This window comes from Rana temporaria, chromosome 5, assembly GCF_905171775.1.
Source record: "Rana temporaria chromosome 5, aRanTem1.1, whole genome shotgun sequence".
NCBI lineage: Eukaryota > Metazoa > Chordata > Amphibia > Anura > Ranidae > Rana > Rana temporaria.
In genome coordinates this window covers 8,710,213-8,854,391 of record NC_053493.1, presented here as the reverse complement: position 1 = coordinate 8,854,391, position 144,179 = coordinate 8,710,213, and the positions used below count along the sequence as shown (strand labels likewise).

The 144,179-nt window shown below is 45.0% G+C and overlaps 5 protein-coding genes across 5 annotated transcripts; all 5 read right to left on the bottom strand.

Annotated features, from left to right (window-relative positions):
• Positions 1-13,446: 13,446 nt before the first annotated feature.
• LOC120939785 (lymphocyte antigen 6E-like) lies at positions 13,447-36,920 on the bottom strand. Its single transcript, XM_040352141.1, has 3 exons — positions 36,841-36,920; positions 21,776-21,895; positions 13,447-13,734 (listed from the first exon to the last, which is right to left on the bottom strand). Exons 1-3 carry the CDS (start codon positions 36,890-36,892, stop codon positions 13,526-13,528), a joined length of 381 nt encoding a protein of 126 aa, XP_040208075.1. The 5' UTR covers positions 36,893-36,920; the 3' UTR covers positions 13,447-13,525.
• Positions 36,921-41,963: 5,043 nt separating this feature from the next.
• Positions 41,964-60,091, bottom strand: LOC120939782 (lymphocyte antigen 6E-like). The gene is made up of 3 exons (XM_040352137.1): positions 59,984-60,091; positions 50,347-50,466; positions 41,964-42,233 (listed from the first exon to the last, which is right to left on the bottom strand). The coding sequence occupies exons 1-3, from the start codon at positions 60,033-60,035 to the stop codon at positions 42,025-42,027; spliced, it is 381 nt and encodes a 126-aa protein (XP_040208071.1). The 5' UTR covers positions 60,036-60,091; the 3' UTR covers positions 41,964-42,024.
• Positions 60,092-80,001: 19,910 nt separating this feature from the next.
• LOC120939784 (lymphocyte antigen 6E-like) lies at positions 80,002-89,268 on the bottom strand. The gene is made up of 3 exons (XM_040352140.1): positions 89,160-89,268; positions 84,217-84,336; positions 80,002-80,278 (listed from the first exon to the last, which is right to left on the bottom strand). Exons 1-3 carry the CDS (start codon positions 89,209-89,211, stop codon positions 80,070-80,072), a joined length of 381 nt encoding a protein of 126 aa, XP_040208074.1. The 5' UTR covers positions 89,212-89,268; the 3' UTR covers positions 80,002-80,069.
• Positions 89,269-100,438: 11,170 nt separating this feature from the next.
• On the bottom strand, positions 100,439-110,878 carry LOC120939722 (lymphocyte antigen 6E-like). The gene is made up of 3 exons (XM_040352051.1): positions 110,865-110,878; positions 105,948-106,183; positions 100,439-100,709 (listed from the first exon to the last, which is right to left on the bottom strand). Exons 1-3 carry the CDS (start codon positions 110,876-110,878, stop codon positions 100,501-100,503), a joined length of 459 nt encoding a protein of 152 aa, XP_040207985.1. The 3' UTR covers positions 100,439-100,500.
• A 13,286-nt stretch (positions 110,879-124,164) lies between these two features.
• LOC120939779 (lymphocyte antigen 6E-like) lies at positions 124,165-137,202 on the bottom strand. Its single transcript, XM_040352133.1, has 3 exons — positions 137,122-137,202; positions 126,620-126,739; positions 124,165-124,435 (listed from the first exon to the last, which is right to left on the bottom strand). The coding sequence occupies exons 1-3, from the start codon at positions 137,171-137,173 to the stop codon at positions 124,224-124,226; spliced, it is 384 nt and encodes a 127-aa protein (XP_040208067.1). The 5' UTR covers positions 137,174-137,202; the 3' UTR covers positions 124,165-124,223.
• Between the last annotated feature and the right edge of the window lie 6,977 nt (positions 137,203-144,179).

Here is a 144,179-nt window from a genome sequence, read left to right as displayed (position 1 = left end):
TGGAATCCATCCCAACGGATGGATCCGCTGGTCTGTATAGACTCACCGGATCCATCCGTCCGAAGGGATCCCCCGCATGCGTCGTAATGATTCGACGCATGCGTGGAATTCCTTATATGACAGCGTCGCGCACGTCGCGACACGTCATCGCCAGAGGATTTCGGCGTGGATTTCAATGCGATGGTGAGTACACACCATCGCATGGAAATCCGCTCTAATCCTCAAGAGGATTTATCCGCGAAAACGGTCCGCTGGACCGTATTCGCGGATAAATCCTCTCGTGTGTATGGGGCCAAAGTGTCACATAATTGTGAAGTGGAAGGAAAATGATAAATGGTTTTAATTTTTTTTTTTTTTACAAATAAATATGTGAAAAGTGTTTGGGGGACATTTGTATTCAGCCCCCATTACTCTGATAACTAAAATCTAGTGGAACCAATTGCCTTCAGAAGTCACCTAATTAGGAAATAGTCCACCAGTGTGTACTTTTATGTCAGTATAAATACCGCTGTTCTGTGAAACCCTCAGAGGTTTGTTAGAAAACCATAGTGAACAAACAGCATCATGAAGGCCGAGGAACACACCAGACGGGTCAGGGATAAAGTTGTGGAGAAGTATAAAGCAGGGTTAGGTTATAAAAAAAATCTCCCAAGCTTTGAACATCACACGGATCTCTGTTCAATCCATCATCCGAAAATGGAAAGAGTATGGCACAACTGCAAACCTACCAAGACATGACCATCCACCTAAACTGATCGGGCCGGGCAAGGAGAGCATTCATCAGAGAAGCAGCCAAGAGGCCCATGGTAACTCTGGAGGAGCTGCAGAGATCCACAGCTCAGGGGGGAGAATCCGTCCACAGGACAACTATTAGTGGTCTCTCCACAAATCTGCCCTTTATGGAAGAGTGACAAGAAGAAAGACATTGAAGAAAGAAAGACATACGAAGTCCTGTTTGCAGTTTGTGAGAAGCCATGTGGGGGAGGGGACACAGCAAACATGTGGAAAAAGGTGCTCTGGTCACATGACACCAAAATTGTATTTTTTGGCCTAAAAGCAAAACGCTATGTGTGGGGAAAACTAACACTGCACATCACCCTGAACACACCATCCCCACTGTGAAACATGGAGGTGGCAGCATCATGTGGTGGAGATGCTTTTCTTCAGCAAGGACAGGGAAGCTGGTCAGAGTTGATGGGAAGATGGATGGAGCCAAATACAGGACAATCTTAGAAGAAAACCTGTTAGAGTCTGCAAAAGACTTGAGATATGGGTCCTTTGTGGCCAAACCAGCAATGACTGCTTTAGACTTCGAGACTCAGAGCAGACCGCCGGGCACCCGCGATCGTTCGTTACAGAGTGGGAGCTGTGTAAACACACAGCTCCCGGTCCTGTCAGGGGGAGAAATGCCTGATTACAATACAATGTATGAACAGCGATCTGTCATTTCCCCATGTCAGTCCCACCCCCCCTTCAGTTAAAACACACCCAGGGAACATAATTAACCCCTTCCTCGCCCCCTAGTGTTAACCCCTTTCCTGCCAGTGGCATTTTTATAGTAATCAATGCATTTTTATAGCTCTGATCGCTATAAAAATGCCAATGGTCCCAAAAATGTGTCAGAAGTGTCCGCCATAATGTCGCAGTACCGATAAAAATCGCTGATCGCCGCCATTACTAGTAAAAAAAAATATATTATTAAAAATGCCATAAAACTATCCCCTATTTTGTAGACACTATAACTTTTGCGCAAACCAATCGATAAACGCTTATTGCGATTTTTTTACGAAAAATGTAGAAGAATACGTATCGGCCTAAACTGAAAAAAATTGTTTTTTTTATATATTTTTGGGGGATATTTATTATAGCAAAAAGTTAAAAATATTCATTTTTTTCAAAATTGTGGCTCTATTTTTGTTTATAGCGCAAAAACTGAGAACCGCAGAGGTAATCAAATACCCCCAAAATAAAGCTCAATTTGTGGGAAAAAAAGGATGCCAATTTTGTTTGGAAGCCACGTCGCACGACCGCGCAATTGTCAGTTAAAGCGACGCAGTGCCGAATCACAAAAAGTGGCCCGCTCATTGACCAGCAATATGGTCCGGGGCTTAAGTGGTTAATTAAGTCACCTATTGTTTCTGTCTGACTGCTCATCTCTTGGAGATCTGATTACTATTGTGACCACTTTATCTTGTTATCAAACCATTGTGGGACGGTTATGTGTTTATGTTTATGATAATATTCAATGTACTTTGTATATCCAGGGTTGTGTGCTAAACGGTCTGAGCAAGTAGATTTGGTTAAGTGACTACTTGTAAATTTAGTTCATGTTATTTAGATCGCCATCAGCTTTTAGTTGCTAGTCGTGTATTAGCATACTGTTTATGTTGGCTGTGCCTTAGCTACCATTTGCATTGCTTAGGATAATGTGATCAAATTCTTATCTGATCTTGCATGGTATATATTCTGTGTGAATTTACAATAAAGTCTGTTTGAGTTCCAGTATGCACCTAATCTAGTGTCATCTAGTATCTTGGGTGCAATATTCAGCTATAATACCTTTTTCCTGGGTATAGCCTGGAGCTATCTATATCTTGGCGGAGACAAACTGGGTGCTGGGCGGTTCAGTCGTGTGCCTTCTTAACCGGTTCCTGACCGGCTCCTGTACAGTTACATCAGCAGAATGGCACGGCTGGGCAAAGTAACGTATATTTACTAGGGATGAGCTTCGAGTTCAAGTCGAACTCATGTTCAACTCGAACATTGCCTGTTTGCCTGTTCGGTGAACAACGAACAATTTGGGCAAATTCGAAAAGCCGCGGAACACCCTGTTAAAATCTATGGGAGAAATCTAAAGTGCTTATTTTAAAGGCTAATATGCAAGTTATTGTCCTAAAAAGTGTTTGGGGACCCGGGTCCTGCCCCAGGGGACATGTATCAATGCAAAAAAAAGTTTTAAAAACGTCCGTTTTTTCAGGAGCAGTGAATTTAATAATGCTAAAAGTGAAACAATAAAAGTGAAATATTCCTTTACATTTCGTACCTAGGGGGGGGGTGTAAAGTCAGCATGTGAAAAAGCGCATGTTTCCCGTACAAAGAACTGTCCCTGCACAAAGTGTCATTTCTGAAAGGAAAAAAAGGCATTTAAAACCGGACTCGCGGCTATAATGAATTGTCGGCTCCGGCAATTCAGAGAGAATTCATTCATAAAAAAAAAAAGCGCGGGGGTCCCCCCAAATTCAATTACCAGGCTCTTCAGGTCTGGTATGGATATTAAGGGGAACCCCGCCGTCATTAAACAAAAAAAATGACGTGGGGTTCCCCTCAACATGGGGAGGATGTCCAGCTTAAATTTCACTAAAATGGCGGTCATTGCAATATTTTATGTCACACTGAATTTGCGCATAGGTCTTTCAAAAGCAATTTTCTGGGGAAAAATAGACTTCAATTAATAAAAAAAAAAAAAAACTAAACAAAAGTAAAGTTAGCCCAATTTTTTTGTATAATGTGAAAGATGATGTTACGCTCCAAGAATCGTGATCTTTTTTTCTTAGCAAAACAAAAAATGTGATTCTCAGTTTATCCAGAATCATGCAGCTCTAGCGCTAAGTATCATTTACTTTTATTTTCTGCTGTCAATGTCAGTCAGTGATGCGGAAGCGGAAGAGGGGGGAGGTGGGGCAGAGGCGTGGTCTCTGTGTCTTATGGACGCAGAAAGCTGCCTTGGCTCGCAAACCATTTGTTGTGGTATTCGGCAAGGGGGAGGGGCCCAGAGTGCCGGGGAGGGACCCGAGAAGAGGAGGATCGGGGCTGCTCTGTGCAAAACCATTACATAGAGCAGGTAAGTATAAAATGTTTGTTATTTTTATTTATTTTTATATATAAAAGTTTTTCCTTTACAATCACTAAATGATAGAGGTAAATATATCCTTATTCTGGAAGTTATGAAATACACGGAGGTTTCTGATTTTTTGCTAAAAAAAAACAGTCAGACAGGAATGCTACTTAGGCCCTTCCCCAACTAAGATATTTAGGACTGAAAACAAGTTTGAGACCAGACAGATATCCATTATCTAAAGTAAGGCATTATATTGCATGTCACGTACTCCTAATTACCCCGAGGCTACAAGAGTGACAAAATTAAAATGTTTTACAGTTTCCGCTAGCTGTCAGGCTTCATGTACACGGGACGTTGTGTAAAACCTCTCCTGAATGATTTAAAGTGATAGTAAAGGTTCATTTTTTAAAAAAAAACAAACATGTCATACTTACCTCCACTGTGCAATTAGTTTTGCACAAAGTGGCCCCTGATCCTCCTCTTCTGGGGTCCCACGGCGACTCTCGCGGCTCCTTCCCGCAAGACCTAGCCCCCCTCTGGGAATCTCTCTCCCGAGGGGGTTACCTTGCAGGCACGCTCCCGTGTGATATAGTCGGTTTCCATAGCCACCGAGTGTATGACTCGGCCCAGCCCCCCGACACGCCGCATCATTGGATTTGATTGACAGCAGCAGGAGCCAAAGGCTGCGCTGCCATTAATCTATCCAATGAAGAGCCGACAAGAAGTTTGGAAAGCGACGTGGGATCACGCCCACTGAAGTTCGGGGCTCAGGTAAAACGGGGGCTGGGGGGGGGCGGAGAGTGCAAGGTGTTTTTTCACCTTAATGCATAGGATGCATTAAGGTGAAAAAACAAAAAGGTTTACAACACCCTTTAACTTGCCAGCTAGGAACCGGCGTCTAAAAACATCCGTTTAGCCACGTTTACATGCCGCGTTTGCGTCCAGAAGCATTTGAAAAAATATATATATATTTTTGGGTTAAAATGAAAAACGTCTGTAAATGAAACGCGATTGGACGTCTATCAGGCCTCCAATCATAGCAGAGATGACATGAGGAGAACAGGAGAAGACATCAAGGACTCGGAGGGAGCGTGGAGGACGGCGCTTGTAACGGTCAGGGGTTAACACGGTTTACGATATTCCATTCCACCAACCCACGACAGCTTCCGACACTCCACAATCCAGCAGACAGGACCCATTCCATTCCCCAGAATAACGAGACACAAGCTCTGTTTCTGGTTCCAAACTAATGAATACTTTAATGGTAAACTCTCAGGTTTTTATACAGTTAGAAGCCAAATCTGGACAATGACTCAACTCAATTCACAACATCACACAAAGGGGTGCTAATGACAGACTTTCTGACTCCGCGATAAGTTATTCTTACCTGCTACATAATGCACATTCCTTTAGTAAACATAATTGACATGCTAATCCACTACACCTGAAAGGTCAGACATCTGACCTTTCAGACTGCCAACACATATCTATCATCAATTCACACAATACAGTGTCATCAGCATACACAATGAAAGGTTCTTGAGAGGCAGACTTAATTAGAACAATAGACAATAAAATGCAAACACAGCAAGCTTTTATCACTACAGCCAGGTAGACTTAATTAGCACCTCAACAGTCTGTGTCCACACATGAATGAGTCACTCTGCTATTGACCTGTTGGGGTCATACTTAACCACCTGTAATATTTCAAGATATCCTGCAATACATGAATTATCGTTACTGTCCCATCTCATGTAATCTGAGATATAATTTCTGAGTCATCCTATGCCCCTATTGGACATAAGAGCCATTGGTGAAGCTGGCCCAGGAGTACCCCGCATCTTTCAAAAGTCTCTGGGTATCATGGGCCATTCGGTTACAGCGCTGACATGAGAAAGGTAAGTGCCGGGCACGGGGGGGGGGGGGGGGGGGGGACGGGCAGCATTTGATGGGGCAAAGTGGCGCCGTTTGATGGGGAAAACTGGCAGCATTTGATGGGGCAAACTGGCAGCATTTGATGGGGCAAACTGGCAGCGTTTGTCGTTTGATGGGGCAAACTGGCAGCATTTGAAGGGGCAAACTGGCGGCTATTGATGGGACAAACTGGCGGCAATTAATGGGCACAGTGGCTGCATTTGATGGGCACAGTGACGGCAATTGATGGGCACAGTGAGGCTGCAATTGATGTTTTTTTTTTCAGTTTGTATGCACCCGCCAAAAAAAAATTGAGCACCAGCCGCCACTGGTAGAGGTGCTGTAAGAGTATCATTGAGGTGGAAGTTCCCATTGGCAATAATGTGAGCTATTGGTGGACTACATAATTTAATCAGTATCCATTATCCTGCCTAATTCCGTTTAGGAGGAAGTGATATTCTTGGAGCTCAGGACTACAAAGATTGCCATGAGATGTTACCTACTGCTTAATTTTCTTTACCTTAGGGTAAGAGTAAAGGTCCGTACACACGATCGGTTTTTCCAACGGGAATTGTGTGATGACAGGCTGTTGACGGAAAAACCGACCGTTTGCACGCTCCATTGGACAATTGTTGACGGATTTTCCGTGGACAAATGTTGGATGGTCATGCTTTAAAATTGTCCGCCAACAAATGTGTGTTGTCGGATTTTCGGATCGTGTGTACACAAAGTACAAACACGCATGCTTAGAAGCAATGCTCACCATAACGCAACATTAGCAGAAGTTGCCCAAAGGGTGGAACTAAAGAGCTGTAAAACCATGTGTTGTTGGTCGACAATTCTTTAAGGTTTGTATGAAATACAAGTTCATGGCCAACGCCCTTCGGACAAAAGTCCTACGCTTTGTTCAATGAAAATCTGATTGTGTGTATGAGGCTTAAGTGTGATTGGGTGTTGGTGACGGCTTCCATCTATTATCAAAACAGTTTAGAAACATCACTTTGAACATCTATGAACTTATCATTCATATTGGACATTATTTAGTACAGCGCTGCACCTCTACCACATTCTAAGACTAATGCCTTAAATATACATATTTCCTGATCTGCCCCATGCTGACATATAGGTTTCTCTGGTCCTGTGACTCATTGGTATGCTGATTTATAGAAAGCGCAAAAAGGAAAATTTCCCTTTATGCCTTTTTATGTCTTTATGTGTTTGCTTGGGGCCACAATGCTAAAGGTAGCATCCACCCACTTACCAACCTTTACACACCGACCTCGTTGTGAATGACTGAAATCGAAAGCATGCTTATATGATATAATTAGAGTCGAGATGAGCAACATTGAGAGTGTCACGTACCTTTTAGCAGAACCTGACGCGTAGAGGGAGGCCTCTCTTACAGCCCCAGCTCAAGGACCGCTGCCGATGAGACATCCCAGTCTTAGTCCGTAGGGGTCATTATTGAGTTGGCCCCGCCCTTTGCAGCTATACCTGGAACCTACTACTTCTCGAACATCATTGAGTTAACCCGTTCTGGGTCCCACTGTGGCTGTTGGACTGTGTCTGAGGGGGGAGTATTGTCATGGACCTTGGAATGCTGAAGTGTTTGAATCTGTTACACAGTGGGGGGTCTTCTGCCCTGTCTTAAGGCTACCCCCCCCCTCCAGACGGCTCCATGGTCTGGAGGAAAAGCATTGTTCTGTGTTTGGCTGTTTGTGTACTTTGATTGCCCCCTGGGGATTCTGTCTAATTACACATAGCAGTCCTCCTATTCACGCTATCGGACCAATCCCTGCTGACCCTGTTTCAAGTCCTCATTTGCATGGCTAAGAGAACCTAATTGAGAACTACAATGTACTTTACAATTGACCAATAGGAAAGTGGTTGTTGGGGGCGGGGTGTTCAAACTGCTGTATAAAAGTGTGTTGTGTGCATCCAATAAGGAGTTTCCTGTTTGAACTTACATACAGCCTGCCTGGTGTTTGTTCTGATGGATTAATTCGAACGGCACATGGCTGTAGTTCGAATCCCGGAGCCTTGGATGACCGAACCATCAGACGTTGCGATCTGCAATCTGATTCAATAGCAGCAGAGGAGTATCAGGAGAGTGGAACCGAGAGAGCAAGGGTCTTGTTACATTGGTGGCAGCAGTGGGATTTTCTCTCCAGTTACTAGGACACTCCAAACCACCACAGTCAATGACCAGCTATGCAGCCTGCAGGAGAACCACGCTGAAAGACTTACTTGAGAGCTGTGGAGGGACCGGTGGGACAAAGAACAAGGCCACCCTGATCAGTGAGCTAGTCGAGATGGATCAGAGGGATGGTGATGCAGGACCCCAGTCAGTTGAAGACTTGTTTCAGCAACCAGTTCGCTAGACAGCGGTTGGCATTATATGGTGCTAACCCATCAGAGACCGCCATACAGAATGCCATTAGAGACATCCAGCGGCAGGATGAGCGACAAGAGAAAGAACGAGAGCGACAAGAGAGAGAACAAGAGCGGCAACATGAGCAGAGAATGGCAGAAATACGACAATCGGTGACAACGCCTAAAGGAGCAGCACCAAATGAAAGGAGAGGTACAGATACCAGTCACCATGAAGGAGGAATTCAGAAGGAGGTTGCGAGAGAAGCAGATACAGCACAGAGGACCAGTATCAGAGGAGGTCCTGCTGGGATGGTCGGATTCGATCCACTGCGAACTCTGGAAGAAAGCGCTAGCTCTCGAGCAGCAACACCAGGGAAAAGTTCTCCCCTCCATCCATGTAAGGTACTGGTCACAGTATGAAGTACGAATGCTGTTATTGGGGGAACAACCGAAGCAGGAGTGGACAGCTGAGTTAAGCAGGCTGATCCAGGCAGAGATGCGGTTGGACGAGAGCTACAGAGCCCTCTGGTGGTATGTAGCCCAAGAGTGCCCGTGGTCAGCGGATGACAGCCCCATGGAAGGCTATGACTATGATGGCCTGGGATTGTTGTATTGGAGGCTGTCCGAGGACCCTGACTTTGGGAGTGATCGGGAGTGGCGTTTGGAGGAAATAATGGAGCACAGAGAGCGAAGACTGAATGTCTCGGAAGTGCACTGGGCACAGGAAGATTTGGAGTTTCTGGCTGTTCAGGAATGGGAGCTGGAGATCGCCTACCAACGGCTGCTAGACTCTGCTCAGCAGCCGGGTGGGGTGCCCTTTGCCTGGGACTATCAGGAAATATCAGCTGACAACTCTGAAATCCTGGCTGATGAATCGGCAGTGGAAAATCTGAAGATTGCCATCCCTAAAGCCAAAGCGGATGATGTGGAGTTCCAGGGGGCAAGGGCAGTTGGCTCATCTCCCCAGCCACAGATTACAGAATGTATGGACTTAATGGACTGTTCAGAGGATGTTATGGATTATGCATCACCAGCTTAAGTACTGGCAACAGGGCAGAGTGCTACCAATCTCTGCCCAGCACCGGAAACAACTGTGGGGTTCCAGGGAGCAGGGGCAGTTGACCCCTCTCTCCAGCAACAAGCTGAGGTGGTAAAGCTTTTACTCCCAGCTGAATCACTGCCAACAGAGCAGAGTGCCACGGGCCTCTGCTCTCAACTAACAGAAGAGGGAGTTCCTGTGGTAGTGGATGGGACTTCGGTCTTCACTGACACAACCCCAGAAAATAGTGCGGCACTGAGACAGGAGGATGTCAGCCTTGCTTTGCAAGCACCGGGGGATTTTCACCTACCACAAGTGAATGGGACTTAAGTCTCCACTTGTATACCCCAGGGATGCTGGTCAGTTGTCCCAGATCCCCAACAACATGATGGACTGAGCCCAGTCACCCTGTCTTCTCTCCAGCGGCTGAAAGGACTCCAGGGAGAAGGGCCAGTCCAGGCCTCTCCCCAGCAGCGGGTATGTTCTCTGAGAGAGGCAGGGTTGGCTGGGTGAGTAATGCTCTGTTTAGGACAATTTATTTGGGGTACTGTGTGGATACCGGCATTGGGGGACTTGAACTATTGACTAACTTCAGAGTCAACCTGTCTGGGGTCTCCTCCTGTGTTAGTCTCCTGCCGAAAGGGGAGATATGTGACAGACCTAGCTGTGACAGAGGCTTTTGGAGAGGACTGAATGCGAGCCTCTTGCCTTCCGATTATGGGCCAGGGCCTTAAGACAGGAAGGCGGATGGGTTATCCCGGCAGACAGACCTGGAACCCTAAGGCCCCATACTCACGACCAAACATGTCTGCTGAAACTGGTCCGCGGGCCAGTTTCAGCAGACATGTTCGGTCGTGTGTGGGCGCGAGCGGGCCGAATTCCAGCAAACATTTGCCCGCCGGGCCTTTTCCCAGCAGACAAATATTCCTGGACTTGTTTTAAAACAGTCCGCTGGAATCCTGCCCGCTCGGACATGTACGGTCGTCAGTACAGACCTACCGTACATGTCCAGGCGCCCGCCGTCCCTCGCATGCGTCGAATGACTTCGACGCATGCGTGGAAGCATTTTAAAGGCGGGCCGCCCACGTCGCTGCGTCATTGTCGCGGCGACACCGCGTCATCGACGCGGCGACACCGCGGACACACCCCGCGTATTGTTTACGCGCGGACTTCTGTACGATGGTGTGTACAACCATCGTACAGAAGCCCTCTGGCAGACATGTATGGTGAAAACGGTCCGACGGACCGCTTTCACCATACATGTTTGTTCGTGTGTACCCGGCCTAAGACTACTTTTCCAACATCCTCGAGTTGACCTGTTCGGGGTCCCACTGTGGCTGTTGGACTGTTTCTCAGGGGGGAGTATTGTCATGGACCTTGGAATGCTGAAGTGTTTGAATCTGTTACACAGTGGGGGGTCTTCTTCCTTGTCTTAAGGCTAACCCCCCCCCTCCAGATGGCTCCATGGTCTGGAGGAAAAGCATTGTTCTGTGTTTGGCTGTTTGTGTACTTTGATTGCCCCCTGGGGCTTCTGTCTCATTACACATAGCAGTCCTCCTATTTAAGCTATCGGACCAATCACTGCTGACCCTGTTTCAAGTCCTCATTTGCATGGCTAAGAGGACCTAATTGAGAACTACAATGTACTTGACAATTGACCAATAGGAAAGCGGTTGTTGGGGGCGGGGTGTTTAAACTGCTGTATAAAAGTGTGTTGTGTGCATCCAATAAGGAAGTTTCCTGTTTGAACTTACATACAGCGTGCCTGGTGTTTGTTCTGGTGGTTCTAGCTGTAGTTCGAATCCCGGAGCCTTGGATGACCGAACCATCAGACGTTGCGATCTGCAATCTGATTCAATAGCAGCAGAGTGTCGGGTGAGTGGAACCGAGCGAGCAAGGGTCTCGTTACATAAGGGAACCCCTTCGTCAGGGCTTAAATTATTATTATTATTATTATCCCACCGGGCTATACTTATCTATCTCTATTGGGTGGACTGACTGTGACAGACCTAGCCGGGACAGAGGCTTTTGGAGAGGACTGAATGCCAGCCTCTTGCCTTCTGATTATGGGCCCTGGATTTTAAGGGAACAATACTCTTTGCAAGGTGTATGCCTGGGGACCTTGAAGTAATGTTACTTTGGATTCAAGTCCCCCCAAAACACACAGGCCCGGATTCACAGACATCGGCGCATATTTATGCGGGCGTAGCGTATCTAATATACGCTACGCCGACGCAGCGCACAGATGCAAGCACTGGATTCACAAAGCACTCGCCCCCAAATCTACGCTGGGTTTCCTCAGCGTAAGCCAGCGTAGGTGGAAGTGGGCGTGAGCCATGCTAATGAGGCGTGACCCCATGCTAATGATGGGCCGAGTGACAGACAAGTACTTAAAATGAACGGCGCATGCGCCGTCCGTGGACGCAACCCAGTGCGCATGCTCAGAATCACGTCAAAACTACTCCCTAAGATATGTCGAATCACTGCCTACGACGTGAACGTAACCTACGCCCAGCCCTATTCACGTACTACTACGTAAAATACGACAGCTGTTCCCTGGTCCATACCTTTGCATGAGTTGCGCCTCATAGATGGCGGAATAACTATACGCCGGACGTAAGCCTTACGCAAACCGTGTATATTATGCGCCGGGCGCAACTACGTTCGTGAATTGACCTATCTCCCTCATTTGCATATTTGCAATGAGGCGGCCAGCGTAAATATGCGCCCACGATACGCCGGTGTAGGAAAGTTATGTCGGTCAGATGAAGCCTATTTTCAGGCGTATCTAGTTCTGTGGGCACGGCGCACAGATACGACGGCGCATAGTTACACTTACGCGGCGTATATCGAGATACGTCGGCGTAAGTGCTTTGTGAATCCGGGCCACAGACTCTGGGAACCCTGTATATGCTATATTATAAAGAGTGACTGCTTCATAATGTTGGGGCTCATAGAAGAAGCTGATGTCATCTACTCCAGCCACCTGTCTGTTGTTTGCTATAATGGGCCAGATTCAGAAAGCCTGGCGTTACTTTGTGCGGGCGTATCGTATCTCAGATACGCTACGCCGCCGTAACCTAGTAAGGCAGGTTCTGTATTCAGAAAGAACCTGCGCCCTAAGTTACAGGGGCGCAGCGTATGTGGTCTGGCGTAAGCCTGCGTAATACAAATTATCCAGGCAGTGGGCGTGTTGTATGTAAATCAAGGCTGACCCCACGTAAATGATGTTTTTGACTTACGGCGCATGCGCCATCCGCGAACGTATCCCAGTGCGCATGCTCCAAATTACGCCGCAAATAGTCAATGCTTTCGACGTGAACGTAACTTACGTACAGCCCTATTCGCAAACGACTTACGCAAACGACGTAATCGACGAAAAATTCGACGCTGGCCCGACGTCCATACTTAACATTGCGTATGCCTCATATAGCAGCGGTAACTTTACACCGGAAAAAGCGCCGGGCGAACATACGTTTCTGAATCGGCTTATCTACCTAATTTGCATATTCAACGTGGAAGTCTTGGGAAGTGCCCCTAGCGGTCAGCGTAAATATTGCACCCTAAGATACGACGGCGTAGGAGACCTACGCCGCTCATATCTAGGCAACATTGAGGCGTATCTGATTCTATGAATCAGGCGCCGAGATGCGACGGCCCGCATTCGGAGTTACGACGGCGTATCTGGAGATACGCCGACGTAACTCCTTTCTGAATCCGGGCCAATGTGTTTATTGTAAATAAGGCTAGTGTGGGCTCTAGTGTGTAGTTTGTGTTAATGAACTCTGTTATTGTGTGAAGGTTTTCTGTGTTTCTATTTATGATAATGTTGATTGTGTCTTCTGAGCTAAAAGACGGCAAGTCTGTCCTAAAGGTCATGCCTCTGAGTCACCTATTCTGGCTAAACGATTAGTAATTAGCTTGTGTTAATTAGGTTTCTGGTTACAGTTTGTATTGTCATCCTTGTGTATATATTTGTGTGAGAGCTCAAATAAAAGGCTATTCCTGATGTACTCCAAGACTGGTATTGTTTGGTGACTGGGTGGGTTAAAGAGTCTTGGATAGTGCTGGTTCTGGACAAAGGAAGAATTGACGGTGGACAGGGTTCGTCACACTGACCATTTATGAATAGTGTTTCTGGATGTCAGATAATAGTCAGTATAAAAAGTCCTTGAGAGGAAGAAATGGCACCCTAGGTATTTTTGCATAAGGCGTCATGTAATATTATATGGGTTCCTTATGCTGGAATCTGATATCCAACAATGCAGACACGGCAAGAAACAGACACACCACACCGCGGCTTTTATTACAACGGGTAATTATTGATGCGGGTTGGACAATCTGTTATCTCACATCATATATTAGAGAAGTGAGTCACTGAAGAACATCAGGATGGTTCCCATCACCAGGAAAATGGCGGAATAGCTGGACTTGATGCTGATGGCTCCGCTAAGGTTGCACAGGTCACTGGTGCAGCAGGCTGTAGAGATGGAGGCCGTGGCAATGCTGCTACTGCTTGGCGTGCAGGTTTCTGTACAGTTCTTGGTGATCGCAGTTACAGATATTCCAGCTACAGAGAGAGAACAAATAGAACAATCTTTAAACTCTAGTATGATATTTTTTTCTTAAAGTGTGCATGTCACAAATCCGGCCAATTCAAGTTGAACATGTGATACAAGAATACATAAGCAGAGGTACTGTTTGGTGTAAACCATGTGTCATGACAATCAGTAGATCCAAAGCTCTAGGCAGCTGGATTTATATACAGTACTGACTTTAACTGTGTAAATGCAGCTCGCCCCTCTCTTCCCACTTTCTAAGGCTCCCTCTAAGTTCCTTTCTGTGTTGAAGGACTTCAACAGAAAAAATGTAGGGAACTTTTGACAACAGTTTGAGATGCTTCAGAATTCTTTGATAGATGCATTGGACCTGCATTTGACCTTCTCCTGATCTGTGTTTGCATTCCCATAGGCTTGTACAGGGCTGGACTGGGACAAAAATGTGGCCCTGGACTTCACCCAGACCGGCCCAGGGCACACCACATCAGGGTACAGGGCACAGCACATCAGGGCACTGGGCACATCAGGGAACAACACGTACAGGGCACATCACATCAGGGCCCATCACAGCACATCAGGGCACACCACATTGAGGCACAGCACATGGGGGCATGGGGCACATCAGGTACCGGGGCACATCAGGGCAGGGGACACATAGCACATCAGGGAACATAGCACATCAGGGCACATCAGGACATGGGCACATCAGGACACGGGGCACATCAGGACACGGGGCACAGGGCACATCAGGACACGGGGCACAGGGCACATCAGGACACGGGGCACATAGCACATCAGGGCCCATAGCACATTAGGGCACATTATGGTGCACATCGTTTACCAGGAAGCGTGTGTAATATGTTCTGTTTTACGTCACCGTGTTGGACTTGATCGTTACTGGTTACTGGTTACTGATGGTGTGTAGGCACATCAGACCATCAGTCTGCTTCATCGGTTAACCGATGAAAATGGTCCTTCGGAACGTTCTCATCGGATGGACCGACGTGTGTACGCGGCTTTATTGTTACACAAAGCCACAGGTATATAACTCGGCAGGATAACAGCCTTGATCATCATGTGGGTGCCTTGTTGACCCTTCCCTTGCCCCTCTCTGTCAGCACTGTATATACATATCTCCCAGTTGGAGCCAGCTCTCCACATGGCTGGTCTCTTCCTGGGGTTCTTGCACTTAAACTGGTTTTCCGCTGGTGTTGCATAGATGCAGCCAGGGCCACCATCAGGGGGGTACAGGCATTACACATGTAAGGGGCTCAATGGTCCCCAGGGGCCTGGCTGCCCCCCGTTTTTTTTAAATGTATTTATTTTCGTCTGACCCCCCCAACCTTTAGCAACTTGCGACAGGGGATCACCCCCCCCCCCGTTTTTTTTCCGTCTGACTTTAGCAATTTGCGACAGGAGAGAGAAGAGAAGACTTGACTTGACGTGGTTTTGTTCGTCAGCACCAAACCCCTCCCGCTTATCATCTCGCGGCAAGAGAGAGAAGAGATGACACTTTCGTTACCACAACCCCCCGCTTATCATCTATCGGCAGGAGAGAGGAGGACCCCCACGGTTCTCTGCTCCAGGGGGGGCCCTGCCTAAAGCTGTGTAAGGGGCCCGAAAAATTTGTGATAGCTGCCCTGGCTGGAATACTAGTCAGTAACAGTGTGCAATGGTGCATTTGCTTTGTAAAAATGAATCACCTCCAATGTTAGGTGTCCTACATGTGTAGATTCTGCAGCATAAACTTACATTTGTGAGGTGCATTATTTTAACTGCTTCTGGACCGCCCTGCGTACATTTACTGTGTCAGGACCTGGGACTTCATCTGTGTCTGGCATTGACTCTTTCCACTGAGCTAGCTGGAATGCTGGACAGCTCCCTGCCTGATCTATTGGACAATCCTGCCTGATCTATTGGACAATCCTGCCTGATCTATTGGACAATCCTGCCTGATCTATTGGACAATCCTGCCTGATCTATTGGACAACCCTGCCTTGTCTTGATTGCTGTTGAACCTTGAACTCCCTGCTCCTCCCATGAACTTCCTATATAAGCCTTGTCTCAGCACTTCCTCTTTGCCAGGTTGTTGTGCCTTCTCAGCCAGTGCCTTGCTCTTGACTTTCCTGCTGCCATCTGTATTTTGCTACCACTCCTGATTGACCCTTGGCCATACCTTCCAACTTTTTGAGATGGGAAAGAGGGACACCTATCAGCAAAAGCATGCAGGCATAGGACACACCTCTTTCCACGCCCCCTTAAAGGAGAATTGTACAAAAAATAAGATTGGTTAAACCCACAAATGCTTTTTTTTACCACCACTATTCCTTCATATTGGCTTCTGTAAGTTACAAATGCAGAAATTTAGAATTCGGATGGAAGGTTTAGCACTGGAAAACATTTTTTGATAGATAAAAAGTGCATTTTATATACAACTATAAAGATCAGACCAAAATGAGGGACAAATGAGGAGGAATGAGGGACAGAGGGACATTGCTCCAAATCAGGGACAGTCCCTCATAATCAAGGACAGTTGGGAGCTATGCTTGGCTTGTTCCTTGACTACTCTACTGCCTGATCACAACCTGCAACTACTCATTACCAACCTTTTGGCTTGTTTACTGACCACGCTGCTTTTTAATCCTTATCTGCTCATTCGCTACTGGACCACGGCTTGCTCACACCTTGGTGCGGCAAACCTGAGGACCGTGACCTTGTACTAGCACGCAGCTAAATCCATCTCCACCATCAGGAGCTCTGGGGAACACCGGCTAGTACTGAGGCCCCATACACACGACCGAGTTTCTCGGCAGAATTCAGCCAGAAACTCGATGGGAGACGTATTCTGCCGAGAAAAACGGTCGTGTGTACACTTTTCGCCGAGGAAACCAACGAGGATCTTGTCGGGCCAAAAAGAGAACATGTTCTCTATTTCCTCGTTAGTCAATGGGAAAAGTTGGCTCGCCGAGATCCTCGGCGGCTTCACAAGGAACTCGACGAGCAAAACTATGTGTTTTGCCTGTCAAGTTTCCTGGACGTGTGTACGGGGCCTTAGACTTCGCACCTCAGGTGAGCTGGTGGTAGTCCTGTAACTGCTATAGCAACTGGTCTTCAAGCCCGACGCCTGATCGTGATAGCCCGGGTGCGCAAAATCACGTATCTGTATGTGATTTTGTGCACACGGTTTAGGGGGGCCACTCCCGCATTGATTGGACACAGCGGGAGCCAATCAGCGGATCGAGCGGCCGCAATGGCAGCCTATTATTCACAGGAGAGACGGATCAGCGGTGTGCCGATGTAAACAAAGCACTCTGCTGATCTGTCAGTGAGGAAAAGTGAGAGATCATGTTTCAGCTAAGCTGAATCACGATCTCTCCTTGTAACACTTCCCCCTACAGTTAGAACACACCTCACAGGGAACATATTTAACCCTTTGATTGCCCCCTAATGTCAACCCCTTCCCTGCCATTTACCAAGAGGGCACCCAGATCCCACTCCCCATGCGAATGAGTAGGAGTATATTATATCCCTACCCCTTCCTCAAAAAATAAATAAAACACACAAAGGCCTCGATTCAGGTACATTTGCGCCCTCTTACGGAGGCGCAGCGTACCGTTTTTACGCTACGCCTCCGTAAATTACGTGCGCTACGCTTCATTCACGAAGCAGTAGCTCCGGAATTTGCGGGGGCGCTCCGTAAAACTGGCTGGCGTAAGCGCGCGTAATTTAAATGATCCCGTAGGGGGCGTGGATTATTTAAATTAGGCGCGTTCCCGCGCCGAACATAGTTGCGCATGCTCCGTCGGTAAACTTTCCCGACGTGCATTGCGGTAAATGACGTCGCAAGGACGTCATTTGCTTCAAAGTGAACGTAAATGGCGTCCAGCGCCATTCACGATTCACTTACGCAAACGACGTAATATTCAAAAATCACGACGCGTGAACGACGGGTATACTTAGCATTGGCTGCCCCTGCTAATAGCATGAGCAGCCTTACGCAGAAACCGACGAATGCAAACGACGTAAAATGCGAACGCCGGGCGCGCGTACGGTTGTGAATCGGCGTGAGTATGCAATTTGCATACTCTACGCTGACCACTACGGGAACGCCACCTAGCGGCCAGCGTAAGAATGCAGCCTACGATACGACGGCATAAGAGCCTTATGCCAGTCATATCTTAGGCTGCAGTCGGCGTATCGAGCTTCCTGAATCAGGAGAAGTCGATACGCCGGTGCAACTAAGCAATTACGCTGCGTATCTATGGATACGCAGACGCAATTGCTTTCTGAATCTACCCCACAGTTTTTAAAGCAGAGGTCCGCCATTTTTTTCTTTTTTCTTTTTTTTTAAGTCAGCAGCTACAAATACTGCAGCTGCTAACTTTGAAAATAAGCACTCTTACCTGTCCAGCTCTACCACTCGGCTCTCAGATGCTGCCACCGTCATCTTTGGTAAGGGAATCAGGAAGTGAAGCCTTGGAGCTTCACTTCCTGATTCCCTACTGCACACGTATGAGCCGTGCTGCACGTTCTGAATGGTCCCTGCTGTCTTCTGGGACCCTGCGTTTCCCAGAAGACAGTGGGGGGCGCCAAACGTGGCGTAGATACTCACAGATAATGTGGCTATCTATGCCCGGAAGTGGGTGCAAATACCGTTTTTTTTTTTTTTGTTTTAAATGTCCCTGTAATACATCCAACATCAATCAGAGCACTCGCCGCAAAGCTGGACCCAAGAAAGAAAGAAAAAAAAATCCTCCGGACCCGACTGCGTGCTCCGCCCTCTGATAGTTCTTAAATAGCTAAGGGGGGGAGTCCTGCTCTTTGTGACGTCACCACACAGCATGCTGCTGGCCGATGACATCACAAGGGAGCAGGGCCCCAAAAAGTGTATCATGCTGCTGGCCGATGCTATCACAAGGGAGCAGGGCCCCAAAAAGTGTATCATGCTGCTGGCCGATGCTATCACAAGGGAGCAGGGCCCCAAAAAGTGTATCATGCTGCTGGCCGATGCTATCACAAGGGAGCAGGGCCCCAAAAAGTGTATCATGCTGCTGGCCGATGCTATCACAAGGGAGCAGGGCCCCAAAAAGTGTCACTTAGTGTCCGATTTGCCTGACGCAATATCGCAGTCCCGCTATAAGTCAATATACACTTATTGGGATGTTTTTTTACCAAAAATATGTAGAAGAATACCTAAGAATACCTATTGGCCTAAATTTATGAATACGTTATTTTTTTTTACATTTCTTTTTGGAATATGTATTATAGCAGAAAGTAAAAGTTTATTTTTTTGTTTATAGCGCCAAAAATAAAAGGTGATCAAATACCACCAATACAAAGATGCCTGATGGTCACATTATTCCAGCTAAACTGGGGGGGGGGGTCCTTTTTTTTGGGGTGTGATATTATGAAAACCAACATCCATTATGGTGTGATGCTTTTACCATCCAACCTTTGGAGATTCACAAGGTAGTTGGTTAACCACTTCAGCCCCGGACCATTTGGCTGCTCAATGACCATGGCCACTTTTTGCACTGCGTCGCTTTAACTGACAATTGCGCGGTTGTGCGACGTGGCTCCTAAACAAAATTGGGGTCCTTTTTTTCCCCACACATAGAGCTTTCTTTTGGTGGTATTTGATCACCTCTGCAGTTTTTTTTTTGCGCTATAAACAAAAATAGAGCGACAATTTAAAAAAAAAAAAACAATGGGCTAGATTCACATAGAACCGCGTATCTTTGCGGCGGCGTAACGTATCCAATTTACGTTACGCCTCCGCAACTTAGACGGGCAAGTGCTGTATTCTCAAAGCACTTGCTCCGTAAGTTGCGGCGGCGCAGCGTAAATCGGCCGGCGTAAGCCCGCCTAATTCAAATTTGGATCAGGGGGGGCGTGTTTTATGTAAATGTTCTGTGACCCGACGTGATTAACGTTTTTCCCGAACGGCGCATGCACCGTCCGTGGAATTTCCCAGTGTGCATTGCTCCAAAGTACGCCGCAAGGACGTCATTGGTTTCGACGTGAACGTAAATGACGTCCAGCCCCATTCACGGACGACTTACGCAAACGACATAACTTTTTAAAATTTCAACGCGGGAACGACGGCCATACTTAACATTGGTACGCCGCACTTACGCCACCATATAGCAGGGGTAACTATACGCCGGGAAAAGCCTAACATAAAAGGCGTAAATGTACTGCGTCGGCTGGGCGTACGTTTGTGAATTCGCGTATCTAGCTAATTTGCATACTCGAGGCGGAATTTGACGGAAGCGCCACCTAGCGGCCAGCGTAAATATGCAGTTACGATACGACGGTGTAATACAGTTACGCCAGTCGGATCTACGGGACATCTATGCGTAACTGATTCTAAGAATCAGGCGCATAGATACGACCGCACAACTTAGAGATACGCCGTCGTAACTCGTTTGAGAATCTGGCCCAATATTTTTTACTTTTTGCTATAATAAATATCCCCCCAAAAATATATATATAAAAAAAAATCTTTTTTTTCCTCAGCTTAGGCCGATACGTATTCTTCTACATATTTTTGGTAAAAAAAATCGCAATAAGCAATTTATTGATTAGTTTGCGCAAAAGTTATAGCGTCTACAAAATAGGAGATAGTTTTTATGGCATTTTTATTAATATATATATACTTTTTTACTAGTAATGGCGGCAATCTGCGATTTTTTTTTTGTGACTGCGACATTATGGCGGACACATCGGACACTTTTGACAAATTTTTGGGGCCGTTGTCATTTATAGAGCGATCAGAGCTGTAAAAAATGCACTGATTACTGTAAAAAGGACACTGGCAGTGAAGGGGTTAACCAGTAGGGGGTGCTGAAGGGGTTAAGTGTGTCCTAGGGAGTGATTCTTACTGTTAGGGGGGCGTGGCTACGAGTGACACGTCACTGATTGCTGTTCCCGATGACAGGAAACAGATGATCAGTGACATGTCACTGGGAAGAACGGAGAGATGTGCGGCGGTCTTTAAGCGGTTAACCGGTTCCCGACCGCCGCATGTATATGTAAGTCCACAGAATGGCACGGACAGGCATATGGGCGTACAGGTACGTCCCCGCCTTTCCGCGGGTCGGGGGTCCGATCGGGACCTCCCTGTAACATGCGGCGGTCGGAAACTCGCGGGGAGCGATCCGGGACGAGGGCGCGGCTATTCGTTTCTAGCCGCTCCCTCGCGATTGCTCTATGGAGCTGAAGAACGGGGAGAGCCGTATGTAAACATGGCTTCCCCGTGCTTCACTGTGGCGGCGCATCGATCGTGTGATCCCTTTTATAGGAGAGACACAATCGATGACGTCAGACCTACAGCCACACCCCCCTACAGTTGTAAATACACACTAGGTGAACCCTAACTCCTACAGCGCCCCCTGTGGTTAACTCCCAAACTGCAACTGTCATTTACACAATAAACAATGCAATTTAAATGCCTTTTTTGCTGTGAAAATGACAATGGTCCCAAAAATGTGTCAAAATTGTCCGAAGTGTCCGCCATAATGTCGCAGTCACGAAAAAAATCGCTGATCGCCGCCATTAGTAGTAAAAAAAAAATAATTAATAAAAATGCAATAAAACTATCCCCTATTTTGTAAACGCTATAAATGTTGCGCAAACCAACCGATAAACGCTTATTGCGATTTTTTTTACCAAAAATAGGTAGAAGAATACGTATTGGCCTAAACTGAGGAAAAAAAAAATTTTATATATGTTTTTGGGGATATTTATTATAGCAAAAAGTAAAAAATATTGATTTTTTTTCAAAATTGTCGCTTTAATTTTGTTTATAGCGCAACAAATAAAAACCGCAGAAGTGATCAAATACCACCAAAGGAAAGCTCTATTTGTGGGGAAAAAAGGACGCCAATTTTGTTTGGGAGCCACGTCGCACGACCGCGCAATTGTCTGTTAAAGTGACGCAGTTCCGAATCGCAAAACCTGGCTTGGGCATTTAGCTGCCTAAAGGTCCGGGGCTTAAGTGGTTAAATGACTCTTTAATGGTCAGATGAGTAATGTTTTGGTAAGTCTTACCTGCTGAAGCGGTTACTAATGCCGTCTCACAGTAGCCGGATCCGGAGGAGCAGTTAGTCGCTGTCTTGCAGTTGCTGTTGCTGAGTTCATAGCTGCATGTGTAACATTGCAGGGAATGGGCTGAAAGAGAACAATTTAAAGTGTGACTCCATCATATAAAAGCAGAAAGAACTTCTACATTTTATACTAAAAAAAGCAGTAGACGACAACTACACCACCGTTTTCACCAATACAGTGGAACCCAGCGGCGGCCCGTCCATAGAGGGCGCTGGAGCGCCGCCCCCTCTGGCTCCGCACCGCCACTGAAAATAACATACATTCATGCATTGCACCACCACCTGAATAACGGCAGCTGGTTGGCTGTGTGGAAGTGCCTATCAGAGCCAGCGGCTTTCCGTGTACAGCCCTCGTCCTCCCGGATGTCTTATCCAGGGAACGTACGGGGGGTGCGTTCCTTGGATAAGACTGACGGCCTTCTCAGCCAATCAGGTTCGCCGATTCTGGTTATCGGTAACCTGATTGGCTGAAGCGTCACCAAGGCGGGAGAAGAAGAGATCGAGGGACGTCGAAGGATTAAGGTAAGTGCATTTTACATTTTGCATGAATCTATCTATGGTCGCCGCTGCCACATCCTATTACGGGGGCCTGGCCCCTTTTCGAGCGCCAGGAGCCTGAATTACAGCGGTGGGTTCTTTTTTTGAAGCACCTGATTAGAGCCTTAGGCTCTAATAGGCTTCAAAAAAGGTGAACAGGGGGCATCATGCTGGGCGCTCGCAGTTCACTCAGCGGTGTGTTAGGAAAGCGAATGAATATTCGCTTTTCTAACACTGAACCGCCTCTCTGCCAATCAGGTGCTCGGGTCTTTTACCTGTCACCTGATTGGCTGAAAAGACAGGCACTGTGATTGGACGCTGTGATCAGGCGTCCAGTCATAGCAGAGGACGGGAAGAGAGGATGGGGAGAAGACATCGAGGAGCGTGGAGGACACCGCCGCTCGTGACCCGTTGCCTCACTGAGACAGGTAAGTGTCGGGCGGGCGGGGGATTCACACTGGCAGCATTTAATGGGCACAGTAGCGGCAATTGATGGGCACAGTGGCGGCAATTGATGGGTACACTGGCAGCAATTGATGGGCACAGTGGCAGCGTTCGATGGGCACAGTGGCGGCAATTAATGGGCACAGTCGCGGCGTTTGATGGCACAGTGGAGACAATTTATGGGTACAGTGGCTGCGTTTGATGGGCACAGTGGCTGTATTTGATGGCACAGTGGCAGAAATTGATGGCACAGTAGCTGCGTTTGATGGGCACAGTGGCTACTTTTGATAGGTACAGTGGCTGCGTTTGATGGCACAGTGGCGGCAATGGATGGGCACAGTAGCTGCGTTTGATGGGCACAGTGGCTGCGTTTGGTGGGCACAGTGGCGGCAATGGATGGGCACAGCTGCATTTGATGGGCACAGTGACTGCGTTTATATGCACAGTGGTGGCAATGGATGGGCACAGTAGCTGCGTTTGATGGGCACAGTGACTGCATTTATATGCACAGTGGTGGCAATGGATGGGCACAGTAGCTGCATTTGATGGGCACAGTGGCTGCGTTTGATGGGCACAGTGGTGGCAATAGATGGGCACAGTAGCTGCTTTTGATGGGCACAGTGAGGCTGCAATTGATGTATTTTTTTCGATTTCTTTGCGCCCCCCCCAAAAAATTGAGCACCAGCCACCACTGCTGTGGTCCCTGGTAAAGGCGATTGCTCCCTTTGTGCCCACAGCTTCCCTTCTACCTCCGACCACTTCTTGCCATCACAATATATTCACATACAGATGTCCTCCATTTTCTATATACATGATTCCAGTCATTATTCACAGTCCTATCCGCATGCCAAGGCATAAGCCAAAAAGGGAGAGGACACTCCACGTGTGATCCAGAGCGGGGGGACTTTTCTGCTGTATGGAGTGAACCTTATGAAGGAAACTGGTGGAAGTAGGGTGACCACATTTCCAAACTACCATTCAGGGACACCCCCCCTTCCCAAAAATCAGCTTGTGCTGTAACGAATCACAGCACGGTGATTGGACACAAGAGGCTGGATTTATGATTTCTCCAATCACAAGCAGGGGGCGGGGATTGTGCTCCTCCAGGCATTCTCGGCCAGGACAAGTACTGTCAGTGAGTAAAGCGGTGATGTGGTGGCATTTTTTGGGGGCATCAGATTGGCCCGGGGGGGGGGGGTCTCAGGCTGTGTCAGTTTCATTCCAGGACACTGTATTATCCTGTAATGAATGTGCCCGGGACAGACCTGCAAAATGCGTGACTGTCCCGGGCAATCCGGGACACGTGGTCACCCTAGCCGGAAGTGATTTGTTCAACATGCCGCTTGCGGTTTTCCTGCCCTGCCACTGAGTGCCCGCTCTCTTTTTGGCTTATGCCTTGGCACGTGGCTCTACCTGTTCCTGAAGGTGTCTTCTATGTGTTTTGTTTTTAATGCATGCACTTCTTGTTGACATTTCAAACAATTGTGAGAAAAGCAAATGGTTGTTGCTGAAGAAGCAGGCTTTGACCCGTGAAACACATTAAATGTAAAACTCTCATCCCTCACTTTTGTGACTGTATTAAAGCGGAGGTTCACCCTAATAACATGTATATCTGACCAACTTCCTTATATTCTTAACAAGTACACTACGCAACTTATTTTTATTTTTTATGCTTTACGTACCTTGTAATCCATCTTTTCAATCTACTTCTCCCCGCGGGAGTAGGCGTTTCTATGCCTAGGGGGATTGTCATCTGGGAGGTCGCCCACGTCTGTTCCCCCGGCGGATAAGGCCCCGCCCCCGTATTGCGTAAGCGCGCACGAGTTGCGGGTTTTCCAAAAGAAGCCGAATATGCAGGCCCCGCCCCCGTATTTCCGGCTTCTTTCGGAAATACGGGGGGCGGGGCCTTATCCGCCCGGGGGAACAGACGTGGGCGACCTCCCAGATGACAATCCCCCTAGGCATAGAAACGCCTACTCCCGCGGGGAGAAGTAGATTGAAAAGATCAATTACAAGGTACGTAAAGCATAAAAAAATTAAAAATAAATTGCATACTTGTTACGGATATAAGGAAGTTGGTCAGATATACATGTTATAAGGGTGAACCTCCGCTTTAAGTGACTGGAATCACGTATATCGAAAATGATGTCACCCTCGCATTTGTTTCATTTTAATTTGAAAATTAGGCATTTCTTCCACTCCCTGGCCCCGCTCTTGACCCTTGATAAACCCACCCCTTTTGAATACCTATGCGCGCAGGCAGGGCTCGACAAATCCCGGTCGCCATGGCGACTAGAAATAGCGTCCTAGCGACTTGGCTTGGAAGGTGGGCAAAAAAAAAAAACTTTTTTTTTTGGTGAGCTGGCGCTATCTGGTGGTGAGCCGTTGGTATTACAAGTTATTACCACCAGATGTGTGAGCTGGCGCCATCTGGTGGTGGCCGTTGGTATTACAAGTTAAGCATTACAAGTTAAACAGCAATTCCAATGTCATTTTTCACTATTTTTCAATATTTTCACTGCCATCTTCTTCCCTCTAATTAGAACCCCCAAACATTATATATATTTTTTATCCTAACACCCTAGAGAATAAAATGGCGATCGTTGCAATACTTTCTGTCACGCCGTATTTGCGCAGCTGTCTTACAAGCGCACTTTTTTTGGAAAAAATTACACTTCTTTTAATTAAAAAATAAGACAACAGTAAAGTTATCCCCATTTTTTTAAATATTATGAATGATATTGTTACGCCGAGTAAATTCATACCCAACATGTCATGCTTCAAAATTGCATCCGCTCGTGGAATGCCGACAAACTTTTACCCTTTAAAATCTTCATAGGCAGCGTTTAAAAAAATCTACAGGTTACATGTTTTGAGTTACAGAGAAGGTCTGGGGCTAGAATTATTGCTCTCGCTCTACCAATCGCGGCGATACCTCACATGTGTGGTTTGAACACCGTTTACATATGCGGGCGCTGCTCACGGATGTGTTCGCTTCTGCGCGCAAGCTCGTCGGGACGGGGTGCGTTTTCTGGCTCCTAACTTTTTTAGCTGGCTCCTAGATTCCAAGCAAATTTGTCAAACCCTGCACGCAGGGACCCCACCAACTACATTTGGTTTCCTCTATTTAGCATATCCTCCAGAAGTCCACCCTCCTCACCGAGGTAACACATCTATTCATGAGAAGATGGGCTCAACTGATAGGTAGGCCCATCAGCTCTCAGATGTGGGACAGGATCTGGTCCTCCACTTTTAAATCTTCCAAATGTGTCCTGCAGAGGGAGACGTCCATCAAGGTTCCCATGCTTTGGTATATTCCGGCTGTGTGTATGCTCCATCGCAGTTTTTCCCATAGGAAAACTTCCAAAAACCGCCGTAAAAACTGCGAGGAGCATACACACAGCCGGGATTCCTAGCGGGAAAACTGATTGTGTGTACGAGGCTTCAGGCTATATTTATTGGAACTTCCAACAAAATTAAACATTAATACAACGTTTGGACAATATAACAGGAGCTTGAAAAGCAAGAGATGGAAAAACAAGAAATTACAGATTGAAATGGGACAGTGGCTGCGTTTGACGGGCACAGCGGCTGTGTTTGAATGGCACAGTGGCTGTGTTTGAATGGCACAGTGGCTGCGTTTGATTGGCACAGTGGCTGTGTTTGAATGGTGCAGTGGCTGCGTTTGATTGGCACAGTGGCTGTGTTTGAATGGCACAGTGGCTGTGTTTGATTGGCACAGTGGCTGTGTTTGAATGCCACAGTGGTTGTGTTTGAATGGCACAGCGGCTGCGTTTGATTGGCATAGTGGCTGTGTTTGAATGGCACAGTGGTTGTGTTTGAATGGCACAGTGGCTGCGTTTGATTGACATAGTGGTTGTGTTTGAATGGCACAGCGGCTGTGTTTGATTGGCATAGTGGTTGTGTTTGAATGGCACAGCGGCTGGGTTTGATTGGCATAGTGGTTGTGTTTGAATGGCACAGCGGCTGGGTTTGATTGGCATAGTGGTTGTGTTTGAATGGCACAGCGGCTGTGTTTGATTGGCATAGTGGCTGTGTTTGAATGGCACAGCGGCTGCGTTTGATTGGCATAGTGGCTGTGTTTGAATGGCACAGCGGCTGCGTTTGATTGGCATAGTGGCTGTGTTTGAATGGCACAGCGGCTGCGTTTGAATGGCATAGTGGCTGTGTTTGAATGGCACAGTGGTTGTGTTTGAATGGCACAGCATCTGCGTTTGATTGGCATAGTGGCTGTGTTTGAATGGCACAGCGGCTGCGTTTAAATGGCATAGTGGCTGTGTTTGAATGGCACAGCGGCTGCGTTTGAATGGCATAGTGGCTGTGTTTGAATGGCATAGTGGCTGTGTTTGAATGGCATAGTGACTGTGTTTGAATGGCATAGTGACTGTGTTTGAATGGCACAGCAAATTACTTACAGGGTGAGGCCGAGGGTCAGGTGCAGTGCAGCCACACACACTCACAGCAAGGCAGGCTCAGGACAGGCTCAGCTGAGTCAGGCAGCTCTTCTCAGAAGTGCTCCGCTTTCCGCTCGCTCCCCTCCCTCTGAGCCACGCTGAGTCTGAAGATGGCAGAGGTAGGTGGAGCTAGTTTTCCAGGTTCGGAGGCAGCGCGCTCTGAATCCTGGGGTGGCTGCGGCGCCCTCTGAATGCTGGGACGGCCGGGGGGGCGGCGCTCTGAATGCTGGGGCGACCGCGGCACGCTCTGAATGCTGGGGCGGCCTCTGACATCACTGGTTGCTAGGCGCCGGGTGGCCAGCGATTCTAGAAACCAGTGCAGTCGAGTGAGCGGCGTGCCACAGCTTCGGTGCCCCTCCTCTTAGCCCCCCAGGCAAGTGGGGCCCCTGGGCAACTGCCCAGCATGTCCATGGCGTGGGTTCGCTGTTTCATTTTTTCTGGCAATGTGCTCTGATACAGCCCAATTCTGGCATGAAGTAATGACACTAATACAGAAAGTGCTGGAGGTATCTTTTTCACTTGATCCATTACATTACCTGCTGATCCTCCCTTTCTCAGGTATTAGTAAAAATGGTAACCGGCTGGTTTCTTATATTCTCCTAGCTGCTAAGAGACTTATCCCTTTGTGCTGGTTATCCAACGCTCCCCCCCCCCCCCCCCTGAAATCCTGAAGTGTCCATATTCCCCTTCCTGAATTCACTTACAGGGTCCCCCCCTCCCAGGTACACACTAAATGGTACCCCCTAGAGTTCCCTGAACATACTTTATACCCTAAGATAGCTCCTTTTTACATGTATGACCTCTGTTTGTTCCTCTTGTTTTGCCTATGAGTTGTTTTTTAGTCTTTCTTAACCACTTAAGCCCTGGACCATTTTTTTGCTAAAGGACCTGGCCCCTTTTTGCGATTCGGCACTGCGTCGCTTTAACTGACAAATGCGCGGTCGTGCGACGTGGCTCCCAAACAAAATTGACGTCCTTTTTTTTCCCACAAACAGAGATTACTTTTGGTGATATTTGATCACCTCTGCGGTTTTTTTTTTTTTGCGCTATAAACAAAATAGAGCGACAATTTTGAAAAAAAAATCAATATTTTTTACTTTTTGCTATAATAAATTTCCCCAAAAAAGATATAAAGAAAAACAAAACATTTTTTTCCTCAGTTTAGGCCGATACGCATTCTTCTACATATTTTTGGTAAAAAAATCGCAATAAGCGTTTATTGATTGGTTTGCGCAAAAGTTATAGCGTCTACAAAATAGGGGATAGTTTTATGGCATTTTTATTATATATTTTTTTTTTACTTGTAACATCGGCGATCAGTGATTTTTATCATGACTGCGACATTATGGCGGACACATCGGACACTTTTGACACATTTTTGGGACCATTGTCATTTTTACAGTAATCAGTGCTATAAAAATGCACTGATTACTGTAAAAATGACACTGGCAGTGAAGGGGTTAAGTGTTTCCTAGTGAGTGATTCTAGGTGCACAATGTGCAGAGGACACGGACAGTACACACACCACGTAGCTTTAGGTGCACACTGCAGGGGACACAGGTAGCTAGATTCAGGTAGCCGGGCGCATCTTTGAGGCGGCGTAGCGTATCGTATTTACGATACGCCGCCGTAAGTCAGAGAGGCAAGTGCTGTATTTACAAAGCACTTGCCTCCTAAGTTACGGCGGCGTAGCGTAAATGGGGCCGGCGTAAGCGCGCCTAATTCAAATGAGGATGAGGAGGCGTGTTTTATGTAAATGATTGGTGACCCGACATGATTGATGTTTTTTATGAACGTCGCATGCGCCGTCCGTGTACATATCTCAGTGTGCATTGCTCCAAAGTACGCCGCAAGGACGTATTGGTTTCGACGTGAACGTAAATTTCGTCCAGCCCAATTCACGGACGACTTACGCAAAACAACGTAAAAATTTCAAATTTCGAGCGGGAACAACGGCCATACTTAACATTGACTAGGCCAGCTATTTGTTCGACTAACTTTACGCCGGAAAAATCCGTACGTAAACGACGTAAAAAAAATGCGCCGGGCGCACGTACGTTTCTGAATCGGCGTATCTAGCCATATGCATATTCTACGCGGAACTCAACGGAAGCGCCACCTAGCGGCCAGCCTAAATATTGCACCCTAAGATACGACGGCGTAGGAGACTTACGTCGCTCGTATCTTAGCCTAATTTAAGCAAATCTGGTTTCCAGAATACGCTTATATTTAGGACGGCGTAGATTCAGAGTTACGTTGGCGTATCTACTGATACGCCAGCGTAAAGCTATCTGAATCCAGCTAAGACAGTACACACACCACGTAGCTTTAGGTGCACACTGCAGAGGACACATACAGTACACCACGTGAGAATACTGCAGCTGGCACAATCACCTGCCTGCCTGTCAGTAAATTAGGAAGAGCGGATCTAGCTAAACTATACAGTGTATAAATATATGTACAACACCTGGGATGCATATATATCCTCTACACACTGGGGCCCAGATTCAGGTAGAATCGCGCAATATTTGCGTGGGCAAAGAGCAAAAATTTTTCTCTGCGCCCACGCAAATATTGCGCTTTGCCCGCGATTCACGGAGCAATTGCTCCGTAAATTGCGCGGGCGATATGTTAATCAGCCGTGCGTAAGGCTGCCTAATGTAAATGATCCCGCCGGGGGCGGGAATCATTTAAATTAGGCGCGCTCCCGCGCCGAGCGAACAGCGCATGCTCCGTCGGGAAACTTTCCCGACGTGCATTGCGGCAAATGACGTCGCAAGGACGTCATTTGCTTCTAAGTGAACGTGAATGGCGTCCAGCGCCATTCACGGTTTACTTACGTAAACGACGTAAAATTTGAACGTCGCGAGCGGGAAGCGCAGCTATACTCTAGCATTGGTTGCGCCTGCTATTAGCAGGAGCAGCCTTATGCTAAAGTCGCCGTACGGAAACTCCGTACCTTGCGTGCGCAGGGCCCGCGCAACTTTTGTGAATCGGTGGTAGTATGCAATTTGCATACTATACACAGATCACAAAGGCCGCGCCCCCTAGCGGCCAACGCAAGAATGCAGCCTGGGATGTGAAGGCATAAGGAGGCTTATGTCTGTCATATCTTAGGCTGCAGTCGGTGTAACGAGGTTCCTGAATCAGGAGCACTCGTTATACCGGAGCAAGTAAGCCCTTGCGCCGCGCAACCTATGGTTGCGCGGGCGCAAGTGCTTCTTGAATCTGGGCCTGTAACTTTAACTGACTAGCCTGCCTGCTCTATCTAACTCAATTGAAATGACACTCTCTCTCTCTCTCTCTCTCTGTCTGTCTTTAACCACCGCCGCAACACACTACACAAGGCCGACTTGCAGGCGGCCTTTTATAGTGTGGGGCGTGTACTAAACCCCCTGAGCCATAATTGGCCAAAGCCACCCTGGCTTTGGCCAATTATGGCTCTCCGTTTTTCGAAAGCTGTGATTGGCCAAGCATGCGGGTCATAGTGCATGCTTGGCCAATCATCAGCCAGCAATGCACTGCGATGCCGCAGTGAATTATGGGCCGTGACTGGGCGTGTGATGTCACTGATCGTTATTTCCTATGACAGGGAACAGACGATCAGTGACAGTCTCACTAGGAAAAATGGAAAAAGGTTGGTTTACACACACCTCTCCCCGTTCTTCCTCTCTGTGACCCAATCGCGGGACACCGGCGGGGATCGGGTCTACATGATCACTGTGGTCATCTGGGACCTGAGAAAACATTTGGCCTAACGGTTCAAGACCACTTCTATTGGCCCAAATGATAGATACCGTGACCGTTCGCCTCCTATGGAGATTTTCTCTGCATTGACTTAAAGGATATATTACTGGACAGCTGACAACCTTTGGGATGAATTAGAGCGGAGACTGTGAGCTAGGCCCTCTCATCCAACATCAATGCCTGACCTCACAAATGCGTTTCTGCAACATTCCCATAGATACTCTTCTAAACCTTGTGGACGGCCTTCCCAGAAGAGTTGAAACTGTAATGCCGCGTACACACGATCATTGTTCGGCATGCAAAAAACTAAGTTTTTAAAAAATGTCATTTAAAATGATCGTGTGTGGGCTTCACACCATTTTTCGGCTTCTGAAAAACGACCAAAAAAAAAAAATGTTAACGGCGTTTTAAACTATGTCGTTTTTTGGGTTGTAAAAAATGATCGTGTGTGGGCTAAAACGACGTTTAAAAACCTGCGCATGCTCAGAAGCAAGTTATGAGACGGGAGCGCTCGTTCTGGTAAAAACAGCGTTCGTAATGGAGTAGGCACATTCATCACGCTGTAACAGACTGAAAAGCGCGAATCGTCTTTTAGTAACACGAAATCAGCAAAAGCAGCCCCCAGGGTGGCGCCATCCGCATGGAACTTCCCCTTTATAGTGCCGTCGTACGTGTTGTACGTCACCGCGCTTTGCTAGAGAATTTTTTTTTAACGATCGTGTGTAGGCAAGGCCGTTTTAATGATGAAGTTGAAAAAAACATTGTTTTATCTAGAGGCTGAAAAACGTTGCTTTTTACAAGCCGAAAATCGATCGTGTGTACGCGGCATTATAGCTGTAAAGGGCGGGGCCAACTGAATTCGGAACCCTATGGACTAATGCCGCGTACACACGATCATTTTTCGGCATGAAAAAAACAATATTTTTCGGCATGTAGAAAAAATGAAGTTTTTCCAACTTTAAAGCGGATGTGCCACGGGAACAAAATATTAAAAGCCAGCAGCTACAAATACTGCAGCTGCTGACTTTTAATATTAGGACACTTACCTGTCCTGGAGTCCAGCGCTGATCGCAGCAGAGGACGAGCGATCGCTCGTCACTCTGCTGCTCCCCCCGCCATCCACACTGAGGGAACCAGGAAGTGAAGCGCTGCGGCTTCACTGCCTGGTTCCCTACAGCGCATGCGCGAGTCGTGCTGCGCCCGCTGATTGGCTCACACGCTGTGTGCTGGGAGCCGAGTGTTCCCAGCACACAACGGGCGAAAGACGGGATGTGACAGAATGCCCGTCTTTTGCCCGTAGCGTGTGGCCGGAAGTGGGTGCAAATACCTGTCTTTAGACAGGTATCTGCACCCCCCTCCCCCCTGAAAGGTGTCAAATGTGACACCGGAGGGGGGGAGGGTTCCGATCAGCGGGACTCCACTTTAGGGTGGAGAACCGCTTTAAAACGACGTTGCCCACACACCATCGTTTTTAAAAAATGCTCTAGCAAAGCGCGGTGACGTACAACGCGTACGACGGCACTATAAAGGGGAAGTTCCATGCGGATGGCGCCACCCTGGGGGCTGCTTTAGCTGATTCCATGTTAGTAAAAGACGATTCGCGCTTTTCTGTCTGTTACAGCGTGATGAATGTGCTTACTCCATTACGAACGCTAGTTTTACCAGAACGAGTGCTCCCGTCTCATAACCTTTTTTCTGAGCATGCGCGGGTTTTTAACGTAGTTTTAGCCCTCACGGTCATTTTTTACAACCCGAAAAATGACATAATTTAACCACTTTAGGACCGCCTCCTGCACATATACGTCGGCAGAATGGCATGGCTGGGCACAAGCACGTACCTGTACGTCCTCTTTAAGTGCCCAGCCGTGGGTCGCGGGCGCGCGCCCGTGACCCGGTCCGAAACTCCGTGACCACGGCCGCGGGACCCGCAAACCCGATCGCCGCTGGAGTACCGCGATCGGTCCCCGGAGCTGAAGAACGGGGAGAGCCGTGTGTAAACACAGCTTCCCCGTTCTTCACTGTGGCGCCGTCATCGATCGTGTGTTCCCTAATATAGAGAAACACGATCAATGACGTCACACATCCAGCCCCGCCCCCTACAGTTAGAAACACATATGAGGTCACACTTAACCCCTTCAGCGCCCCCTAGTGGTTAACTCCCAAACTGCAATTATCATTTTTTACAGTAAACAATGCATTTTCAATGCATTTTTTGCTGTGAAAATGACAATGGTCCCAAAAATGTGTCAAAATTGTCCGAAGTGTCCGCCATAATGTCGCAATCACGAGAAAATGTCTGATCGCCGCCATTAGTAGTAAAAAAAAAAAAAATAATAAAAATGCAATAAAACTATCCCCTATTTTGTAAACACTATAAATGTTGCGCAAACCAATCGATAAACGCTTATTGCGATTTTTTTTTACCAATAATATGTAGAAGAATACGTATCGCCCTAAACTGAGGAAAAAAAATGTTTTTTATATATTTTTGGGGGATATTTATTATAGCAAAAAGGAAAAAAATGTTTTTCAAAATTGTCGCTCTATTTTTGTTTATAGCGCAAAAAATAAAAACCGCAGAGGTGATCAAATACCACCAAAAGAAAGCCCTATTTGTGGGAAAAAAAGGACGCCAATTTTGTTTGGGAGTCACGTCGCACGACCACGCAATTGTCAGTTAAAGCGACGCAGTGCCGAATCGCAAAAACTGGCCTGGTCCCTTACCTGCCTAAAGGTCCGGGTCTTAAGTGGTTAAAACGTTGTTAAAAAGTGCAGCATGTTCGAAAAAAAAATTGTCTTTCAGAACCCAAAAAATCACGTGAAGCCCATACACGATCATTTTAAATGACATTTTTTAAAAACTTAATTTTTTTCATGCCGAAAAATGATCGTGTGTACGTGGCATCAGACTGGGATGCAATTAGAGTTCATGTGTGTGGTAACATAGGGCCAGATTCACAAATGAGATACGACGGCGTTTCTCCTGATACTCCGTCGTATCTCTGTTTCTATCTATGCGACTCATTCATAGAATCAGTTACGCATAGATATCCATAAGATCCGACAGGTGTAATTGTTTTACACTGTCGGATCTTAGGATGCAGTACCGCGGCTGCCGCTGGGGGGAGTTTGCGCCGTAAACCAGCGTCAGGTATGCAAATTAGGAGTTACTGCGGATCCACAACGGTTTTTTGCGTTCGCTACGTCGCCGCTAGTCAAGTTTCCTGTCGCAAAGTTACACTTTTTTTTGGTGCCTTAACTTTAGTCAGCAAGTGTATTGCTGTCTAAAGTATGGCCGTCGTTCCCGCGTCGAAATTTAAAAATCAACGTCATTTGCGTAAGCCGTCCGGGAATACGGAAGTACGCTACGCGCGTTGCCGTTCAAAAAAATGACGTCACGGCGCGCAAAGCACGGCGGGAGTTTAGAAACGGAGCATGCGCAGTAGGTCCGGCGTGGGAGCGCGCCTAATTTAAATGGCACACGCCCATTTGAATTGGCCCGCCTTGCGCCGGACGTATTTGCGATACACCGCCGCAAGTTTCCAGGTAAGTGCTTTGTGGATTGGGCACTAAAACTGGAAACTTGCGGCGGTGTATCGTAAACGGGTTACGTTATACCGGCGCTCTTGTATGTGAACCTGGCCCATAGTGTATATATAGAGATTTTTTATTTGTACGTGTGGGTTTTTTTTTCTATGTTGGTTGAACTGGATGGACTAGTTTCTGTTTTCAAGCAGATTAACTATGTAAATATGATTCCCATGTAGAAGATAAAGGGACCAGAAAACAGGATCAAAGTCTGGAGTAGAAATCATTTGCTGCCTATTGATGAAGTCATCAAGTGATTGATAAATATGGCTCAGATAACACTTCGGAGTGTGACTCTCCCAGCCTCAGGCGGACCTTTCATCTCATATTCCTAATGCTGATGCACAATACCAGATAGCTAGGTCTGTGCTACCGTATGTGTGTAAAAGTCATCTTCCACCTATCGCGCAGTAGCGTGTAGCGTGTCAATGCAACTCCCGTTAGCCTAGTTAACCTTTTCTCTTCTGGTCTGGGATTCTATAGCTAGTTTGAACTTAGAACTCAATAGCCAGCAAAGGCTAGAGCCAGGTTAGGCATCTGATGGCCACTTGTGATAGTTACAGGTCCGGTTGCATTGGAGATTAAAAAAAATACTAAGGGACTAAGATGCAGAGTAGATCGTGACTTCCAGTATCACGCCATCTTTTTTTTGCTGGAGAGAATCTCTGCTTCGGGCTGGTTAGAAGATCTCCCCATCATTACTGCTCTTGTCTTCAACACTAAAACAGAAGCTGCATCATGATGACCATTCTTGGTGGCCCCTGCAACTGGACTTTGCTGCAACATTCATTGGGAGGTATCTCTAATAATTATATATGCCCGGGTATATGTGCAGAATTCCACCAGGACTCCTATCGGCCCTTTGTTGATATTACCTGTTTGTACATTGGATGGATGGACATTTTTTTTTTCACAATTTTTTCCTTTTTTTTTTACTCTTGTTTATACAATTTTTTTACTCCTTTTTTTTTTTCTTTTTTTTTTTTACTGTTTTTACATATTATTTTTTTTAGAGCATGTTCTAAATTTTTAACGCCCATTTTTCTCGTCGAGAAAAATGCTCTGGAGCCCCCACACGACCAATTAAAAAAATTGCATTTTTCTCGTCATGAAAAACAGTCGTGTCTATGTGGCATAAGACTAAAGCTAAATCTAAATTTGTTGCCAAAATTAACACTGGTGGCATGTAGAAGAAAATCATATTCCAGTGCAAGAGAGCTACTCAGGACGGAGAGGGGCAAGGTGGTGTAGGTAGGGATATAGGGGGTCCAGAGTAGATGGGAAGGAGAAGGTGGGAGAGGCAGTAGGCTTTGGGAGGGTCTCGAGAGGCAATGGGATGCAACTGCGGGATCAAAAAACGAAAAGTAAAAAAAGGCATAAAAAATAAAGTGGGGGCACCTAGGGTCTGCAACCCCAGACAACAGCACGCCTGCATTCAGGGCCACTGATAGGGGGGGACCACCAGTCCTCCTGTAGGGGGCCCGGGCTCACAGGTGGGCCCAAACACCAGAGGGAAGGAGGGGCAATTACAGGATGCCCCGTGCGGCTCTCTGCAGCAGCTGGAATCCCTCCCTTCGACTTTTAGCTGTTGCAGGGAGAGACACAGACACAACTGCCGGCTTTCTTGTCCTGTTAAAAAATAAAATAAAAATTGTAACCCTGTATTGTTTTCATCCCAAATTGAAAATTGTAAAAAAATTATTTGTAAAAAATTGTAAAATAAAATAATTTTAAAACATTTCAACTTTTTTTATTTAAAAAATTATGTTTTTGTTAAAAAATGTTAAAAACTATTTAAAAAAGGGCTAATTCACACAGCTTCTCTGTTATCTGTGTGTCTGCTAAGAATGATTTTAGTATATTTATTGTGAAAATGTTGTTTTGATATATTTGAGGGGGGCCCTGCCAGGTAGCCCCCGTGATTTCTAACAGCAGCCTTGCCTGCATTCATTGAGCAGGTTATAATTTGAAGGAAGTTGTAATGGTGCCACAATCATCTTAAAGAGTATTGCGAATATTTTGTTTTATATACATTACTTGTTGATAGAATTTTGCTCTTCTTTTTGTTTTTTTAATTGCGTCATAAACTTGTAAAAAATCAAAAGACAAAAATCATAGTACTAATAGTATCAGATCAGTGACCGTTTTAATTGCGTCATAAACTTGTAAAGATTCAAAGATAAAAATAATAGTATTAATAGTATCAGTGACCCCTTACCTGCTCCTACGCAGAGAGCTGCCAGCAGTAGGATGCTTGTGTGCGCCGCCATTGTAAGCTGGAGGCTTGTGAGCAAAATAATGCATATATATATCCCCCTCCCCTCCCCCCCCTCATATCAACATAACAATGGGTTGTACTGCCCCACACTGGAATGCTAATCTGAAGGAAGAAAAGATTTTCCATCATATCTTTCTTTCTTTGTTTGGTGCTTCTCTTTGAAAAACATCATGCGACCTATTACTGACTTTGATAAAGGTGAAATAGTTATATGGTTAGTCGTGTTGGGAAAATACAACAACTTCAACCAATAGAAGCAAAGGACAAAACAAAGAGAAAACCTCCATCTACAGTACACAATCCTCTACCCACACGTACCCACAGTTCAGTAATACATGTTAGGTTCCAGTTATGTTTTCTGCTTTTAGGAATTCATCCATCTCTCTAGATAGAGCTGGCCAGAACCACCTCTGGAGGGAGTCTCTTCCACATTCTCACAGCTCTTACTGTGCAGAGACCTTTCCGTATTTGGAGGTTGAATCACTTTTCCTCTAGATGTAAAGAGTGTCCCCTTGTCCTCAGTGATGACCTGAAAGTGAATAACTCAACACCAAGTTTACTTTTTGAACCACATATGCATACATGGTGATCATATCCCCCCCCCCCTTATGTATTTATACATGGTGATCATATCCCCCCCTTATGTATTTATACATGGAGATCATATCCCCCCCCTATGTATTTATACATGGAGATCATATCCCCCCCTATGTATTTATACATGGTGATCATATCCCCCCCTTATGTATTTATACATGGAGATCATATCCCCCCCTATGTATTTATACATGGTGATCATATCCCCCCCTTATGTATTTATACATGGAGATCATATCCCCCCTTATGTATTTATACATGGAGATCATATCCCCCCTTATGTATTTATACATGGAGATCATATCCCCCCCTATGTATTTATACATGGAGATCATATCCCCCCCTATGTATTTATATATGGAGATCATATCCCCCCCTTATGTATTTATATATGGTGATCATATCCCCCCCTTATGTATTTATACATGGAGATCATATCCAGGGCCGGCCTTTGGGGTGTGCGAGCTGTTCGGCCGCACAGGGCGCCATGTGCAACAGGGGCACCGTGCAGCCACCCAGAGGCGTACTAAGGGGGGGTGAGCCGTCCCCGGGTACCACACAATGGGGGGGTGTCAGACCGACACCCCCTGCGCGATTGTATTACACCCGCGGTGGCATTTTTTTCCTCTTTGTGTATGTTTAGGTGACCAGGTGGCGAGGGGTGAAGATTTGGGGGGGGGGGGCGCCACAGGATTAGCTCGCACAGGGCGTCTGAACACCCAAGGCCGGCCCTGATCATATCCCCCCTATGTATTTATACATGGAGATCATATCCCCCCCTTATGTATTTATACATGGAGATCATATCCCCCTTATGTATTTATACATGGTGATCATATCCCCCCCCCCTTATGTATTTATACATGGAGATCATATCCCCCCCCTTATGTATTTATACATGTGATCATATCCCCCTTATGTATTTATACATGTGATCATATCCCCCCTTATGTATTTATACATGGAGATCATATCCCCCCTATGTATTTATACATGGAGATCATATCCCCCCTTATATATTTATACATGGAGATCATATCCCCCCTTATGTATTTATACATGGTGATCATATCCCCCCCCCCCTTATGTATTTATACATGGAGATCATATCCCCCCCCTATGTATTTATACATGGAGATCATATCCCCCCTTATGTATTTATACATGGAGATCATATCCCCCCTTATGTATTTATACATGGTGATCATATCCCCCCCTATGTATTTATACATGGAGATCATATCCCCCCCTATGTATTTATATATGGAGATCATATCCCCCCCTTATGTATTTATACATGGAGATCATATACCCCCTTATGTATTTATACATGGAGATCATATCCAGGGCCGGCCTTTGGGGTGTGCGAGCTGTGCGGCCGCACAGGGCGCCATGTGCAACAGGGGCACCGTGCAGCCACCCAGAGGCGTACTAAGGGGGGGTGAGCCGTCCCCGGGTACCACACAATGGGGGGGTGTCAGACCGACACCCCCTGCGCGATTGTATTACACCCGCGGTGGCATTTTTTTCCTCTTTGTGTATGTTTAGGTGACCAGGTGGCGAGGGGTGAAGATTTGGGGGGGGGGGGGGGCGCCACAGGATTAGCTCGCACAGGGCGTCTGAACACCCAAGGCCGGCCCTGATCATATCCCCCCTATGTATTTATACATGGAGATCATATCCCCCCCTTATGTATTTATACATGGAGATCATATCCCCCTTATGTATTTATACATGGTGATCATATCCCCCCCCCCTTATGTATTTATACATGGAGATCATATCCCCCCCCTTATGTATTTATACATGTGATCATATCCCCCTTATGTATTTATACATGTGATCATATCCCCCCTTATGTATTTATACATGGAGATCATATCCCCCCTTATATATTTATACATGGAGATCATATCCCCCCTTATGTATTTATACATGGTGATCATATCCCCCCCCCCTTATGTATTTATACATGGAGATCATATTTATTTTATTCGTCGATCCCCCACAGCGCTAGATTGCAGGCCATCCAATATCATCTTCAACTCTACAGTTCCTATTCTCAGGAGCCACAGGAGTTTATTTTGTTAAGCGTTGAGCTTTTATTAAAGCACAATAATTTTTTCTTTGATGGCGTATATTATGTCCAGCAATGTGGGGCGGCGATGGGTGCTGGATTCTCACCGCCCATGGCGAATCTCTACACAGGACATTAGTCACATCAAGACTGGACTGCGTTGCCCCCTTCCTGCACATGCTTTTTTGTTTTTTCCGTTTTCAGTGCTGTCACGCATTGAATAAATCAGTCACGCAACACTGTATCCAAATTCATTTTATATCCTTTACTTGAGACAGTTAGATAGTCATTCGCCAACCAGAAAGCCCTGAACAAGGAAAAAGTTTGGACCCAAACCCCCGAACCCCATTAATGTCCATAGGATCCGAACTCGAAAAATCAAAAGTCAAAAGTGATTGGCTATAAAAAGGGTATTGGGGCCCGGGTACTGCCCCGGGGGACATGTAGTGCCCCCTAGTGGTTTGCTCCTAAACTGCAATTGTCATTTTCACAGTAATCAATGCATTTTTATAGCACTTTTCGCTGTGAAAATGACAATGGTCCCAAAAATGTGTCAAAATTGTCCGATGTGTCCGCCATAATGTTGCAGTCATGAAAAAAATTCGCTGATCGTCGCCATTAGTAGTAAAAAAAAAAAATTATTAATTAAAATGCCATAAAACTATCCCCTATTTTGTAAATGCTATAAATTTGGCGCAAACCAATCGATAAACGCTTATTGCGATTTTTTTTTTACCAAAAATATGTCGAAGAATACGCATCGGCCTAAACTGAGGAAAAAAATATGTTTTTTTATATCTTTTTTGGGGATATTTATTATAGCAAAAAGTAAAAAATATTGCTTTTTTTCAAAATTGTCGCTCTATTTTTGTTTATAGCGCAAAAAATAAAAACCGCAGAGGTGATCAAATACCACCAAAAGAAAGCTCTATTTGTGGGAAAAAGGGACGCCAATTTTGTTTGGGAGCCACGTCGCACGACCGCGCAATTGTCAGTTAAAGTGACACAGTGCCGAATCCCAAAAACTGGCCAGGTCCTGCATAATGGTCCGGGTCTTAAGTGGTTAATATACATGTGGTCCTGTTTGGTGGGTATCTCATGTTCTTATTTGAGGAGGATATTCTTGGGTAGATTCTTAAAGGGGTTGTAAAGGTTCATGTTTTTTTCACCTTAATGCATCCCCCCCCTTGTTGAGCGTGTCCCCCATTGTCCTCTTCTCCACTGAGTCTGGCCGTTGATTGGATAGATTGATAGCAGCCCAGCCATTGGCTCAATCACATCCAATGACGTGGCCACCAGGGGCGGGGCCGAGTCATACACTCGGCGTCTATGGACGCCAACTGTATGACACGGGAGTGCGCCCGCAAGCTAACCCCCTCGGGAGAAGAGCTTCCCAGAGAGGTTTTTACTTTAGCGGGGAGGAGCCGAGACAGCCGCCGTGGGACCCCAGAAGAGGACGATCAGGGCCACTCTGTGCAAAATGAACTGCACAGTGGAGGTAAGTATGACATGTTTTTTTTATCAAACCTGGTGGAAAAGAAAGCTCTATTTGTGTGAAAAAAAGGACGGAAATTTCATTTGGGTACAGTGTTGTATTGGTCTGGTTATTAAGGGGGTTTAAGTGCCCAGTTGTCAAGTGGTTAAAGTGTGGGCTCTGGGCGCAGAGCTCTGCGCCCTGAGCCCACCCAGTTGTGTGACAAAAGCGAAGTAATATTCATTACTGTCTTCCTGCTTCTCCTCCCAGCCAATCAGGAAGCTTGTCTTAAGACCTGATTGGCGGAAATGAGAAACTACAGTATTGGCCGGGAGCAGAAGCAGGGGGGAAGCTGCCTAGAAGGAGACGCAGGGGGAAGCCGCCGAAGATGCCCGCGACTTAGATGGGAGAAGTTTGGGGCTGGTAGGCAGATGGGTGAGTTATGAGGGGGGGTTTGTTCGCAAACCGATCGATGGGGGGGTGTTGCTTTGTTTTCTCCCCCCCCTCTGAAAAATGAAGCACCAGCCACCATTGGGCAAAGCCTTGTACCTGACCAGCGGTCGGGTGCATTGCTTCATTCAGCGAAGGCCTTAGTATGCAGGGAGCAGTGCATTGTGGGGCACTCGGTGGGCAAACATCCTACTGAGCTCCCCGCAAATTCGGGTGTTCGCCGAACAAGCGGACAGGTGATGTCAGGGCTGAACTTTTGCTCAGCCTGAGAAGTTCGTCTAACTCTTTTCAAGTATAATGCTTCTGGTTGGATATCAGAAAATAGTCAGCACAGAAATTCCTCGAGAGGAAGAAATAGCACCATGGGTATTTTTGCATAAGACATCATGTAACAGATGGGCTCCCAATGCAGGCGTCTGATATCCAATAATGTAGACATGGCAAGAAACAGTCACACAACACCAAGACTTTTATTACAGTAGGTTTATTGATGCAGGTTGGACAATCTGTTACCTCACATCATATATTAGAGAAGTGAGTCACTGAAGAACATCAGGATGGTTCCCATCACCAGGAAAATGGCGGCATAGCTGGACTTGATGCTGATGGCTGCGCTGACATTGCACAGGTCAGTGGTGCAGCAGGCTGTAGAGATTGAAGCCGTGGCAATGGTGCTACTGCTTGGCGTGCAGGTGGCTGTACAGTTCTTGGTGATCACAGTTACAGATGATCCAGCTACAGAGAGAGAACAAATGGAACAATCTTCAAACTCTAGCATGATATTTTTCTCTTAAAGTGTGCATGTCACAAATCCGGCCAATTCAAGCTAAGCATATGAGGAAAGAATACATAAGCAAGTAGCAGACTTTTGGTGTTAACTGTAACGAAACCCCGAGTATGAAAGGGGTTTAAGTCATTTAGGACATTCCATTCCCGAACACAAAGGCAGCTACCGAAAACTCCAACCAGCCGAACAAGAAAGCCATACGAATAATTCTCCCCCCAAGTACGAGACGAGGCTCTGTGTTGAGGGTCAAACAGGAATGAGATTTCATTGAAAGGAATACAAGTCTTATATACAGTAAAAAGAGGAGGTGCACACCTCCTGCTTTTATTACTCTAAAAATACACCTGTGACCAGAAACCTAATTAACATGAGCTAATTAACTAATCCCTCGCTGGATCCACAGGGAGTGTTTACTTACCTTGTCCCTGGATCTAGCGATGCCACGGCGCTGTGTGAGCGAGCGGGACCTCGCTCGATTCACACAGCATCCTCCTGTGCCGCCGATCTCCGTTCCCTGCGACGTTACGACGCACGGGAGCGGAGAATGGCGCCAAATTCAAAAACGTAAACAAACACATTACATACAGTATACTGTAATCGTATAGATTACAGTACTGTATGTAAAAAATACACACCCCCCTTGTCCCTAGTGGTCTGCCCAGTGCCCTACATGTACTTTTATATAATAAAAACTTTTCTTTCTGCCTGCAAACTGTAGATTGTCCATAGCAACCAAAGGTGTCTTTTTATGTCAAAAATGGTTTTAGAGCAGCTAGAAAACAGCGATAATAAATTATAATGACTTGCAGAATTGTGTGATAGCGATTTGTGGGGAAATTCGCCATAAAAAATAAAAAATAATGACAGCGACAATTCTGCAACTGAGCAAATTTCAGTGATTTTGAGTTGATTACATTATTGAATAATTTTTATTATAATTATGTTATTATTTGTTATAATTATTTATAATTATTTATTATATTATAATTTATAATTTTGTTGTTAAAAAAATTTCATACCCGGGATGCCTATTAGAATCTTGTTTGGTCAGATTTAAGTGAGTTATTCCTAAAAATGACAGGCCTACAGTATAAAACGCCAAATTTCCTTGCAAATAATGGTACCGCTTTCAGCACCTTTTTTCTGAAAGAATCATACCGCCAGGGAGGTTAAGCAGCCTGGTCATTGTGATGATAAATCAGGATTTCACTACAGGTCAGACTTGTCACTGAGCTTCACACAGTAGATGATACATTATCACACGTTTAAACACAGAACCCCTTATATAATTGCAGGGTTAATTAGCCCAGACAACAATAGCTGAAAGAGAAGCCACACTAGACTCATTTACATTATAAAAGGCAACAGACAGACAAGTGGCTGGAGGTGACATCAGCACCACCTAACAGTATGAATCAGTCAGTCTTTCTAATATGGCATATACAGGGTTCCAGAGTCTGTGTGTTTTGGGGGGACATGGACTTAAATCCAAAGTAACATTACTTCATGGTCCCCAGGCATACAACTCGCAAGGAGTATTGTTCCCTTAAAATCCATAAAGATCGGATGGAGCAGATGAACTTGCTGCTGAGTGGCAATACACTTCAAGATTTAAATACAAATACTATGAGTAGTCAGATTGCTGAGCTGCAAGCTATTTTGGACAAAGAAGAGCAAATCAACACAGAATTACGGACTGACAAGACCTTGCTAGTTGACCATGTTAGTCAGCTACAAAGTCAGATAGCAAGCAAGAAGACGGAGTTACTCCACATTTCATCAAGAATAGAAGAGCTAGATAAGCGTTTATCCACTGTGAGATCTGAGGAATCTCTGCACCGATCTCTGCAGTCCATCAGGTGGAGGGAGATCTCGGACTTGGCTGGTTCTATGAAAAAACACACCAAGTCTTTCACTGATCTGTCCTATTAAAGGAATTAGTAAAGCAGTTGATCACATAATCACATTTTATTTTTGTAGACCAGATTTATCCATTTCCTCTTTGTAATGATGGTGGAGTGTCGGACACACTGCTCTTGAGTTGTTTTTAATAAGTAGTGAGCTTCTACCTCAAAAAGTATGCTGAGGTACCCACAGTAAAGAATACTCCAATAAAAAAGAAATGCTGGTAAAAAAAAAAAAAAAAAAAAAAAAAAAAAAAAAAAAAAATCCATGGCCCATGATCGGAAGGCAAGAGGCTAGCACTCAGTCCTCTCCAAAAGCCTCTGTCCCGGCTAGCAGTGGCGTCTCCAGCTTTCATATTTAGGGGGGGCACATGGGGGGACAGGGACAGAAGTAGGGGGGCCAACTATAAAATGCAATTATATATATATATATCCTGGGGCCCTTTACTACGATCCCACTATGGGCCCTTTCACATGTTCTGCAGTGAGCTCCCTTCCTACTATCCTGGGCCCCCCCCCAGGGTGGCAGAAAACAAGAGATATATGTCACCAGCACACCAAGAAAATATATGATGCTGTGATGCTCCCAGTCAGATCTAATAAACACAGTATTTATTAGCATCAAGAGTACAACCACATGAATATAATCAACCGTATGATCAGCAGCCATGTGGGCTCTATGCCTGTAAAGTGTGGGCTTTGATCAATAAAATCACTGATATATATTTAACACTAGGAATTGACTAGGAGCATCACCTGGATTGCATCCCGATCAGCATGTCAGAGAAGGGTCCACTGCTGCTAAGCAACCTGCAGGGAGCTCAACAGTCTACAACCAATAGAGATGGGCTTGGGTGTGTTTGAAATCCCACATGCCCGATCCCGCCAGGAAGCCGACACTCCACAGCGCTAATCAATGTATGGGCTGCCTAAGAGCTAAGACCAGCCATAGACAGTTTAAATCTCAGCTGGTTCAGCAGAAACTGGCTGAGATTTGAACCATTAATGAGCAGATTCTCTTATAATTATCACTAGTGGTTGCTGTATAGTCACTAGTGATAATCACTGTTTGTCGGGAGAATATAATTGCTGGGCAGGAGGGATATTCCCCTGTCACCACTGTCTGTTGATGGGGGAATCATGCAAGTTTCTTTCCTGCAATCTGTGGATGCAGGAAAGGAATTTGCATCGTATATTATACGAATTTGCATCGTATAACTGAAAGTGAAAGTAAATTGTGAATGTTTTGAAAGAACAGGAGAGGGGGAGGGAGACAAATGGGGGGGGGGAGAAGGGATGGAGATAATGTAGTTCAGTGATTACAGTTACATAGTTATATATAGTTAGTCAAGTTGCAAAAAGACACAAGTCCATCCAGTTCAACCACAAAAATAAAAAAACAAAATAAACAAACAAAATAAAAAACACAGTACTATCCCATACACCCAACTCCATACCCACAGTTGATCCAGAGGAAGGCAAAAAACCCCAGCAGAGCCATGATCCAATTTGCTACAGCAGGGAAAAAAATTCCTTCCTGATCCCCGAGAGGCAATCGGATTTACCCTGGATCAACAATACCTATAAATGTTAGTACTCAGTTATATTCTGTACATTCAGGAAAGAATCCAGGCCTTTCTTAAAGCAGTCTACTGAGCTGGCCAGAACCACGTCTGGAGGGAGTCTGTTCCACATTTTCACAGCTCTTACTGTGAAGAAACCTTTCCGTATTTGGAGGTGAAATCTCTTTTCCTCTAGACGTAAAGAGTGCCCCCTTGTCCTCAGGGTTGACCGTAAAGTGAATAACTCAACACCAAGTTCACTGTATGGACCTCATATATTTGTACATGTTGATCATTTCCCTCCTTATTCTCCTCTTCTCTAGAGTGAATAAATTCAGTTCCTCTAATCTTTCCTCATAGCTGAGCTCCTCCATGCCTCTTATCAGTTTGGTTGCCCTTCTCTGCACTTTCTCCAGTTCTCCGATGTCCTTTTTGAGAACTGGGGCCCAAAACTGAACTGCATATTCCAGATGAGGTCTTACTAATGATTTGTACAGGGGGGCAAAATGATATCTCTGTCTCTGGAGGCCATACCTCTCTTAATACAAGAAAGGACTTTGCTCGCTTTGGAAACCGCAGCTTGGCATTGCATGTTATTATTGAGCTTATGATCTACCAAAACCCCCGGATCCTTCTCCACTACAGATCCCCCCAGTTGTACTCCCCCTAGCATGTATGATGCATGCATATTCTTAGCCCCCAAGTGCATAACTTTACATTTATCAACATTAAACCATTAAACATTAAACCAATCATCTGCCACTTAGTCGCCCAATTAGACAGAGCATTGAGGTTGGCTTGTAAATTGGAGACATCCTGCAAGGATGTTATTCCACTGCATAGCTTGGTGTCATCTGCAAAGACAGAAATTTTACTTTTGATCTCAGACCCAATATCATTTATAAATATATTAAATATATGCAGTGCACACACTTAAACACGGCCCAGGCTAGAATATCTGGTTGTGTGAGCGCTCGCATTATGCAGTGTCGGCGAGCACAGGGAGGGGGAGGAATCCCCTGCAGAGCTGACTGGGGATGCTCTCCCTCTCGGGGAGCAAAATACAAAAATTGCAAAAAAAAAAAAAAAAAAAACATTTTTTTTTTTTTTTTTTTTGGGGGGGCACATGGTGGGGCACAGCAGGATGTTGGGGGGGTCAGGGCCCCCTCTGGCCCCCCCCTAGGGACGCCTCTGCCGGCTAGGTCTGTCACATTAACAATATGTCATTATAATCAGTAGATCCAGAGCTATAGGCATCTGGATTTATATACAATCCTGACTTTTACTATGTAAATCCAGCTTGCCCCTCTCTTCCCACTTTCTAAGGCTCCCTATAAGTTCCTGGCCTGTGTCGGAGGACTTCAACAGGGAAATATAGGGCCCATTTGACATCAGTTTGACAGATGCATTGGACCTGCATTTAACCTTCTCCTAACCTGCATTTCCTTTCCCATAGGCTTGTATAGGGCAATGTGTAAGGGTAGGGTGATGGGGTGGTTGTCACGTCCTCCATGGTTCCCCTTCTTGTTGGGCACCAAAGAAGGGTCACATGGGGGTGTTTCTTTTGGGCTACATTAGGCAAAGAAATAGGTCACAAACCCCTGCACATGGGGTTACACTTCACCCAAAGGCATGCTCACCAATGCTCAGGGCCAGGCAGGTGGGAGCCATGGTCATGTGAAGAGTCAAACCAACTCAGAGATCAACCACATGTGTGCAGTGTCCAAGGTATGGAATTCCTCCTTAAGCTGCTTTGTCTCATGTCCTACACACTTCTACTGATATATGTGTTGTATGCGGAGGGACAGGCTGAGCCCAGGGGTGGAACTACCGCAATAGCGACCCACGCGGGCGCTATCGGGCCCACAGCCGGGTAATCACCATAGATAGAATCTATCTATGATTGTTGTGTGTTAGCAAAGCGAAGGAATTTGGTTTGCTAACACACTGAATCCGCCTTTCAGCCAATCAGGTTGCCGGGTCTGTTACCGGTCACCTGATTGGCTGAAACGTCAGGCGCTGTTATTGGAAGCCTGAGAGAGGACGGAAGAAGACATGGAGGACGTGCAGGAGACCGCCGCTGACCCGCTCCTAGACAAAGGTAAGTGCCGGCCAGCATCTGATGGGGCACAGTAGCGGCAATTGATGGGCACACTGGCAGCATCTGATGGGGCACAGTAGCGGCAATTGATGGGCACACTGGCAGCATCCGATGGGGCACAGTAGTAGCAATTGATGGGCACACTGGCAGCATCTGATGGGGCACAGTAGCGGCAATTGATGGGCACAAGCATCTGATGGGGCACAGTAGCGGCAAATGATGGGCAAACTGGCAGCATCTGATGGGGCACAGTAGCGGCAATTGATGGGCCCACTGACACCATCTGATGGGACACAGTAGCCGCAATTGATGGGCACACTGCCAGCATCTGATGGGGCACAGTAGCGGCAATTGATGGGCACACTGGCAGCACCTGATGGGGCACAGTAGTGGCAATTGATGGGCACAATGGCAGCATATGATGAGGCACAGTAGCAGCAATTGATGGGCACACTGGCAGCATCTGATGGGGCACAGTAGCGGCAATTGATATGCACACTGGCAGCATCTGATGGGGCACAGTAGCGACCTCATTCCCAGTAACAGAATGGGGTCCCGCTGAGCACATAGTGTGGCCCTCATGCGTGGTCTCAATTATCTCTTCTTTTTCAATATCTAGTTAGCAGGTTAGAATTCTTTGTAATGCTAGTCCACTCCCAGGGACCGGCAGAGAAGGATAGCTAACAAGGGAGTCAAACCACCGACCCCTCGCTACCAGAAAACCTGTCACCTAAGCAGGTACCATGCCAACAGACTGGTTGCTGTTTTTTATTGTGACCACTTATGGCAACTACCTCTTCCTTCTTGTCCTGTAGAATGACATGATCGGAAAGCTCACGATCACAAGTATGCATCGGGAGCTTACCAACCATCAATGGCTACTGTGCTGGGAGAGTGCTCTCAGCACAGTAAGTTGTTTTAACAGGGTCGCATACAGTGCCTTGAAAAGGTATTCATACCCCTTGACATTTTCCACATTTTGTCATCTTACAACCAAAAATGTAAATGTATTTTATTGGGAATTTATGTGATAGACCAACACAAAGTGGCACATAATTGTGAAGTGAAAGGAAAATGATAAATGGTTTTCAAAAGATGTTACTTGGCACCCCAGTTGTTTTGAAACTGCATTTCCCATGGTGCTCAACTACACTGCAGAGTGCATGAGCATTATGGGAAATGTAGTTCCAAAACATCAGGGGTGCCAAGGTTCGCTATAACTGGCCTCGGCCAAGATCCTGAAGCTGAGCTGCAGCATGGTGGCCAAGACCATACAGCGATTTAACAGGACAAGTTCCACTCAGAACAGGCCTTGCCATGGTCGACCAAAGAAGTTGAGTGCACATGCTCAGTGTCATATCCAGAGGTTGTCTTTGGGAAATAGACGTATGAGTGCTGCCAGCATTGGTGCAGAGGTTGAAGGTGTGGGGGGTCAGCCTGTCAGTGCTCAGACCATACACCGCACACTGCATCAAATTGGTCTGCATGGCTGTCGTCCCAGATGATGCACAAGGAAGCCCACAAACAGTTTGCTGAAGACAAGCAGACTAAGGACATGGATTACTGGAACTATGTCCTGTGGTCTGATGAGACCAAGAGAAACATATTTGGGTCAGATGGTGACAAGCGTGTGTGGCGGCAACTAGGTGAGGAGGACAAAGACAAGTGTGTCTTGTCTACAGTCAAGCATGGTGGTGGGAGTGTCATGGTTTGGGGATGCATGAGTGCTGCCGGCACTGGGGAGCTACAGATCATTGAGGGAACCATGAATGCCAACATGTACTGTGACATACTGAAGCAGAGAGACTGGGCCGCAGGGCAGTATTCCAACATGATAACGACCCCAAACACACCTCCAAGACCACCACTGCCTTGCTAAAGAAGCTGAGGGTAGAGGTGATGGACTGGCCAAGCATGTCTCCAGACCTAAACCCTATTGATCATCTGTGAGACATCCTCAAACAGAAGGTGGAGGAGCGCAAGGTCTCCAACATCCACCAGCTCTGTGATGTCATCATGGAGGAGGGGAAGAGGACTCCCGTGACAACCTGTGATGCTCTGGTGACCTCAATGCCCAAGAGGGTCAAGGCAGTGCTGGAAAATAATGACACTTTTGGCCCAATTTGGACATTTTCACTTAGGGGTGTACTCACTTTTGTTGCCAGCGGTTTAGACATTAATGGCTGTGTGTTCAGTTATTTTGAGGGGACAGCAAATCTACACTGTTATACAAGCTGTACACTCACTACACAACATTGTAGCAAAGTGTCATTTCTTCAGTGTTGTCACATGAAAAGATAGAAGAAAATATTTACATAAAATGTGAGGGGTGTACTTACTTTTGTTTGATATTATAAAATATATTGACGTTGTTGGTTGTAAAATGACAAAATGTGGAACCTTTCAGGGGGTATGAATACTTTTTCAAGGCACTGCATATGTGTGTGCATCAAGAGGTTATTAGGCGGATTAGTAATGTTTTGTTAAGTCTTACCTGCTGAAGCAGTTACTAAGTCCGTCTGGCAGTAGCCGGATCCGGATGGGCAGGTCGTCGCTGTCTTGCAGTTGCTGTTGCTGAGTTCATAGCTGCATGTGTAACATTGCAGGGAATAAGCTAAAAGAGAACAATTTAAAGTGTGACTCGATAAAAGCAGATGAAACTTCTACATTCATAGTGATAAAATGATAAGCACACCCCTGTTTTCACCAATGTAATGTTTTTTCTTCCTTTTGTTAAATTTCTTTCTTTGATAGACTAACTCAATCATTAATCCCCCCCCCCCCCCAAAAAAAAGAATCTGAGTTTGGCTGGTTTGGATATAAAGCTTCAAGCACAATCAGCGGCTAGCGGAGGACTGCATGTACTCTCCACCTGATTTGGTGAGTGTGCATTTTTGCTGTGGGTTGTTTAGGCTGGGGGTTATTCAAAAGGTTCAGGAATTGAGGCCATCCCAAAGAAGAAGACCACCCCAAGGAAGAAAACCATCCCAAAAAAGAAAACCATCCTAAAGAAGAAAACCATCCCAAAGAAGAAGACCATCCCAAGGAAGAAAACCAACCCAAAAAAAGAAAACCATCCTAAAGAAGAAGACCATCCCAAGGAAGAAAACCAACCCAAAAAAGAAAACCATCCAAAAGAAGAAGACCATCACAAGGAAGAAAACCAACCCAAAAAAGAAAACCATCCTAAAGAAGAAGACCATCCCAAAGAAGAAAACCATCCCAAAGAAGAAGACCATCCCAAAGAAGAAGACCATCCCAAAGAAGAAAACCATCCCAAAGAAGAAGACCATCCCAAGGAAGAAAACCATCCCAAAAAAGAAAACCATCCTAAAGAAGAAAACCATCCCAAAGAAGAAGACCATCCCAAGGAAGAAAACCAACCCAAAAAAGAAAACCATCCTAAAGAAGAAGACCATCCCAAAGAAGAAAACCATCCCAAAGAAGAAGACCATCCCAAAGAAGAAGACCATCCCAAAGAAGAAAACCATCCCAAAGAAGAAGACCATCCCAAGGAAGAAAACCATCCCAAAAAAGAAAACCATCCTAAAGAAGAAAACCATCCCAAAGAAGAAAACCATCCCAAGGAAGAAAACCAACCCAAAAAAGAAAACCATCCTAAAGAAGAAGACCATCCCAAAGAAGAAAACCATCCCAAAGAAGAAAACCATCCCAAAGAAGAAAACCATCCCAAGGAAGAAAACCATCCCAAAGAAGAAGACCATCCCAAAGAAGAAGACCATCCCAAAGAAGAAGACCATCCCAAAGAAGAAAACCATCCCAAAGAAGAAGACCATCCCAAGGAAGAAAACCATCCCAAAAAAGAAAACCTTTCTAAAGAACAAAACCATCCCAAAGAAGAAGACCATCCCAAAGAAGAAAACCATCCCGAGGAAGAAAACCATCCCAAGGAAGAAAACCATCCCAAAAAGAAAACCATCCCAAAGAAGAAGACCATCCCAAGGAAGAAAACCATCCTAAAGAAGAAAACCACCCCAAAGAAGAAAACCATCCCAAAGAAGAAGACCATCCCAAAGAAGAAAACCATCCCAAAGAAGAAAACCATCCCAAAGAAGAAGACCATCCCAAATAAGAAAACCATCCCAAAGAAGAAAACCATCCCAAAGAAGAAGATCATCTCAAAGAAGAAGAAGAAATGCAAGAAAGAAAAGTGGTTATCTGATGAGGCCATTTAAAAAACTGAACAAAGAAGGAGGGCAAAAGGCAATGGAGAAAAGGGGAAAATACCCAACTCGATGCAGACATCCAGAGCAAGAAGAGACAAAAGAAAACCTTCTTAACCACTTCCCGCCTAGCCTATAGCAAAATGATGGCCGGACGGTGGTTCAGTTATCCTGACTGGACGTCATTTGACATCCAGCAGGATAACAGCCGCCGCGTGCCCGTGGGGCACATGTTTGACACACCACTGCACTGATCCCGGTAAAGAGCTTCAGACGGAGGCTCTTTACCGCGTGCTCAACCGTGTCCAATCACGACTGATCACGACTTAAACAGGAAAAACTGTTGATCAGCTTTTCCTCACTCGACGCATGATTGGAAGCATTGAACTTCGTTTTTTTCAGCAGGTCGTTGTGTTTTACGTCACCGCATTCTAACATGATCGTTTTTTTAACCGATGGTGTCTAGGCGCGACGGACCATCAGTCAGCCTCATCGGTTAACCGATGAAAACGGTCCATCTGTCCGTTCTCATCGGATGGACTGATCGTGTGTACGAGGCTTAAAGGTGAATTTTTTTTACCTTTACAACCCCTTTAAATGAGACGTGTTGCCAACAGTCGATGTCGATGAATTTTGGGGATTTTCGCGTTTGTTTTTAACAAACCATAACGAATGCGCAGAATCCAAAATCCGAAAGATCCGACATAAAAATGCTTTATTTTCGTTTTGTTGCGACAACAGTTCGATACAGATAGAAGATTCGACACGACAGTGAACAATAGCGACCTGTTTCTCTCGAACCTGCGGTTGAATGTGCCTAACCTAACTCTATTAGTCTAAAAATTATTTGACATAGAAAGAAAAGATTCGACATTATAGAGACATGAAGATTCGACGAAGCATCCAAAAACATACAATCGCCACGATCGGACATTTATGGTCAAATGCTCCGCTCATAGGCTACAGAAGAATTTTAATGTTGGTTGACCAGTAATAATAATTAATAAATATAATTATTACTAGTGTCATACAGCATTAGAATTCTACTATAGCTTGTGGGCGGAGCATTCGATCGGAAATGTACTGATACGCCGGCCTAACTCTATGTGAATCTAGCTATTAGATTTTTCTCTGGATTGTCAATGGTTCAAGAGAAATTGGAAATGTACTGGTGGCGACCAACCACTTTACCCAATACACCCAAGCTGTTCCTACCAGGGATCAAAGGACATTTATAATTGTGGCAATGCTTTGGGAGAACTATTTTATCCATTACAGCCTACCCCATGGTTACACTCAGATCAGGGATTTTAAGAGCAAGCTAATTAAAGAATTACTTCTGCTGAACGTTCACAAAAATTAAACCACAACTTATCACCCCAAAGGTGATGCTCTCCCTAAGTCAATCAATAGAACCTTGCTTGATATTCTAGATACTCCACAACTTCCAAATTTCTGAGATGGGAATGAGGGACACCTATCAGCAAAAGTATGCAGGCATAGGACACACCCCTTGCCACTCCCCCTTAAAGGGGAATTGTACAACAAAATAAGATTGTTTAATCCCACAAGTGCTTTTTTTCCACTACTATTCCTTTATATTGGCTTTTGGAATTTACAAATGCAGCAATTTAGAAACCAGATGAAAGGTTTAGCGCTAGGAAACACTTTCTGAAAGATAAAAAGTGCATTTTATATACAACTCTATAGATCAGACCAAAATGAGGGACAAAGGAGGAGGAATGAGGGACAGAGGGACATTGCTCCAAATCAGGGACAGTTGGGAGGTATGGATACTCTATTAGTCAGCAAGCTGTCGATCGTGATCGACCCAGGATGGCCGACAGGTAGATCGTGACCACAGCTCTGCCTGCCTCAGGCCTCCGCCGCTCTCCTGTTAACTCCAGGGCGCGAGGCAGAAGGCCGTAGCTGGATGGAGGGTGGGGGTAGGAGCTGCTCAATGATTGTTTGCTAGGAGGTCCTAGCTCATGCCTTCCACCCAGCACTATGCTGTCTCCTGGTCTCCGCTCCGCTCTGGTGAACACATCGCGCTGGCAGGTGTGATGGCTCAGGTGACACTTCAGAGTGTGACTCTCCCCAGCCTCAGGCGGACCTTTCATCTCATATTCCTGATGCTGATGCACAATACCAGATAGCTAGGTCTATGTGTGTTGTGGTCATCTTCCAGTATATTAGTAGGTAAACCTGTTTATTGCAGTAGCTTTTTTATTCAACTCCTGTTAGCCTATAGTTAACCCTGTCCCTTCTGGTCTGGGATTCTATAGCTAGTTTTACATTGGAGCTCAATAACCAGCATAGGCTAGAGCAGAGGTGTAACTAGAACCTTTAGGGCCCCGGTGCAAGAAACCATGATGGGGCCCCCTGCCCTCCTTCCATCTGAGCCCTGGGCTTCCAATTCTGGAAGGGTGTCCATGGACATCCTCTCAAAACCGTGCTTCCCGCATGACCCCTGGAACATGCATGCAGCGCAATCACAGTGGCCCTTTACTATGTGATCAGCCGATCACATGTAAATAGTCTTGTCGGTTATCCGCAGCCCTTTCCTCCCACGTTGTGTCTGTGTTAGGAAAGGACTGCCGTTAACTGTCAAGACTGTCAGTAAATTGTTTACACTGATAACCAGTGCCCCAATCATCAGTGCCATCTATCAGTGCTCATCAATGCCACCAATTAGTGTCCATCAATGCTGCTTATCAGTGCTCATCAGTACCACCTATCAGTGCCCATCAATGCCACCTATCAGTGCACATTAGTGCCTCCTATCAGTGCTGCCTATCAGTGCCCATCAATGCCACCTATCAGTGCTCATCAGTGCCTCCTATCAGTGCTGCCTATCAGTGCCCATCAATGCCTCCTATCGGTGCCCATCAATGCCACCTATCAGTGCACATTAGTGCCTCCTATCAGTTCTGCCTATCAGTGCTCATCAATGCCTCCTATCAGTGCCCATCAGTGCATCCTATCAGTGTTCATCAGTGCCTCCTATCAGTGACCATTAGTGCCTCCTATAACTGCCCATCAGTGCCTTCTATCAGTGACCATTAGTGCCTGCTATCAGGGACCATTAGTGCCTCCTATCAGTGCTCATCAGTGCCTCCTATCAGTACCCATAAATGCTTCCTATCAGTGACCATTAGTGCCCTCTATCAGTGCCTTCTATCAGTGCCTTCTATCAGTGCCTTCTATCAGTGCTAATCAGTGAATGCTATTAATGTCCATCAGTGCGATCTGCCTTCTCAGCACAGCACGGCTCTGAGCGGAGCGCGTGTCTGTCATGGAACAGTAGCACAGAGACACCGGCAATGATGTTCTGCTCCCCCTTCTCCCCCTCTCCAGTCAAGTGTGAAGCTAACATGCTCACATTTCCCGAGGAGCATACACAAGAGAGGGAAGGGGGTAGAAGGGGGAGCAGTGAGATCAGCTGTGTCCTCTCATCCCGTGCGAGAGAAGCCGGACGGGGAAATAGAATGCCAATGCCGGTGTCTCTGTGCTACTGTTCCATGACAGACACGCTCTTCGCTCATAGCAACCCCGCTGCCCCCCTCGACAGTAATGGAATGCCAGGACCCCATCGCAAGTGCGACTGTTGCGACCCTGGTAATTCCGCCACTGGGCTAGAGCCAGGTTAGGCATCTGATGGCCACTTCTGATAGTTAGACTTCCGGTTGAATGGCAGATTAAACAAATAATGACTAAGATGCAGAGTAAATAGGCTGATGTGAGCTCCAGTATGTTTTTTGCAGGAGGGAATCTGCGTTCCGGATTAGTTGGAAGATCACCCCACTGATTTTTTTTCCATGTCTTCTACACTCATGCCTCGTACACACGACCGGTTTTCACAGCAGGAAAACTGCAATGAGAGATTTCACGGCAGGAAAACTGCGGGGGAAAAAAAAGAGAACTTTTTCCCAGTAGTTTTCCTATGGGAAAACATACACACGGCCGGGATTCCCGGCCAAAGCTCTCACCGCAGTACTTCCGATGGGAAAACCTCTCGTGTGTACATGGGGAAAGTTACCGAGCAGGTTCTCGGTTTTCCCCTCGGGATTACCACCAGGGATTCCTTACGTGTGTACCAGGCATAAGATGGAAGCCACATCATGATCATTTTTAGTGGCTTCTGTAACTAGACTTTGTTGCAACATTCATCTGGAGGTATCTCTAATAATGACTATAAATGTGCAGAATGTAGATCCTTTGTTGATATTACCTGTTTGTACATTGGATGTATGTAGAATTTTTTTACAATTTTTTTTTTTTTTTTTTTTTAGTGAATGTTGGCTGAAAATGTTCTGCCGTGTGTAAGCAGAATAAGTTCACGGCCAGCGCCCATTCGGACAAAAATCCACGGAAAAGTCAGATGGAAGTCCGATCGTGTGTATGAGGCTTAAGACCTGAGTATATAATGACCATGCAGATCTCTGTAGTCAATCAGGTTGCAGGCATCTAGCAAATCCTGGATCGCAGGATTGAATGTTCTGATTGAGATCCACAGAATGTGGAGGAAGCCAAAAACGCAGCTTTCTCCACTCCACTTTCTACGCTCCATCAGACAATTGTTGTCGGATTTTCTGCCAACAAATGTGGGGTAGCATGCGTTAAAATTTTCCGACAACAAATGTGTCTTGTCGGATTTTCCGATCGTGTGTACAGATGTCCGTAGGACAAAAATCTAAAAAACAAACACGCATGCTCGGAAGCAATGCTCACCATAACACAACATTAGCAGAATGTGCCCAAAGGGTGGCGCTAAAGAGCTGAAAAACCATATAGTCTTGTGTTTGTTGGCCAACAATTCTTTGCCGTTTGTATGCAATACAAGTTCCTGGCCAACGCCATTCAGACAAAAGTCTGAGGCTTTGTCCGAGGATTTACAGTGACAGAGCCTCCCTCTGTCACAGATTTTATAGTTCCTATTGGATTCAACAAAAATATTCTACCCTTGTCCTTCGATTTTTTTTTTCCACTTGCTCGGTCTGGTCAAAACTGATTGTCAAATCTTACCCTTTACCTTTAAGGCCCCGTACACACGACCAAACATGTATGCTGAAACTGGTCCGCGGGCCTGTTTCAGCATACATGTTCGGTCGTGTGTAGGCGCGAGCGGGCCGAATTCCAGCAAACATTTGCCCGCCGGGCCTTTTCCCAGCGGGCAAATATTCCTGGATTCCGTCCCTCGCATGCGTCGAATGACTTCGACGCATGCGTGGAAGCCTTTAAATGGCAGGCCCGCCCACGTCGCCGCGTCATCGCCGCGTCATCGTCGCGGCGACGACGACGCGGACACGCCCCGCGTAGTGTTTACGCGCGGACTTCTGTACGATGGTTAGTACAACCATCGTACAGAAGCCCTCTGGCAGGCATGTACGGTGAAAACGGTCCGACGGACCGCTTTCACCATACATGTTTGCTCGTGAGTACCCAGCCTAAACCTCGTACACACGATTGAATTTTCCAACAACGAATGTGTGATGGAAGGGTTTTGTTGGATAATCCGACCGTTTGTACGCTCCATCAGGCAATTGTTGTCGGATTTTCTGCCAACAAATGTGGGGATAGCATGCTTTAACATTTTCTGACAACAAATGTGATATGTGTTGTCGGATTTTCCGATCGTGTGTGCAGACGTCCGTCGGAAAAAAAATCTAAAGTACAAACACGCATGCTCAGAAGCAATGCTCACCATAACAGAGCATTAGCAGAAGTTGCCCAAAGGCTGTCGATAAAGAGCTGAAAAACCACGTAGTCTCGTGTTTGTTGGTCGACAATTCTTTGCCGATTGTATGCAAGACAAGTTCACGGCCAACGCCCTTCAGACAAAAGTCTGATGCTTTGTCCGCAGAAAATCCGATCGTGTGCCCGAGGCTTTACAGTGACAGAGTCGCCCTCTGTGACAGATTTTATAGTTCCTATTGGATTCAACAAAAAATTTCCACCCTTGTCCTTCGACTTTTTTTTTCACTTTCCTCGGTCTGGTCAAAACTGATTGTCAAATCTTACCCTTTACTCTAAAGCCTCGTACACACGATCGGATATCTGATGAAAACAGACCGATGGATTTTTTCGTTGGATATCCGATGAAGCTGACTTTCATCAGTCTTGCCTTCACATCATCGGTCAAAAATCCGACCGTGTCCAAACGCGATGGCGTAAAACACAACGACGAGCCGAAAAAAATTAAGTTCAATGCTTCCGAGCATGCGCCGACTTGATTCTGAGCATGCGTGGATTTTTGTCCGATGGAGTTCCACACAGACGATCGGATTTTTCTATCGTTTTTTTTTTATCCATAGGAAAAATGTAAAACATGTTCTGGGGCAGATCCTCGTACCTTTGCGCCGGGTGCAGAGTATCTAAGATACGCTACGCCGCCGTAACTTTATTCTTTTTTTTTTTGAATCCTGAAAGAATTCGCACCGTAAGTTACGGCGGCGTAGTGTATCTTTGGCGGCGTAATGGCGCAGAATTCAAATGGATGTAATGGGGGCGTGTTTTATGTTAATACGTCGTGACCCGGCGTAAACAACGTTTTTTTTTAACTGCGCATGCGCCGTCCGTGGGGGTATCCCAGTGAGCATGCTCGAAATGAACCCGGAACAAGCCAATGCTCACGACGGTGACGTCATACTACGCAAATCCCTATTCGCGATCGACTTACGCAAACAACGTAAAAAATTCAAAATTGTACGCGGGAAGGACGGCCATACTTAACATTGAGTACGCCTCATAACAGCAGCTTTAACTATACGCCGGAAAAAGCCGAACGCAAACGACGTAAACAAAATGCGCCGGCCGGTCGTATGTTCGTGGATCGCCGTAAATAGTTCATTTGCATACTCGACGCGGAATCCGACGGAAACGCCACCAAGCAGTCGCCGAAAAATTGCAGCTTAGATCCGACGGCGTACTAAGACGTGCGCCTGTCGGATCTAGCCGAGATGCCGTCGTATCTTGTTTTGAGGATACAAAACAAAGATACGACGCGGGAAATTTTAAATTACGCGGCGTATCAATAGATACGCCGGCGTAATTTCTTTGTGGATCTACCCCGTTCTGTTTTTTTTCCACCAATGAAAAAAAAATGATGGAGCCCCACACACGATCGGTTTGTCCGATGAATACAGTCTGTGTTCATCGGACAAACCGATCGTGTGTATGAAGCTTTAGGTATTTGAACAAGCATACTGAAAAGGACTATTTTGCAACTGGCGGGGGGGGGGGGGGGATCGTGGTAATATGAGGGGTAGAGGAGAAATAATGCCCTGTACACACGATCGGATATCTGATGAAAACAAACCGATGGATTTTTTCGTCGGATATCCGATGAAGCTGACTTTCATCAGTCTTGCCTACACACCATCAGTTAAAAATCCGATTGTGTCCAACGCGGTGACGTAAAACACTACGACGTGCTGAGAAAAATTAAGTTCAATGCTTCCGAGCATGCGTCGACTCGATTCTGAGCATGCATGGGTTTTTGACCGATGGATTTACCCCACAGACAATCGTTTTTTTTCTATTGGTTTTCTAACCATAAGAAAAATTTAAAACAGGTTCTATTTTTTTTTCACCGATGGGGAAAAAAAAAAGATGGGGCCCACACACGTCCGTTTTCATCAGACGAACCCATCGTGTGTACAGGGCATTCGAAAAAAAAATGGAGGCAACAAAAGACGAAATAAAAAAGCGCACATACCTAAGGGTCTCCAGCCCCAGACAACAGCAGAATATAATAACCACATTTTAAGGCAGTTGCAATGGAACCGAGCCCCAATCATCTCAAAGGGTATTGAGAATATCTAGGTTATAATATATATATTACTTGTTGATAGAATTTTATTTTCTTTTTCTTTTTTTATTACATCAAAAAATGTTAAAAATCCCCAGAAAAATATCATATTATCAATAGTATCAGTGGCCACTTACCTGCTCCTACGCAGAGGGCTGCCAGCAGTAGGATATATGTGTGTGCTGCCATTGTAAGCCGGAGGAAGCTTGTGAGCGTAGAATCCCAGAATAATGTATATATATATATATATTTCCAACCCCACCCCCCCCCCCCCAATCTCCACCGCCCAATATCGACACAACAATGGGTTGCACTGCCTCACATTGGAATTCTGCGCTAAAGAAAGAAAAGATTATATACTGTATGTCTTTGTTTGGTTTGGGGCTACTTTCAAAAGGACAGCATCCGCCCTACTTCTGACGCTGAAAAATAGTTGTATATTTAGTCTGGTTGGAAAAATACACTAATCTCAATCAACAGAAAAAAAGAGCAAATAGAAAACATCCATACACTGGGCCAGATTCATGTAGCTCAGCGGATCTTTAGATCCGCCAGATCTACCTGTTTTACGACCCGCCGGTGCAATTTAGCGAGGCAAGTGCATGATTCATAAAGCAATTACCTCGCAAATTGCACCATCGGATCCTAACTCCCCCCGGCGGAATGCAAATTCCGCGGCTAGGGGGAGTGTACAATTTAAATCAGGCGCGTTCCCGTGCCGATTTAACTGCGCATGCGCCGCCGGCGAAAAAGCCCAGTGCGCATGCTCCAAATGACGTAGCTAGGACGTCATTGTTTTCGGCGGCGAGGTTACTTACGGGCATCCGTATTCCCGACGGACTTACGCAAACGACGTAACAACTTTAAAACTCGGCGCGGGAACGTCGGCCATACTTAACATTAGCTACCCCTCATATTAGCAGGGGTAGCTATCCGCCGGAAAAAGTCGAACGCAAACGACGTTGAAAAAGAGCGACAGGCGGGCGTACGGACGTGAATCGGCGGTTCTCCTCATTTGCATATGCAACGTTTAAAAAAAAGCGACGACACCTAGCGGCCGGCGGGAGATTACAGCCTAAGATTCGACTGGTGTAAGTCACTTACACCAGTCGGATCTAAGGGAGATCTATGCGGAACTGATTCTTATGAATCAGTCGCATAGCTCCGACCGTGGGATCTCAGAGATACGACGGCGTGTTCATTACTTTGCACCTAAACCCACTTGGTGTATAGTGCAAGTGTGCTAATTACTTTGCACCTAAACCCATTTGTTGTATACTGCTAGTGTGCTCATTACTTAGCACCTAAACCCACTTGGTGTGTACTGCACGTGTCCTCTACAGTTTGCACCTAAAGCTACGAGGTGTGTGTACTGACTTTGTCCTCTGCAGGCCATTATTATGTCTGGAAGGACAACAATGAGAGGCAGAGGGTCACGAGGGCAAGCAGGCTCTGCATGTAGATGCAACAGTGCTGGTGGTGGACACGGTGCACCCTCTTCAGCACGTGGCCGTTTGACACGCTCGTCCTTGTTTTCGGGATGATCAACATGCAGACAAATTTGGTAGAGTGGATGACCAAGCCGTCCTCATCCTCCTCATCCTCTCTCACCCAGGCTGAGCTTACTTTGTCTGGCAAAGTACCTGCCAAGGCGTCCTCTTCCCTCTGCTCAATGGCATCACTAACTCCTTCCCTAGTTCCACCATGTCCTCCTGAGGAGTCCCCGAACTGTTTGAACACAGTGTTGGGTACATGCTGCATGAAGATGCACAGCGTTTTGAAGGCTCCGATGATGGAACACAGATAGAGGAAGGCAGTAATGTGAGCCCAGAGAGAGGGGGTGCCCAAGAAGGACAGCAATCTGGCAGTCATGTTCCACCAGCTGCAGCATACTGCCAGGTTTTCGACAGTGATGGGGTGGGAGGGGATGATGAGTTCACTGACTGTACGTGGGTGCCTGATAGGAGAGAGGAGGCACAGGCACATCTCCAAAGAGGCAGGATGCCCTCCAGGGGCCAGCTTAAGGGCAGCACACCAACTGCATTACATCGCAGAGCTACGCTTGTGCAGGGCGCTGCTGTGTCTCAGCGTTACTGCAAAAGTTCTTTGGTGTGGGCCTTTTTTGAGACATGTGCATCAGATCGCACCGTTGCTATTTGCAACATACAGTATGTCTCAAGCGTATCTCACGTGGCCAAAACATCACCCGCTTGGGCACCACATGCTTGACCAGACATATGTCGACCTGCCATGCAGTTAGTTGGCAAACATACCTGAAAGACCCACACCAAAGAACAAAGCGGATCTCCCCTTGCCCCTCATCAGCTGGGATCTCCAACCCCACTATACCCTTAGTCATCTCTGAAGCCTGCACTGATAGGACTGAAGGTGTAGAATTAGGTGTGTCACAACCTAGTAGTACATGCGGGCAATCTACTATCGGTACACCGAGGGCAGATTGTACCAGGCAAATTTCCCTGCCCCAGCTGCTGCAGCGCCAAAAGAAGTACTCTCCCAGCCATCCACATGCCCAGCGGTTGAATGCTAGCTTAGCGAAATTGCTAGCACTTCAACTGCTGCCTTTTCAGATGGTAGATTCTGCCCCCTTCCGTGAGTTTGTGGAATGTGCGGTACCTCAGTGGCAAGTTTCCAAACACCACTTTTTCTCACGGAAGGCGATTCTGGCTCTCTACCAGCATGTGAAAGGCAATGTCCATGCCTCGCTGGACAGGGCGGTCAGTGGTAAGGTGCATATTACCGGTGACTGATGGTCCAGCAGGCATGGACAGGGACGTTACCTCTCTTTCACGGCGCATTGGGTGACTCTGCTGGCAGCTGGGAAGGATGCAGGGCAAGGTACAGTAGTGTTGGAGGTTGTTCCGCCACCACGCCTCCAAAACACTACTACTGGTTGTGACACACCTCTCTCCTCCACCCCCTCCTCTTCTTCTTCCTCTGTGGCCTCTTCCTGTGCTGATGTTTCCTCGGAACCAGCGGTGCTCCGTAGGCGTACGAGGAGCATACCCAGGAATGCAGGCAAAGAGATGCCATGCGGTGCTAGAGCTGGTGTGCTTGGGAGACAGGAGCCACACTGGGGCAGAGGTTCTGTCAGCTCTGCAGGGGCAGGCTCAGAGGTGGTTGACGCCATGCCAGCTTAAGCCAGGAATGGTGGTGCAGCAGTTCTTGGGCAGGTTCCCGGGCTTACAGGATGTCCTGAAGCAGGCCAGGAAAGTCTTTGTGCATTTCCAAAGATCATATAATGCTAGTGCTCGGCTGACAGACCTCCAAAGGGAATACAACCTGCCCAAGATCCGCCTGTGACATGCCCACCAGATGGAACTCTACATTGGCCATGCTGCAGCGGCAGCACACGCAGCAGAGGGCCATCAATGAGTACCTGTGCCAATATGGCAGCAGAACTGGGTCAGGAGAGCTTGGTTTTTTTTCCCCACACCAGTGGGCCTTGATCAGGGATGCATGCACTGTCCTGTCACCATTTGAGGAGGCCACGAGGATGGGGAGCAGTGACAGTGCATGCATCAGTGAGACTGTCCCTCTTATTCACATGTTGGAGCACACGCTACGTAGAATAATGGACAGGGCCCTTGCGGCAGAACAGAGGGAGGAAGAGGAGGACTTCCTTACCTCTCAAGGCCCCCTTTATTCACACAGTGGTCCTGCATGCCGGCCTAGCACACAGGAGGAGGACGAGGTGGAGGAGGATGATTGTATCAGCAGCATGGAGGTGGAGCCTAGCACTCAGCATCAGCATCAGCAGCAATCTTCAAGGGATCACTTGCAGTCCCAAGGAACCCATGGACTTTTACGTGGCTGGAATGAGGTGGCTGTGGATCCTGTCGTCCTCAGTGATCCAGAGGACTGTGCCCCGAATGCCTCAGCAAACCTACGCTGCATGGCCTCCCTGATCCTGCAAAGCCTGCGTAATGATCCTCGTATTCGTGGTATCAAGGAGAGGGATCATTACTGGTTGGCAACACTCCTTGATTCACGTTACAAGAGTAAGGTTGCGGAACTTATCTTGCCGTCACATAGGGAGCAGAAGATGAAACATCTTTGGGAGGCCTTGCAGAAAGGTCTGTGCAACGCGTTCCCAGAACCTGGGGGATTACCAAATCTTGGTCCTGGACAACGTGTTGCTGAGGCTTCGGTGAGTCACAGAAGGAGCGGTGGAGAAGGTGGCCATCTGACCGATGTGTTCAGACAATTTTTTAGTCCGCAGCCCCAAGGTATGACCGCCGGTTCCAGCAACCATCGCCAGCGTCTGGTTTACATGGTGCGTGAATACCTAGGGGCAAGATCAGACTTGGACACCTTCCCCACCGAAAATCCTCTGGCTTACTGGGTCTTGAGGATGGATCACTGGCCAGAGCTTGCACAGTACGCAATTGAGCTACTGGCTTGTCCTGCATCCAGCGTTCTTTCAGAACGCACATTCAGTGCTGCTGGAGGCTTTGTGACCGATCACAGGGTGCGCCTCTCCACCGACTCCGTCGATCAACTAACTTTCCTAAAAATGAATCAGGCTTTGATCAACAACAGTTACCAAGCACCTGATGCTGATGTAACTGAATAATTTTTTGGGAAATGTCAGATCCCTTGGAGACTGCCTATGCTGATGCTGAGTGACATTTCCTGTTATGCTGCTGACTGAATACCCTTTTCCTCCTCAATGATCTTGCTGATAGCTAGTAAGAACATTGTTGGTTCTGTCCACCGCCACCATTGCCTAAGGCCCAATTTGTCTGCCCCTGTTTAACAGGGGCGTATAATAACAATTTTTGATGCAAGACTGCATGTGGCTCTTTGCTGCGCTCCAATGACATTATCTGTGAGGGGTTGCAGTGTCGTGGCACCGCCACCAGTGCCTAAGGCTCAATTTTACTGCCCCTGTTTAACAGAGGCGTATAATAACAATTTTTGATGCAAGACTTTGCATGTGGCTCTTTGTTGCGCTCCAATTACAGTATCTGTGAGGGGTTGCAGTGTTGTGCCTAAGGCCCAATTTTTCTGCCCCTGTTTAACAGGGGCGTATAATAACAATTTTTGATGCAAGACTTTGCATGTGGCTCTTTTTTGCGCTCCAATTACAGTATCTGTGAGGGGTTGCAGTGTTGTGGCACTGCCACCAGTGCCTAAGGCCCAATTTTTCTGCCCCTGTTTAACAGGGGCGTATAATAAAAAATTTTGATGCAATATTTTGCATGTGGCTCTTTGCTGCGCTCCAATGACATTATCTGTGAGGGGTTGCAGTGTCGTGGCACCGCCACCAGTGCCTAAGGCTCAATTTTTCTGCCCCTGTTTAACAGGGGCGTATAATAACAATTTTTGATGCAAGACTGCATGTGGCTCTTTGTTGCGCTCCAATAACAGTATCTGTGAGGGGTTGCAGTGTTGTGCCTAAGGCCCAATTTTTCTGCCCCTGTTTAAAAGGGGCGTGTAATAACAATTTTTGATGCAATACTTTGCAGCAGGGCTTATTAATGCGCTCCAACTAAAGTATCTGTGAGGGGTTGCAGTGCTGTGGCACCGCCACCAGTGCCTAAGGCCCAATTTTCCTGCCCCTAAGGCCCAATTTTCCTGCATATAATAACAATTTTTGATGCAAGACTTTGCATGTGGCTCTTTGTTGCGCTCCAATGACATTATCTGTGAGGGGTTGCAGTGTTGTGGCAATGTAAACACCACAAATCTAGATTTGTTCTTTTAGGCAGCATTGATATAATAATAAGCCACACATTGTTGAGTATCCAAAAATAGTCATTTTTATTTTTTCCAAAAATATCTTAATATAAATTCTTAAAGCGGAAGTAAACCCATCGTTCTAACAGTTTCAAAAAGCAGTTACATTTCCGGCATGCCTGGATTGCTAACTGTCACATTGGTTGTGCTCTCAACCAAACTGTCAAACCATCCAATGGCTGGTGCCATAACTGATCACATGTGCAGCATCATGGCAGTTGAAGATTAAACATAGGTCAAGATGGCAGCTTCCTTGCCTAAAAATGATAGGTGGGTTTACTTACACTTTAAATTTTTTTTGCTTTTTTTTATATATTTTTGATGTATTTTTGCTTTAAAATACTTGTCTACGTCTATTTTTTTTTTTAAACCCTCCCCAGCACATCAATTAGATTCTTGAGTTTTCGGTTCATCACTTGGGTTTTCTTTTTAAGCTGGCTTAAGGCGAGGTTTATGTCCTCTCTTTCTGCCCTGCAGGACAAGATCTCCCCGGTTAGGACCTGAGCACTGTAGGTGTCCAATCCGCCCCCAACCGCACGAATACCTACTGAAATTTGGAAAAAAACATGTATTACAATTATGCAGGCCTACATCTATTACCTGAAGCTGTGCTATATGATGACACTGACCTGATGTGGTGGCATTTTGCACTTCCTGTACATCCGGCGAGGGTGGGGCTTGGCACTGTGCGGGGTTGGTCGGCTCCACTGCTGCAGCTTGATTGCGTCCTATGAGATTGTAAAAAAAGGGATACATGAATCAAAAAGATTAGAGGCCTGAAAGAGGAATATCAATCATTCTTTTTAAAAAGTGTGGTACAATTGTCTGTTTTTACAATCCTTCTAAGCTTAACACTGGATTTTATCCATTACCAAAGCTGCTGCATTTCTCTATCTTTGGCCAAGTTTCCTACATGGAAAAACACCAAGTATCCACTGTATGACCTCTGTGTGACACCCTAACTAGGTTGTTCTTGTGGCCAACACTCAGTGCCGATCCTGACCTCCCTGGGGCCCTAAGCAAAATGACATGGCACATTAAAAATGAGAAGCGATTCCTTCTCCTTGCGCCTAAGCTCCGCCCCGACTCCGCCCCCCAACTCTGGGTCTTCCCTGGGTCTTCCCTGAAGGTGAAGGCTGTTCCTGCCTGGAAAAAAGGATAAATGCTCCCTGCACTGCCCTGAGTAGCTCATGGTCACTCTGCTCCCTCCCATACACTTCCCTCCTCCAGTGATGCTGTACAGTTCCCCCATACTGCCTTCCACTACCCCCCCATTATACTGCTCTCCACTAACACCCCTCCCATTATACTGCCCTCCACTAACACCCCTCCCATCATACTGCCCTCCACTAACCCCCTCCCATCATACTGCCCTCCACTAACCCTCGTCCCATCATACTGCCCTCCACCTCCCCCTCCCATTATACTGCCCATCACTAACACCCCTCCCATCATACTGCCCTCCACTAACACCCCTCCCATCATACTGCCCTCCACTAACCCCCTCCCATCATACTCCTGTTCTCTGAAGGCCTCCATTATTCCTGCAAGTCAAAATTTAGCAAAACAAAATAATGTCAGTCAAGCCTTAGCTTTCTCCCCATATCTAACCCACAAACTCATCCAATGATCATAAAGTTCAAAATCAAGTGATGGGAGGGGGGTTAGTGGAGTGGATTTTTTTCTCCTGCAAGGCAAAAGTCATAATGAGCTAATATGCACCGCATATTAGCTCATTATGAAATACCTACCTTGGAACGAGGTGTGTAAAACTTACCTGGTTCACGCCGAGCGAGAAATCATCTTGTTCCGGCGTGTCTTCCGGGTATCGCCGCTCCAGCGCTGCGATTGGCTGGAGCGGCGATGACGTCACTCCCGCGTGTGCGCGCGGGAGATTTAAATTTGGCAAGGTCTGGCGGCTGCCGGTCCTTTAGCCAAGGATCCCCCCTGCGCATGCACCGCTGCAGTCAGCGGCGCAATGCGAGGGGAATATCTCCTAAACCGTGCAGGTTTAGGAGATATTCTTTATACCTACAGGTAAGCCTTATTATAGGCTTACCTTTAGGTAAAAGTAAAAAAAGTGGGTTTACAACCACTTTAATGATATAATGCATATTACCTACAACTCTATTTCCCGTATATACAAAACCCAGCAATCCAAGTAAACAGATATGACCATAGCTTACGTCCTCATCTCAGCATGACTCCCAGAGATCAGTCTGCCTGGCTCTTTTATTCATAAAAGACAACATTTCTGACAAACGGGAAGTGATCACCACAATAGCCAATCGCTTCCTCAATACAAAATGACATCACAGGAAATGGCAAACAGTAAAGGGGAGGGCACTCCCAGGAAGGAAGGGGGGGTGGAGTGCACACGCCTCATCTTAATCAGCATTGAGCCCACTCAATACTGTTCAAAGTAAACTGTATCTAGTAACAGGGGCGTATCTAGGGTATGGCAGCCATGGCAAGTGCCATGGGTGCCATATGAAGGGGGCGCTGGTGAGTGGCTGGGCAGCAATGCACTTACCAGGGTCTGATGGTCTCCTTTTCCCTCCACGCTACCGAGCATAGGCTGGATCTCCTTTTCAGCACCTTTGCTAATGGACAATGGCAGCGCTGCAAGTGGGACTATTTCTCATTTCTTACTCCTGTGAGTGCAGTCACTGGTCATGGCGTAAGCAGGCAGCTGCATTTCCTGATGCTACCTCTATAGTTCTGGCTATAGCAGCCCTGACAGCTGAATATCACTCCTCCGCCTGCTGTCAGGAATGCTATAGCCAGGACTATAGCAGTGGCATTGGGCTGGTGTATTTCTAGACAGGACACCTGGACTGTGGACGGGAGGTCAGGAGGTGTCTCCTCACAGGCCTTCTGACTCGAGGTTCTATCAGTGCAAAAGCAGAGCCCAGCCACCTGCCCAGCAGGAGGAACGGCTGTACTGCCAGTGCCTTATGCTGAGACTGATCCTCTTGATTAAGATGCAGGCACATTTGATATGCTTTCCCCTCTCCCTGCAGGCCATGGCCCCTCTGTAGTCTAAATCATATTGTTTTGGGCCCCATGAGATCAAACACAGGGGCCTAGGAGGCTGTAAAATGGAGGGATTATTTTTTCTAATTCGGCTTGCTGGAATATCAACTCCTCCCTGCTTGTATGTAGTTAATGGCAATAAAGGCTCTCCCATTCCATTTGGTCAGATTGGCAGCGCACAAAGAAGGAGGGGGGACATCAGTTTCTCCCTCTCCTCTGTGACAACTGAGGCCATAAATTATGAAGATTTCCTCACTTCCAGTATCGGTTCTGCATTTACCTGGCTGGTACCAGCTAAGAAAGCAGCCAATAAGCCTTGGAGGGCAGAGGAGGGATCAATGGGTCTAATAAACCCCAGATTTCTCCATAAAGAGGATATGTCACTACCCAAGGTATCACAAGGGAGGATAAATATCACTTGAAGACAGCTGAATTATTTTTTGAGGTAAGGGCAGGGCCAGGGATGGGGTCATGGGCACCATCAGGTTGGCTGTAGGGGGCCCCATGATATCTAACAGTGGCCCTGGTCTCTGGTAAGGGGGTAGTGGGGGCAAATACTCTGGCAGTGGCTGGGTTTGTGCAGCACTGCAGCAGGCAGGGAGAGAGGGTGTCCTCTTGTATATCAGTGCAGTCATCATTCTCAGTCACACTGTGTGTGGGGGGACTGGGGAGCAGCAGATAAATAAGAGCTCAGCCTACTATGCTGGAATTTGTAGTTCCATGGAGGTGGTGAAATGCTCACACATACTGTGGAGAGAGGGCTGGTCATATAAAGTAAAAGGCTCTGTGCTGTTATAGGGCTGCCATGGCTTACCTGACCCATGTCTAGAAATACTTATTGTCTGGCACACTGATTTAAGGGGGAACTCTGCAGAATCTGGGGTAAAGGGGGACACTGATGTAAGTGGGATCTCTGGACTCTGTGATAACCAGATACCCCCTCACATCAGAGGCCCCCCTACATCCCAGTCCGCAGAGATCCCCTTTGTGTCAGAGTCCCCCCCCCCCCCATTACAGTGTATATAAAGATGACGCCAGAGTCCACAGCATTCTTTAGATCAGATTTCCCAGTGTGAAGGGGAATTCTGTGGATTCCGATGTAAGGAGGGCTCTCTGGGAACTCTAAGGGGGGAACTGTGATATAAGATGTAACGCTACTGACTCTGGAGTAAGGTGGCAATTAAAGCGCTTGAATTTGATTTTTGTTAGCTGTTTTTTTTTTATTAAGTTATCTGAAAGATGTGTTTCAAATGTTTTGACAGGGGCGCAGTTTCAGTGCTTGCCATAGGCGCCATTTTCACTAGATACGCCTCTGTCTAGTAATATCCTTCTACTTGTTCTTACAGGCTTGAGACAATCTGAAGGGACATTGCTACTGCTGTTGTCAATATACGATACAAGTACACCGACAAGGCAGATATCAACGTCCTCTTATAAAAACAGATATGTATCCATAAGGGGATAGCAAAGTCCGCCAGAGAGATATAATAGGTTTCTCTCGTTTTGCGGACTTGTCTTCTGTAATGTGCATAGTCAATTAAAACAAGAAGCCCAGCGCATTGCGCTTAATACCTACAAACCAACAAATTCCCACACACACAGAATATGTCTCAAATCCCATGAGAAGGTTTTCACACTGACCGTTTTTAACCGATGGTCTCGATTCAACCCAAGTGCGCTCTGCTAGAGCGCTTCTCGATTACAGTTTTTCTCCATTGTTTTGGCTCATTTCTTGAAACAGAAATGACATTCTCAAAACAACATGGACAAATCTCCAAACCACTTCGCAATTGTTCACAACTGAATGGCATTTCTCATTCATTTCATCAAATTGCAAATGTCTCAGTACATGTCTCAATGTCTCAGTACATTTTTCAAATGATTTAGTACAAGTAGCCTACATTTAGCACAATTTCCAATTGAATAGATCTTGTTGATCTAAACTGATTGTCATTTCTTCAGTCTAATGGTCGTTCTCTCCAAAACCTGTCAGCGTCATTTCATTGTTTAAGTCATCACATGCACAATAGTCTGTTCAATTGTCAAAATTATTCAGGAACATAATACCATGAATACCATATATGAATCTCTTGGAACATTTGATAAAATGATTACAGCAATTGACAGTCAGGTGCAACTAGAACTTGACTAACGAAGGAGGAGTTGGAGTTGGTCTCAGATGACCAATCAAACAGTATGTTTAGTTACTGTACCTGACAGGTGCTGTCCATGATTGTGAATGCTGCCAAACATGTATATATAGAGCTTGACCATGCAGGAACAGTACAATTTCTGAACATGGAGTCACCTGGCCAAGTAAATGAACAATGGCAACTGTCTGCTCGAGGAAGAAGAAGAGGAGGAGGAGTAAGGGTGTGTGGTGGTGGAATAGGGGGAAGAGGCCCGAGGAGCACGAAGACACCATGCTGTCCCTGATGAAATTCGGGCCACAATTATAGACCATGTCATCAGCCATGGCCTCACAATCAATGATGGAATTATATAATGTATAGGGCAGGACACTGTGCATAGAGCAACAAATATGTTTATTCATTTACATATTCATTTAGTGTGTGTGATAGGCCTACAGTATAACAGTATCTTACCTCAGTGGGATGTTACGTATGATACTAACAATGACAAGAAAAATATTGTAGATGTAGCGCCTGTGTACTTCCAAGTACCGGTGCTATTACTGTAAAAGTTAAGGGATAATCAAAGTGTAGTTGACTCTGATTCTGATTGCAATTTTACAAAGGGTCTCTGTTTCAGCTGGGCTGTGCTGCGGGTCCATTCTGTGGTTGCTGGGGTGTCATACCACCCCGGGGCGACAGTGGAGTCCAGGCTGGGGTGCCAGCAGCCAATCGGGAGGGAGTTTCTCTCGCGGGGCATGCTGGGGGAGGGTACTTCTGGAGCAGACGCCATTGAGGCGGGGTTCTTTTCCTGAGCTGGCACCCACCTTTATGGTGACCACACATCACGGCCCCCGGGCAAGATGGCCTACCAGACAGGGGTGCGCGTGCCACGCAGTGTTCCTGGTTCCGGGACCATGTTGGCCCTGAAAATTTAAAGCTGTGGCGGGGCCCCAGTATTCGACTGGGTCCCCAATTCTGAGAAGAACATGTACCCCAGGTTTGGAACCACTGGAATACTGGCCAGTAGTATATTGAACTTGTGGAACATGGAACATTCCTATGTAGCTGTCTGTAACTCTAGTGTATGACTCTTCTGTATGACTGATTTGATGTTTTCTTTTTTTACTCTATTGTAGAGAATAATGGCACTGGAAGGAAATGAGACCTCTCACATACCCATGTATGTGGATGAGGCTGGCTTCAACCTGGCCAAGGGCCAAAGACGTGGCCGTAATTTTATTGGCCACCGGGCCACGGTGGATGTCCCAGGACAGCGAGGGGGCAATATAACTATGTGTGCTGCCATTTCTGAGAATGGTGTGGCCACTCACATCCCCAGTCTTGGCCCATACAATACACAGAAGCTCCTCATCTTCTTGGACCACCTTCATTTGGATTTGATCCCTGAAAATGAGAGAGGTCTCATAGGACCTCACCTACCACAAAATATAATTGTATGGGGCAATGTGAATTTTCACCATGGCCCGCTTATCAGGGCCTGGTTCACTGCTTATCCAAGGATGGATATCGTGTTTCTACCACCTTACTCTCCTTTCCTCAATACTATTGAGGAGTTTTTCTCCGCTTGGAGGTGGAGAGTGTATGAGCATCGGGCTCAAGATCAGAGGTCCCTGCTCCATACAATGGACGCTGCCTGTGAGGATATTACAGGAGATCAGTGTAGGGGATGGTTGCAACATGCACGCTGTTTCTTCCCTCGTTGCATCGCAAGGGAGAATATACGCTGTGATGTTGACGAAAATCTGTGGCCAGACAGACAGCAGCATGTGGATGGGCAGGAGAGTGAGGATGGTGGACAGGAGAGGGAGGGTGAGGACAGTGCCCAGGAGAGGGAGGGCGAGGACGGTGCCCAGGAGAGGGAGGGTGAGGACGGTGGACAGGAGACGGAGGGTGAGGACAGCGACCAGTGAAGAGATGTTACAGTAGTTGTAAAACTCCAGCTTTATTTACAGCATTGTAGGCTACATGTAATTTTCCTTGTTTCATGTTTGTGCATTTATATTTCCGTATATATTATGCTGTATACATTTTCTTTTTACTCTGAAGTATGGAAGTTACCGTATTTATCGCTGTATAACGCGCTCCCGCGTATACCGCGCACCCCTAAAGTTGCCCCGAATCCTTTTTTTTACTTACAGTTTTGGTGTCTTGCGCGGCGGCCTCGTCGGGTTCGGCATCCGTCTGTGGCTTCGGGTGTCCTCTTCGTCAGGTCCGGTGTCCTTCTGCGGCTTCGGGTGTCCTCTTCGTCGGGTCCGGCGTCCTTCTGCGGCGTCCTCGCGTCCTCCCCGCTCGTTTCCCGCGCCAAGTTTGAATACTGCGCCGACATATACCGAGCGCAGTACACTTGTGTATCGTCGGGCAGGCTCGGCAACTCTCGCGCTGACGTCCTGTACACTCAGAACGTCAGCGCGAGAGGCGCCGAGACTGCCCAAAGATACACGAGTGTACTGCGCTCGGTATATGCCGGCGCAGTATTCAAACTCGTGGCGGGAAAGCGGGTATCGGCGTATACCGTGCACCCACGATTTTGCCCTGATTTTTAGGGCAAAATAGTACGGTACTTTGTGTGTGAATGATAATGGTTACAATACTGTAAAGTAATTTTTCCTTGGCAGTATGAGTGCAATGTGTGATGTCAAACCTTGGAGGCGACCCTTACCCCAATTTTTTTTTTTTTTTCAGTTTTATACACAATTGTATTCAGTTAGATATTTCAATGGTCCTCTGCCATAGAGACAAAACATCTAAACATTTTGACTTGCAGTGCTTACACAATGCCAAAGGGATGAAGCATTTTGGGGGCACTGACTATTTGAATGAGAAAGAAATTTAGTTTTGACACATGAGTGAACTGTTTTGGGAAAGATATGAACTTTTGAAGGTGAACCATGGTGTTGTGCCGAACCATCCAGGTTATTTTGGAAAAAGTACCAAGAGAGCTGAGAACGTCCGGTCTGTATCAAGAAATGAGCCAAAGCAATTGAGAAAAATATTTGCCATTTTGAGGGCACTGACTCTTTATATGGGAAAGGAATATGGTTTTGAAGCATGAGTGAACAGTTTTGGGAGAGATATGAGCTTTTGCACCTGAGTTATAGTGTTGTGCTGAACTGTAAGACTGTTTTGCCAAATGATCTTAGAGTTTTGAGAATGTCATTTCTGTTTCAAGAAATGAGCCAAACCAATAGAGAAAAACTGTAAATCAGGCACAGGGAGACAGATGACAATCTATAAAACACACATCCTAGAATAAAATGTCCACATTAATCTTATATAATACAATTTCCACAACAAGAGCCCCCTAACATCCTTCCCCCATAGTGATACTCAGCCTCATCCGGAGCCTTACAGGATATCCATATATATTTTGCCGTCCCATTCTTTTATTGTGTGACTGAATCACTTTTTTTTACTGTTGGGAAACAGAAGGTTTTGGAAGAACTTACCTGGGCCCTGGTCTCATTAAGGTTGGGGGCCATTGCTTTAGATAACCATTTACATAGATCCTAACTATCCTTGATTTCGAGGGACTGTCCCTGATTTGGAACAATGTCCCTCATTCCTCCTCATTTGGTCCTCATTTTGGTCTGATTTATAGATTTGTATATAAAATGCACTTTTTATCTTTCAAAAAGTGTTTTCCAGTGCTAAACCTTTCATCCAATTACTAAATTGCTGCATTTGTACATTTTAAAAGCCAATATAAAGAATAGTAATGGTTAAAAAAAAGCACTTGTGGGTTTAACTAATCTTTTTTTGGGGGTTAATTCTCCATCAATACCGGGCTTTAAAACCCACCTCCATAACGGGCCTATTCTGGCACTTCTCTCCTACATGTACAAATCCTCATTCTTTTGCTAGAAAAATTCTCAGAACCCCCAAACATTATATATATGTTTTTTTTTTAGCAGACACCCTAGGGGATAAAATGGCGGTCATTGCAACTTTTTATCTTGCACGGTATTTGCGCAATAATTTTTCAAACGCCTTTTTTTCAAAAAAAAAATGATTTCATGAATTAAAAAATAACAAAACAGTAAAGTTTGCCCAATTTTTTTGTAAAATATGAAAGATGATGTTACACCGAGTAAATAAATACCTAACATGTTATGCTTTAAAATTGCGCACACTCATGAAATGGTGCCAAACTTTGTTACTTAAAAATCTCCATAGGCGACGCTTTAAAATTTTTATAGGTTACCAGTTTAGAGTTACAGAGGAGTTCTAGTGCTAGAATTGTTGCACACACTCTAACGCACACGGCGACACCTCACATGTGTGGTTTGAATGACGTTTACATACGTGGGCGGCACTTACGTGTGCGTTCGCTTCTGAGCGCGAGCTACCGGGGACAGGGGCGTTTTAATTTTTTTTATTTATTTTTTATTTTACTTATTTATTTATTTTTTACACTTTTTTTTTATTTATTTTTTCGATCGCTTTTATACCTATTACACGGAATGTAAACATCCCTTGTAATAGGAATAGTGTGTGACAGGTCCTCTTTAAGGAGAGATAAGACCTCACATCTCTCCTCCAGGCTGGAAAGAATGAGATTGTGAAAAAAAATTCACAGGTCTCATTCTTACTAGGCGCGCCGGGGGGGCGAGTGATACAGCGGCAGCTATGGCCACTGTTGTATCACAGGAGCGCGCCCGCAACACAACAACTTCACACTATGCAAGCTCGCTCGCATATCTGTGTGGAGTTGTTGCGAGGAGGAGCCGAGACAGCCGTCGAGGGACCCCAGAAGACGTGGATCGGGGCCACTCTGTGCAAAACGAACTGTAGGTAAGTATAACATGTTTGTTATTTTAAAACAAAACATTTTTGTCCTTTACTGACTCTTTAAGGGTGTGTGGCAGGGGGCGTGTCCTATGCCTTCATGCTTCTGCTAGTAAATGTCCCTCATTTCCATCTCAAAAAGTTGGGAGGTATGCATATATCATTCAGACAGGAGCAATGAAAGTGTTTATTCTTAGGCCGGGTACACACGGACAAACATGTATGGTGAAAGCGGTCCGTCGGTCCGTTTTCACCATACATGTCTGCCAGAGGGCTTCTGTACGATGGTTGTACACACCATCGTACAGAAGTCCGCGCGTAAACAATACGCGGGGCGTGTCCGCGGTGTCGCCGCGTCGATGACGCGGTGTCGCCGCGACAATGACGCGGCGACGTGGGCGGCCCGCCTTTAAAATGCTTCCACGCATGCGTCGAAGTCATTCGACGCATGCGAGGGACGGCGGGCGCCTGGACATGTACGGTAGGTCTGTACTGACGACCGTACATGTCCGAGCGGGCTGAATTCCAGCGGGCTGTTTTAAAACAAGTCCAGGAATATTTGCCCGCTGGGAAAAGGCCCGGCGGGCAAATGTTTGCTGGAATTCGGCCTGCTCGCGCCCACACACGACCAAACATGTCTGCTGAAACTGGCCTGCGGGCCAGTTTCAGCAGACATGTTTGCTCGTGAGTATGGGGCCTTAGGCTTCGTCTTTGATAATTTCCATATTATTATTTCTTTACAACTAAAACATACAATTGGGACTTATTCATTGCTGGTTGTTCAGCTGTTATCTTGTTTACTTTAATCTGCAGAAACCCCAAGCAGATAAAGAAAAGGAACAAATGCCAGAAGTTTCTAAAGAACCTTTGTGCTCACCAAATAAAAATTGTGTTAAAGGTGCAGTACTCAAGATGAAAATTCACCTTTACCAATATACAAAAAAAAAAAAGGAAAACCGTGCTGTAGTGGGTATATTTAGTTTTTTGTACAGGAAGTTCATTGTTGGGGTTTGCATACACTTTAACACAACTTTTTAAGGCGTGGGGCTGCATTTTCTTCATATAAGGGTATGATAGGGTGAAACGCTTACCTGTTTTTTTTTTCTGATGTGGTCTAACATTATTATGCTTTAAATAGCTTGAAAAAAGAACATGGCCCGGATTCACAAAGCACTCACGCCGACGTATCTCGAGATACGCCGTGTAAGTGCAAATATGCGCCGTCGTATCTGTGCGCCGTGCCCACAAAACTAGATACGCCTGAAAATAGGCTTTCTGCGACCGACGTAACCTGCCTACGCCGTTGTATCGTGGGCGCATATTTCCGCCAGGGGGCATTTGCCGCTCCCATAGATTTTCTATGCACATATGCAAATGAGGGAGATACGGCGATTCACAAATGTAGTTGCGCCCGGCACATAATATACGCGGTTTGCGTGAGTCGTACGTCCAGCGTAAAGTTATTCCCCATATAGGAGGCGCAACTCATGCAAAGGTATGGACCAGGGAACACAAGCCGTCGTATCTTTTGTATCTTTTGTCGTTTACGTTGTACGTGAATATGACTAGGCGTAGGTTACGTTCACGTCGTAGGCAGCGATTCAACGTATCTTAGGCAGTTGTTTCAACGTGATCCTGAGCATGCGCACTGGGATGCGGCCACGGGACGGCACATGCGCCGTTAATTTTAAGTACTTCTATGGTGCTTGGCCCATCATTTGCATGGAGTCACGCCTCATTAGCATGGCTCACGCCCACTTCCACCTACACTGGCTTACGCCGAGGAAACCCAGCGTATATTTAAGAGTGAGTGGGAGCAAGTGCTTTGTGAATCCAGTGCTTGCCTCTGTGCGCTGCGCCGGCGTAGCGTAAAAGAGATATGCTGCGGCGGCATAAATGTGTGCCGCTGTCTGTGAATCCGGGCCGTGGTGGTCTTTTGTATGATATAGGTGTGTGGTCATCCAACCTTTTCTCTCTGCGACCACATTTCTGTGGGTGGTCAAGAAACTCATAAGTCAACTTGTGTTGAGGGAGGTTTGTATTAGATTTATTATTATTGATATTATATTATTATTATTATACAGGATTTATATAGTAACAGTTTACACAGCCCTTTACACCACGAGGGCAGACAGTACAATTCAATACAGGAGGGATCAGAGAGCCCTGCTCATTAGAGCTTACAATATAGGAGGGAGGGTCAAGTGATACAAAAGGTGATAACTTTGGGGGATGAGCTGATGAAGAAAATGAAAGTACAGTTGTAAGGTGGAGGCAGGATAGGCTTTTCTGAAGAGGAGGGTTTTTAGGGATCGCCTAAATGCAGTAGGGGATAACTAGACAGATTGGGGTAGGGAGTTTACATAGGATTGGAGAGGCTCAGGAAAAGTCCTGAAGGCTAGCATGGGAGGAGGTGACGAGAGAGCTAGAGTTCAGGAGGTCTTGGGAGTAACGAAGAGAACGATTAGGTTGGTATTTAGAGAAAAGGAAAAGTCCAGAAGGCCAGCATGGGAGCCAGAGATCAGGAGGTCTTGAGAGGAAGGAAGAGAACGATTAGGTTGGAATTTTTGAGACTAGTTATGTAGCTTGGGCCAAATTGTGGATGGCTTTGTAATAGACTCGTTCAATTTGTTTCATTCCAAATTCTTTTTTCAACGAAATTCAAAAAATGTGTTCATTCTGAAATATTCGAATTACCGAAAACACGTTTAACAAATTTTTCCGAAATTCGAAAATTCGGAAAATTTGAAAATCCAAATTGATAACTAACTTATTTTTTTTTTTGCTTATAACGTCTCTGTTTAGGTTTCACATCATTTGTGGTTTTGTTAACTATTGCTAACTATGAAATTTTAGGTAATGGAATTTCCTTTCAAATTTGGCTGTGAACGCAACGCAACAAATACAAATGAATCTGAAATAACGAATGCAACATCTAAACGAATGGAACATAACAAATTAATAATAATAAAAACCTTTTTATTATTTATTATTATTATTAATTTGTTATGTTCCATTTGTTTAGATGCAGCATTCGTTATTTCGGATAATTTGTAACTTCGGATAAACAAATATTCGTTATGTTCACTAACAGCCAAATTTAAAAGCAAATTCCAATACCTATAATTTCATAGTTATTATTAGTTAGTTCGGATTTTCTCATTTTCAAATTTTTTCGAAGTCAAAAATGTATTAGAAATAACCAATTTCGATCTCAATGAATTGGGTCATTCATTGAGATCAAAAGTGTTTTTTTCGAATGTATTTTTGACTTCGGAAAAATTTTAAAATTCTAAAAAACAAAAACGAATGAATCTAAAACAAACACATTTTCGGCATTGCACATGTCTACTTTGTAAGTTATTGTTAGTACTTTGAATTTAATTTGTTGGGTGAGCAGTAGCCAATGGACGGATTGGCGGAGAGGGGAAGCAGACGATGAGCGGTTGGTAAGGTGGATGAGTGTGGCAGCAGCATTCATGATGGACTGAAGGGGGGATAGTCTATGGAAAGGTAAGTCAATGAGAAGGGAGTTGCAGTAGTCGAGGCGAGAGCTGAATAGGGAGTGAACTAGTAGCTTTGTGGTGTCATTGGTTAGGAAGGGGCATATTTTGGAGATGTTGCTGAGGTTGAGGCGGCATGATTTGGACAATGATTGGACGTGGGGTCGAAAGGAGAGTTCAGAGTCCAGGATTACATCTATAACCTTGCCATGTGGGGACAGGGTAATAGTTGTGCCATTGCTCCTAACAGAGAAGTCAGGGAAAGGGGCACGTGGGGGAGGAAAAATTATGAGCTCGGTTTTGGATAGGTTGAGTTTGAGGAAGTGGTGTGACATCCAGACTGACATGTCTGTTAGTAAATTATTAATATGTGAGACTGAAGAAGTGAGCTGAGGGGGAGAGAGATAAATGTGGGTGTCGTCCGTGTAGAGATGGTATTGGAAGCCATGGAAGGCTATCAGCTGACCCGGCAGAAGCTGTAGATCGAGAATAGGAGAGGTTCAAGAACAGAACCTTGGGGGACCTCAACAGAGAAAGGAAGAGGAGAGGAGGAATTGGTAGACATGTGCAATTCGTTTAGTTCCAAATTAGTTTTTTAACACATTTTGACAAGTTAGTTAATTCCCAAATTTCCGAATTCTTCAATTTCCGAATTTTCAAATTTCCGAAATTTCGAAAATTCGGGAATTTTGGGAATTCAAAAATGTCGAAAGTTTGAAAATCGTAAATTCCAAAATTCAAGAGTTCGTAAATTTGAAAACTGTAAATTCGAAAATCGTAAATTGCAAAATTTGTATTTTCGAATTTCCAAATTTCCGTATTCCGAATTTCCAAATTCCATGTAACACCACACAGGAACTATATGGAGATGTCTGCTCTCCACTACTATAGACATTGCAAGAAAGGGGCACACAATTCAAGGCTTCTCATTACAATTTTTTTTATTGATGCCGGTTGGACAATCTGTTATCTCATATCTTATATCAGAGAAGGGAGCCGCTGATGAACATCACAAGGGTTCCCACTGCCAGGAAAATGGCGGGATAGCTGGACTTGATGCTGATGGCTCCGCTGGTGTTGCACAGGTCAGTGGAGCAGCAGGACACGGAGGTTGAACCCACGACGAAACTACCGCCGGTTGGCGTGCAGCTGGCTGCGCAGCTCTTGGTTATTGAGGTTGTAGAAAATCCAACTAGAGAGAGAACAAATGGAACAGTCGCTAACTCTTACTATAATATCCTATAATATCCTTCCTAAATTAAACCTGGAACGAAGTTTGTACACCGATAAGCCATAAAATGATCACCTAAGCGGTTGTAAAGTCAAAAAGTTTTCTAATCCTAAAGGGGAGTTCCAGGCTTTTTTTATGTTTATTAAAAGTCAGCAGCTAAAAGTGTAGCTACTGGCTTTTAATAAACAGACACTCATCTGCTCCATGTTCCAGTGACGCGCCGCCCGGAGCTCTGCTTCTCTCCCCCCTCTCCATCCGGCGCATCCATTCCTAGTGTGGACACCCGGCCGTGACAGCTTTCGGCTTCACGGCCGGGCACTCACTGCGCGAGCGGCGCTGTGCTCTATGACTGGTCAGGCGATCGCCTGGGACCTGTCACGTATCGCAGGCGATCACCTACAGGGAGGGGCCGCCGTAGGCGATATGACATATCGCCTAAGCGGTCCATTAGCAGAAGGGGGAAGTGGGACAGGAAGTCCCACTCCTTCTAAAGCCCCCCCCCAAAAAAAATTACATGCCAAATGTGGCATGAAAGGGGGCAAGGAGTGGTTTAAGCGGAAGTTCCACTTTTGGGTGGAACTCCGCTATAATGCATTCTATGCTCTAAGATAAAAAAAACTTCAGTGTGCAGCAGCCCCCCTCCGCCCCCCTAATACTTACCTGAACCCATCTCAATCCAGCGATGTTGCAGAAAAGTCTCGGCTGCCTGGGTGTCTGGAAGGACTTTCCAGCAGACAGGGCGGCCCTTCTAGACGGCGTCCTGTGCATAGGCACAGGCTAATTCGTGTTTGACAGAACCCACTGTCACTGTGTGTTTTGGAGGGGGTTGTGGGATCATGTAATGAGGTGTCTATGTAAGCTGCATCCCTTCTCCCCCACCCCCTCTTGTTATACTGCTCCCAGAGGCCAAGTATGGCAGGACAGTCAGTAATATAATCTATGGAGGAGGATTGTCATATGAACACTGATTGGTCCAAAAGCAAATGGGACTGGCAAGGGGGGGGTTTGAATGAGTTATGACTGAGTTTTGTAAAAAAAGGTTTTCAACAGAGCTTTCACTCTTTCGCTGCAAGGCCTTTGCCATGAGGCTGTCTCTCTGCCATCTTGAGAGCTTCATGGAATCATAGATGGGGCCTAAGCCATGAGGCTTAGCTCTCTCATTTTAACATCTGAGCTCAGCCAACAAGGATTCTACCTAGAGGACGTGTTAAGTATATGTACTGTTTTATTATTATTATTATTATTATTATTATTATTATTATTATTATTATTATTATCATTATTATTATTATAGGCTCTATAGATATCTGTTGTTAGTGTGTGATATTCTTATTTTCTTGGGAAATAAATAAGATATTGTTTATTAGCAAATGTGTCTGTCTTCATAGCTAACATAATATAATGTTAGCTATGAAGACAGACACATATGCTAATAGACAAAGATTTGCGCTGGTTCGCAAATTCGGAAGCCCTGCTTGGATGGTCCTCAAAGTTCTATGAAATATTTCATCAGTGAGCGGAGGTGCAAAACCTGGTGAGAACTTTGGCTGCGGTATGTTTATATGCAACGTTTATTGTATTGCTAATGCAAATTGGTATAGGCCTGTGTAGCTGGGTAAGTGGCCTGGTGAGTAAAGGGCTGATCACCCTTTGTTAGAAATTGACAGGATTTGCCATACATCTTTGAGGAAAAAGTGAGAGAAATATAGATTTTAAATAGATTATTTATTTATTTATAATTCCTCTGTATACACCCACTATCATTCCTCTGTATACACCCACTATCATTCCTCTGTATAAACCCACTATCATTCCTCTGTATACACCCCACTATCATTCCTCTGTATACACCCCACTATCATTCCTCTGTATACACCCACTATCATTCCTCTGTATACACCCCACTATCATTCCTCTGTATATACCCACTATCATTCCTCTGTATACACCCCACTATCATTCCTCTGTATACACCCCACTATCATTCCTCTGTATACACCCCACTATCATTCCTCTGTATACACCCACTATCATTCCTCTGTATACACCCCACTATCATTCCTCTGTATATACCCACTATCATTCCTCTGTATACACCCACTATCATTCCTCTGTATACACCCCACTATCATTCCTCTGTATACACCCCACTATCATTCCTCTGTATACACCCACTATCATTCCTCTGTATACACCCACTATCATTCCTCTGTATACACCCCACTATCATTCCTCTGTATACACCCCACTATCATTCCTCTGTATACACCCACTATCATTCCTCTGTATACACCCCACTATCATTCCTCTGTATACACCCCACTATCATTCCTCTGTATACACCCACTATCATTCCTCTGTATACACCCCACTATCATTCCTCTGTATACACCCACTATCATTCCTCTGTATACACCCCACTATCATTCCTCTGTATACACCCACTATCATTCCTCTGTATACACCACACTATCATTCCTCTGTATACACCCACTATCATTCCTCTATATACACCCCACTATCATGCCTCTGTATACACCCACTATCATTCCTCTGTATACACCCACTATCATTCCTCTGTATACACCCACTATCATTCCTCTGTATACACCCACTATCATTCCTCTGTATACACCCACTATCATTCCTCTGTATACACCCCACTATCATTCCTCTGTATACACCCCACTATCATTCATCCATATACACCCACTATCATTCCTCTGTATACACCCACTATCATTCCTCTGTATACACCCCACTATCATTCCTCTGTATACACCCACTATCATTCCTCTGTATACACCCACTATCATTCCTCTGCATACACCCACCATCATTCCTCTGTATACACCCACTATCATTCCTCTGTATACACCCCACTATCATTCCTCTGTATACACCCACTATCATTCCTCTGTATACACCCCACTATCATTCCTCTGTATACACCCACTATCATTCCTCTATATACACCCACTATCATTCCTCTGTATACACCCACTATCATTCCTCTGTATACACCCCACTATCATTCCTCTGTATACACCCACTATCATTCCTCTATATGCACCCACTATCATTCCTCTATATACACCCACTATCATTCCTCTGTATACACCCACTATCATACCTCTGTATACACCCACAATCATTCCTCTGCATACACCCTACTTTCATTCCTCTGTATACACCCACTATCATTCCTCTGTATACACCCCACTATCATTCCTCTGTATACACCCACTATCATTCCTCCATATACACCCACTATCATTCCTCCATATACACCCACTATCATTCCTCTGTATACACCCACTATCATTCCTCTATATACACCCACTATCATTCCTCTATATACACCCCACTAAAATACCTCTGTATACACCCACTATCATTCCTCTGTATACACCCCACTATCATTCCTCTGTATACACCCACTATCATTCCCCTATATACACCCACTATCATTCCTCTGTATACACCCACTATCATTCCTCTATATACACCCACTATCATTCCTCTGTATACACCCCACTATCATTCCTCTGTATACACCCACTATCATACCTCTGTATACACCCACTATCATTCCTCTGTATACACCCACTATCATTCCTCTATATACACCCACTATCATTCCTCTGTATACACCCCACTATCATTCCTCTGTATACACCCACTATCATTCCCCTATATACACCCACTATCATTCCTCTGTATACACCCACTATCATTCCTCTATATACACCCCACTATCATTCCTCTGTATACACCCCACTATCATTCCTCTGTATACACCCCACTATCATTCCTCTATATACACCCCACTATTCACACTTTATGGCTAATTTGTGCTCTTAGACTTTGTAGTAATAATGTGATTGAGAAAAACTTACGGACTGAAACACTTGCTACAATGGTCTCGCAGTTGCCTTGTGTGGCTGAGCAGTTAGTCGCTGTGTTGCAGTTGCTGTTGCTGGTCGCAGTGATACACGTGTAACATTGCAGGGAATGGGCTGAAAGAGAACAACTTAAAACGTTAATCCACCTTTTTATTACCATTTATCTTTTTCTAATTTTGCTGAAGAAGCTGAGCTAGATTTAAATGGGTGATGAGCTGAACTGCCCTGAGGAGGGTTCTGAGAACTTCACAGAAGTTCAGATTCCGAACCCAAACCCCATTGAAATTAATGAGACTATTTTTTTTAAATTAAAATTACCCATTTTCTGTGTTAATAGGCAAAGGGGTGTCAGCACCACTGACATCACAAACTTGCGGGGGCGCTCAACGCGGCGATCCTGGGTGCGCTGTGTCCCTGGGAAACGATACGATCCCGATCTTTACCTATGTGATATGCTCTGTCCAATTACAGCTGATCACATGTAAACATGGAAGTGCCGGCAATCGTCTCTCCTCCCCTCACACTGACAGAGTGAGGGGGAGAGCTGATCAGCGGCATCTTCTCACAGGAAAGACATGTACAGATAAGTAGGGCACCTTTTATCAGTGCAGCCCCAACAGTGCCCATCAGTGATGCCAGTCTGTGCCCATCAGTAACACCATTCTGTGCCCTTCAGTGAGGCCATTCTGTGCCCATCAGTAACATCATTCTGTGCCCTTCAGTGGTGCCATTCTGTGCCCTTCAGTGGTGCCATTCTGTGCCCTTCAGTGAGGCCATTCTGTGCCCTTCAGTGAGGCCATTCTGTGCCCTTCAGGGAGGCCATTCTGTGCCCTTCAGTGGCGCCATTCTGTGCCCATCAGTAACACCATTCTGTGCCCTTCGGTGAGGCCATTCTGTGCCTTTCAGTGGCGCCATTCTGTGCCTTTCAGTGGCGCCATTCTGTGCCCTTTAGTGAGGCCATTCTGTGTCCATCAGTGAAGCCATTCTGTGCCCTTCAGTGGCGCCATTCTGTGCCCATCAGTAACACCATTCTGTGCCCTTCAGTGAGGCCATTCTGTGCCCATCAGTAATGCAAGTTAGTGCTGTCTTTCAGTGCCCATCGGTTCCTGCTCATCAGTGCAGCCAATCAGAGCACATCAGTGCCCATCATTGCCACCTATCCATGCCACCTATCACTGCCCATAAATGCCACCCATCAGTGCCACCCATTAGTGCCCATCAGTTCTGCATATTAGTGCCTCATCATCAGTACCCCCCTCATCAGTGCCCTTCAGCGAAGGAGGAAAATTACTTATTTACTACATTTTCTGTATCGAAATTAAGAAACTTTTTTTTCTACATTTTCAGCCTTTTTCCATTTTTTTTTTAGCAAAAAATAAAAGTTGTGATTAAATACCAGCAAAAGAAATCTCTATTTGCAGATTTTTTTTTTATAAAACGTTCATTTGGGTACAGCGTTACATTGTCATTCAACGCGTGACAGCTCTGTAAGCTGAACACTGGCTGGGGGAGGAAGGAGGTAAAAGTGCCCGGGAGGCAAGTGGTTATAGAATAATAAAAAAAAAAACAGCGCACAAATCCCTCCGAGGGTCTGCTATGTATTTTGGAGGACCTTTTAAGGGGTCTGTGTGCTGTTTAGATAAAAAAAAAAAAAGCTGGCAATGAATATCATGTACCTGCAATTGAAACGGCAAGAATGGAAAAAAAAAAGACTTTGGGGAGTATTTACTAAAACTGACGCACACAGAATCTGGTGCAGTTGTGCATAGTAATCACTCAGCTTCTTTTTTAACCACTTAAGGACCGGCTCCATAGGTGTGCGCAGCCTGTAGCATTAGGGTGTGCACCTGAAAACTCAAAAACACGGTACCGATCTCTCACTGTGTTCATTCAGAAAGGGAAGGGACCGGTAAATGACATTACCCCTTCCCCCACTCATCCTGAAATATCATGTATGTGTGCCCACTGCAGTAGCCTATGGGAGAGGAGGGAAGTCAGCCATGCTGTTGGAGGGGGCACCGGGCAGCAAGGGGAATCTTCACTGCAGGGGGTGATTAGGGTGTGCCTGGGCACACCTGGCACACCCTGTGCGCACGCCTATGACCGGCTCGCGTACATATACATCGGCACTTTAAATATGGATATCTCGGTAACGGCAGCAGCTGCCACAACCGAGATATCCATCTTTCCTGTGAGCGGCCCTCTAAATGATAACGGTGATCTCCGCGGCGGAAAGATGGCCCCCACCCGTCTCCATAGCATGGCAGGGCGGAAGCGACGTCAAAACATCATTTCCGCCCATGCCTCTTAAAGGCACATTTTCTTGTTGTCATTTTTTCAAATGACAGTTTTTTTATTTATTTTTTATTGCTTTTTAGTGTAAATATGAGATGTGACGTCTTTTTGACCCCCCAGATCTCATATTAAAGAGGACCTGTCATGCTTTTTTCTAGTACAGGGGATGTTTACATTCCTTGTAATAGAAATAAAAGTGACCCATTTTATATATATTTTTTAAAAAACACGTAAAAATTAATAAAATAAATTAAAATAAATAAGAAAACAGTTTTTTTAAAGCTCCCCATCCCGACGAGCTCGCGCGCAGAAGCGAACGCATACGTGAGTAGCGCCCGCATATGAAAACTGTTTTCACTGTATTCAAACGGTGTTCAAACTGCACAAGTGAGGTATCGCCGCGATCGTTAGAGCGAGAGCAATAATTTTAGCCCTAGACCTCCTCTGTAACTCAAAAGATGCAACCTATAGAATTTTTTAAACGTCGCCTATGGAGATTTTAAAAGTTTGACGCCATTCCACGAGCGGGCGCAATTTTGAAGCTTGACATGTTGGGTATCATTTTACTCGGCGTAACATTATCTTTCACAATATAAAAAAATTGCGCTAACTTTACTGATATAGGGAACGACATTAAAAAAAGTGATTTTTTTTTCCAAAAAAAGTGCGCTTGTAAGACCGCTGCGCAAATACGGTGTGACAAAAAGTATTGCAATGACCGCCATTTTATTCTCTAGGGTGTTAGAAAAAAAAAGAAGCTGATTGGCTACCTTGCACGGCTGCATTAAATTTATTAAATCTCCCCCTTTGAGTCTGATACGGATTTTAACCACTTAAGGACCGCCTCCTGCACATATACGTCAGCAGAATGGCACGGCTGGGCACAAGCACGTACAGGTACATCCTCTTTAAGTGCCCAGCGACCAGGTCCAAAGCTCCGTGACCGCGGGACCCGATCGCCGCTGGAGACCCGCGATCGGTCCCCGAAGCTGAAGAACAAGGAGAGCTGTGTGTAAACACACCTTCCCCGTTCTTCACTGTGGCGCTGTCATTGATCGTCTGTTCCCTGATATAGGGAAACACGATCAATGATGTCGCACGTCCAGCCCCGCCCCCTACAGTTAGAAACACACATGAGGTCACACTTAACTCCTTCAGCGCCCCCTAGTGGTTAACTCTCAAACTGCAATTGTCATTTTCACAGTAAACAATGCAGTTTTATAGCATATTTGTGCTGTGAAAATGACAATTGTCCCAAAAATGTGTCAAAATTGTCCGAAGTGTCCGCCATAATGTCGCGGTCATGAAAAAAAACGCTGATCGCCGCCATTAGTAGTAAAAAAATAATTATTAATAAAAATGCAACAAAACTATCCCCTGTTTTGTAAACACTATAAATTTTGTGCAAACCAATCGATAAACGCTTATTGCGTTTTTACCAAAAATAGGTAGAAGAATACGTATCGGCCTAAACTGAGGGAAATTTTTTTTTTTTTCTATATATATTTTTGGGGGATATTTATTACAGCAAAAAGGAAAAAATATAGATTTTTTTTCGAATTTGTCGCTCTATTTTTGTTTATAGCGCAAAAAATAAAAACCGCAGAGGTGATCAAATACCACCAAAAGAAAGCTCTATTTGTGGGGAAAAAAGGACGCCAATTTTGTTTGGGAGCCACATCGCACGACCGCGCAATTGTCAGTTAACCTAAAAAAAAAACTAAACAAGTTCTTTATAAAAAATACAGGGGGACAGAACCATCAGCAGACATGAAACAAGGGGCCAAGCCATCAGTTAACCCCTAGCCAGAATCACTCCTTTCATCACTAACTACAATCATGGTCAATTTAGGAAATGACCCATAATAGTCACACAGCTAAAAATAAGTGTATGGCTTGACAAACACTTTAATATCCCCCCCCCCCCCTATCCATGCATCCAGCCCCCTGATCTACATGCAGGGCACAGGATGCATGGAGTCCAATGAAATGGGTGTTTTTTTTTGAAGCACGTGATTAGAGCCAGAAGCTCTAATAGGCTTAAAAAAAGGTGGGCCCGGGGCGCAGAGCACTGCAACCTGAGCCCATCTAGATGTGTGACAATAGCAAATTAATATTTGCTATTTTCACACTGATTCTCCTCCCGGCCAATCAGAAAGCGGGTCTTGAGACCCATTTCCTGGTTGTCCGAAAGGAGAAGCGATCCTATTGACCAGGGAGGAGGAGGAGGAGGGTTTGGCGCAGGACAGGCACGGTAATGGCTGGGATTGTGAGGAGGCACGGAGGATGAGGAGGAGAACATGCAGCAGCAGCTCCAAGAAGTGGCGGTCCAGTCAGCCGCCCGGGGATGTGGGGGAGGATCCGTGTAACTTTAACCAGCTGGAGGACTATATCATCCGTACCAAGGACTCCCTGGAGGCCGGGGGGCCACCTTCCTGAAGGCTCCCGGGGAGGTGTATAGCTGGAGGCAGTGTCTGGAGGTGTGGCAGTGGCTGCCCGCACCATAGATGGGGTAAATTCGGGGCCCACCAACTGACAAACCGACCCACGGGGGGGGGGGGGGGGGTGCCCTGTTCCCCCCCCCCCAAAAAAATAAAAAATAAACCAGCCACCACTGATATAAGAATTCAATGGCCCCTTACCTGTCCCTATGCAGAGAGCAGCCAGGAGAAGGAAGCTTGCATATGCTGCCATAGTGAGCTGGAGGAGACTTGTGACACCCCCAAGGCTGTATGCCCTAATATATACATCTCCATGTGTTTGTCCTCAGTTGTCACCATGAAAACCACACTGTGTACTCCATCCCGGCCTCCCTAACACAAACACTGTTTTTTGTATAGATGACAAATAATCGGCAATCCATCCACGGCGTGTACGTATAGTCACATAACTCGCAGTGCTAGAAAACTGCAATCAATAGAGCATGACAACTTTTGTTTCTTTCTAACATTTACAAAGAAGAAAACAGTTTGCGTTGCTTTGAAGATTGTAGCGATTGGGTTTCCCAAGTATAGAAGTATAGAAATGTGTTGCACTGTTGTATCTATATGAATCGTATAAAACAATATATATGTGAAAAAAAGCTTGTTACAAAAGTTGAAAAAAGACACGAGTCTGTCTAGTTCAACCAATAAAAGAGAAAAAAAATCAAACAATCTTACAGTATATACATGTAGCGGGGTATCGGCCCTTTTTTTTGTGATACAAAAGACTACCATTGCTGATCGTGAAGGATCTCAGCTCCCTCCTGTGGCCAAGTTGGGTTAGAGCCACCTGTTGTTTACATTTCATTACCGGTACCGCAGTGAATGTTGGGAATTGAGTACAGGAGGAGAAGATACTCCATTTGCCCTGGCCTGTAATGAACTACATTACCCAGAGAGCAGCTGTGCCACCCCAAGATTCTTTGCCTTCTGCACCCCCAGCTGGGGGAGGTAATTTAAGGGAGAGGACGTGTTTGGCGCGCTCTCTTGGAACCGCCTCTTCAACCCAGGAGGACACTGTCAGGGTGTGCATCCGCGGGGAGTAGGCCGCAGTTGAGGCCTACATATGCCCGGGCGGAGAGGCTTTGAGACAAAGCTTTTGACAGAACCATTGGACAAGATCCCAGTAACCCCGCGACCTGTCTGAGGACCGGAGACTGCTGACCGACCGGACGGTGTGCCGTAGAGGGACAAGGCCTGAAACGGCTACATTATCCTTCCTGATTCGCTTAAAATCCACTCGGTGTTCCACGTGTCCCTGCTAAAACCCACAGTACCGGACCCCTTCCCAGACAGGGGACCGGGGCCACCTGAACCCATAATGGTTGATGGAGACGAGGAATATGAGGTGGAGGCTATCGTAGACTGCAGGAGAAGAGGTAATCAACTACAATATTTGGTCAAGTGGAGGGGGTATGGACCAGAGGAGAACTCCTGGGAACCCAAGCAGAATGTGCATGCCTGCAGCCACCCTCAGAACTTGAAGAGAGTTCTTTTGGACAACCGGAGGGGGGGAGCCATGGACGCACGCCTCTTAGATCCACAACAGGACTCGGGCACTACCCCAATGGGTTGCTCGCTTTGGAAACCGCAGCTTGGCACTCCAGATTGTTCTCCCCCAGTTGTACTCCCCCTAGTATGTATGATGCATATTCTTAGCCCCCAAGTGCATAACTTTACATTTATCAACATTAAACCTCATCTGCTACTTAGTCACCCAATTAGACAGAGCATTGAGGTCGGCTTGTAAATTGGCGACATCCTGTAAGGACGTTATTCCACTGCATAGCTTGGTGTCATCTACAAAGACAGAAATGTTATCTCAGACCCAATATCATTTATAAATATATTAAAAAGAAAAAATTTTCTCTCATCAGAAAAGAGGACTTTGGGTCACTGAGGCGGCTCTTTAATTAGGCAAATTAGGCGGACGCCTAAGGCCTCACACTCACAGGGGCCTCACGGCCACCTAACTTACCCGATGCATTACCCCAATTTTGAGGGACAGGGGACCTTAACGTGCTGTGCTCAGGCAGCGTTAAGAGCCCTGACTCAGGAGCGGGGCCGCCAGTGTCCCTAACAACCAGTGAATATCGGTGACACCACCCCTTTGTGACGTCAATGACCCAGCAATGGCCCTCAGTCAATGACATTACAAAGGGGGCAGGTACAGCAGGTGACATCGCCTGCTGGCCCCCGCTCCTTAGTTATTAAAGAGCAGGATCTGGAGGCCTTCCAGATTCCGATAAGCCCCCTGCCCGCAGACCCCCACAACCACCGGCCAGAGTTGTGGGGAAGAGGCTCTTGTCCTTGAATTATTTTTCCCATCATGGGTGTGAATGGGGCCCCATGTCAAGTTTTGCCTAAGGTCTCATAAAGCCTAGAGCCGCCTCTTCAGACCAGGTGTGTTTTTCTTTAGCCCAGGTAAGACGCTTCTGACGTTTGTTGGTCAGGAGTGGGGTGACAAGAGGAATACGACATTTGAATCCCATGTCCAGGATCCGTCTGTGTGTGGCGCTCTTGACGCACTGACTCCACCCTCAGTCCACTCCTTGTGAAAGTCCTCAACACTTTTGAATGACCTTTTCCTGACAATCCTCTCCAGGCTGCGCTCATCCCTGCTGCTTGTGCACCTTTTTCTTCCACACTTTTCCCTTCCACCTAACTTTCTATTAACCACTTAAGACCCGGACCATTATGCAGGTAAAGGACCTGGCCAGTTTTTGCGATTCGGCACTGCGTCGCTTTAACTGACAATTGCGCGGTTGTGCGACGTGTCTCCCAAACAAAATTGGCGTCTTTTTTTCCCCCCACAAATAGAGCTTTCTTTTGGTGGTATTTGATCACCTCTGCGTTTTTTTCCGCTATAAACAAAAATAGAGCGACAATTTTGAAAAAAATTCAATATTTTTTAATTTTTGCTAAAATAAATATCCTCCAAAAATATATAAAAAAACATTTTTTTTCCTCAGTTTAGGCCAATACATATTCTTCTACCTATTTTTGGTAAAAAAAAAATCGCAATAAGCGTTTATTGATTGGTTTGCGCAAAATTTATAGCGTTTACAAAATAGGGGATAGTTTTATGGCATTTTTATTAATATATTTTTTTTTACTACTAATAGCGGCGATCAACGATTTTTTTCGTGACTGCGACATTATGGCGGACACATCGGACAATTTTGACACATTTTTGGGACCATTGTCATTTTCACAGCAAAAAATGCACTGATTACTGTGAAAATGACAATTGCAGTTTAGGAGTTAACCACTAGGGGGCGCTGTAGGGGTTATGTGTGACCTCATATGTGCTTCTAACTGTAGGGGGGCGGGGCTGGATGTGTGGGTCCGCGGGTCCCGCGGCCACGGAGCTTCGGAACGGGTTGTGGGCGCGCGCGACCCACAGCTGGGCACTTAAAGGGGACGTACAGGTATGTGCCTGTGCCCAGCCGTGCCATTCTGCCGACGTAAATGTGCAGGAGGCAGTCCTTAAGTGGTTAATGTGCTTTGATACAGCACTTTGGGAACATCCAACTTCTTTTGCAATTGCCTTTTGAGGCTTTCCCTCCTTATGGAGGGCGTCAATGATGGTTTTCTGCACAACTGTCAGGTCAGAAGTTTTTCCCATGATTGTGATTCCTACTGAACCAGACTGAGAGACCATTTAAAGGCTCAGGATCAGGAACCCTTTGCAGGTGTTATGGCTTAATTAGCTGATTAGTGTGGGACACTTTGAGCCGAGAATATTCCAATTTTCTGAGATTGTGGATTTGGGGTTTTCATGAGCTGTAAGCCATAATCACCACAATTATGACAAATCACGGCTTGAACTGTCTTGCTTTGCATGTAATGAGTCTCTATCATATATTAGTTTCACCTTTTAACCACTTCCTTACTGGGCACTTAAACCCCACTTCCTGCCCAGACCAATTTTCAGCTTTCGGCGCTGACGCACTTTGAATGACAATTGCGCGGTCATACAACACTGTACCCAAAAGACATTTTTATCATTTTGTTCCCACAAATAGAGCTTTATTTTGGTGGTATTTGATCATCTCTGCGATTTTTATTTTTTGTGCTATAAACAAAAAAAAAAAGACTGACAATTTTGAAAAAAACACAATATTTTTCACTTTTTGCTATAATAAATATCCCATTTAAAAAAAAAAAAAAAACAATTTTTGGGACCATTGTCATTTTCACAGCGAAAAAGTGCTATAAAAATGCACTGATTACTGTGAAAATAGAAGTGAAGGGGTTAACCACTAGGGGGCGCTAAGGGGCTAAGTGTGCCCTAAGGGAGTGATTCTTACTGTAGGGGGGCGTGGCTGTAGGTGTGACGTCACTGATCGTTGTTCCCTATGACAGGGAACAGACGATCAGTGACAAGCCACAGAGAAGAACGGGGAAAGTGTGTTTACACTCACCTCTCCCCGTTCTTCAGCTCCTGTGACCCAATCGTGGGACACCGGCGGCGATCGGGTCCCGTGGGCGCAGTCACGGAGCTTCGGACCGGGTCGCGAGCACGCGACCCACAGCTGAACACTTAAAGGGGACATACCTGTACGTGCCTGTGCCCAGCCGTGCCATTCTGCCGACGTATATCGGCGTTAGGCGGTCCCTAAGTGGTTAAACCGCTTGCCGACCAGCCGCCGTCATTATACTCCGGCACGTTGGCACAGCTGTGCAAATCACTGTGGGTGTACGGCGATCACTTTAAGAGCTATAGGGGGCACGTGCCCCCGCCGTGCAGCGCCGAAACCAACGCGCATGCCGGCAGCCACGATGTCTGCCGGCGACCCTCAGAGAGCCAGAACGGGGATCTGTCAATGTAAACAAACATGTTCCCATTCTGTCAGGGAAGAAGTGAGAGATCTGTTGTTCCTAGTGATCAGAAACAATGATCTATCTCCTCCTCCAGTCAGTCCCATTCCCCACAGTTAGAAACACCTCCCAGGGAACACTTAGCCCCTTGATCGCCCCCTAGTGTTAACCCCTTCCCTGCTGGTGTCATTTACTGTATACAGGGATCAGTGGCTATTTTTAGCTCTGAATGCAGTTTTTTTGGTGCATTCACAATTATTTGTTACTTAAAGGAATACACTTGAACATTTTGTTGTTTGGTTGGTTTGGTTCACACCTACGCGTTTTTTTTTTAGTGCATTTTGCAGGAACACACTACAGTCCGTTTAACATGGTTAACATCTATGCATTTTGCAGCCGGTGTGTTTTCGGAAAGGTTCGGGGACTTTTTTCCCCCCAGCGTTGCGGTTTTTATTTTCCCCCAGTTAAACACTATACATAGCTGGTTGCTAAGGAGCGGGCTGGGGAGCCGGCGCCACGTCTCTAACAACCGATGAGTCATCAGCTGTCAGCGTGTTTCTTCTTCCGAAATTACGAAACTAAATATTTCAGTGTGAACATGTCTAGCCATTACTAGTATAAAAAAAATTCCAGTATATATCCCATAGTTTGTAGACGCTATAACGTTTGCGCAAACCAATCAATATAGCAGAATACATATTGGCCTAAATCTATGAAGAAATTAGATTTTTTTGGAAAAAATTACTTGGATGTGTTTTATAGCAGAAAGTATTCAGCACTGCGTTGTTTAACTGACAATTGCGCGGTCGTGCGACGTGGCTCCCAAACAAAATCGGTGTCCTTTTTTCCCCACAAATAGAGATTTCTTTTGGGGGTATTTGATCACAAAAAAAGAGCAACCATTTTATTTTATTTTTAAAAAAAGCAATATTTTTTACATACGAACCTTAAGCGCCGACCACCTGAATAACGGCAGCTGGTTGGCTGTGCGGAAGTGCCAGCGGCTCTGATAGGTTTTCCTAAAACAGCCCTCGGCTCCCGGATGTCTTATCCTCGGAACGTACGGGGGGTGCGTTCCTTGGATAAGACTGACGGCTGTCTCAGCCAATCAGGTTCACCGATTCTGGTTATCGGTAACCTGATTGGCTGAAGCGTCACCAAGGCGGGAGAAGACATCGAGGGACGTGGAAGGAGAAAAAGTAAGTGCATTTTACAGGGCACAGTGGCGACAATGGGCACGCAGGCGACAAAGGGCACAGTGGCATCAATGGGCACATGGCGACAAAGGGCACAGTGGCATCAATGGGCACAGTGGTGACAATGGGCACAGTGGCAACAATTAAAGGGCACAGTGACATGCACGGTGGCAACAATGGGCACAGTGGCGACAATTGAGGGGCACAGTGGCTGCGTTTGATTGCATGGCACAGTGGTGACAATTGATGGCACAGTGGCTGCGTTTGATGGCATGGCACAGTGCCTGCGTTTGATGGCATGGCACAGTGACTGCGTTTGATGGCATGGCACAGTGATGCGAATTGATGGCATAGTGACTGCATTTGATGGCATGGCACAGTGGTGACAATTGATGGCACAGTGGCTGCGTTTGATGGCATGGCACAGTGGTGAAAATTGATGGCACAGTGGCTGCGTTTGATGGCATGGCACAGTGGCTGCGTTTGATGGCATGGCACAGTGGTGAAAATTGATGGCACAGTGGCTGCGTTTGATGGCATGGCACAGTGGTGACAATTGATGCCACAGTGGATGCGTTTGATGGCATGGCACAGTGGTGACAATTGATGGCACAGTGGCTGCGTTTGATGGCATGGCACAGTGTTGACAATTGATGCCACAGTGGATGCGTTTGATGGCATGGCACAGTGACTGCATTTGATTGCATGGCCCAGTGGTGACAATTGATGGCACAGTGGCTGCATTTGATGGGCACAGTGAGGCTGCAATTTTTTTTATTTATTTTTTTGGTTTGCGCCCCCCCAAAAATTTTGAGCACCAGCCGCCACTGCTCATAGCATTCCTGTATTGTCTTATGTAAACTTTCACTTGTGTTTTGTTCACCTTGACATCTACTGTATACATTTGTATTGTATTTGATTGTCATTTAAAGTCAATAAAATCTTTGTGAAAGCCCTGGACTGGGTCAAAGGATGGCAAAACATGCGCAAATGCACTAAGTCTCTGACAGTTAGAGAAACGGCAGTTAAACTCTTGATGAGATGGTATTACACCCCCCTTCGACTTAGTAAAATGTTTCCGCAGGCTTCCTCGACTTGCTTTAGGGGCTGCCCACAACAGGGTTCCTTTATCCACCTATTTTGGGAGTGTGAGAAATTGTTACCCACCTGGACGGAAGTGCGGGAGATGATTGACGTGTTGGCAGGGGAACAGGTCACCCTGACCTTTAAACACTGCTTATTGTTCCAAGACGTTAGTGATACCCCCAAACATATGGTTAGGTTGATACACTCCATTTGTATCGCGGTTCATTGGGCTATTGCTCTTCATTGGAAAAAACAAGTGGTCCCCTTCCCTCCTATAGTTGTTCGAATAGACCAGATGATGCTCTCAGAGAAAATTTTTCATACTTTACATGATACGATCCCAATTTATGACGCCAAATGGAACCCATGGTTTCTATATAGATTACAGGTATAACTGACCCTGAATTTAGTTTAATATGATTTGTTTTTTTTTTGTGTCTTGCTCATTTCTGGTATTTATTTTATTTTATTTTATTATTTCCAAATGTGCATTTTTCCTTCTTCTTATATAATATTTTCTTTCCACCTTGGCGTAGGCCACATATGTTGTACAGGTTTAGTTTGGAATACTTTCAGAGTATTTGAGTTCTGATTCCTCCCAGGGCCCTGGGCAGGAGTTTATATAATATTCCTTTCGGTTTTCAGACTGGATGTATTGGTTTTTAACATGCATATTTTGTCAATGCTGCTTAAACCACTTTGCTGTATGTGCTCATCTATGTCTTCGGTATTTTACCGAGTGTTTTCTATTTCAAATAAAACTATTTGTAAACAAAAAAAAATCTTTGTGAAAGAAATATAGCGCTTTTGTTTGCATATCAGAGAAATCAGACTATTAATTTAAAGGTTTGTTTTTTTATTTTCTAAATAGGTTCCTTTAACCCCTTGACACCCGGCGGAATGCTCTATTGTTCTTGTATTGTTCTTGTATTGTTCTGACAGGACGTCATATGACGTCCTGTCATTTAATGCCTCTAGGGCGCGTGCACCGCCGGCGGCGCGCGCGCGCACCCGTCGCGTCACTGGGAACACTGGGAACATCCTTTTTATAACTATAATCATTTGCAGTCTCACCATCTGCTGTGCAGCAGCCTGTCAGCCTGTCAGGAAATCAGCCGTCACCTCCTCTGCACTCGGCTCTCACGTTACACACACAGTCCCGCCTCAGCCATCGGCAATGCCAGTGGCGGAGGCGGGACTGTGTGTGTAACATGGGAGCCGAGGAGGCAAGTGGAGAGGAGATGACCGCGCGATGAGGTACGCTGTCGGCGTGAGAGCCGAGGAGGCAAGTGGAGAGGAGATGACGGCTCGATGAGGTACGCTATCAGCGTATAACACGCACCCCTGCTTTGCCCCCGATTTTAAGGGGGAAAAAGTGCGTGTTATACGCCGATAAATATGGTAGTTATTTCAGATTTTCGAGTTTCTGAATTTTCTGATTTTTGTTCTTATTTTCTTATTTTCGTCCTTTTGGATTTCCGAATCTTTGAATTTCTGGATTTTCGAATTTCCAAATTTTTAAATTTCCAAATTTTTAAATTTCCCAAATTTTCAAATTTCCCAAATTTTCGAATTTCAAATTTCCGAATATTTTGCACTTCAAATTTCCGAAATTTAGAATTTTTGAATTTTGGAATATTTGGAAAAATTCAGATATTCTGAAAATTCAGAGATTCAGATATTTTGAAAAATGTTGAAATGCGGAAATTTGGAGATTCGGAATGAACAAATGTTTCTAAACCACGCTCAACTACAAGTACAGCTTCTTATGGCCGTGAAATAGATGCAGTGGCTGAAGTTCCTCCATACTCAGATAATAGAACTAGTAGTAGTTTCAAACCGGCTACTCATGTCATTCATAAAATACAAATCTTTATTGGCTACAGATCACAAAACTCTACTTATTCATCTCAAAGAAGTAGCCGGAGTTACAGACTCAGATCTACCCTGGTTCGCATCCTTCCTAGGAAATCGTTCCCAAACAGTAAAACTATGAGGTTTCACCTCGGAAACGCGCACCATTTCTTGCGCATCCTGTTACCCAAGCTTTTCAACATCTACCTCCGCCCACTCCTCAAAATCATCAGCGAACAGGGTTTGTGCTACCACTCCTATGCGAATGACACTCAACTTTACTTTCGGATCACCGAGAAAAACTACCGATAGCACGGATTAGAAAAATGCCTGGCATTGATCGACGAGTGGATGACTGAGCGCTCCCTCAAACTCAACGATCCAAAACAGAACTTCTTCTCCTCCACGCAAACCCGAAAGACTACAGCTAGGACCTCATGGACACCACCCACCATTCTTGGACAGATCATCACCCCAAGTACCAAGGTCAAAAGCCTCGGAGTAACCTTTGTCTCAGAGATGTCGATGGATGCGCAAATAGGATCAGTAGTCAGAGGATCCCATTACCTTCTCTGCCTACTGCGTAGACTCATCCCCTTCATCCCGGAAGAGGACACAGCAGTAGTAGTCGGAACAATCATCAATTCTCGACTCAACTACGCAAACGCCCTCTACTTAGGACTACCAAAATACCAGATTTCGCGCCTACAAGTCGTCCAGAACACGGCAGCCAGACTGGTAACGGGAAAAAACCTTGGGAATCCATCACCCCGTCCCTGAGGACGCTTCATTGGTTAACAGTAAAGGATCGGGTCACATTCAAGACCCTCTGCCTCACCCACAAATACACACAAGGAAATACTTCAATACTAATGCGAGAAAATAAAATACTCCACCCCCAATCGCACTCTCGGATCGTCCTAACCAAAACCTCCTCTGCATCCCCAAGTTCCACTACAAATCGAAGGGAGAACGAAGATTTGCAGTCCAAGGACCATGGCTATAGAACGCTCTACCAACGGAACAACTTTGCAGAACCTTTGACAAACACTCAGGTCATATATCATTGATTTATGGTTTATTGTCTTCCAACACCCAAAAGATGGTTTATATGCAAAAGTGGGAACAAGATATTGGCACTACATTAGAAATTGCTGAATGGAGTAAATTGATACAAGGTGCTTCTAAGGCTTATATTAACACCTCTTTGATAGAGGCCAATTATAAGGTGCTGATGAGATGGTATATGGTCCCGACGTGAATAGCTACCTTCGTCCCGGGGGCGCCCCCGCAGTGCTTTAGAGGGTGCACCATGGATGACACTATGTATCACATTTGGTGGACATGTCAAAAGGTGAGACGATTTTGGATACGCACATATAACTTTATATATTCTTTAACTCAGGTGAATCTTCTTAAATCACCTCTGCATGCACTGCTGGGGCCCCCGGTGGAGGGAACGTCGAAGCACTTGAGAAAACTGATAGCCTTTATATTCGTAGCGGCTAGAATTTCCATAGCTAAGTCTTGGAAGTCCCCCACTGTTTCCTTTTATCTTTTGAAGTCTAAAGTGTATTGGATAATGGTGAACGAGAGGATGTCGGCCATTTTAAATGACAAAGTTGCGGTATTTAACAAAGTGTGGGATCCCTGGATCACCTATCTTACGAGTACACACTGATCTGAGCTAACATAAGGGCTTCTTTATTGAGGTAGGGGTGCACCACCCTTTCTTCTTCTTCTTTTTCTTTCTCTTTTCTTCTCTTTCTCTTTGCTTTTCTTTGCTTTTCTATTGTCACATGTTTTTGTTATATTATTAAATCAGCTATTGTTTGTTATTGTCTGCTGGCCCCTTGGGACTAGTCAGTGCTCCAGTTAGGAGGCCCTGAGTTGGGTCTAAATTGGATCTTGTTGGACAGATGTAGTAGGAGCACCCAAGGCAATAAGGTGTGCTAATGTTGTGTTTGTATTCGCAATAACTTGTATTTGTATGTTTGTTCTCCTGACAATGACGAATGTTATCTTCCTCCCTTTTTTTTGTGTATACCTTTTTATTTGTAAACTTTAATAAAAAAATATTGGAAACTAATGCTCTACCAACAAACATCCGCATGGAAGAAAACCATCGGGCCTTCAGGAAAAAACATAAGACCCACCTCTTCTGAAGGATAAGGACGACACCGGATGGACACCGGATGGAAAAAGCACCTTGAGGCGATTTAGTTCGCATACAAGTTATTCACTCGCTCACAGGATAAAAAACTATAGCTACCTTTACGCGTTTCTGCTATGAGGAAGGCCCATATAGCCAAAACACGTTAACCGGTCATAGTTGTGTTTTATCATGCAGCCAATAAAGATTTGCATTTTATGGATGACACAGAGTAGCCAGCTTGAACCTACTACTAGTTCTTTTATCAGAGTATAGAAAAGGTAAATGAAAGGTATGGATTACAAAAAACAGGCACACAAGGCAAGGCTTTTATATTGCAACCCGTTTATTGATGAAGGTTGGACAATCTGTTATCTCACATCATCTATCAGAGAAGGGAGCCGCTCATGAACATCACAAGGGTTCCCATCACCAGGAAAATGGCGGCATAGCTGGACTTGATGCTGTTGGCTCCGCTGGTGTTGCACAGGTCAGTGGTGCAGCAGGACGTAGAGGTGGAACCCACGTAGGCATTGAGGCTGGTAGCCGTGCAGCTGGCCGAGCAGAACTTGGTTATTGAGGTTGTAGAAATTCCAGCTACAGTAAAAAAAGAAAAATTGAATAGTCTTTAATTTCCAGTATAATGGATCTGGGATTACAGTGCCTTGAAAAAAGTATTCACACCCCTTGGAATTTCCCACATTTTCTCATGTTACAACCAAAAATGTTCATGTATTTTATTGGGATTTTATGTGATAGACCAACACAACGTGGCACATAATTGTGAAGTGGAAGGAAAATTATAAATAGGTTTAATTTTTTTTTGTGTTGGGGGGGCATTTGTATTCAGTCCCCTTTACTCGGATACCCCTAACTAAAATCTAGTGGCACCAATTGCCTTCAGAAGTCACCTAATTAGTAAATAGTTCTTATTTATTTTACTTTTTGGTTTTTATTTTGACACGGTCCTTTTAAAAAAAAAAAAAAACTTGGGTCACTTTTATTTCTATTACAAGGAATGTAAACATCCCTTGTAATAGAAAAAAGGCATGACAGGACCTCTTAAACATGAGATGTGGGGTCAAATAGACCCCACATCTCATAATTACACTAAAATGCAATAAAATTAAATATCATTTGGAAAAAAATAAAGAACTTCCCCTGGCCCTACTACCGACGGCTCCAGTAAGCGGCGGAGACGACCGTTGCGTGGCGGATGGGGTGGGCCCTCTCCCGCCACCGATAAAAGCGAATCCGCCGCTGAGACCACTTTTATCAGAAAGCAGACAGTCTGCCGTTTAAAAAAATACCAGGGTTATGGCAGCTAGCTGCTGCCATAACAACGGTATTTAACATCAAAGTATCGACGTGTGACGACAGCGGCTGGTCCGTAAGTAGTTAACCTGTTAAGGACCGCCGCACGACTATTTACGTCAGCAGAATGGCACGGCTGGGCACATGGACGTACAGGTACATCCAATTTAAGATGCCTAGCCATGGGTCGAGAGCGCACCACCGGCGGGGCGCTCGCGACCCGGTCCTGTCCTCTGTGACTGCGCCCGCAGGACCTGCGGACCTGATCGCCGCCGGTGTCCCGCGATCGGGTCACAGAGAGGAAGAACGGGGAGAGGTGAGTGTAAACAAACCTTCCCCGTTCTTCCTAGTGTGGCTGTCAGTGATCGTCTGTTGCCTGTGTTAGGGAACAACGATCAGTGACATCACACGCACAGCCACGCCCCCCACAGTAAGAACACTCCCTTAGGGCACACTTAACCCCTACAGTGCCCCCTCCTGGTTAACCCCTTCACTGCCAGTGCCATTTTCACAGTAAATGTTTCGCTGTGAAAATGACAATGGTCCCAAAAATGTGTCAAAACTGTCCGATGTGAACGCCATGATGTCGCAGTCACGAAAAAAATCGCTGATTGCCGCCATTACTAGTAAAAAAATAATTATTAATAAAAATGCCATAAAACTATCCCCTAGTTTGTAAACGCTATAAGTTTTGTGCAAACCAGTCAATAAACGGTTATTGCGATTTTTTTTTTTTAAATATGTAGCAGAATACGTATCGGCCTAAACTGAGGAATTTTTTTTTTTTTTTTTATCTTTTTTGAGGATATTTATTATAGCAAAAAGTAAAAAATATTGCATTTTTTTCAAAATTGTCGCTCTATTTTTGTTTATAGCGCAAAAAATAAAAACCGCAGAGGTGATCAAATACCACCAAAAGAAAGCTCTATTTGTGGGTGTCAATTTTGTTTGGGAGCCACGTCACACGACCGCGCAATTGTCTGTTAAAGCAATGCAGTGCCGAATCGCAAAAAGGGGCCAGGTCCTTTACCTGCATATTGGTCCGGGTCTTAAGTGGTTAAAGTGTCACCTATGACTTTTTGTGGTACCATTGTTTGTCGTCATTTCACAGAAGCACGCAGTTTTGAGTCCTGACATGTTTGGTATCTACTTACTCAATGTAACCCCATCTTTTATATTTTACCAAACAAGCAAGTATTATATTGTGTGTGGGCACTGACATTTCTTTAAAAAAAAAAAATTTCCTATAAACTTGCATTCAATAAATTTCTACGCCAACATCGTGCAACGTTAAAATAAATTGCAAAAGCCACCGTTTTATTATATTATTCTCCATAAATAATATAAAGTGCTATCGTGTGTCCAATTCTTGACTAATCACAATACAAAGCGCAGGTTTATTACCCTCCTTCATTTATCAACTAGGGATACACCGATACCATGTTAATTACTATGAGTACTGATACTTTTTTTTTTAGTACTCGCCGATACCAATTACCGATACCTACCGCAGCTGGTTTGTCTACACTTCAGCTGTTGGCAATGGTACAAAGCATTGAAAAATTATTTACAAACAAATTTGTTTATACATTTTTCAATGTGAAACGCGTAAATACTGTATATGTTAGAGCCCATTCACACTGGGGCAACACGACTTTGGGAGGCAACTTACACACGGCTTGAGTATGAATCACAACGCGACTTGGGGCGACTTTAGCGTGACTTACAAGGCGACTTCAAGTCGCCTCCAGGAGGGGGAACTTCATGACAAATTTTAAATAAAAAACCGGCATGGGTTCCCCCTCCAAGAGCATACCAGGCCCTTAGGTCTGGTATGGATTTCAAGGGGAACCCCCTACGCCGCCTGGTACGGTTCAGGAGGGGAGGGGGCGCTTGCTCGTCCCCACCCCCTTTCCTGACCGTCCGGTCTGTGTGCTCGGATAAGGGTCTGGTATGGATTTGGGGGGTAGTGGGTTCCCCTTGAAATCCATACCAGACCTAAGGGCCTGGTATGCCCTTGTAGGGGGGGAACCTATGCCGGTTTTTTATTTAAAATTTGGCATGGAGTTCCCCTGTGGGAGGGAGGGGCTTGCCTTAGAACAGGTTCACACTGGGGCGACTTCCTGTAAAGTTGCCTCCCTGTGAACGGGAATCCGACTTGGAGGATCTGTGTGAATTGGCTCTCAAAGGTGTAAAAATATTAATGAACAAAGCAAACATAAATTGTTTATAAAATAGAAGAAGTAAACAAAAGAAAATCATCAGGAAAATAATAATTAAATGGAGAAACAGAATAGGGCTTCATGTACACACAGCCTACTTTGACCGCTCTGCCGGAAAACGCAAAACACAGCAAAATTGTGCTGCAATTTTGCCGCGATTTTGCAGCCAGCGATCAAGACGTTCCTATCCTGAATGTGTTTCTTTTGCGTTCAGGAGAGGGAGGTTGAACCTCCCCTAACCGCAGCAGCTCCTAAACGATCCTAAAAGTCGAGTGCATGGACGCATAGGCATTTGTACATGGACGCATAGGGCCAGATTCATAAAAGAGATACGACGGCGTATCTCCTGATACGCCGTTGTATCTCTGAGATACGACTGTCGTATCTATGCGCCTGATTCATAGAATCAGGTTACGCATAGATCTCCCTAAGATCCGACAGGTTTAAGAGACTTACACCGTCGGATCTTAGGCTGCAATTCTAGGCCGGCCGCTAGGTGGCGATTCCATTGCGGTCGGCGTAGAATATGCAAATGACTAGTTACGCCGTTTCACGAACGTACGCTTTGCCCGCCGCTGTAAATTTACGTCGTTTCTGTAGAGATACGCGGCGTAAAGATAAACCTGCCCTCTAGGTGGTCTAGCCAATGTTAAGTATGGCCGTCGTTCCCGCGTCGAAATTTGAAATTTCACGTTGTTTGCGTAAGTCGCCCGTGAATGCCGCTGGACGCCATTTACGTTAACGTCGAAACCAATGACGTCCTCGCGACATCATTTAGCGCAATGCACGTGGGGAAATTTTAGGGACGGAGCATGCGCAGTACGTTCGGCGCGGGAACGCTCCTAATTTAAATGGTCCCTGCCCCATTTGAATTAGGCGGGCTTGCGCCGGGCGGATTTACGCTACGCCGCCGCAAATTTACAGGCAAGTGCTTTGTGAATCAAGCACTTGCCCGCAAAACTTGCGGCGGTGTAACGTAAATGTAATACGTTACGCCGCCGCAGAGTAAGCCGATTCTACCTGAATCTGGCCCATAGGTGTTTTATGGAGTTGAGTTTTGGCAAAAAAGCTCCTGAAACTCAAGTTTAGGAGCTGTAGTGTACATGAAGCCTAAGGGGTTAATTAAGGCTGATTAGAGTAAATTAAGGGTTAATAAGGGGATAAACAGAGGAACATTTACAGTAATAAAAAATATATTAATAATATTTATTTTTATTTTTTTACTTCACAGGTTGCTTTAAACTTACTTCATCTGCAGATGGAAGCTCATCCTTTTTGGATAATGCCCCATACACACTATCAGTTTTCCTGCTGGTTTTCTCTTCAGGTTTACCAAAACCATCTAATATGAGGTCAAACCTTAAGCGTTTCAATTTGAATGCAATCAGGCAGGTCCTTGTACTACATGGTTTTGGTAAACCTGAAGAGAAAACCATCAGGAAAACTGATAGTGTGTATGGGGCTTAAGTGAAAAATTGGGAAAAGGGGAAATCTTGGGACCTTGGGTGAGGCCATGGCCTGGTAGGGTCATATGCCTCCATCCCTATCAATATATAAAAATATAAAAAGGAGCAAAGAGGGTGGGACTTTGAATGGAGCACGTGGTTGAATTGAATGCAATGGTTGATCTGTAGATGAATAAACAGAAAGATACAAAAAGAAACCATGTTTCTTTTTATCTTTCTGGGTTTTTTTTTGACAGCTCCAATTGCCGGGACTTCATTTACACTTCAACAGAGGAACCCTACTCACAACTGAATGAGTTATCGATTGTTAGGGAGGCGGTGGCTCTGCCCCTAACAACCGGTTATTGACGGCATTTTTTTATTTATTTATATTTTAGCTGTCGGGGGGATCCCGCTCACAGTTAAACTAACCGAGCCTGAAAGTATCGGTTTCAGGTATTGGAGCATTTGTATGAGTACTGAAAATGCTTAGTATCGCCACAGATACTGGTATCTTTATCGGTGCAACCATAATTAAAACCTGTGGACCTGAGACACATGAGGGGGTGAGCTCTGTGTACACCATGGGTCTTCAAACTACGGCCCTCCAGTTCTTTAGGAACTACAATTCCCATCATGCCTAGTCATGTCTGTGAATGTCAGAGTTTTACAATGCCTCGTGGGATGTGTAGTTCCACAACAGCTGGAGGGCCGTAGTTTGAGGATCCCTGGTGTACACCATCAACTGCTGATCTGCTGCAACTGGACAGCGTACTTCACACTGCATTATAACTGATTGTGTTCTTCAACCTTGTGTTGGATATCTGGTGATAATGCGGTTAAGCAAAACTTACCGACTGAAACACTTGCTACGTCCGTCTCGCAGTAGGTTAATCCGGAAGTGCAGTTAGTCGCTGTCTTGCAGTTGCTGTTGCTGGTCGCAGCGACACACGTGTAACATTGCAGGGAATAGGCTGGAAGAGAACAACTTAAAGTGTGACTCCATCTTTTAATAAAAATGATAAAACTGCTAATGTTATATTGATATAAGCAGTATACAGCCGTGGCCAAAAGTTTTGAGAATGACACAAATATTAATTTTCACAAAGTCTGCTTCTTCAGTGTTTTTAGATCTTTTTGTCAGATGTTACTATGAGATCCTGAAGTATAATTACCGTATTTGCTGGCGTATAAGACGACTGGTCGTATAAGACGACCCCCTATTTTTCCAGGAAAAATGTTGGTTTTGGGATATACTCGCCGTATAAGACGACCCCCTTCCTACTAGTCTGTCTGGAAGCTGAGGGGTAGCCAGAACAACCGCTGACAGGAACAACCGCTGACAGAAACAGGCATTTTTCAAATCTCACTGTGCCATTCCATTCCATTACATGCCTCACTGTGCCATTCCATTACATGCCCCACTGTGCCATTCCATTACATGCCCCACTGTGCCGTGCCATTCCATGACCCACTGTTCCGTGCCATTCCATGCCCCCACTGTGCCATTCCATGCCCCCACTGTGCCATTCCATGCCCCCACTGTGCCATTCCATGCCCCCACTGTGCCGTGCCATTCCATGACCCACTGTTCCGTGCCATTCCATGCACCACTGTGCCATTCCATGCCCCCACTGTGCCATTCCATGCCCCCACTGTGCCATTCCATGCCCCACTGTGCCGTGCCATTCCATGACCCACTGTTCCGTGCCATTCCATGCACCACTGTGCCATTCCATGCCCCCACTGTGCCATTCCATGCCCCCACTGTGCCACTGTCCATCACATGCCTCTACTGTGCCGGCCAAGACGATCTCCCTACCTTATTTTTTTGCTGCAGACATCCATGTTTCAGGCTCTGGGCATCCATGATTCAAAAGCCGCGCCTCCTCCTCAGACTGTTCCGAGATAAGCGGAACATTAATTTTCCCAGCCTCTGTTCAGTGTTGCGCCTATCACGGACGTCCTCTCGTCCGAGGATGAGAATGCATCCGTGATAGGCAGAACACTGAACAGAGGCCCTGCTGGGAAAATGAGTGTTCCGCCTATCACGGAACAGTCTGAGGAGGAGGCGCGGCTTTTAAATCATGGATGCCCGCAGCCTGAAACATGGATGTCCGCAGCCTGACGGAGACAGATCCGGCGTATAAGTCGACCCCCGACTTTGGATGCATTTTTTTGCATCCAAAAGGTCGTCATATACGCCGGAAAATACGGAACAAGCTTTTTATAAGAGCCGGTTCACACTGGGGCGGCACGACTTCGGGGGCGACTCGGCAAGGCGTCCTGAAGACGACTTTAGAGAAGCGACTTGCAAAATGACTTCTGTATAGAAGTCAATGCAAGTCGCCCCGAGTCGCCCCCGAAGTCGTACAAGAACCTTTTTCTAAGTCGCAAGTCGCTCCTATTAGAACGGTTCTAGAATGGGACGCGACTTGTCAGGCGGCTGAGTCGCCTGACGAGTCGCCCCAGTGTGAACCGGCTCTTAGAGTCAAAGGTTTTTATTGACAATGACGTAAAGTTTATAAGTTTATGTAAGAAGTCAATATTTGCAGTGGTAAACCTTCTTTTTCATGACCTCCGCAATTCTCCCCGGCATGCTGTCAATCAACTTCTGGGCCACATCCTGACTGATGGCCGCCCCCCCCCCCCCTTTCTTCCATAATCAATGCTTGGATTTTGTCAGAATTTGTGTTTTTTTTTGTTCACCCGCCTCTTGAGGATTGACCGCAAGTTCTCAATGGGATTAAGGTCTGGGGGGTTTGCTGGCCATGGACCCAAAATGGTGATGTTTTGTTTCCCAAGCCACTTGGTTATCACTTTTAGACATGTGCACAACAAAAAAAAATTTTTTTTTTTGTTTGTTTAGTTTTCGTCTCGTTCCGTAGATTCGTAAAGATTCGTAATTTTGTAGGACGCAAGTTTTCCTATTCGGACCCGTTCGTATTTTCGGAAGTTTTATTTTAGTTTATACTGAATGATTCGTAATTCTGTCTAATTTATTTTCGTTGATTCGAAAATTCGTAATTTTGTTAGATAATCATTTTCGTTTAATGGATTTCGTAATTTTGTACTTTCGTAAAAACATTGCGGCGCGGTCATTCGCAATCTCGTATTTTAGTTTCATTTTCAACACACGGCTAATCCATATTACTGTAAAGCCCCGTACACACGGTTCGGACTTTTTGCCAGCAAACTTCAAAATGAGCGTTTTCAGAAAAAATCCGAGCGTGTGTACGCTCCATCTGACAAACTTTTTTGGTTTTCATCGGACAACAGTTCGCTCAGCAAACGGATAAACTTTTCGGCAACAAAAGTCCGGCCAACTCCCTTCGGACAAAAATCCACAGAAAAGTTTGTTTGAAGTCCGAACGTCGGTGTGGCTCTATACGGCGCCTGCGCACCGACGTTCCGGTTCTGTTGGCAACCTGTGACGCGCAGTATGCGCCGTTCGGAAGCCTGTCAATCACAGGCAGTGCTTGGGAACGCCCAGTCCCGCGGGATTGCCGGGGGGTGAAAATCGTGATAACGAGGTATGTGCTGAGAAAAAAAAAAAAACACTGGCATTCTGTCGGTAGGATGGCTCGACTCCGTGTGATGTCAGAATTTTTTTGGAGAGTGAACCTCCACTTTACTGTAAGTTAGATACATCACTCACTAACTACACTGCCCAGTGCCCATTCGAAAGAACGATACGAGTACACAAATTTACGAAAAGTCAAAGAAACGCATTTACAAAACACAGAAATGAAAATACGAACATACGAATGAAAATACGAACATACAAATGAAAATACGAACATACAAATGAAAATACGAACATACAAATGAAAATACGAACATACGAATGAAAATACGAACATACGAATGAAAATACGAACATACAAATAAAAATACGAACATACGAATGAAAATACAAACATTCAAATGAAAATACGAACAGACGAATGAAAATACGAACAGACGAATGAAAATACGAACAGACGAATGAAAATACGAACAGACGAATGAAAATACGAACAGACGAATGAAAATACGAACATTCGAATGAAAATACGAACAGACGAATGAAAATACGAACATACAAATAAAAACGCCCCCCAATATCAATGCGAAAAAATAAAAGCCCATAACCCCAATCGAATTCTGCGATCCACCAATCAAAACCTCCTCCAGATACCCAAGGCCAGATACAAGTCCAAAGGAGATCGAAGATTTGCAGTCCAGGGACCTCGCCTGTGGAATTCACTACCAACCACCATCCGACTGGAGTCGGACCACTTGGCCTTCAGGAGAAAGATTAAAACCCATCTCTTCTGAGGTCAAGGGGTTCCTTACCCATGGAATGGATACAGCGCCCAGAGGCGATTCAGTTCGCATGTGTTGCACTTTACAAGTCTCTCTCCCTTTCTCTCTCACGAATGAAAATACGAACATACAAATGAAAATACGAACATACGAATAAAAATACGAACATACGAATGAAAATACGAACATACGAATAAAAATACGAACATACAAATGAAAATACGAACATACGATTGAAAATACGAACATACGAATGAAAATACGAACATACAAATGAAAATACGAACATACGAATAAAAATACGAATATACGAATGAAAATACGAACAGACGAATGAAAATACGAACAGACGAATGAAAATACGAATATACTGTACGAATGAAAATACGAACATAAGAAAGAAAATACGAATATACGAATGAAAATACGAACATACAAATGAAAATACAAACAGACAAATGAAAATACGAACATACGAATGAAAATACGAACATACAAATGAAAATACGAACATACGAATGAAAATACGAATATACAAATGAAAATACGAATATACAAATGAAAATACGAACATACGAATAAAAATACGAATATACGAATGAAAATACGAACAGACGAATGAAAATACGAACAGACGAATGAAAATACGAATATACTGTACGAATGAAAATACGAACATAAGAAAGAAAATACGAATATACAAATGAAAATACGAATATACAAATGAAAATACGAATATACAAATGAAAATACGAACATACGAATGAAAATACGAACATACGAATGAAAATACGAACAGACGAATGAAAATACGAACATACGAATGAAAATACGAACATACGAATGAAAATACGAACAGATGAATGAAAATACGAACATACGAATGAAAATACGAACAGATGAATGAAAATACGAACATACGAATGAAAATACGAATATACGAATGAAAATACGAACAGACGAATGAAAATACGAACAGATGAATGAAAATACGAACATACGAATGAAAATACGAACATACGAATGAAAATACGAACATACGAATGAAAATACGAACAGACGAATGAAAATACGAATATACGAAATTACAAACAGACAAAGGATTTAAAATACAGAATGCCAATCGTTCGTTATAGATGTCATTTTCGTTCTTTTGCTGTTTCGGTGTTTCGTATTTTAGTGAGTTTGTCCAATCGCACATTCGTATTTTCGCTTGTTCGTTATTTTGCTTATTTGTAATTCTGTAATTTTTGTATTTTAGTACTTTCAGCTATTCGAATTGATCCGAATGTACGGATACTAACAAATTTGTATGAAAATCCATTCGTTACGAACCAAATCGCGCATGTCTAATCACTTTTGCATTCTGACAAGGTGCTCCATCATGCTGGAAAAGGCATTGTTCCTCACCAAACTGTTCTTGGATGGTTGGGAGAAGTTGCTCTCGGAGGATGTTTTTGTACCATTCTATAGTCATGGAGGAGAAAGCCTCTTGAGGGGGGAGGGGGCGAGCAGGAGTGTCAGGACGCCCACTAACACACAGCTCCTTTCTCTATCTGCAAAGTAGAGAGCGTCCTGACACTCCTGCTCGCCCCCTCAAGAGGCTTTCTCCACACCAGGGAGAAAGCCTTGCATTACTGTGTGGAGTTACAGACAGAAGAACAGGAAGTGAGGATTTCTCAGAAGAAATAAGGACGTTTAAAAGCAAAATGGAAGGATGAGGTAAGTGAAGGAGGACGGCACTAAGGGAAAGAAAGCTATTTAGGGGGGAAAAAAATTACCTTTACAACCCCTTTAAGCCTCGTACACACAATCGGCTTGTCCAATGAAAACAGACCACCGGTCTTTTTTCCATTGGTGAAAAAAAATAGAACATGTTTTAAATTTTTCCTTTGGATCAAAAACCGATAAAAAAAAACGATCGTCTGTGTGGAAGTCCAAAGGTCAAAAATCCACGCATGCTCAGAATCAATTCGACGCATGCTCAGAAGCATTGAACTTCATTTTTCTCAGCACGTCGTAGTGTTTTACGTCACTGCGTTTTGGCATGTCGGATATTTGACTGATGGTGTGTAGGCAAGACTGATGAAAGTCGGCTTCATCGGATATCCGACAAAAAAATCCATCGGATTAGATTCCATCAGAAATCCGATCGTGTGTACAGGGCTTAAGCCTCGTACACGCGCTCGATTTTCTCGACAAGAAAACTGCTGGCAGAGCTTTCTTGCCGAGTAAACCGAGCGTGTGTACGAGGCTTTCAGGTTTCTCGTCTGGAAATCTGGCCAGAATCTCGACGAGAAAAATAGAGATCCTGCTTTCTATTTTCTCGTCGGGATTCTTGTCGGCCTGTTTCCCGATGAGAAACCCGAGAGTGTGTATACTTACCTGTCGTCTTGTCGACCTGTGACTTTGACGCATGCGCGGTAGCTTCCACGGCATAGGTAGGGTGAAGCAAGATGATTTCTCAGAAGAAATAAGGACATTTAAAAGCAAAATGGAAGGATGAGGTAAGTGAAGGAGGACTGCACTAAGGTAAAGGAAGATATTTAGGGAAAACATTTTTTTCCTTTACAACCCCTTTAGTCCAGGCACAGAACCTGTGTAATCAATATGTGTTCGGTTTTTAAAGGGATGAGGTGGCAACGCTACCTACACTACAACTTCCGAACTACTGGCTATAAGAAGTCGGCGGCCCCTTACCTGTTCCGATGCAGAGAGCGGCCAGGAGAAGGATGCTTGCATATGCTGCCATTGTGAGCTGAAGGAGGCTTGTAACTCCCCAAAGACTGTGTGCCCCAATATATACGTCTCCGTGTGTTTGTTACAGCCGTCCCCATGAAAACCAACACAGGGGAGGCCGGGATAGGCGGCTTTTTCTATAGATGACAATTATTTTTCAGTTGACCAAATGCCCCTAGGTAGAGTCACATGACGTCCAATGGTAGAGAAATCCATCAATTATGTTCACATGACACCCGGCATTAGGACAATACAATGTCAGGTGTCACGCTCCGTTAATTGCAACTTACTAACAATTGTGCAAAAGGGAAAACACATTCCTGTTACTCTGAAGTTTGTAGCAATCGAGTTTCCTATGTGACCAGATTCTTGAGACCTATAAGATGGATCACATCTACCATTAGGTACAAGAGGCTTCTAACAACATGAGCCGAGACAAAGAGGAGACTTAACCACTTAAGGACCAGACCAATATGCTGCTAAATGACCCAAGGGGTTTTTACAATTCGGCACTGCGTCGCTTTAACAGACAATTGCGCGGTCGTGCGACGTGGCTCCCAAACAAAATTGGCGTCCTTTTTTCCCCCACAAATAGAGCTTTCTTTTGGTGGTATTTGATCACCTCTGCGGTTTTTATTTTTTGCGCTATAAACAAAAATAGAGCGTCAATTTTGAAAAAAAATGCAATATTTTTTACTTTTTGCTATAATAAATATCCCCCAAAAACATATATAAAAATTATTTTTCCTCAGTTTAGGCCGATACGTATTCTTCTACCTATTTTTGGTAAAAAAAATCGCAATAAGCGTTTATCGTTTGGTTTGCGCAAAATTTATAGCGTTTACAAAATAGGGGATAGTTTTATTATTTTTTTTTTTTACTACTAATGGTCGGCGATCAGCGATTTTTTCGTGACTGCGACATTATGGCGGACACTTCGGACAATTTTGACACATTTTTGGGACCACTGTCATTTTCACAGCGAAAAATGCATTTAAATTGCATTGTTTATTGTGAAAATGACAGTTGCAGTTTGGGAGTTAACCACAGGGGGCGCTGTAAGAGTTAGTGTTCACCTAGTGTGTGTTTACAATTGTAGGGGGGTGTGGCTGTAGGTCTGACGTCATCGATCGAGTCTCCCTATAAAAGGGATCACTCGATCGATGCAGCCGCCACAGTGAAGCACGGGGAAGCTGTGTTTACATACGGCTCTCCCCGTTCTTCAGCTCCGGGGAGCGATCGGGAGGGGGCGGCTAGAAACGAATAGCCTCGCCCTCGTCCCGGATCGCTCCTGAAGCCACGGGACAGCCGCATGTACCGGGGGGGGGGGGTCCCGATCGGACCCCCGACCCACGTCAAGCAGAGCACGTACATGTGCCTGTCCGTGCAATTCTGCCGACGTATATATAATACATGCGGCGGTCCGGAAGTGGTTAAAGGGGTTGTAAAGGTAAAAAAAAAAAAATTCCTGTATAGTTTTCGTTACCTTAGTGCAGTCCTCCTTCACTTACCTCATCCTTCCATTTTTCTTTTAAACGTCCTTATTTCTTCTGAGAAATCCTCACTTCCTGTTCTTCTGTCTGTAACTCCACACAGTAATGCAAGGCTTTCTCCCTGGTGTGGAGTGTCGTGCTCGCCCCCTCCCTTGGACTACGGGAGAGTCAGGACGCCCACTAACACACAGCTCTTTTCTCTATCTGCAGCATAGAGAGCGTCCTGACCAGTGGTGGCCCGTCTATAGAGGGCGCTGGAGCGCCGCCCCCTCTGGCTCCGCACCGCCACTGAAATAACATACATTCATGCGTTGCATGAATGTATGTTATTGTTGCCAGCTGCCGCTGGTCTATTCAGATGGTCGGACCGGACCTTGAGCGCCGACCACCTGAATAACGGCAGCTGGTTGGCTGTGCGGAAGTGCGTATCAGAGCCAGCGGCTTTCCGAGTACAGCTCTCGTCTCCCGGATGCTTATCCTCGGAACGTACGGGGGGTGCGTTCCTTGGATAAGACTGACGGCCGTCTCAGCCAATCAGGTTCACCAATTCTGGTTATCGGTAACCTGATTGGCTGAAGCGTCACCAAGGCGGGAGAAGACATCGAGGGAGGTGGAAGGAGAAAGGGAAGTGCTTTTTACAGGGCACAGCGGCGACAATGGGCACACAGGCGACAAAGGGCACAGTGGTGACAAAGGGCACAGTGGCATCAATGGGCACAGTGGTGACAATGGGCACAGTGGCAACAATTAAAGGGCACAGTGGTGACAATTGGCACAGTGGCGACAATTGAGGGGCACAGTGGCTGCGTTTGATGGCATGGCACAGTGGCGACAATTGAGGGGCACAGTGGCTGCGTTTGATGGCATGGCACAGTGGTGACAATTGATGGCACAGTGGCTGTGTTTGATGGCATGGCACAGTGGTGACAATTGATGGCACAGTGGCTGCGTTTGATGGCATGGCACAGTGGTGACAATTGATGGCACAGTGGCTGCGTTTGATGGCATGGCACAGTGGCTGCACTTGATGGCATGGCACAGTGACTGCGTTTGATGGCATGGCACAGTGGCTGCGTTTGATGGCATAGTGACTGCATTTGATGGCATGGCACAGTGGTGATAATTGATGGCACAGTGGCTGCATTTGATGGCATGGCACAGTGGTGATAATTGATGGCACAGTGGCTGCGTTTGATGGGCACAGTGAGGCTGCAATTTTTGTCTTTTTTTCGTTTGCGCCCCCCCAAAAATTTTGAGCACCAGCCGCCACTGGCCTTACTCTCCTGTAGTCCAAGGGAGGGGGCGAGCACGACACTCCACACCAGGGAGAAAGCCTCGCATTACTGTGTGGAGTTACAGACAGAAGAACAGAAAGTGAGGATTTCTCAGAAGAAATAAGGACATTTAAAACCAAAATGGAAGGATGAGGTAAGTGCAGGAGGACGGCACTAAGGGAGAGGAAGATATTTAGAATTTTTTTTTTTACCTTTACAACCCCTTTAAGCCTCATACACACGACTGGTTTGTCCAATGAAAACAGACCACTGGTCTTTTTTCCATCGGTGAAAAAAAATAGAACATGTTTTAAATTTTTCCTTTGGATCGAAAACCGATAGAAAAAAATCCACGCATGCTCAGAATCAAGTCGACGCATGCTCGGAAGCATTGAACTTCATTTTTCTCAGCACGTCGTAGCGTTTTACGTCACCGCGTTCTGACACGGTCGGATATTTGACCGATGGTGTGTAGGCAAGACTGATGAAAGTCAGCTTCATCGGATATCCGTCAAAAAAATCCATCGGATCATATTCCATCAGAAATCCGATTGTGTGTGCAGGGCTTAAGCCTGGTACACGCGCTCGATTTTCACGGCAAGAAAACTGCTGGCAGAGCTTTCTTGCCGAGTAAACCGAGCGCGTGTACGAGGCTTTCAGGTTTCTCGTCGGGGGAAATCTGGCCAGAATTTCGACGAGAAAAATTGAGATCCTGCTTTCTATTTTCTCGTCGGGATTCTTGTCAGGCCTGTTTCCCGACGAGAAAACCGAGAGTGTGTATACTTACCTGTCGCCGTGGAAACCTGCGCATGCTCGAAATGACTTTGACGCACGCGCGGTAGCTTCCACGGCATAGGTAGGGTGAAGCAAGATGGCGGCCACGGCATCAAATGTGCCGAGCGCATGCTCGTCGTACGCGATGACGTCACTGCGTTCTTGCGTTTCAAAAGAACCGCGGTTCTTTTGAAAGGTCTGTGTGTACACTCGGTGCGGCAAGAGATTCCTACCAAGAGTCTCGCCGGTAAAGACTAAGGCCCGGATTCACGTAGAGCCGCGTAAAATTGTGCGGGCGTACGTATCTGATTTACCTTACGCCTCCGCAACTTACACGGGCAAGTGCTGTATTCACAAAGCACTTGCTCCGTAAGTTGCGACAGCGTAGCGTAAATCGGCCGGCGTAAGCCCGCCTAATTAAAATTTGGATCGGGGGGGGCGTGTTTTATGCAAAACTACTGTGACCCGACGTGATTGACGTTTTTGCGGAACGGCGCATGCGCCGTCCGTGGAATTTCCCAGTGTGCATTGCTCCAAAGTACGCCGCAAGGACGTCATTGGTTTCGACGTGAACGTAAATGACGCCCAGCCCCATTCACGGACGTCTTACGCAAACAACGTAACTTTTTCAAATTTCGACGCGGAAACGACGGCCATACTTAACATTGGCTGCGCCACATATAGCAGGGGCAACTTTACGCCGGGAAAAGCCTAACGCAAACGTCGTAACTTTACTGCGTCGGCCGCGCGTACGTTCGGGAATTCGCGTATCTAGCTAATTTGCATACTCGACGCGGAATTCGACGGAAGCGCCACCTAGCGGTCAAAAAAATATATGCAGTTAAGATCCGACGGCGTAAGAGACTTACACCTGTCGGATCTAATGGATATCTATGCGTAACTGATTCTAAGAATCAGGCGCATAGATACGACGGGTCAGATTATGACTTACGACGGCGTACATGGCGCTGCGCCGTCGTAAGCCCTTTGAGAATCTGGGCCTAAGTTTTTTTTTCTGATGAGATTCTGGCCCGTGTGTATACTACATGTATACTTGTAAAACGAACTCTGTGGCTCTAAAAGAGGCCGAACACTGGCCTTACCTGTACACATGCTGATATAATCTGACAATAAAATACTAATTTCAATGGCTTATGAAAAGGTTAAATATGTTTATTTTTGTTTGTTTGTTCTTTTTGTAAATACGGCAATCAAATTATTCAATTAACCCCTTCCATACCGGGCACTTTCCTGCCCAAGCCAATTTTCAGCTTTCAGCGCTGTCGCAATTTGAATGACAATTGCGCGGTCGTGCTACACTGTACCCAAATTAAATGTTTTTATAATTTTGTTCCCACAAATAGAGCTTTCTTTTGGTGGTATTTGATCACCTCTGCGATTTTTATTTCTTGCGCAACAACTAAAAAAAGACCGAAATTTTGGAAAAAAATTAAGGGGCAGATTCTCGTAGATCGGCGTATCTATAGGCGGGCGTAACGTATCCTATTTACGTTACGCCTTTGCAACTTAGACGGGCAAGTGCAGTATTCTCAAAGCACTTGCTCCGTAAGTTGCGGCGGCGTAGCGTAAATAGGCCGGCGTAAGCCCGCCTAATTCAAATTTGGAACAGGGGGGCGTGTTTTATGTAAATAACTTGTGACCCGACGTGATTGACGTTTTTCACGAACGGCGCATGCGCCGTCAGTGGATTATCCCAGTGTGCATTGCTCCAAAGTACGCCGCAAGGACGTATTGGTTTTGACGTGAACGTAAATGACGTCCAGCCCCATTCACGGACGACTTACGCAAACGACGTAAAATATTCAAAATTCGACGCGGGAACGACATCCATACGTAACATTGGTACGCCGCATGTACGCCACCATATAGCAGGGGTAATTTTACGCCAGGAAAAGCCTAACGTAAACGGCGTATCTGTACTGCGTCGGCCGGGCGTACGTGAATTTGCGTATCTAGCTGATTTGCATATTTCTAGGCGTAAATCAGCATACACGCCCCTAGCGGCCAGCGTAAATATGCAGTTAAGATCCGACGGCGTAACAGACTTACTGATTACCGCCCAGACTCAGAGATACGACGGCGTATCTGGAGATACGCCGTCGTATCTCCTTTGAGAATCTGGGCCAAAGTTTTTATTTTTTTCTGTTAATTTTTTTTGTAAATAAGTAAGTATTCTTCTTCAATTATGGGCACCGATGAGGTGGCACTGATGGGCACCGATGAGGTGGCACTGATGGGCACCGATGAGGTGCCACTGATGGGCACGATGAGTTGGCACTGATGGGCACTTATAGGTGGCTCTGATGGGCACTCTTTGGCGGCACTCATGGGTGGCACTTATGGGTGGCACTGATGGATACTTATGGGTGGCACAGATGGGCACTGATAGGTGGGCACTGGGCATAGATGGGCACTAAGAGGTGGCACTGATGGAAATGGGTGGCACTGATGGGTGGCACTGATGGCATTGCTGGGCATCATTTCTGCCAGTGCCCATGTTTCCAGTGAGTGCCAATTTGTGGGCACTGATTGGCATCGATTGTTATTTTTTTTTATTGGTGTTTTTTTTTTTTTTGCACTGTTTTTTTTTTTAGCACTGGGGGGCACTCCCTGGTGGTCCAGTGTTGTCATCTGAGGGGGGGCTGCGCTGATAAACAATCAGCGCGAACCCCCCCTGTCAGGAGAGCCGCCGATCAGTTATCTTCTACTCGCGGCTGTCAGACCCGAGTGAGGAAGAGCCGATCAACGGCTCTTCCTGTTTACATCGTGATCAGCCGTGGTTGGACACGGCTGATCACGTGGTAAAGAGCCTCCGCCGGAGATTGGACTGACACCCCCCATCAACGATCGCCGTGCTTCACGCCCCCACGGGCGCGCGCCAGCACGAAATCCTGCAGGACGTCAATAGACGTCCAGTCAGGATTTCACAGTCACTTCCCGGATGTCAATTGACTATTGACCGGGCGGGAAGTAGTTAATGTGCCATTATATTCTGGTTATCTGTTTATTTTCATTCTCTTTTTATTCTTTTTTTTTTTCGTTTTTCAGGTTTGATAGTAAATTCGTAAATTAGAAAAAAAGAAAGAAAATCAGAAAATTCTTAAGAATTTAGAACTACCCCCAGAGGAGCTTCTGGTTATATTTTGGGTGGCACGTTACCTCTCTATTCTCGCTGTCCGGGGTGAAAGGAGAGTCTGAAGAATTTCAATGTCCACACACAATGTACCTTCTTTCTCTTTGGGTTTATTTTGCAGAACTTTAGTAGAAAAGAAGTTGGAGGGGTGGAAGGGTAAATAAGTAGATAGGTTCAGGTGCACAGTCACAAGTAAGGAAACACTCCTGCTTCCAGCAAACAGTACTCGTCGCCACTCTAGCCAGAGTGGGTATTGCTCCCCCGGATAGGTCCCTCCCACTGGCCTAGCATCCGGGATGGCGCACGGAATAAAGTACAGTCTCTGTCTCAGACCTTCCTTTCTTGATGAGACACTTTGGTCCGGAAACCTCTGCCACAGGATTCAGCACCCGGATCTCTTTAGCTTTGTTTCTCTAGAACTTTTAGATCCGACAGGCGACACTGTCAGGCCTCTCGGTGTACGGTGCATCCTTCGATGAAGTTTCCAGGCCTTCTCCCAAGATACCAGCCTCTGGCATGGTCCTCTCCAGGCAGGGCCGTCTTTACCACAGGGCAAACGGGGCGGCCCCCCCAGGGCCCCAGATGGCAACCCCCATTTTTTTACTTATTTTTAAATAAAAAAAAAAATGTTTTATATATATATTTTTATTTTATTTTTTATTAAAGGGCCAATTTTTTTTTAGAGGTCTGGGGGTCCCCAGGGGCTCGTAGTTCCCCAGGGCCCCGGATGACAACCCCCCCTTTTTTATAAAAAAATAACTTTTTTTATATATTTCTTTATTTCTTTTATTTTATATACATATATATATATATATATATATATATATATATATATATATATATATATATATATATATATATATATATTATATAATATAAATGTTATTATTATTATTATTATTATTATTAATATTATTATTATTATTATTATTAAAGGACCCAGAGGTCCCCAGGGCCCCGGATGGCAACCCCCTTTTTTTTGTAATTTATTTTTATAAAAAAAAAATTATTAAAGGGCCCAGAGGTCCCCAGGGCCCCAGATGGCAACCCCCTTTTTAAAATATATTTTTTATATATTTTTTTTATTTCTTTTTTTCTTTTTATTAAAGGGCCCAGAGGTCCCCAGGGCTGCACCCTGCACCCTGGCTGCACCCCTTTTTTTATATATATTTTTCTTTATTTCTTTTTTTGTAAAGGGCCCCCCGCTTCTAAATTCGCGGCAGTTCTCTGCTCCAGGGGGCCCATGCCTGAAGCTGTGTAAGTGGCCCTATAATTCCTGATGGCGGCCCTGCCGCCCGTTAAGCCCCTGTGCTGCCCACAAATCAGGGTGAAAATCATCAGCTGCACGCAGCCAGTGACAGTACTGCTTCCCTTCCCAGTGTTTTAAAATGTACAGCACCCCTGGCTTCCCTTTAGACGTGCACTTCTCCCTTCCTGCCACTGGGTGCTGCTTGTATATAAAAGTGAATTAGAATGTGATTTTTATAACATCCCCAGTTTTCTCTTCCCGAGGCTGACTTCTTCATGTCCTGCTCCTGTTTGCTAATCTATATTGTAAATAGAAGTTTTCTGTAGAGTGTGCCCAAAGTCTTTATAATATTTAATGATTCACTGCAGGTCTGGTCAGTGTTTTAAAAAGTTCCTCTATTTTACACATGTCATGGCATGGGGTCACAGCACCGTCTGTCCATTCTGCTTTAGCACCATGGGACCCCATGCCATGCCATGTGTAAAATAGAGGAACTCTTTAAATCACAGACCAGACCTGCAGTCCAGGCTGAGTAAGGCCTCAGAGCACATGGCATTACTGTCTGTATTTAAGTGCTTGATGGGCTTATTTTGGGCCTGGCTGGTTCACATGTATGTGTTTTTTGCCTGTGTTTCCTGCAAAGAAAAGCGCATGCCTCATGTAATAGGCTGCGCACACGGCACGCCCATCAAGCACTGAAATACAGCACTGTCTGTCCATTCTGCTGTCTGCTGTGACTTATCTGCAGTTCCCGCACTGTCAAACTTGCTGCATTTTTAGACGTTTAGATCACGCTTTTAAAAACACAGTGCGTTTGTGTGTGCAAGAACTGCAGGTAAGTAGCATGGCGCAAAAGCAGAATGGATTTCAAGGCAACTGTATTTTTAAAATGCTGAATACACCTTTTTTCTGCAGGAAACGAAGGCATGGCAGCCCATTCAAATCAATGGGCTGCTGTACCTGCACAAATGAGGACCGCCCAAAACATACATGTGAACCAGCCAGGCCCAAAATAAGCTGGAGGGGGGCCCAAAAAAAATGTTTGCCCAGGGCCCAAACCATATTAAAGACGGCCCTGCACCCAGGGCAGCCGTCCCTCCTACCCACCCCTTGTCCCTGGCCTGGTGGTGACAGAGGGGAGCGGTGTCCACCTGATGCACCGTGGTGTTTAGAGATATCAATCAGAAGCGGATGTCAAGACGCTAATATATAGACATATGTTTCCTCAAAGACATTTTACAATTTTTTGCAGTGGACTGGAGTTTTTTCTTCACACTTTATCACCTGGTGGTGGAATGTGGTCGGAGTGAAAGTGGTGGAATGTGGTTCTGCCGGAGTGATTGTTTCTTAGACACTCGTTGAGTAATTTCCTAGAGATGCAAATCCTTTATGGCTTTGAATCTGTCAATCCGCTGACTCACAGAATGACAAGCCCGACAAGGACAATATCTTCATTATCTCTCTACAATGCTTTTCTTCAGGGAGGGGGGGGGGGGAGGGTTGATAAGAGGAAAGGTTCACCATATTTAATCCTTTTGTGTGTTCTTAACTACGTGTGATCCTATCCCCTTGCTGGTTTTGGGTGAATTGTTTGTCGTGTCTAAAAAAAGCAGATTTTTGTGATTTGGGTGCGACAACTAAATCCTTGTCACTGAACGAAACTCTTTTTTGCAACGAGCGTTGGGTTGGATTAATCTCCGGGGGGGCACTGCCCCAGGAGTAAATGATTCTGAGAACTTTATACCATTTTGGAAGGATTTAGTCCCAGTTAGAAAGATTTAGGATGTCATGGAAGATGCAACTTGGTGGTTGGATAGATGGGTTCCATCAGTGGCAGCTGGTGCTCAATTTTTTTTGGGGGGGGGGGCGTAAACTGAAAAATTCAGTTGCAGCCCCACTGTGCCCATCAAATGCAGCAACTGTGCCAATCAAACGTTGCCACTGTGCCAATCAAATGCTGCCTCTGTGCCCCAAATGCTGCCACTGTGCCCCAAATGCTGCCACTGTGCCCATTAAACTTTGCCACTGTTCACTAAATGCTGCCACTGTGCCCCAAAAGCTGCCACTGTGCCCATCAAATTCTGCCACTGTGCCCATTAAATGCTGCCACTGTGCCCCAAAAGCTGTCACTGTGCCCATCAAATTCTGCCACTGTGCCAATCAAACGCTGCCACTGTGCCCCAAATGCTGCCACTGTGCCCATTAAATGCTGCCACTGTGCGTCAAAAGCTGCCACTGTGCCCATAAAAATGCTGCCACTGTGCCCCAAGCGCTGCCGCTGTGCCAATCAAATGCTGCCACTGTGCCCCCCGCATAGTGTCCGGTGTCCTCCATGCTCTTCCTCAATGTCTTCTTTCGCCCGTTCCTCCCATCCTATCCAATTATTGGATGCCTGATAGGCATCCGATCACAGTGCCTGTCGTCTCAGCCAATCAAGTGACAGGTAACAGACCCGAGCACCTGATTGGCGGAGGGGCGGTTCAGTGTTAGGAATGCAAATATTCATTCGCTTTCCTAACACATAGCTGAGTGAACTGCGAGCGCCTAGCATGGCGTTCAGCTTTTTTTTTACATCTATTAGAGCCTATGGTTCTAATCAGGTGATTCAAAAAAAAATTTGCCGCTGTGATTCAGGCGCCCGGTGCCCCGAAAAGGAGCCGGCACCTGAATAGGGGGTGTCAACGGCGGCCATAGATAGATTCATGCAATGCATGAATCTATCTATGGTGATAGAGAGGGGGCGCCGCCCATGCGCCCTTATGGACGCACCGCCACTGGGTTCCATCCTCTTCCAACAACCCCCCCCCCCCCCCCAATGTTAAGTGGATGGATTGCTTTGAGGACAAAGATTTAACAAAAGTAACACATGAATACGTGAAAAATACAAGGGGCTAGATTCAGCATTGATTTACGCCAGCGTATCTATTGATACGCCGCGTAACTTCAAAGCTGCGCTGGCATATCTTTTTTCTGTATTCATGCAAGATACGCCGACATTAGCCTAAGATCCGACTGGCGTAAGTCTCTTACACCCTCGTATCTTAGGGTGCATATTTACGCTGGCCGCTAGGTGGCGCTTCCGTCGTTTTCGGCGTAGAATATGCAAATGACCTAGATACGCCGATTCACAAATGTACGTATGCCCGGCGCTATTTTTTTACGTCTACTATCACGTATACAGAGGAATGATAGTGGGGTGTATACAGAGGAATGATAGTGGGGTGTATACAGAGGAATGATAGTGGGTGTATACAGAGGAATGATAGTGGGGTGTATACAGAGGAATGATAGTGGGGTGTATACAGAGGAATGATAGTGGGGTGTATACAGAGGAATGATAGTGGGATGTATACAGAGGAATGATAGTGGGTGTACACAGAGGAAGGATAGTGGGGTGTATGCAGAGGAATGATAGTGGGTGTATACAGAGGAATGATTGTGGGTGTATACAGAGGAATGATAGTGGGGTGTATACAGAGGAATGATAGTGGGGTGTATACAGAGGAATGATAGTGGGGTGTATTGGTTTTGACGTGAACGTAAATTACGTCCAGCCCCATTCACGGACGACTTGCGCAAACGACGTACAAATTTCGACGCGGGAACGACGTCCATACTTAACATTGACTAGGCCAGCTATTTGTTCGACTAACTTTACGCCGGAGAAAGACATACGTAAACAACGTAAAAAAATGCGCCGGGCGCACGTACGTTTCGGAATCGGCGTATCTAGGCATTTGCATATTCTACGCCAAACTCAACGGAAGCGCCACCTAGCGGCCAGAGTAAATATTGCACCCTAAGATACGACGGCGTAGGAGACTTACGCCTAATTTAAGCGTATCTGGTTTCCAAAATACGCTTAAATTTAAGACGGCGTAGATTCAGAGTTACGTCGGCGTAGCTACTGATACGCCGGCGTAAATCTTTCTGAATCTAGCTATGTATCATGAGTTGTAGATCTAGGATTTTTTTTATAAGGGGTTCCCTGAGATCGGAAAGATATTTCAAGGGTTCCTCTGTGTGGAAAAGATTGAGAAGGCCTTCTACACACATTGCAAGAAACGGACAAACAATTCGAAGCTTTCACATCACATCGTGTTTATTGATGCCGGTTGGACAATCTGTTATCTCACTTCTCATATCAGAGATGAGCTGATGAGCATCAGGATGGTTCCCATCACCAGGAAAATGGCGGCAGAGCCGGACTTGATGCTGTTGGCTCCGCTGACGTTGCACAGGTCACTGGTGCAGCAGGATGTGTAGGCCGACGCCATCCCTAGGGCACTCCCGCCGGTTGCTGTGCAGGTGGCTGCACAGGATTTGGTTATTGAGGTCGCTGTAACTCCAACTAGAGAAGAGAAGAAATGGAACACTCTTTAGTTTTCGGCATAATATCCTTCCTGAGGAGATCTGGGATGGAATTACTGTGTAAATCAGGGCTTAGATGTAATCCCATTCATGAAATCTGACCTAAGCACATATATTTGTAGTGTTTACTTATCTCTCTGTAAAGCTCTAAGTGTTGTGTCTTTCTGCTGCTCTGTTCCTCTGTTATCAGCATGATATCTGACAAGTTCTCCAGCACAGGAGATAAAAGCAGCTGAAAATTTGTGTCGGGGAGGGAGCTTAGAGGGAGATTAGCAGAGAGCTTGTCTATTCAGACTGCAGCTCTCCATGTTTCATGTATACACCCACTATCATTCCTCTGTATACACCCACTATCATTCCTCTATATACACCCACTATCATTCCTCTGTATACAGCCCACTATCATTCCTCTGTATACACCCCACTATCATTCCTCTGTATACACCTCACTATCATTCCTCTGTATACACCCCACTATCATTCCTCTGTATTCACCCCACTATCATTCCTCTGTATTCACCCCACTATCATTCCTCTGTATACACCCACTATCATTCCTCTGTATATACACCCACTATCATTCCTCTGTATACACCCCACTATCATTCCTCTGTATACACCCACTATCATTCCTCTGTATACACCCACTATCATTCCTCTGTATACATCCCACTATCATTCCTCTGTATACACCCACTATCATTCCTCTGTATACACCCCAATATCATTCCTCTATGTACACCCCACTATCATTCCTCTGTATACACCCACTATCATTCCTCTGTATACACCCACTATCATTCCTCTATATACACCCATTATCATTCCTCTGTATACACCCACTATCATTCCTCTGTATACACCCCACTATCATTCCTCTGTATACACCCACTATCATTCCTCTGTATACACCCACTATCATTCCTCTATATACACCCACTATCATTCCTCTATATACACCCACTATCATTCCTCTGTATACACTCACTATCATTCCTCTGTATACACCCCACTACCATTCCTCTGTATACACCCACTATCATTCCTCTATGTACACCCCACTATCATTCCTCTGTATACACCCACTATCATTCCTCTGTATACACCCCAATATCATTCCTCTATGTACACCCCACTATCATTCCTCTGTATACACCCACTATCATTCCTCTGTATACACCCACTATCATTCCTCTATATACACCCATTATCATTCCTCTGTATACACCCACTATCATTCCTCTGTATACACCCCACTATCATTCCTCTGTATACACCCACTATCATTCCTCTGTATACACCCACTATCATTCCTCTATATACACCCACTATCATTCCTCTATATACACCCACTATCATTCCTCTGTATACACCCACTATCATTCCTCTGTATACACTCACTATCATTCCTCTGTATACACCCCACTACCATTCCTCTGTATACACCCACTATCATTCCTCTGTATACACCCACTATCATTCCTCTGTATACACCCCACTATCATTCCTCTATGTACACCCCACTATCATTCCTCTATGTACACCCCACTATCATTCCTCTGTATACACCCACTATCATTCCTCTGTATACACCCACTATCATTCCTCTGTATACACCCCACTATCATTCCTCTATATACACCCCACTATCATTCCTCTGTATACACCCACTATCATTCCTCTGTATACACCCACTATCATTCCTCTGTATACACCCTACTATCATTCCTCTGTATACACCCCACTATCATTCCTCTGTATACACCCACTATAATTCCTCTGTATACACCCACTATTATTCCTCTGTATACACCCACTATCATTCATCTGTATACACCCACTATCATTCCTCTGTATACACCCCACTATCATTCCTCTGTATACACCCACTATCATTCCTCTGTATACACCCACTATCATTCCTCTGTATACACCCACTATCATTCCTCTGTATACACCCCACTATCATTCCTCTGTAAACACCCCACTATCATTCCTCTATATACACCCACTATCATTCCTCTGTATACACCCCACTATCATTCCTCTGTATACACCCACTATCATTCCTCTTTATATGAATATATAATTTGGACTTGTTCTTCACACTTCATTATGGCTAATTTGTTCTCTTTGACCTCATGTTGGATGTAAAATGACTTACGGAATGTAGCGCTTCCTACAATGGTCTCGCAGTAGCCTTGTGTGGCTGAGCAGGTAGTCGCTGTCTTGCAGTTGCTGTTGCTGGTCGCAGCGACACACGTGTAACATTGCAGGGAATGGGCTGAAAGAGAACAACTTAAAGCGTTACTCCACCTTTTAATAAAAGTGATAAAGTTGCTAATGTTATATTGTGAGTAGTATAAGTACATCGTCATGTGCACCAAAATACCTTTACAATGACTACATTTCCATGTCTTTGATTAGTTAACTTATTATCGCAACATGATGACATCACATTCCTCAGACAGGAAGTGAGGGAAATTCTCCAACGCAAGAAAAAAAGGCGCCATGTTGGAGAAGCCAACATGGAAGAACATCTGAAGGTTCCTTCATGACAATCTATAGAAGTGGGAAATCCATGTACTGCGGCATGCACGGGTCTCATAGAATTATCTCTGGAGGAGCTGCAGAGATCCACAGCTCAGGGGGGAGAATCTGTCCACAGGACAACTATTAGTGGTCTCTCCACAAATCTGCCCTTTATGGAAGAGTGACAAGAAGAAAGACATTGGAGACAGAAAGACATAAGAAGTTCTGTTTGCAGTTTGTGAGAAGCCATGTGGGGGAGGGGACACAGCAAACATGTGGAAACAGTGGCGGGTGGTGCTTGAAATTTTTGGGGGGCCCAAACAAACGGAAAAAAAAACAATTGCAGCCTCACTGTGCCCATCAAACGCAGCTACTGTGCCCATCAATTGCAACCACTGTGCCCATCAAAGGCAGCCACTGTGCCCATCAAAGGCAGCCACTGTGCCCATCAAATGCAGCCACTGTGCCATCAATTGTCGCCACTGTGCCATCAATTGTCGCCACTGTGCCCATCAATTGTCGCCACTGTGCCATGCCATCAAATGCAGCCACTGTGCCATGCCATCAAACGCAGCCACTGTGCAATCAAACACAGCCACTATGCCATCAATTGTTACCACTGTGCCATCAATTGTCACCACTGTGCCCAGAAATTGTCACCACTATGCAATGCCATCAATTGTTACCACTGTGCCATCAATTGTTACCACTGTGCCATCAATTGTCACCACTGTGCCCAGCAATTGTCACCACTATGCAATGCCATCAAATGCAACCACTGTGCCATCAATTGTCACCACTGTGCCATCCATTGTCACCACTGTGCCCAGCAATTATCGCCACTGTGCCCATCAATTGTCGCCACTGTGCCATCAATTGTCGCCACTGTGCCCAGCAATTGTCGCCACTGTGCCATCAATTGTCAACACTGTGCCCAGCAATTGTCGCCACTGTGCCCATCAATTGTCGCCACTGTGCCCTGTAAAATGCTGCCATCGTGCCCTGTAAAATGCCCCCCCCCCCCGCCTGGCACTTACCTTTCTGGGGTCAGCCATCCTGCTTCTATCGTCCCTAGATGTCTTCTCCCGCCCTCGATGACACTTCAGCCAATCAGGTTACCAGTAACCAGAACCGGTGAACCTGATTGGCTGAGACGCCTGTCAGTCTTATCCAAGGAACGCACCCCCCGTGCGTCCCTGGATAGGTATTTGGAAGCCTATTACAGCCCTCAGGCTGTAATTGGAAAGCCTATCAGAGCCGCTGGCTCTGATAGGCACTTCCACAGCCAACCAGCTGTCATTATTCAGATGGTCAGCGCTCGCCAGGGGGCTGGCCATCTGAATAGTCGGCAGCAGCGGCAATACACAGATTCATGCAATGCATGAATCTATGTATTGTATCAGTGGCGGTGCGGGAGCCAGAGGGGGCGGTGCTCCGGCGCCCTCTATGGACGCACCGCCACTGTGTGGAAGAAGGTGCTCTGGTCAGAGGAGACCAAAATTTAACTTTTTGGCCTAAAAGCAAAACGCTGTGGGCTAGATTCAAAGAGGAGATACGCCGGCGTATCTCCAGATACGCCGGCGTATCTCTGAGTCCGGCTGGTCGTATCTATGCGCCTGATTCATAGAATCAGTTACGCATAGATTTCCCTAAGATACGACCGGCGTAAATGTTTTACACCGTCGTATCTTAGGCTGCATATTTACGCTGGCCGCTAGGTGGCGCTTCCGTATAGTTAAGCGAGGAATATGCAAATGAGCTAGATACGCCAAATCATAAACGTACGTCCGGCCGGCGCATTTTTTCACGTCGTTTACGTTAGGCTTTTTTCGGCGTATAGTTACCCCTGCTATATAAGGCGTATCCTATGTTAAGTATGGCCGTCGTTCCCGCATCGAGTTTTGAAAATTTTACGTTGTTTGCGTAAGTCGTTCACGTCGAAAGCAATGACGTTTTGCGGCGGATTTTCGAGCATGCGCACTGGGATTTTTTCACGAACGGCGCATGCACCGTTCGTAAAAAACATCAAATACGCAGGGTCACAGTTAATATACATAAAACACGCCCACATCATCCACATTTGAATTAAGCGGGCTTACGCCGACACAGATACATTACACCGCCGTAACTAAGGGCGCAAGTTCTTTCTGAATACAGAACTTGCGCCCTAAATTACGGCGGCGTAACGTATCTTAGATACGTTACGCCGGGCATAAAGATAGACGATTCTATCTGAATCTAGCCCTATGTGTGGGGGAAAACTAACACTGCACATCACCCTGAACACACCATCCCCACCGTGAAACATGGTGGTGGCAGCATCATGTGGTGGGGATGCTTTTCTTCAGCAGGGACAGGGAAGCTGGTGAGAGTTGATGGGAAGATGGATGGAGACAAATACAGGACAATCTGTTAGAGTCTGCAAAAGACTTGAGACTGGGGGAGGTTCACCTTCCAGCAGGACAACTACCGTAAACATACAGCCAAAGCTACAATGAAAGGGTTTAGACCAAAGCCTATTCATGTGTTAGAATGGCCCAGTCTCAGTCCAGACCTAAATCCCATTGAGAATCTGTGTCAAGACTTGAAAATTGCTGATCACAGACCCTCTCCATCCAATCTGACAGAGCTTGAGATATTTTACAAAGAAGAATGGGCAGAAATGTCCCTCTCTAGAAGTGCAAAGCTGGTAGAGACACCCCCCAAAAAGGACTCGCAGCTGTAATTGCAGAGAAAGGTGGTTCTCAAAGGCGGCCTGTGCTCAATCACTGATGTGGACGCCGGCGGCTCTGCCTTCCCTCGCTGGGACTCTGTGGCCCAGGGGCTGACTGACAAATCGGGTACTGCCCGAGAAAAAGCAGCCTCCTCAGGGAGCATCCCGGTCCGATGGCAGCAGGTGCGGGGAACGGGACAGTAGAGGTGGCAGCAACAGCTGGATGACAGCACCCGACTCCATGTGCCCACAGCTGGTCTGCTCCTTCAGCCTGCACTGGTCACCCGACCTCTCCACACCTGCCTCCAGCTGGGCTGCCCCGTGACTGAAGACGAAGAAGCTCCGCCTCCAATCTCCGGATGCTGCCTGGCTGACCGGAGAGAACTTGAGTGCCCGTGCAGCCTCCCTGTGTGCCCGGACAGGAGAAGCAGTGGGCATCTGCATATAGACAAATTGATCTTTCCATATTCCTCCTGCAGCCGCTGAATGTCTACAGAAGGGAGAGGAGAAGAAGTGAGCCCACCGCTCCTTCCTTATCTAACTTCTTCTGCACCCCAGTGCTCTCCAACCCCTTATTGTGCTCCCTGGCTCCGCCCCCTGCCCTCCAGCCCCTCATTGTGCTTCCTGACTCTGCCCCCTGCCCTCTGGCTCCTCCTTGTGCTCTCCGCCCCCCTGCTCTCCAGCACCCCCTGCTCCACACTCCCATTCATTCTGACTCTTCTCCTTCTCTCAAGCTCCTCCCAGCACTCTTTAGCCCCCACCCCTCCTGTGCTCTCCACCTTAAACAAAATATAGCTATGTTCTGCATAAGGACAGGTAAATCAAAGCAAATATTTAATATTATGATATTAAAGTGGTGTATGTCAAGTCAAAAACTTTTTTAGAGGGTGTTAAATAAAATAAAAAATAAATAAAAAATTGTTATTTAGGGTAGATTCGTTTTTTCATTGTATACTGTCACTTTTTAATTTTCGTTTTTTTTTTTTTTTCGCTATCTGTTTTAGTTTTTTTTTTTTCTGTATAAAAACATAAAATATTGAGGTCAATGGAAGGGACAGTACTTTTTAGAACAAGAACAAGGTAGAAGGAACTTATGCAAGCCATTTAAACCAACTGAAGCCTTAAAAACCACCAAAGACCAAAAAAATAAAAAAACCACACCCGTACACAATTGTATACTTTCACTTTAAAAAAAATATTGCTGTCTGTTTTAGCTTTTATTTTTCTGTGAAAAAAGCATGAAATTGTGAGGCTAGGGAAAAGAAATACAGGAAAGAACTTCTACAAGATTTTTAAACCAAAGACCAAAAAAAAAAAAAAGACAAAAATATAAATAAAAAAAAGCATATAAAAAAAATAATATAGCATAAACAAAATATAGCTATGTTCTGCTGCAAATGAGGGTTTAAACAAAAAACTATAGAAATATTAATAAATAGTATAATTAATAATATATTGTTAATAAACCTATACGAACAGATGAAAAAGTTTCTGAGGACAAATATCAATTGTCAAAAGCACCTCACCCCAATGAATACTGAAAAGAAAAAAAGGCAAAAATAGGGTACCACAAGGACCCAGGGGCTGTTGAAATGGTGCAGATAGAGATTCACACAATCAAAATTTTATAAAAATAGAAAACAATTTATTATAAACAATTATATGACATAAATATATTATTCTTGATTATATACATCTTATGGAATCAAGACGAGACATTGTTTTGGTCAGCTCTACATGTTTCACTCTTTGAGTTTCCTCAGGAGCTTTAGACAGACAATGCTAGATAACAGAAAACAAGAAAAGCATATAATTAAATGACTGTAAAGAAATTTTACATGTCAAAACATACCGGTAGATATATAAGTTATAATTAATAATATAAACAGGGAAAAAAGCCGTTGGTCAAATTACATAGATTTTAACAGAAAATGCATACTCAGGGGTCTCAATCATAAATAGACAGGGGCACTATGATAAATTTCGAAAAGAGGACTTACCAAGATAAAAATAAAATCAGCATGAAAAAACAATAGATCACGCTGGAATAGCTGATGCTTCAAACAGAACCTGAAGACACCTCGAGAGAACCACAGCAGAATATTAAGCCCTCAAAAGGTAAATATCTGAAAAATAGATGACACATATGTATACACGTGTGTCCAAATATCTCTCTAAATTAATACAACAAAGAAGTATAATCCAAAAGAAAATGGTTATATAAGAGTACCTGTCTGGTTTAGACACAGAGGCTTATTTAAATAGAACCAATCCAATATATTCCACAGTTGTGAACTAGATTGAGAGAGGGCATTATCACTGCCAGTTGATCTGGTATTCGTCACAGTGGACAATGACTATATAAGAAAGGAATATATATATATATTAAATAATGTATAAAAGGATAGATGTATGCCAAAAAGAATCATACATCAAAAAAATTATAGCAAAAAATCATAAAACAAGCCAAACCGACTTGTGAATAGATACCTGATTAGAGAAAGTCCAAGGGGAAGGATGCTAGCCTCCTGGATCGCTGAGAGGGATATGACCACTCCTCACAAAGCGTGTGTCTGGTCTGACAGCTAGAGCGCCCTAACACGGCGCTGGTTAGGGCGCTCTAGCTGTCAGACCAGACACACGCTTTGTGAGGAGTGGTCATATCCCTCTCAGCGATCCAGGAGGCTAGCATCCTTCCCCTTGGACTTTCTCTAATCAGGTATCTATTCACAAGTCGGTTTGGCTTGTTTTATGATTTTTTGCTATCATTTTTTTGATGTATGATTCTTTTTGGCATACATCTATCCTTTTATACATTATTTAATATATATATATATTCCTTTCTTATATAGTCATTGTCCACTGTGACGAATACCAGATCAACTGGCAGTGATAATGCCCTCTCTCAATCTAGTTCACAACTGTGGAATATATTGGATTGGTTCTATTTAAATAAGCCTCTGTGTCTAAACCAGACAGGTACTCTTATATAACCATTTTCTTTTGGATTATACTTCTTTGTTGTATTAATTTAGAGAGATATTTGGACACACGTGTATACATATGTGTCATCTATTTTTCAGATATTTACCTTTTGAGGGCTTAATATTCTGCTGTGGTTCTCTCGAGGTGTCTTCAGGTTCTGTTTGAAGCATCAGCTATTCCAGCGTGATCTATTGTTTTTTCATGCTGATTTTTATTTTTATCTTGGTAAGTCCTCTTTTCGAAATTTATCATAGTGCCCCTGTCTATTTATGATTGAGACCCCTGAGTATGCATTTTCTGTTAAAATCTATGTAATTTGACCAACGGCTTTTTTCCCTGTTTATATTATTAATTATAACTTATATATCTACCGGTATGTTTTGACATGTAAAATTTCTTTACAGTCATTTAATTATATGCTTTTCTTGTTTTCTGTTATCTAGCATTGTCTGTCTAAAGCTCCTGAGGAAACTCAAAGAGTGAAACATGTAGAGCTGACCAAAACAATGTCTCGTCTTGATTCCATAAGATGTATATAATCAAGAATAATATATTTATGTCATATAATTGTTTATAATAAATTGTTTTCTATTTTTATAAAATTTTGATTGTGTGAATCTCTATCTGCACCATTTCAACAGCCCCTGGGTCCTTGTGGTACCCTATTTTTGCCTTTTTTTCTTTTCATATACAAACAGATAGCATAAGAAGAAAAATGGAAGAACAGATACAGGGTACAAGGAATGAACTCTGCAAGCCATTTAAAGCAACTGAAGCCTTAAAAACGACAAAAAAAGCATATAAACAAAATAATATAGCATATAAAAATATAGCTATGTTGTGTTGTAAATGAGTGTTTATAAAAAAAAAATATTGTTAAATAGTATAATTAATAAAATATTCTTAATATAAACATATAAAAAAAATAGAATATTATAAAATGATATAGCATATAAAATTGCTACACAAGTCATTTTTTAAAATTTGATAAAATTAAAAGCTACATTTCCATTCTAATCTGAAATTGTCATCATTTTATAAAAATTATCCAAAAAATTAAAATGTGACATGGTAACTTATTACCATATTTCCTTCTACCTTGTTCTTGTTCTAAAAATTACTGTCCCTTCCATTGACCTCAATATTTTATGTTTTTATACAGAAAAAAAAAAAACGAAAACAGATAGCGAAAACAAAAAAAACGAAAATTAAAAAGTGACAGTATACAATGAAAAAACGAAACTACCCTAAATAACAATTTTTTATTTATTTTTTATTTTATTTAACACCCTCTAAAAAAGTTTTTGACTTGACATACACCACTTTAATATCTTAATATGAAATATTTGCTTCGATTTACCTGTCCTTATGCAGAACATAGCTATATTTTGTTTATGTTATATTATTTTGTTTATATGCTGTTTTTTTTTTTTGTCTTTGGATTAAAAAATGTTTTGTCTTTGGTATAAATGGCTTACAGAAGTTCCTTCCTTCTACAGTGTTCTTGGTCTACAAATACAGGCCCCCTCAGTGTTTTTTTAAGGCTTCATTTGGTTTAAGTGACATGCAGAAGTTCTTTCCTTCTACCCTGTATCTGTTCTTGTTCTAAAAGTACTGGCCCTTTCATTGGTCTCAATATTTTATGTTTTTTTTTTTTTTTTTACACAGAAAAACAAGAGCTAAAACAGACAGCGGAAAAAAAATATGTAAATTAAAAAGTGACAGTATACAAACAATGATAAAATAAAAAAGAAATTAAAAAAAAAAGAAAACAAAGAACTTAAATTACAAAAAATATAAATAATCAAAATAAATCAATTAAAATTGAACTCCCGCTAAAAAAGTTTTTGACTTGACATACACCACTTTAGTATCTTAATATGAAATATTTGCTATAGGACCTCTGTGGTCTCTTACCTGTCCCTATGCAGAACATTGATTTTTTTTTTAATGTTATATTATTTTGTTTTTATGCTGTTGTTTTTTTTTTTTTTTTTCTTTGGCCTTTTTTTTGGTCTTTGGTTTAAATGGCTTGCAGAATTTCCTTCCTTTTACCCTGTATCTGTTCTTAAAGTTAATTAAATTAGATTAATATTAAATTAAAAAGTGACAGTATACAAACAATGATCAAATGCAAAAAACAAAAACAAAGAACAGCAAATAAAAAAAAAGGCCCCCTCTGTTTTTTTAAGGCTTCATTTGGTTCAAATGGCTTTCAAAAGTTCTTTCCTTCTACCTTGTATCTGTTCTTAAAATTAAATAAATTCATTTTAAATTAAAAAGTGACGGTATACAAACAATGATCAAATGCAAAAAACAAAACAAAGAACAGTAAATGAAGAAAAAATTAACCTAAATGACAAAAAAATAAACAAAATAAATAAAATTAAATTCAACTCCCGCTAAAAAAGTTTTTGACTTGACATACACCACTTTAGTATCTTACTATAATATGAATTATTGGCTATAGGACCTCAGTGGCCCCTTACCTGTTCCTATATAGTAAATAGCTATATTTTGTTCATGCTATATTATTTTGTTTATATGCTGTTGTTTTTTTGTTTTATTTTGTCTTTGGCCTTTTTTTGTTTTTTTTTTTTGTTTTTTTTGGTCTTTGGTTTAAATGTCTTGCTGAAGTTCTTTCCTTCTACCCTGTATCTGTTCTTAAAAGTACTTAAATTAATTTTAAATTAAAAAGTGACAGTAAACAAACAATGATCAAATGCCAAAAAAACAAACAAAGAACAGTAAATGAAGAAAAAATGAACCTAAATGACAAAAAAATAAACAAAATAAATAAAATTAAATTCAACTCCCGCTAAAAAAGTTTTTGACTTGACATACACCACTTTAGTATCTTACTATAATATGAATTATTGGCTATAGAACCTCAGTGGCCCCTTACCTGTTCCTATATAGTAAATAGCTATATTTAGTTCATGCTATATTATTTTGTTTATATGCTGTTGTTTTTTTGTTTTATTTTGTCTTTGGCCTTTTTTTTTTTTGGTCTTTGGTTTAAATGGCTTGCTGAAGTTCTTTCCTTCTACCCTGTATCTGTTCTTAAAAGTAATTAAATTAAATTAATTTTAAATTAAAAAGTGACAGTAAACATACAATGATCAAATGCAAAAAAAAACAAAACAAAGAACAGTAAATAATAAAAAAAAAAAAAAACTAACCTAAATGAAAAAAAAAATAAACGAAATAATTAAAATTAAATTTAACTCCCGCTAAAAAAGTTTTTGACTTGGCATGCACCACTTTAGTATCTTAATATGAATTGGCTATATGACCTCAGTGGCCCCTTACCTGTTCCTATATAGTAAATAGCTATATTTTGTTCATGCTATATTATTTTGTTTATATGCTGTTGTTTTTTTGTTTTATTTTGTCTTTGGCCTTTTGTTTTGTTTTTTTGCATTTGGTCTTTAGTTTAAATGGCTTGCTGAAGTTCTTTCCTTCTACCCTGTATATGTTCTTAAAAGTAATTAAATTCATTTTAAATTAAAAAGTGACAGTAAACAAACAATGATCAAATGCAAAAAAAAAAAATGAAAAAACAAAACAAAGAACAGTAAATAAAAAAAAAAGAAAACGAACCTAAATGACAAAAAAAAAAAAAGAAAATAAATAAAATTAAATTTAACTCCCGCTAAAAAAGTTTTTGACTTGGCATACACCACTTTAGTATCTTAATGTGAATTATTGGCTATAGGACCTCAGTGGTCCTTACCTGTTCCTATATAGTAAAAAGCTATATTTTGTTCATGCTATATTATTTTGTTTATATGCTGTTGTTTTTTTGTTTTATTTTGTCTTTGGCCTTTTTTTTTTTTTTTTGGTCTCTGGTTTAAATGGCTTGCTGAAGTTCTTCCCTTCTACCATGTATCTGTTCTTAAAAGTAATTAATTTGTTTTTAAATTAAAAAGTGACAGTAAACAAACAATGATCAAATGCAAAAAAAAAAATGAAAAAACAAAAACAAAGAACAGTAAATAAAAAAAAAGAAAACTAACCTAAATGACAAAAAAATAAACAAAATACATAAAAAACAAAACAAAGAACAGTAAATGAAGAAAAAATGAACCTAAATGACAAAAAAATAAACAAAATAAATTAAATTAAATTCAACTCCCGCTAAAAAAGTTTTTGACTTGACATACACCACTTTAGTATCTTAATATGAATTATTTACTATAGGACCGCAGTGGCCCCTTACCTGTTCCTATATAGTAAATAGCTATATTTTGTTCATGCTATATTATTTTGTTTATATGCTGTTTAGAACAGTAAATAAAAAAAAAAGAAAACTAACCTAAATGACAAAAAAATAAACAAAATAAATAAAATTAAATTTAAGTTTTTGACTTGACATACACCACTTTAGTATCTTAATATGAATTATTGGCTATAGGACATTAGTGGCCCCTTACCTGTCCCAATGCAGAGAGCGGCCAGGAGCAGGAAACTTGCATAAGGTGCCATTGTGAGCCGGAGGAGACTTGTGACTCCCCCAACGCTTTGTGCTCTAATATATACATCTCCATGTGTTCACCCAAACTTGTCACCATGAAAACCACACTGTGTACTCCTCCAAGTTCAGATATTTGTATAGATAAAAGGAAATGTGCGGTTTACCTAAAGCATGTAATTATATTTCACACACAATCCTCATCGATAGAAAGACACAATAAAAGTTGTCACGTCCCGCTGATTGCAATCTGCTAACAATTGTAAGGGGAAACCACATTCCTGTTACTCTGAAGTTTGTAGTGATCGGATTTCCTATGTGATCGGATTCTTAATACCTATAAAAAAAGAAATCAAGAATCCGGTGCGGTCTCCCCTGAGAAATAGAGGACTGTCTCGGGACCGGTAAGGCAAAATTCACATTTAAGATTAAAAACAAAAAAAATCGTATTTTATTTTACATTATTATTTAAAAAAAAGACTGAACATGATTTTCAATAATCAATATAAAAACAAGAAATGTTGATACAGTTATAGGGATACTTGAATGCTCCAGGAGTGAAGTCAAAAGTAAAGGGCCACGCCCGAAACGCGTTATCAGTATTACAGCCTGCTGAGGGCTTTCCATGTGCTCTACAACTGCATCTTTGTTCCATCCCAAGCCTTGTTGTGGCGAGTCGGTTCAACATCGATCTGTGTAGTGACGCCATATCCAGCGCGCCACCGGACTACACCAGCCGCATCCTCTGGCGGTTTGGAGTCCAATGTCTGGCCTACTGGGGGACCTCTCCACATCACTGACCCTTACGCGTTCCACCAGTGGTCTGTCATCTCTTCCATTGGGTGGATGCCCATGCGCAGGGGCAGACTGACAACAAATGGGGCCCCGGGTAATAGGAGAATATGGGGCCCCCGGGTAATAGGAGAATATGGGGCCCCCGGGCAATAGGAGATTATGGGACCCCCGGGCAATAGGAGATTATGGGGCCCCGGACAATAGGAGATTATGGGGCCCCTGGGCATTAGGAGATTATGGGACACCATTTTTTTTTAAAAGGACAGTGTAAAAAAAAAAAAAAAAAAGTAAAATAAATCATAAAAAAAAAAAAAAAATTGAAAGAGCCCTGTCCTGCCGAGTTCACGCACAGAAGGCGAACGCATGTGACGTGTCGCCGCAATCGTTAGAATGAGAGTAATAATTCTAGCACTAGACCTCCTCTGTAACTCAAAACATGCAACCTGTAGAAATTTTTAAACGTCGCCTATGGAGATTTTTAAAGGTCAAAGTTTGTCGCCATTCCACGAGCGGGCGCAATTTTGAAGCGTGACATGTTGGGTATCAATTTACTCCACGTAACATTTCTTTCACAGTATAGAAAAAATCGGGCTAAATTTACTATTGCCTTATTTTAGGTCAAAGTGTATTTTTTCCCAAAACATTGCGCTTGTAAGACCGCTGGACAAATACGGCGTGGCATAAATTATTGCAAAGACCGCCATTTTGTTCTCTAGGGAGTCTAAAAAAAATGTATATATATATAAAGTATGGGGTGTTCTAAGTAATTTTCTAGCAAAAATAAAACCTGATTTTAACTTGTAAACAATAGGGGCCAGATTCACGTATCTGGCCGTATCTTTAGTTGGGCGTAGCGTATCCTATTTACGCTACGCCACCGCAACTTAGACAGGCAAGTGCAGTATTCACAAAGCACTTGCTCCGTAAGTTGCGGCGGCGTAGCGTAAATGGGCTGGCGTAAGCCCGCATAATTCAAAGTAGGCTGGTAGGGGGCGTGTTGTATAAAAATGAATCGTGACCCCACGTAAATGACGCGCCTAACGAACGGCGCATGCGCGCGCATGCTCAGTATCACGTCGAATTTACTCCATAATATATGCCGGCTCAATGCCTGTGACGTGAACGTAACCTACGCACAGTCCCATTCACGTACGACTTACGTAAACGACGTAAAAAGATACGCTTGTTCCGACGTCCATACTTTGCATTACCTACGCCTCATATAGCAGGGGTAACTTTACGCCGGACGTAAGCCTTATGTAAACGGTGTAGTGGGCGCAAGTACGTTCCTGAATCGGCGTATCTAGCTCATTTACATATTCAACGCGTAAATGTATGGAAGCGCCCCTAGCGGCCAGCGTAAATATACACCCTAGATACGACGGTGTACTAAGACTTACGTCGGTCAGCTGAAGCCATATTTCAGGCGTATCTTGTTCCCAGAATACCGCGCAGAGATACGACGGCGCAACTTTTAAATTGCGTGGCGTATCAATACCCCCGGGGGCGTGCATTGCGGCGATCGGTGGTGCGGTGTGTCAGTGTGACACACCACAACTCCGATCTAAGTAAAGAGTCTCCAAGTCACGGCTGATCACGATGTAACCAGGAAGAGCCATTGATCGGCTTTTCCTCACTCGCGTCTGACGGACGCGAGTAAAGGAGAGCCGATCAGCGACTCTCCTGACAGGGGGGTCTGCGCTGATAGTTTATCAGTGCAGGCCCCCCTCGGGTGCCCACCCAGGACCACCAGGATGGCCATCCACACTAGACTACTAGGTATGCCACCCCTAGGCCACCAGGGAATGCCAATCTGTGCCCAGGCAGCTGCCAATCAGTGCCCATTCACAATGCCTACCACTGCCAGTGCCACCAGGGATGCCTATCAGTGCCATCTACCAGTGCTGCATATCAGTGCCCATCAGTGCCACGTATCAGTGCCGCATATCAGTGTCCATCAGTGCCCAGCAGTGACGCCTATCAGTGCAACTGACATCCCCCTAGAGGGGAGAGCTTTTTGGTGAGTGCTGCATACAAGGGGGAGCACGAGTGGGGACACCAGCACACTGCATGGTTATTGGGGAGCTCGTGTGATTTTGTGAAGCACAACTCTATAAAAGTGACCCTTTGCAGCATTGCACCAAGGATTAATAATAATTGTAAGCACGTGTCACTTTCCACCGAACCACGAATGCAATTATGAATTATAACACTTGTCACTTTATTGCATTTTTGCACTGCTAGTTTTTTTGGCACTTTTATTTGAAGGCATATGAATGTACATTGATGTTCTAGTGGGCATATCATTTGTTTAAGTTTTAAAACATCAGGGTGTACTTCCTTTATTGGTCACATATTTGGTGCTAAAAATACACATTGAAGCACGTACAGACACACCTAACACAAGCAGCGCCACACCCACCCTACAATCTCTCTTTTCTTACTCTGACATCTACCCTGGTAGTTGTTCAAGTGGAGGCAGCAGCTATAGGTGTGCATAGCCTATCGCATTAAGGTGTGCACCCCAAAGCTCAAACACAAATGCATGTGTATATATACGGACAGTGTCAGTAGGGCAGTGGACGGTGTCAGTAGAGCAGAGGACGGTGTCAGTAGGTCAGTGGACGGTGTCAGTAGGTCAGTGTCAGTAGAGCAGTGGACAGTGTCAGTAGGTCAGTGGAGAGTGTCAGTAGGTCAGTGTCAGTAGAGCAGTGGACGGTGTCAGTAGGTCAGTGGAGAGTGTCAGTAGGGCAGAGGATGGTGTTAGTAGAGCAGTGAATGGTGTCAGTAGAGCAGTGGACGGTGTCAGTAGAGCAGTGGATGGTGTCAGTAGGTCAGTGGATGGTGTCAGTAGAGCAGAGGACCGTGTCAGTAGGTCAGTGGATGGTGTCACTAGGGCAGAGGACGTGTCAGTAGGTCAGTGGATGGTGTCAGTAGAGCAGCGGATGGTGTCAGTAGGGCAGAGGACGGTGTCAGTAGGTCAGTGGACAGTGTCAGTTGGGAAGTGGATGGTGTCAGAAGGGCAGATGATGGTGTCAGTAAAGCAGAGGACTGTGTCAGTAGAGCAGTGGACGGTGTCAGTAGAGCAGTGGACAGTGTCAGTAGAGGAGTGGACGGTGTCAGTAGAGCAGTGGATGGTGTCAGTAGAGCAGTGGATGGTGTCAGTAGAGGAGTGGATGGTGTCAGTAGAGCAGTGGATGGTGTCAGTAGAGCAGTGGATGGTGTCAGTAGAGCAGTGGACTGTGTCAGTAGGTTTCCCTTAGTGAAGATGCCAAATGTAGCATCCTCTCTGGGTGCCGACATCGCTGGATCCCTAGATAGGTGAAGCCATCAGCCGCGGTCTCCTACTGCGCATGTGTTTTTGTTTCAGTTCTGGAGATTTGTTGAGAATCTACCTTTTTAGACAGTTTTTAAGTCTTTACACCACAAGGTACATTATCACAAGGCAAAGGTCTGAAGCTGACCTTAATCAAAGTTCTAAATTGGACTCATGTCATGAAACAACAAAAGGCTTAGAACGGAAGACTACGCACCCTTGGGTGAGGGGAAGTCCCCTAATTCGGGTAACTTTGATGCCTTTTTTCTCATATGGATACTAGGTAGGTGATTTCCTTGATTGTCATGAAACAACCAAAGGCTTACAACAGAAGACTGTCTGCCGTTGGGTGAGGGGAGGTCCTCCCATTCAGGTACATTGATGCCCCATATTTCATATTTATGATAGGTAGGTTAATCCCTTGGTTGTTTTGTATTGTCTTCAAGGAAACTCTGCACTTGAGCTCCACTGAACTTCATCTCCATGTGATCTCAAGGGCCCAGATTCACAAAGCACTTACGCCGACGTATAACAAGTTACGCCGACGTAAGTGCAAATGTGCGCCGTCGTATCTGTGCACCAGACCCACAAACAGATATGCGCCTAAAACCAGGCTACACCCTGCCGACGTAGCTTGCTTACGCCGGCGTAGGGTGGGCGCACATTTAGGCTGGGTGCATGGTGCCGCTCCCATTGATTAGCCATTCAAACATGCAAATGAGGATACGCGAGGTGCGCGTAAGTTGTACGTCCGGCGTAAAGTTATTCCCCATAAAGAAGGTGCAACCCAGCAGCAGACATGCAAAGGTCTGCACCAGGGAACAGAAGACGGCGTATTTTACGTTGGACGTGTGTCTGGCTGGGCGTAGGTTACGTTCACGCCGTACGCAGTGATCCGGCGTGGTTTAGGCAGTTGTTCTGACGTGGTTGTGAGCAGGCGCAGGGGGATGCGTCCACGTCACGGCGCATGCGCAGTTCGTGATACGTATCTGTCTGGCGCTCGGCCCATCATTTGCATGGGGTCACGCCTCATTTGCATGGGTCACGCCCACTTCCACATACGCCGCCGTACGCCTTCGAATCCCACGCCACGCTGGTGCAGCGTTGGGAGCACTGGCTTGCTGAATGCATTGCTTGCCTCTCTGCACTGCGTTGGCGTAGCGTACATTGGTTAATCTACGGTGGCGTAATGTGCGCCTTGCTCTCTGTGAATCTGGGCCATCCTCTTTATGTATGTAGCTATTCATTCCTATGTAAGACGTGTTTGTGGCAAACTGAACCATGCATATGTCTTGACAACTGCAACTGTTCCACTTATTATGGAGGTCAGCGAGTCATTTGCCTCAAGACAGTGAGGAGTTTACATTGAACTTGCTGTATGTCAGCTTTAGCATTGTTGTATTGGGTTAAGTGGCGAGATCTCACATTTCAGGCCGAGTACTCACGAGCAGACATGTCCGATGAAACCGGTCCGCGGACCGTTTTCATCGGACATGTCTGCCCGGGGACTTCTGTTCGATGGCTGTACACACCATCGAACAGAGGTCCGCGCGTAAACAATACGTGGGCCGTGTCCGCGGTGTCGCCGCGTCGATGACGCGGTGTCGCCGCGACAATGACGCGGCGACGTGGGCGGCCTGCCTTTAAAATGCTTCCACGCATGCGTCGAAGTCATTCGACGCATGCGAGGGATGGCGGGCGGCCGGACATGTACGGTAGGTCTGTACAGACGACCATACATGTCCGGGCGGACAGGTTTCCAGCGGACTGTTTTAAAGCAAGTCCAGGAAACAGTTGTCCGCTGGAAACCTTTCCGATCCGCCCGAAAATGGTCCGATCGGGCCTACACACGGCCAAACATGTCTGCTGAAGCTGGTCTGCGGACCAGTTTCAGCAGACATGTTTGGTCGTGAGTACGGGGCCTCAGAGTCACTTTTCAAGAATTAATTTTCAGAACCGGAGATGGTGAGCAGTAGGGTCTATTAGAGGTTCTAACCCTTCAACACACCATCCAAAACCAATAATAATAAACTTGTTTGGAGTCGGGCTTTATAGGACGGTGTTTTTGTGTCCGCTCTGGAGATTTGTCGAGAATCGAAATTTTTAGACAGCTTTCAAGTCTTTGCACCAGGTTAAAGAGACGCTCCAGTCTGGGCAAAAAATAAATAAATGTCAGCAGCTACAAAAACTGTAGCTGCTGACTTTTAATATAAGATCACTCACCTGTCTAGGGATCCAGCGATGTCGGCACCCCAAGAGAATGCTACAATTGGCTTCGGGTGCAAGCCCCGGAACCTTCACTAAGGGAAACCAGCGGTTTCCTACTGCACATGTGCGAGGCACGCTGCGCTTTCTGAATTGTCCCACTGTCTTATGGGACCTGTGTGTGTGCCAGAAGGCACTGGGGGGAGGTGCCGGAAATACTTGGAGATCACAGCTGTGATCTTAGTCGGAAGTGGGAGCGGGTACCTGTCGAAACCAGGTACTTGCACCCCTCTCCGAATGTGGCAGTTGGGGAGGAGGATGTGAACAAGCGGAGCTTGCCCTTTTGGTTGGAGCTTCACTTTAATGCACATTACATTGTACATTAACACAGCATGTTGCACATTAATGCATGTTGTGTAAACTCAGCCCATCAATTTTGAATAGTCTGCGGACACATCTTAATGCACCCAAAACCACACCTGTCTCTTTGTTGGTAAGGTACTACATTGCGATAGAATACCCAAATACATTGATGTGTATTGGGGCACGCTGTAACACAACTTACACAAGTGTATGCATTGACATTCCATTCACACTAACATGTCCATGGTACGTTACTGCAAGGCAGAGGTCTGAAGCTGGCCTTAATCAAAGTTCTAAATTGGACTCATGTCATGAAACAACCAAAGGCTTACAATGGAAGA

Excerpts from the sequence above, each read along its gene's own strand:
- LOC120939782 (XM_040352137.1), bottom strand. The coding sequence starts at position 60,035 with ATGGCAGCACACACATATATCCTACTGCTGGCAGCCCTCTGCGTAGGA. Across the intron at positions 50,467-59,983 it reads AGCCCTCTGCGTAGGAGCAG|CTTATTCCCTGCAATGTTAC; the intron begins GTAAGTGGCCAC and ends GTTCTCTTTTAG. Across the intron at positions 42,234-50,346 it reads CTTAGTAACTGCTTCAGCAG|CTGGATCATCTGTAACTGTG; the intron begins GTAAGACTTAAC and ends CTCTCTCTGTAG.
- LOC120939722 (XM_040352051.1), bottom strand. Across the intron at positions 100,710-105,947 it reads CGTAGCAAGTGTTTCAGTCG|CTGGAATTTCTACAACCTCA; the intron begins GTAAGTTTTGCT and ends TTTTTACTGTAG.
- LOC120939784 (XM_040352140.1), bottom strand. The coding sequence starts at position 89,211 with ATGGCAGCATATGCAAGCTTCCTTCTCCTGGCTGCTCTCTGCATAGGG. Across the intron at positions 84,337-89,159 it reads TGCTCTCTGCATAGGGACAG|CCCATTCCCTGCAATGTTAC; the intron begins GTAAGGGGCCAT and ends GTTCTCTTTCAG. Across the intron at positions 80,279-84,216 it reads TGTAGCAAGTGTTTCAGTCC|TTGGATTTTCTACAACCTCA; the intron begins GTAAGTTTTTCT and ends TTCTCTCTCTAG.
- LOC120939785 (XM_040352141.1), bottom strand. The coding sequence starts at position 36,892 with ATGGCGGCGCACACAAGCATCCTACTGCTGGCAGCTCTCTGCGTAGGA. Across the intron at positions 21,896-36,840 it reads AGCTCTCTGCGTAGGAGCAG|CCCATTCCCTGCAATGTTAC; the intron begins GTAAGGGGTCAC and ends GTTCTCTTTCAG. Across the intron at positions 13,735-21,775 it reads ATTAGTAACCGCTTCAGCAG|CTGGAATATCTGTAACTGCG; the intron begins GTAAGACTTACC and ends CTCTCTCTGTAG.
- LOC120939779 (XM_040352133.1), bottom strand. The coding sequence starts at position 137,173 with ATGGCACCTTATGCAAGTTTCCTGCTCCTGGCCGCTCTCTGCATTGGG. Across the intron at positions 126,740-137,121 it reads CGCTCTCTGCATTGGGACAG|CCCATTCCCTGCAATGTTAC; the intron begins GTAAGGGGCCAC and ends GTTCTCTTTCAG. Across the intron at positions 124,436-126,619 it reads TGTAGGAAGCGCTACATTCC|TTGGAGTTACAGCGACCTCA; the intron begins GTAAGTCATTTT and ends TCTCTTCTCTAG.